Source organism: Pinus tabuliformis, chromosome 5_1, assembly GCF_031772625.1.
Source record: "Pinus tabuliformis cultivar Carrire ecotype Pingquan chromosome 5_1, CPIR1, whole genome shotgun sequence".
Classification (NCBI taxonomy): Eukaryota; Viridiplantae; Streptophyta; class Pinopsida; order Pinales; family Pinaceae; genus Pinus; species Pinus tabuliformis.
Genome location: NC_142305.1, coordinates 982,702,560 through 982,846,738, shown reverse-complemented (window position 1 = coordinate 982,846,738; position 144,179 = coordinate 982,702,560).

Below are 144,179 nucleotides of genomic sequence, written 5' to 3'. Positions count from 1 at the left end.
TGAATGAATAGAGGAATGTGCAGCCAATTTTGAGCAGTTGTTAACCAATTCTGCAGCTTTAAAGATTGCAGATCTAGATAAATAGTTTTAGGTGTGTACAAATGCTTGCAAGAAAGGACTTGGTGGGGTCTTGATGCAAGATGGATAGGTGGTATGTTATGAATCAACGAAACTAAATGATCATGAGTAAAATTATGTTACACGTGATCTTGAGTTGGCAATGATCATCCATGATTTGAATATGTGGAGGCACTACCCTCTTGTTAGGAGGTTTGTACTGATGAACAATCACATTGGGTTGAGAAAAGTGTTTGACCAACCGAATATGAATGCCATGAAATATATATGGCTAGCCACGATCAATGAGTTTGACTTTGAGATCAAGTACATTAAAGGGAAAGAGAACATGGTGGCATATTCTTTTAGCAGGAAAGTACATGTAAGTCACATAGCAACTATGAGCTTCTATGGGATAGATTTACAGGATCAGATATTCTAAGTAGGACAACAAGATGAAAAGTATAAGGAGCTTATGCATAGGTTATAATAGGGTACAAGTAATCAGGATGTGGACTATCATCTCACATCAAGTGGTTTGGTCAGATTTAGGGACAGGATCTATGTGTCAGACAACAGTGAGCTCAAGAAGCTTATCTTGAGGGAATTTCATGTTAAACTGTATTTACGTCACCCAAGATATCAAAAGACATTTACAATGGTGAAGAATTTTTATTATTGGTCGAATTTGAAGAAGGAAGTGGTAGCGTTTGTGGCTAGGTGCTTGGATTTGCAATAGGTAAAAGTAGAATGTAAGCATCCAGGTGGATTAATATAGCCAATTATCATTCCAAAGTGAAAATGGCAAGTCATTTCCATGGATTTCATTAGAGGTTTACCAAGGAAATCTAGACAACATGATTCTATCATGGTTGTCATGGACATGTTAACAAAGATAACATGCTTCGTTTCGGTGAAGTCTACTTATTCAACTAAAGATGTAGCATAGGCCTTCATCATAGATGTAGTGAGGTTCCATGGTGTACCAAATAAGATCATATCAGATAGAGATGCGAAGTTCACTTCTAGGTTTTGGAAATATGTTTTTGCAGGTTTGGGGACAAATTTGGCCTTTATTAAAGCTTATCATCTGCAGATAGATGGAAAAATAGAGAGGGTGAACAGGATTTTCGAGGACATGTTGACAATGTGTGTCATGCATCAACAACAAAAGTGGGAAGAGTATATTCCACTGGTTGAGTTCACTTATAACAATGGGTATCAGGTGTCTCTGAGGATGAGTTTGTTTGAGGCACTCTATGGGCGGAGTTGTAATGCTTCCATCAGTTGGAATGATTCAATGAAAAGGGTGTTTAGAGGACCAAACATGTTAGCAAAGATGGGACAGGAAATACAGGTAATCAAGAAAAACCTTTAAGGTAACACAGAATAGACATAAGAGTTATGTAGATCAGAACATGGTGTTTAAGGAGTTTCAGGTTGGGGAATAGGAGTACTTGTGCATCAATCCCAAGAAGAGTGCCTTGAGGATTGGATCATGTGCCAAGTTTGAACCTTGGTATTATGGACCTTACAAGATTCTTGAGAGGATTAGACTGGTAGCCTATTGACTTGCACTGCCTTTGATAGCGAAATTCCATGATGTATGCCATGTTTCATTGCTTTAGAATTATGTTAGAGATGTTCATCCTATGACTGACTATTATGTATTAGAGTTGGAGCAAGAAGGAGAATTCTAGTTGGAACCTCATTTCATTTTGTAGAGAAATATGCTCATGCTCTAAAACCGAACAATCGAGTAGGTTAAAGTGCAGTGGAAGCACTTTGGGCCCGATGAAGCTACATAAGAGATGGTTGATTAGATGTGGGCTCAATATCCTTCTTTATTTGATGGTTGAGTGGATGTCTTTTGTTATATGCTTTGGTGTGGTGTTTTGGTATATTTATATATGTATATGGATGTAAATACTACCATGAGTTGTGCTATACATATCCGATACGCGGTATGGTTGGCATGTTGTTATGTTGCTATGTTTGTCATGTTGGTTCGCTTTCCAACATGTTGTTCATTGTAAATATTGCAACAAGCTAAGTTATAAAGCTACATGGGAAGTATGTTTCTCTTTGCAGCAGTCTTGATAGTTATAGGTGTCATTGAAGACCGCGGACAGTGTTCCCCCAAGGGGAGGGTTTTGTAACAGCCCCGGTCAAAAATCCATGTAATAAAGTTAGTAAAGGCAAAATAATACTCAAGGTCATGGGACACATATTCCAAGATGAATGTTGGGAAAAAACATAGTGATGGGGATCACTTGTGATTAATAGATGGCTATGGAAATTTGGAAAGGTAATGGCAGAGGCTTTGGAAAGGCATGGGGCATTAATTGACATTTTATTTATGAAAATACTAGAAAATAGGAGAAAAGGAAGGTGAAATGTCACAGGTTGCATGTGAATAGGAAATTGAAGCATAATAATGGAAAATCAAGAAAATATAGGCCTCATTAATAAAAAGGCTTATGAGGATCAGTACACATCTTTTATTAGTGTTTGCTTTTGTCAATTTTAGCTGGGAGCTCTCTCTTCTATTTTCTCTCTCTCATACTCTTGGACACTTATATTTTTATTGGAGCACCCTTGGAGGAGTGTGACATACTTGGGATTTGGAGCAAGAAGGGAAAAAAAAGCAGGAAAGTGCAAGGGGACAACGAGATCAGCAACTACTGTTGGATTCCTTTGTAGGTACCGAATTGCATGTATGATTTCCTTGCTATTTTTGGCATGCATGGCACATGCATGTGGTTTCTTGGTTGCGATTTTTCATTGGCATGGAGTATTGCCTAGATTGACGATGGTTTTATCTAGCCTTGCCATTTCCTGGATAGCCACGGTTTTGTGGGTTTTTCCTTTTGTTTTCTGGTTGGTGCTCATGTTCCTTATGGTTGTGGGTTGATTTATTAGTTCATGAAGCCTTTGTTGGAAAAATGCTCTGGAAGCCCTGTAACAGAATGGTTTTAGTTACTAGTCCTGGAATCTTTGGTTGGACAAATGCTCTGGAGCCTGGTATCAGTTGTGGGTTGAATTAATAGTCTTGGAAGCCTTGGTTGGAAAAAATGCTCTAGAGCCTTGGACAACTTGGGTAGAGACCAGTTTGGTGATGGTTAGTGATGTTTGATCATGAGGTGTAATCACTAATTGAGGGTTAAGGTGGTTTTACCTCTAGAAGCCTTGGTTTGGTTTTGTTTTGGTTATTCCATGAGATCTTGTATTCATTCTTGGAATATGGCATGGGGATGATTGGCTGAAAGAGAGATTTGGTTCATCCCAATCTATGGTTGGGTGGTATGTGGAAGTCCCTGACTTGGTTGGATTTTCATATGTTAATATAAGCTCCTTTTCCTTTGGTATCTCATGAGTACATGTTCTTATCATTATGTGGCTTTAGTGGTTGTTTCACAATTGATATATCCCTAGTTATTTGTTGGTTATAAGCATGTTTTATGATAAACTTGATGTATGGATCTCAACATGTTTTGGTTAGTAGATGAAATATTAATGAATGAATGACATAATAGAAAACAATGTAGCTATTGGGAGGAGACATCAGTCCTCCTTGATGATTCTTCGATAAGTATTGTTATAGACATTTTTGGGCACTGCAACCCCAAGCATAAATGTCCATAAACCAAGGGCTCCTAAGTCCCTAAAATTGTTTTTCCAACCCCTAAAATAATAAGGTCAACTGATTACAGCTTCTCCCAGAAGTTCTCCATGAAAAACTGCTCAGAATTGGTCAAAACTGGACCATTTCACCTGCTCCATAGGCAAAGTGCATTGCATCTCACCTAAATACACATAGTAGGTGCATTGCATTTCAAAAAGCCCTTCTATGGGGTGCGATGGGCGAGAAGGGACAAATGGCAGTGTCAATCCGCGAGGTGGAGAAGCATGGAATCTTCCAAAAACTTCTCCTGTGACACTTGCCTCTCTAAATTCGACCAGGGATGAGTACGAGATCATCAATCTCCAAGTGGAAGCAAGAACTATCAGAGGGAAGACACTAATAAAATCTCAAAAGCTGACTCACCTCCCTTGCAGACATCTATATATGGATCCCTCATCCCAGAGATCCGGAGGCTGGAATTTTGCATCTTGTAAGGAATTGATGTTGGTTTCTTGAGGCAACATCATAGTGTTGGGTGATCTAAGCTTTTCATGAGGTGAAGAAGGGCTCACTTGCTGAGAGGATGATGCTGGGTCAGAACGATTGGTTGTAACTCTCTTGGCTCTTTCTTGATTATCAATAAAGCTATTCAAGTTTTCCTCCATACTCTTGTGTGATTTATGTTTTATGCATTTGTATGGTCAATTTACATCTGATCCTAGATTGTTTATGATAATAGATCCATGTTCTCGTATAGTGTTATGCTACTTTGATTCTACAGGTACTCTGTGAAGCTGGGTATACAAGAAAGCAAGTAGCAAAGGACTGTCAGAAGAGAGAGGAATCGAGCAAGGAACCAAGCACAAGACAGAGGTTGGTCTCCTTTATTCTTCTCTCATCTATCTTTCATAAAGTAAAACGAAAGTAGTTTTACTTTGTTTGTTTCTAAGGTAGCTACCAGCCTGGCTGGTGCAATACCAACAACCGCAATTCCAACAAGTATACCAAGGATCTGAGCAACAAATCTTTGCAAATAGTGGGCAGCCGTATATTCAAAACGGTCAAAATCAACCATTCTACAATGGTTATGCCCACCAACCTTACCAAAGTTACCAACATCAAATGCATTATGCTGGTATGCAAAGACCAACTGCTCAGGCGATTCCATCTTATCCTGGGTATGCTTCGCCTAACCTGAATCAATAGTTACCCTTTGTGGTGACTTTAGAGTTACCAGATCTAAATCAGTTAACAAACGATCCAATCGCTTACGCTCCTTGGTGGCCAACGATTCCGCATAAACTTCCGTCAGATATTCCTAAATTTAATGGAAATCCAGGTGAAGATCCGTCGAATCATGTGATGACCTTTCATCTGTGGTGTTCATCAAACACCCTAAACGATGATTCGATTAGGCTTCGCCTTTTTCAGAGGACGTTAACTGGTCCGACAACAAAATGGTATATCGAATTGCCCAGAGCTTCGTTTGAAAACTTCAGTACCCTAGCCACAACCTTTTTAACCCATTTTCAGTTACCGATAAGGTACAAAATGGGAACAGAACTTCTTACCAATTTCAAACAAACAACAGCCACTCACATATCTAATCATATACATGAGTGGCGACGTCTTCGTAGAATGGTAAAAACGTATGTTCCTGATCAGCTTTTAGCTAAATGGTTTATTAATTCTTTGTTACCTTCCATTACAGAAGATGTGGCAAAAGGGGGAGTCGTCACCGAAGAGCAAGTTATTGCTCATGCGCAATATTTGGACTTGATTTACACTCAGTCTGGCACGCTCTATGATAAAATACCTGACGCGCCCAGACCGGAATTCTTGGTCGCTCCTCCTCCTAAATCAAACAATGACTCTCATGCCGGCGATGGCGTGATTGGCGTGACAGACACGAAATCGACAAAGGCTACATCTAAAAAGGCCCGTAAGATTTCTAGTCAAAATGCAAAAGAAGAACTTCTTGCCTCGGAAGTAAATGCTGTCTCGACAGATAAAGGCAAAGAAACCAAGCAACCAGGAGGCAAGAAGAAAAACAAAGAGAAGAAGAAGAAACAGGAGGAATCATCACCTAAAAAATCTTCTGCAAACCCTCCTGGAAATAGGAAACCAAAAAATCCATGCTTTATATGCTATGAGGATCATTGGACATCGGATTGTCCCCATAGAGCTGAGCTTAGAAAATTCTTCAAGAATTCAAAAACCTCAGCAGTATTAACTGATCCATTTCCGAATCCAGGAATAAATCTGGTTGACAGTGGAAATGCTTCCCCGTCTCAAGTGCTGATGTTGTCGCTTTCCAAACAACAAAATGATGCTTTTATATCGACAAGGAACAAAGATTACGGGAATCCACAGCTGTCGAACAACAAGGATAAAGATCAACCTAGTAGTTCGACAACAACTTCGACAGAAGTTGCGCCACCCATCATTCCTGAGCTAACAATAAAACAGCCAAAGGGAGTAGTACACAAGTCGAAATTTAATCCTCATGCTAGAGCAGCACAACATTATAATATAGTGGAAGATCTGGCCCAATTGCCATCCGCTATGTCAACACTTGAGGTACTGCAAAATTGCCCATCCAAAAAGCAGGCTTTATTATCAGCTATCGGTGGGATAGACCCAAAGGATTCAAATCTTGTGTCCTTTAATCATAAAGGATACGATCCTCAGTTACCAGCTCAACTAGCTTTCCTCATTCAAGTGAAAGCCCTCAACAAAACTGTTCATTGAACAATTATTGATGAGGGGGCATCTACATGTATTATTTCGATGAGTTGCTGGAAAACTTTAGGGTCTCCAACCTTGTCGCGATCTTCGACGACATTAAAAGTATTCGACGGACGAACATATACCCCATATGGTATTCTAAGTAACTTGCAGGTTGAACTAGGAGGGAAAATAGTAGAAATAGATGTCGAAGTAATCGACGGAAACCTCGATTACAACATCCTACTAGGAAGACCATGGATATATGCTATGGCTGCTATTGTGTCGACCTATTTTAGGAAGATTGCATTTCCCTTTCAAGGAGGGATTACAATCGTCGATCAACAAACTTTCCTCCCCAATGGTTCTCAAGTTACGGGAAGCATTCCAATGATCCATGGAAGCCCCCATTCGCTTCAAAATATCGGAGTAGGCCTACTAAAAGACCCTATATTAATGGGAACTTTTGCCCTTCCACCTCCAATAAACCTAGCGGAAGTAGCATCGGTAGGAACCTGCAATATGATATCTTCGATTGAAAAGATCTCATAAAACGATATAAACATGGATCATACGTAGGTATTGCCTCCAAGCCCAATGGAAATATTGTAGCAATCAATGTTCCTAGCATGGGAGGCAAACCCAAATCAATGCTCATCAAGCGTTTGGATAGATAGGTCTAAGGAATATGGCACCCCTTCAGATCCTTGGTCGCAAGTGCATTACACTGACGAAGGAGTTGTTAAATCAATGGTAATTGAAGGGGCGCCATGGGAATATTACCACCATCGTTCCCTTCTTCCAGATTGTGAAGAAGATACTCCTGATGACCTTCATCATCCTTCAGTTTTTGATTTCCTATCAAATACTGTAAACACAGTGGATTCCGAGCGAAACTTGTCCAACATTGAAGAGACTATCGCCATAAATATCTCGACCAAAAAAGATGTTGTAGAGAATATTTATGTTGGAAAATGTTGTTCTCCTTTAGAACTGGAAATATATAACGCTCTTTTTCACGAATTCAGAGATGTCTTTGCTTGGTCATATAATGAAATGCCAGGCATTGACTCGAGTATCGTTGAACACGAAATTAAGATGTATCCAGATGTCAAACCAGTACGACAACGGCTACGGCAGGTGCACCCCAAGAAAGCCGTTGCCATCAAGGGAGAAGTTGAAAAACTTCTCCATGCTGGTTTCATTTACCCGATTCCTCTAACCGATTGGGTATCAAACATTGTTCCTGTTATGAAAAAACAAGGAACGATTAGAGTGTGCGTCGATTATAGGGATGTAAATCAAGCTTGTCCAAAAGACAACTACCCTACACCCTTCATTGACCAGATAATTGATGAGTGCGCCGGATGCAAAATATTTTCATTTATGGATGGATTCTCCGGGTATAATCAAATAAATATCCGCCCACAGGACCAGTCAAAGACTGCATTCATTTGTCCGTGGGGCACATTCGCATATCGCAAATTACCCTTTGGTTTAAAGAATGCAGGGGCAACATTTCAGAGGGCAATGAATTATGCCTTCCATGACATCAAAAACATCGTTTAACCATATCTCGACGACCTTCCGACTCATTTGCGAAAGCGGACTGATCATTCGCAGCATTTAAGAGGGATATTTCTACGTTGCCGACACTACAAGATATGACTCAATCCACACAAATGTGTGTTCTGTGTCAGTTCTGGTCGTTTACTTGGCTTTGTAGTCTCAAAGGATGGGATTCGTCTCGACCCATGTAAGGTTCAGGCAATCATAAATTTGCCTCCACCTTCAAATTTGCTTCAGATTCAGAAACTCCAAGGGAAAGAAAACTTTCTGAGGAGGTTCATTCCAAATTACGCCGAACTTGCTAAAGGTTATACACGTCTATTGAAAAAGGAAGTGCCCTTCGTATGGGATCAGGTTGTGCAAGCTTCCTTTGATGCTTTAAAAGAATCCCTAATGAAAGCATCATTAATGTACGCTCCCGATTATAAAAAAGACTTTAACCTGTATCTGGCTGCAGCGGATACAACCATCGCAATGGTTTTAGTTCAAGAAGACAATGGAATTGAACATCCTATATATTATTTGAGTAAGAACTTAAATGATACAGAAAGAAAATATTGTTATGTTGAAAAGCTAGCGCTCGCAGCTGTTCAAGCGATACAGAGATTTTGACACTATGTCCTCTTTTGAAAAACTACCATTCTGTCAGATTGCAACCCCATGACTTATATATTGTCGCGACAGTTGTTGGGGGGGAAATATTCAAAATGGATAGCAATTCTACAAGAGTTTGATCCGGAATTTGTAAAATCCAAGTCAATGAAAGCCCTGGTTTTCGCAGAATTATTATGCGATCTCCCATCATCATCCAACGATGAAACGTCTAAAGAAGCAATCGTGGATGAATCTTTGTTTCTGATATCTTCAAGCAATCTGTGGTATGGAGATATAATAATTTATCTCCAAACCCAAAAATATAGGCCTAATACCTCCCGCTCCGAACAAAAACATATTCGATACCAATCAAAAGACTACATGATCGTTGGTGATACGATTTACCATCGTGGTGTCGATATAGTTCTAAGGAGGTGTCTCACCCATGAGGAGGCCGAAAAAGCCCTGAATGATTTCCATTCAGGCGCGTGTGGGGGGCATCAATCTGGTTACGCTACAATGCAAAATTTTTTACGAGCAGGATACTTCTGGCCAACAATGTTCAAAGATTGCATAACCGCAGTCAGAAGTTGCCATGCATGTCAAATTTTCGATAGCAAAACCAAAAGACCACCCGCACCTCTGCAACCAATAGTTGTTGTTGGGCCATTCGCCAAATGGGGCATTGATTTCATGACTTGTAACCCCACCTCGACCGGGGGGCATGGGTATATCATAGTTGCAGTGGACTATTTTACCAAATGGGCCAAGGCGATGCCTAAATTAGATAACACTGGTGAAACAACTACCCCTTTCCTTTTCAATCATGTAGTCGCCAGATTTGGCGTTCCACAAGCTATAGTCACAGATCATGGATCGCATTTTTGCAATCACATGATGACCGAATTAGCTACCAAATTAGGGTTGTCTCACGACAGCTCTACTCCATATTACCCGCAGGCCAATGGACAAGTTGAAGCAATCAACAAGGTCCTGAAGCGCATGCTGCAAAGGATGATTGGAGTCCACAAAAGGAGTTGGCACCTGATCCTGTGCTCAGCCTTGTGGGCATACCGAACATTGGTAAGGAATGCAACCGGGTTTACACCTTTCCAACTGGTGTATGGCCTAGAAGCAATCTTACCAGTTCAGTGTGAAATCTCGTCCCTCAAACTCGCAATCGACCTTCTCCCGGAACTTCGGAAGAGGAGGCTCATTTCTTGGAACTAATCCAATTGGATGAAACCCATCGTGATGCCTCTTTGGCTAACGAAGCCCATAAGAAACGAGTCAAGGCGCAGTTCGACAAGAACGTCAAACCCCGTGTCTTCTCAGAAGGTGACTTGGTCTTGCTTTATGACCAAGAATCCAATAAATTGGGAGCAGGTAAATTCAAGTCTTTATGGATGGGCCCCTATATTGTTAAGCGAGTGTTAGCAAAAGGAGCCTACGAGTTAATGGATTATGATGGGATTCCACTGGCACAACCTCAGAATGGGTTGTACCTTAAGCGTTACTATGCATGATTCAGTGTGGTAACCTATATGCTTTTGTTACATTTTTGTTTTCGCTAAAGTATTTGATTTGGTCAAGTAAATCCACTTTTTACATTTGTCGCAGATGTCAAACCTGTTAGAAGAATTTGTTGGATATGCTGACAGAGCAAGTTGTAGTTCGCGGAACCTATCTTCTACGGCATGGGCCATTTTTGATCCAAGCGACGAGTTAGTAAGTTTCAGAGGGGTATGTATTGGTCGATCAACGAATAACATCGTTGAATATAGCGCGTTGATAGAACTTCTCTCTGATGCCATCACACATGGCATATGCCGACTGGTCGTCAGGCTAGACTCACAACTCGTCATACTACAGCTCACTGGTATCTACTCTGTCCGAAATCCAGCTATCTATCGCATGTTCCTAAGGGTCAAGATTTTGGAAAGGCAATTTGATTTTATTCAATATCAGCATATTTCCAGAAGCTTAAACACATTAATTGACTCATTGGCAAATTATGTGTTAGATAGACATTTGCAACATTTATAAAAAGAAGCATTTCATCAATATTTTCATGTGGATCATATAACTTAACCAAAATAAAACTCCGAAAATCAAATATATATATATATATATAGATATATATAACTGTTTATGGTTTACACATAATGTTCTGTAACCAAGACAAAATTGGTCAAATGACCCAAAACTAAAAACGCTAGGGGGCACCCTAGTCTAATGATGCTGGTGATAACAAGTCACCGCCTGTGCAATCATGCGTAAAAGCCTAGTCCATCGACTTGCATGCCAGTGGTATGTCGTTGCAACCTCAGGGGCAGCTCGTCAGTCCTCACATCTGGAATACCGAGAGTGAGGCCCTCAACCTAATCCTGTAATGTTGAAAGAGTCTCGGCCACATCAAGGTCGCGAAGGATAGCCCTTCCCACAGCCTCTCCTGCTGGAGCGGCAGCTGGCACTCTTAGGCGTATTACTGGCCGAACGGGACCAACATCTGCATGAGCACATGAGTTTTGATGAGTCTTGACAGAGTAAAGTACAAGGAAATTATAAAAGAAAAATAATAAACAGAAATATGGTCAAGAATTTACCAATGGCACCCCACTGTTCGCCAGCCGGCAGTACCAAATCCGGGTCACCCCGGAAGTCCATACCAGCATATGGATACTCGGAATAAACCATCTCCTGATGATCGAACCACCCAAAGAAGGTATCAGAAAAGGAAATCTGAGACTGACCAGCATGCCTAGACATATGGTCGACCCATCTCTGCATACGTGGTTCAGTCGGTGGAGGTAAACCAAGTGCAATATACTGCGGCTGCATCAGTGGTATCTTTTCATAATTCAAGTAAAATATTAGTGTCTTAACTCATTTTTCAAACATATATTGTTCATATCTAACTAGTTTGATGAAGCAATTGAGCATGCAGTACAATCTTTGAAGGAACAAAGCTATTAATGGTAAAGTCAAGAAATGACCGTTATATCAAGCAGTTTTAACGCGGACTTCATGCTCGTTAAAAAATAAACATAAGCAATGAGCAAATGTTTCCCCCAGCATTTAAGCTCATTAAAAAATGAACCAATTTCCAGTAAATAACCATCGTGAATGTAGTACTTCAACCTTTGAAGCCTTGGTCGTGTTCTCATCATCACCTCCACTTTGTATTGGCCGATCATTCACCTCCACTTGATTGTTTACCCCTTTTGAGGAATAGCTGTGAAGAGTGATTCTATTAGCCATCCTTGTAACACTACTGTGATTGGGAAATTCCAAACCTTACCTGGAATCTGCTGCTACCCGAATTTATCACTCGTTCCTCAAAAAACAAGTCTCCTTTAAGCTCTTTTTAGCTGACTCGTAAAATATGAAAAGATTGTCGAGCCATTGGCCTCTCCAGCTCGTTAAAGTGATCGGAAGTGATATCCGTCCTTTAGATTTTAATCTTTTTGGACCTGAGGGATTATTACACAAAAAGATTGAGCGCTTGTTTTGTTCGGCTCGTTAAAAGTACCAAAAATTCATCCCTTCTATATTGTTTTATACTTTTTCGGACCTAAGGGATTAGATGACGAAAAAGGATTTTTGGAGTTTCCTTTACGTCCCTTTTCAGAATCTCTAAAATTGAAAAGGACCGAGTTATCTTTGTCGTTAAACTCGTTAAAACCTAATAGCGACAAACTTGTCCATAACAGACAAGAACGAGTTTCACTATCACAAGGCTCGTTAAAACGTAGCGATGGGTTTGCCCAGAAGGGAAAATTATAGAACAAGCATATGTTATCCTCCTCAAGCTTGACAAAAATAAAGAGGTACTGGTCAACAATGAATGGGGAAAAATTGGGAAGAAAACTTGAAGAAACTTTGTTGGTAGCAAGTCGCTCTTGAACATGACACTTTCACTCCACATCCAAGTCAGGTTGGATTGTTTCATTCACCGGTCACATCACCATGGTCACATCACACCATCCACATTTGGGGTTAATGCTAACAATCCATCATGTCAGTGTCGCCAATATGTTCAAGAGAAGTCGCTCAGAGAATTCACCTGTATCTCAACCACTGCAATACATTTACGCTCCATTCTTTCATGACTGCCACCCTGAACCTTATATCACCAGATCGTTTTCACCTCCATTAAAATCATTTGCTCCGTTCCATGTCATTGATGTGGGATTCATTAAGGCCCTCCTATGATGGATCACTTCTTGTCGACATCAGCTCATTATCCAAGAAGTCAATCTAGGAACACCCATTTCAGTACTTTGAAGCTTGCATGCCTCAATGACAAGTTTCTCACTTCCGGCGACAGGTTTACATCAATGGCCTTCGACTGAAAGATTTTGTGTGGTGTTCGACACCAAGTCCCTTATTCACACCACGTGAATTGTACTGCAGTACCTTGAGGATCATTATCATTATAGGTGATTCCTCTCGCGCCTGTTAACAGCTTACATCATTCGCTGGTAATCAGGCGATGTCTTTCCATGTTCGACTCCAGAACATCTCTCACATGGATCGACTTGTACTTTGAGTGAAGATCGAACGACATTGAAGACCCCGGATCTAGTTTCATCCATCCAGGCTGCGATATATATTCAGGAAAATAAAGACATCAAATGTACATCATTGCTGCACAGATAATCATCCAATCTAAGGGAAGATGGCTCTCCCAGAATCATCAGTCTACACTCAGACGATTGTCTGTCCTATGTACATGAAAATGAATTTATTAAGCTGAGCATGGTAATGCCCACCTCAGTTAGATCATGAAAATATTATGAAGATAATGTATTGTATTGTATCTTATTACAGGTCTCCTTCCAGCTTGAAAGAACTTCGGATCCTCATGATAAAGCATTTCACCTGACATCAAAAAAGATTAACGACCTCATGCTTTAGGGGGCAACTGTTATAGACATTTTTGGGCACTGCAACCCCAAGCATAAATGTCCATAAACTAAGGGCTCCTAAGTCCCTAAAATTGTTGTTCCAACCCCTAAAAGAACAAGGTCAACTGATTACAGCTTCTCCCAGAAGTTCTCCATGAAAAACTGCTCAGAACTGGTCAAAACTGGACCATTTCACCTGCTCCATAGGCAAAGTGCGTTGCATCTCACCTAAATACACACAGTAGGTGCATTTCATTTCAAAAATCCCTTCTATGGGGTGCGATGGGTGAGAAGGGACAAATGGCAGTGTCAATCCGCGAGGTGGAGAAGCATGGAATCTTCCTGAAACTTCTCCTGTGACACTTGCCTCTCTGAATTCGACCAGGGATGAGTAAGAGATCATCAATCTCCAAGTGGAAGCAAGAACTATCAGAGGGAAGACATTAATAAAATCTCAAAAGCTGACTCACCTCCCTTGCAGACATCTATATATGGATCCCTCATCCCAGAGATCTAGAGGCTGGAATTTTGCATCTTGTAAGGAATTGCTATTGGTTTCTTGAGGCAACATCATAGTGTTGGGTGATCTAAGCTTTTCATGAGGTGAAGAAGGGCTCACTTGCTGAGAGGATGATGCTGGGTTAGAACGATTGGTTGTAACTCTCTTGGCTCTTTCTTGATTATCAATAAAGCTATTCAAGCTTTCCCCCATACTCCTGTGTGATTTATGTTTTATGCATTTCTATGGTCAATTTACATCTGATCCTAGATTGTTTTTTATAATAGATCCATGTTCTCGTATAGTGTTATGCTGCTTTGATTCTACAGGTACTCTGTGAAGTTGGGTATACAAGAAAGCAAGTAGCAAAGGACTATCAGAAGAGAGAGGAATCGAGCAAGGAACCAAGCGCAAGACAGAGGTTGGTCCCCTTTATTCTTCTCTCATCTATCTTTCATAAAGGAAACGAAAGTAGTTTTACTTTGTTTGTTTCTAAGGTAGCTACCAACCTTAGTGGGATTAGCAGTTCTGCATAGACACTTTTCCCTGTAACAAGTATGAGACTCTTATGCTTATATATGTTGTTATGACTTATATATTTCATGTTTATGATACATTTGATGAAATGTATTTCATGGATGGTAGTGGTCAAGTCAATTCATTATTTAATTGTTTTTATTAGTAGAATTATTTCATTGTTATTTATCAATTTTGGAAGTTTCATGAAGTTTTGGGTAGAGGCCTAAGTCATAGACTTGAAAAAGTGGCTCATAATTTAGGGTCACTAGCATAGAATTTCCTAAAAAATGCCACAATCGCATTGATGCCTTGTTGTGGGAGAAATTGGAGGGTATCAATTGCATGGAAGGCTTGACATGGGAGAGACTAGGAGTCTAGTTCAGTAAAACATCAAATTATCTCGGGGCTTGGGCACCTGGAAGGGTTGGTTGTCTCTTGAAGGTTCTATAGCTCCTGAGGAATGTCAAATTGGTCTTTTCTTGTCGCTTCCACTTCCTTATCTATACATGGGGAGTTGAATCATATCATAGTAACTCTTTGTCACATGTTTACCCTGATTGACTGGTTAGCTTGGGTAAATGTGGGACGAGGGTGTTAAATTTGTAAGTAGGTTAGAATTTACATTTTTGCAAGTAGATTAGAACTTCCCTTGTATGCGATATATTTTTCTTTCAAATCTAGATTTAGTTGATAGAGTGGTCTATGTATACTTTGGTCTAATCCGTTTCTTCAGAGAACCCTGAGTAGAGCGTAGCCTTGGTAGTTGTAAAAATAGTGTTGTAATAATGGGGCTCATGGAAGCTAACCAGAAAAAATTGAAACATAGCCTCCTGACTTTTTCCAATGTTCCCCTTAGAATCCATGCCACAAACATCTAGAAAATAGGTATTTCCTCAAGCACTGACTTCACCAGAACCAACCTTCTCGCCCAAGATATCCACATAAAACACCAACATTTTAATCTCTTCTCAATCTTAGAGATTAACCACACCCAATCTTCTTTCTTATAGAAATTTGGCTTAAAGTGAAAACCAAAGTATTTTAATCCTTCTTCCATATTAGACAACTCATATGGAAAAAACACTCTATGATTCAGAAGTTCTAATGCTTCCTTGTATTGAGTTGATATAGATGAATTTTTAGCATTTACTACCATCCTAGTTGCCTTGTCGAATGGGAAAATAATCACAACTAATTTTTTCACATCCCTAACAGAACCATCACAGAAATAAGTGAGTAAAAGAAGGATCATTTGATATAAAATACCCTAGAAGACCCCCTTGCATAGAGCATCCATAATCAAACAACTAAGACATTCAACAGCTAGAAGGAAAAGTATAGGAGGCAGGGGGCACCCTTAACTTAGGCCTCATTGTGCATAAAAGAATAGATTCAGAACCATTTATTAATACAATAAATGAGTCTGATCTTAGAAATCCCATAATCTAGTTTATAAAGGCAATGCTAAAACCTAAGTGAGTTAAGAGAAGATAAATGAACAACCAACTTACATGATCATAAGCTTTAGAGAGGTCGATTTTAATAATAATTTATGAGGCTCATCAATGGGTAAATTATAATGCACCTCCAACACTAAAATCAACTTTTCTCATCATTCTTTACATGTTTTAATTATGTTTTGCTTAATGAGAAGAGTAAAGATGAGATGTGATGTCTAGTGGTCTAATGTGCATTGATTGTAGGTCTTGGAGAAAATATTTGCTAATTAAAGTGTAGGAACTAAAATGAAGACAAGCAAGAGGGATTCTAGGAGATAGGATCTCCCTCCTTGACTCCTTACTCACTCAAAGATTCCTCAATCAAATCTCATCATATCGGAGTTACAAGCAGCCGAGTCATGAAGTTCATCGGTGGCCAAGCCAGTGAGAGTTTAAGGCCAATTGATCTCGAGATTGGGAGCCAAGCCTCCCTAAATTTAAGGAATTTGTTGGTAACTTCAGTTGTATAAATCAAGAGGCCTAGAGCCTCATTAGGATTCAAATTTTTTGTTCAATATAGCTAAGAAATTTTTGAGTTGACGCATTGTAATCAAGCACTCTTATGTATTTCTAATTTTTTAATGAAAATGAGCACCATTCCCTTGATCCAGCACTGTGTTGACTCACAGGGTTGAATCTATTGGGTTAGGGCCCAACCCTAGAAACATAGGTTCCTCTTGTTGTTTATGTGTGCTTAGGTTATACTCATAGTTAGTTGCTAAACTGATTTTGGTGTTGTTAACTTGCAAGTATTGGTAGATTTAATTAGTTTGCTTCCATTTGTGGATATTTCTAATAGTAGCATTGTAGTGATAAGAAAATATTCCAAAAAGGCTGACAACAAGTGGTTTTCACCTCATTTCTCCCTTTTAGGGATCATGGTTTGAGGAACACTTCCCATACAACCCAAAAAGACAGAATTCTTGCTTTTTGTGTAATCTAGGGTTTTCCAGCTTATTAGATCATTATCTTTTAGTTTCATAGGATAAGTTGCAATTAGAATTTATGATCTCTTAGGTATTGCACTGATTTCATCTCGCTTTTATATTAGTTTCAAGCACTTCCATGTATGAACTTAGCAAGTAAATGATGACAACTCTGGTTTCTTCTATTTGATTAAACCCTTCTTGTTTCTAGAAGAATTTATGTATAAATGCCAATAGTAATGTGTGTTGTTGTAGGAGTTTCTACATTGCAGGGAGACTGTTATGAAACCAGCTCAAGAAAAAGATAGAAAAGATAGATCAACACCTTAAAATTCAGCCTCTTCGAGGGGGCAACCTCCTTTACATTACATAAATGAACAATTCTTGGATGATTCAAATGACAAAACCTCCTTTCTATATATAGGAGTCTAAGGAGTCACAATATAACCCATCCAACCTAACAATAATAATATAAATCCACAAAAATAACAATAGAGGGATTCTATGGGGCACAATAACAACAATATGGGGACAATAGGGGCACAACAATATTAATAAGGGGTACAAATACAATATTAATGAGGTAATCACTAGTATTATAGGGACCCAACATGCCCCTCTCCTTCAAAAAAGTGTTGTCCTCAACGCTTGAGTAGTTCTGGATGCTTCTGTGTAAAATTCTCATCCTCCCATGTGGAATCTTCAGCAGATAAGTTCTTCCACTTGATAAGATAGTCTGAAATTGATCGATTTCATAGCTGTCGAGTTCTTGTTTCTGTGACTGCTTCTAGTTCCAATATAATTTTTCCTTCCTCGTCAAGTTCTGGCAATATTGTTTGAACTGGGAGCTTATCGCCTATAACCTTCTTTAAACATGAAACATGGAAAACTGGGTGCAATCGAGAAGCTGCAGGAAGCTCCAATTTGTATGCCATAGTACCAATCTTTTGCAACACCTTGTACAGACCATAATACTTTGGTGATAATTTATTATCCTTCTTAGCTTGCTTGAGGAACATTTGCTTATATGGTTGTAGCCGTAGGAATACCCAATCACCTACATCAAAACTTCTTTCACTACGATGTTGATCTGCCTGTTGCTTCATTCTATTATGTGCCAACACGAGGTTATCCTTTAAGAGTTGGAGGACTTGTTGTTGATGTTCGATGTGATGTTCCACTGCTTGAACCTTAGAATTTTCTCTTAAATATGATGTGATAGATGGTGGCTGATACCCATAAAGTGCCATAAATGGGCTCATTTTTGTTGCTGTATGGAAGGAAGTGTTATACCACCATTCAGCCAGAGGCAACCATTTGACCCATTGTGTCTGTTTATCAGATACAAAGAAACGAAGATATCCTTCAAAACATTTGTTTACTATCTCAGTTTGCCCATCAGATTGAGGATGATAAGATGAGCTATGAGCTAACTGAGTACCAAGACAAGAAAATAATTTTGTCCAAAAATTTCCAGTGAATATGGGATCTCTGTCACTTACAATAATCTTTGGGTTTCCATGTAGCTTTTTAATTGTTTCCATAAATGCAGTAGAAACTGTACTGGCTTTAAATGGATGTGATAACGCACAAAAGTGTGCATACTTGGTAAGTCTGTCAACTACCACCATGTTGACACTCTTTCCCTCAGACTTGGGTAAACCTGTGATAAAATCCATTGAAACCTCCTCCCAACATTGGCTTGGAATGGATAAAGGTTGTAATAGACCTGGTGTCTTAATTGTTTCAACTTTATTTTGTTGGCAAACCAAACATTTCGCCACAAACTTTTGAATATCTGATTTAAGGCCATCCCAAAAAAATTCCTTCTTAACCCTGTGGTAAGTTTTTAAAAATCCTTAGTGCCCTCCTATTGTTGGGAAAAGTATCTATTCAGAACGCCCCTATCCCACTCTAAGGTGTGACAGTGCCTTAGCAACAAACAAGGAAAACTACTTGAGTATTTGTCTTTATGAAATGTAAACGAAGAGGAAGGATAAACTAACCTGTGTCTTGCGCTAGTTTGTTGATCCAATCGCTCCTCTCTTCAATAGCTCCCAGCTCCCTGCTCCCTTACCGGCCCAGCTTCACCAAATTCCTGCAAGATCACAGAAGAGAGAAACTACACGAAGATATAGATTTACATTCATAAAAAGCTTAGGATCAGATTAAGCTAAACATGCAAATATAACAAAACATCATTGATACACAACATGTAGGAGAAACTCAAATAGTTTTATTGATATGATAAGAAAGTCCAAGAGGAGATACAACCAAGTGAGTCCCGATCCAGCATCTACCTCCCAGCAAAGGAATCCCTTCCTCACCTCCAACAAAGCATAAATCACCCAATGTACTAATCTCAATCTCAAACCAACAGCAATTCTCTGCAAAGTACAAAATTCCAGCCTCCTGGATCTCTGGGATGAGGGATCCATATATAGATGTAAGCATAGAGGATGAGTCAGCTTATGTTTTGACTTGTGGCTTCTCTCTGTCAGTTCTTGCTTCCACTTGGAGACTGAGAGCCTCTTACTCATCACTGGTCGAATTCAGTGAGGCAAGTGTCATTGGAGAAGATTCTGGAAGCTTCCATTGTCTCTCCACCTCGTTGAATGACTCTGCCACTTGTCATTTCCCGCTCAACGCACTTGGGTAGTGCATTCAAGTGTGTTTCAACACACCTAGACAGTGTATTTGGGTGCTTTGCAACGCAGGCAGCTAGTGGAGCATCTGAATTGATCCTGATTTGACTAGTTATGAGTAGTTTTTGGTGGAGAACTTCTGGGAGAAGTTGTCATTGGTTGACCTTGTTTCTTTAGGAGCTGGAAAAACATCTTTAGGGACTTAGGATCCCTTGATTTATGGACATTTCATGCTAAGGCACAAAAATGTCTATAACAGTTGCCCCCTAAAGTATGAGGCTGTTTATCGGGTGAAATGCTTTATTAGGAGGATCCAAAGTTCTTTCAATGCTGGGAGGAGACCTGTAATAAGATACAATACAATACATTATTTTCATATTGTTTTCATGATCTAGCTGAGGCGGGCATTCCCATGCTCAGCTTTATAAATTCATTTTTAGGTACATAGGACAGATAATCGTCTGATGGTAGACTGATGATTCTGATGAAGTCATCATCCTTTTGGTAGGATGATCATCTGTGCTGCAGTGCTGTACATGTCAATGTCTTTATTTTTTCCTGAATATATATCGCAGCTCGGATTGATGAAACTAGATCCGGGGTCTTCAATCTCGTCCGATCTTCACTCGAAGTACAAGTCGATCCATGTGAGAAATGTCTTGAAGTCGAACATGGAAAGACATCGCTTGATTACCAGTCAATGATGTAAACTGTTAACAAGCGCGAGAGGAATCACCGATAATGATAATGACCCTCAAGGTACTGCAGTGCAATTCATGTGGTGTGAATAAAGGACTTGGCGTCGAACACCACGCAAAATCTTTCGATCGAAGGTCATTGATGTATACCTGTCGCCGGAAGTGAGAAACTTGCCATTGAGGCATGCAAGCTTCAAAGTACTGAAAGGGGTGTTCCTAGATCAACTTCTTGGATAATGAGCTGATGTCGACAAGAAGTGATCCGTCAAAGGAGGGCCTTGATGTATCCCACATCAATGACACGGAACGGAGCAAATGATTTTGATGGAGGTGAAAACAATCTGATGATATATGGTTCAGGGTGGCGGTCATGAAAGAATGAAGTATAATGTATTGTAGTGGATGGGACACGGGTGACTTCTCTGGATGACTTCTCTTGAACATATCGGCGACACTTATATGATGGATTGGTAGCATTTACCCCAAAGGTGGATGGTATGGCGAGACCATGGTGATGTGACCGGTGAATGAAACAACCCAACCCGACTCAGGCACGGAGTGGAAGTGTCATGTTCAAGAGCGACTTGCTACCAATAAAGGTTCTTTGAGTTTCTTCCCAATTTTTCCCCAGTCATTGCTGACCAGTTGTCACACGGAATCTGTCAAGGGTGCGGACACGACTGACCTTCCTAGAAGTCTAAGACATTCTAATGACAAACAAGACAAAATGGAGTGATCTTTCTCTAAATACACTTTTACAACATGAAAACTACAAGTGTTTAGGCTTACCTTATTCCAAAACGCTGTTGTTGAAGTCCGTTCTTGACGATCCGGATGAGCTCCTCCTTCAAGTCAATTCCTGCAACCACAAACAATCAAACAATTACCAAGCACTTGCATTTCATATAATAAAACATATATTCAACATGCAGACCAAGGAACACATGAAATAACTCATTAACATAAGCTATTGAGAAAAATAAACCAGTTTGTATTAATAACGAAACAAAGAAACTCTTACAACCTGGCCTTGGTGTTGTGCAAGTTCCTCCCAGGGTCCATCAAGGGTTTTCCTCTACTTTGACAAAGCTCACCCTCTCCCAAGTAGAATCAAGTGAAGACAATCTCTCCTCACAAAGGCTCTAATGGAAGACCTAAATCCTGCAGCATTTACCCAAAGAAAATGTATAGCTCCAACCTCTTCTCCTTCTGGCTCAATGCCTTTATTTATAGTGCTGTAAAGAGGTTATTCAGGTCCACTATCAATGGGATCATCCCCCTCTATGGGTGGGATAGCTCCCTTATTGATGGGATAGGTTCCCCTTAATAGAGATACATGAACCAACTGGAGGCGCATCCATTTCATCAAACCGACCTCTAGAATGTTCTAGAAGTAACCACAAGTAACTTTTTCAAGATAAAAACTCGCGCATTTTGCCTTTTACAGAGGGACGCACCTGTCCCTTAACATACAGAGCGTCCATGGACGCATATTTTGTGAACATGATCAGCGTCCCCCGCAGGTAAGGCTAGAGAGAACCTGCGACCCCAGAGATAAACATGATTTTTACAAGACTTTCTCTCTTCTTTGAGTTTGAGATGGATAACAGAGGCATGAGACTTGCCTAAGAGGGTAGCATGACTTGTTGATTGGAGCCATACTAACTGTAAGTAGTCAAGGTGACATTTTTTAGTGTAACAGATTGCCCCCTAAAGTGCGAAGCCTGGAATAGAATAGGGTTTTGTAATTCTAGGAAGGGTGAAGCGCTTTATCATTTCAAGGATTGCCTTGTGGATGGCCTGGTTGGAACCTGCAATTTTCAACACAAAATACATGGATAAGATTATATCATCACTGAGGTAGGCATTCCCATACTCAGATTCAAAACTTTAACTAATGGACTAACTATTCTGATATAGGAATGATCTTGCAGTACATCATTTTTATAGACTTTTGTAGACACAGTATGGACGCAGCCATCTGTTTATGATTAGTCTACATAGATAATGAATACAAAACTCCTCGCAGCCTGGATGGTAGAATACTAGATCCAGGGTCTTCACTTCTACTTCCCGAATTGGTACGATTCTAGCCATGTGATTAAATGATTCGATGTCGAACATGGTAGAAACCACTTGATTACCAGTCAATGATGTAAACTGTTAGCAAGCGTGAGAGAAACCACCAGTAATGTCAATGGTCTTCAAAGTACCAAGCACAACCCGTGAAATGTGAATAGATGTTTTGATGTCGAACACTTCACGGAATCCTTTGATCGAAAGTCAATGATGTAAACTGACGTCAAAGGCGAGAAACCTGCCATTGATGCATGCAGACTTCAAGGTACTGTCGATTCCTAAGTCATCTTTCTAGATAATGTGTCGATGTCGATAGAAAGCGACCCGTTGCAGGCAAGCCTGCAACACGAAATCATTGTTCAAGTTGAAGAAATGTTGCTGTAAGGACTGACTCAGGGATGGTCAATGGATGACAAGTATTTTGCAGATGAAAGTTTTGCTTGCAGACCTCTTGAACACATAACGACACAACAGATGGTTTGGTGACGAATAACTCAAAGTTGATCCCTGAACCCGGTTAAAGATTTTCAAAGTGATTTAGTCAACTGTGAGGTAAAAGATTTCCCAACCCAGGTGAATGAAAAGTGTCGTGTTCAAGAGCGGTAATAAAGTTTCTTCTGAGGCAAAAGGTGACAAATAGGTTCATTCTTCTCTTTTTTCCCCCACCATTTCTGGCAAGTACCTCTTTTTTTTAACAAGCTTGAGGAGGATAACATATGCTTGATTATAAGCTCATCCTTCGGACGAGTCCAACCTAGTTTAAATGCGAACCCTAGGAAGGAGTGGTTCGTTCCTGTTTGTAATTGAACAGGTCCTTTACTGTAAAATTTTAACGAGCCCAGTATAGGAGAAACTCGGCGTTTTTCATTTTTAGAGAGTCTGAAAAACTTAAGGAAACTCCACGTTGAACTTTTTCGTATATTTGTGTCCCTCAAGCCCGAAAAAGTATAAAATAATACCTGGGGGAACGCTTGATCTTGCGACCAAGGAGTACTTTCATAATAGAATCGTTGATCTGAAAAGTAAAAAGCGATCAAAGGACACGTCGTTTTATTTCCTTATCGAGTTTGAAACGACAAAAACCCGGCAATCTTTTCCTGATTTTACGGTCAGAAAAGAGCTAAAAGGGGACCGTCTTTTAATTCCGTTTTAACGAGTGAAAAAAAGAAACACTCGGCGATCTTTTCATGTTTTAGGAGTCAGAAAAGGGCTTAAAAGATGACTCTGAAATTTTGTTTGTGAAAAATTATAATTTCCCTTGAAATCCCTTCGTCTGCACAAAAGCGACGAATATTACTCATACCTGTTTAAAATAGGCAAAAATACATTTGAAAAAACATCTTTCATGGTAAAAAATGAACTAATTCATCCAAAAAACCTATAAAAAGACCTTTTACCATGTCATTTTTACCGTTTTACTGTTGAGTTGAAAAAGGAGCTTTGACAAGAAACTTCCCGTGGTTGCTGCGGAAAATCTGACCGTCGGAATCGAACGCCGCTTCACGAGGTATTTTACACATCCCACTCTTCATTTTTATCCGTTTAGTTTTTTGTTTTTGGTCTCTGTTTCATTTTTGGGGGGGTTTTGGGTTCAAAATGCGCCCCTCGGCGGACGCAGGTGCCCTTCGGGTGGGCCGCGTCCCCCGACTTTTTCTCACTCGGGGAAAAAGGTCTGGGGACGCGGTCCGCCTTCAGGCGAGCTGCGTCCGGACGCCCTGTGCTAAAAAAGCCGGGGTGCGTCTTCCGCAAAGGGCGCATTTTAAAACCCTAACTCTCTCAAAAAAACCACCAAATTTTCTCAAATTAATTTCTAATTGACTCTTTTGATGTGCAGGGGCCAAAACATGTTGGACTGGAGAGAGAGAGCACGTAGAAGACGATGAAGCTGCGATTAACCACCAACCCTCTCTGGATGCCTTAAGAACATGTGGATTGTACAAATATTGGACCATACCGGGCATGAGGGGCCAGGTAAGATTTTGGGAATGGCTAGTTGAGCGATGGAACGTTCAAGATCAATGCTTTTACATTGGAGGGCACCAGCTCGAGATAGAGCCCTCGGATGTATACTTTCTCACTGGCTTGCCAAACAGAGGTGAGCAACTCAACTTGCGGGGACCAGGCCGGGTGGCCAATCCCTTGATGATCTCCGCGAGGAGTGGTGCAGACCAGGGACTCACCATTCAAAAGGCGTAGAGATAAAGCACATCGCTCTGGCGGAACTTAGAGTTATTGCATTTACGGTCACTAGGATTTGTGGCGCGGCCGCCTTGCACATTGCTTCCGGATCCCAAATGCGGATGGCAATTGACTGTTACCAAGGCACCATCTTCAACTGGTGCGAAGCTGTGTCGGCTCATATGAAGAGCCAACTAACCAAGGCAAAGAACGGACGATTAAAGACTTTTGGATATGGGCCTCTAGTCGTGAGCTTTGCCTTGGAGAGAATTCCTATGCTGATCCCTCAGCAACTCACAGTTGATGACTTGGGTCCTCGGGAGCCAAAGCTTATTCGATGGGTTGCGGTGATGGCCCGGCATCCTGACGAGGGTGCTGCAGGGGTTCGATTCTCTGACAGTTACTTCGACTGGCTAGAGGGCAGCTTTTTGTGATACAGACTTTCCATATGCCGGAATGGATTTCAGAGGTGATCCGGACATGGTTCTTCCACAGGGAGAACAATGGGATGACAGAGGTACTTCATTTTCACAAGTTTTCTAATTATGTTTTTTTATTTTTCATATATATCGTCTCAAAGTAACAGTAAAATTTTAAAATGCAGATGTTGGACCACAGCGTCCAGCCAACCTCCGGCCTTACGACAGACGACATCCAGCTGCACCGGCACCGGCCTACAGGATGCGACAGCAGAAGTACTAGCTGATTGGAGCATGATCTAGAGCGTCTCACGGCAGATATACCTGAGACTACTATGGACGACATTCCAATGAGGCTTCAGCGCTTCGTGGTTGCGGTCCCTGGACCGTTTAGGAGATTTTTGCGCAAGATAGCCCGCGCAGTGGTGTCGTACAGAGAGCACCACCAGTGATTGACTAGTCACTTTTGTAGTCACATGTGACATTTTTGACTTTTTGCTACTATCATTTTGCCGATCATAAGGTGTGTTAAACCTATGATCGAAGACGATGTATATATTTTTGGACACATTCTATCTATATCTATATATCACTATTACCGGCTTATCTTGTTTAACATGTATGATGAAATGTCTTTAAATTTACTTGCATGATTATTATAAATGTCTGTCCAACACTTGAGAAGCAATTGCATCTGCTAATGTATTCAAAGACCTTGGAATATGTTGATATTCAATGTAATCAAATTCACGTTCCAAGAGACGCACTCTCAAAAACAACCTTAATAACACAGGATTTCTAATGGCATAAACTCTATTAAGCTGTAATACAACAAGTTCAGAATCTAACCTCACTATCAAACGTCGAATTCCAAATGAAATAGATTCGGATAATAATTCAACCACTGCACTGTATTCTGCAATGTTATTCGTTGTTTGACCGAGGCTTACCCCATGCATAGAAACTAACTCGTCAGAGGGCGAATAGATAACCCAAGCTGCGGAAGAGATATTCCGTGTACTACGACAAGCACCATCAGCAAATCCAATGTATGTTTGGAGAGGCGTCGACATCTACAATATCAAGAGTAAAACCAAGATGAGCCAAAATAATGACGAAAAAACCACACTTGCTAAGCTAAGCACACTGACTAAACTAACACACTTGCTAGCTAGAAAGGAAATCTAACCTATCTAAAAATTTCTCCATCCATCATTTTAAGCATAATACCTCTTTAGGTAAAGTCCATTTCTGGGTTTGCCCAAAGAGTCCCCATCAAAATCAACTAACTCATAAGCCCCTTTTGCTAGCTTTCGCTTTACAATGTAGGGCCCATGCCACATGGGAACGAATTTTCCAGCACCTAGCTTATCGTTCGCTTGATCATATAATAGTACTAGGTCTCCTTCCGAAAAACTTCGAGGGGTTACATTTTTATCGTATGAGCTTTCATTCGTTTCGCGTGAGTCTCGATAGCTAAAGTAGCGTCACGTCGAGTCTCATCTAATTTAGCCAAGTATAACAACCGTTTCTCCTCTTCGGAAGTAGCTGGAAGTAATTCGAGTGATGGGATTTCGCACTCAATAGGTAACACAGCTTCTAAGCCATAAACTAGCTGGAAAGGGGTGAAACCTGTTGAATTTTTCACTGAAGTTCGATATGCCCATAGCGCCGAAAATAACATGTTATGCCAATTCGTTCGATGGATACCAATGATCCGTCGAATCATGACGACTAGAACTTTGTTGATTGACTCAACCAAACCGTTGGCTTGCGGATAATAAGGTGTAGAGCTATCGTGGCGCAAACCAAGCTGGCTTGTAAGCTCAGTCATCATGACATTTCGAAAATGGCTTCCATGGTCCGTAATGATTGCTTGTGGGACACCAAACCTAGTTATGATATGATTGAATACGAAAAGTGCAGCTGTCTTGCCGCTTGCGTCGAATGTAGGCATCGCCTCGGCCCACTTAGTAAAATAATCAACCGCAAGGATGATATACGCATGCCCCGGCCGCCGAGTGAGGGTTACAAGTAATAAAGTCAATGCCCCATTTGGCGAATGGACCAGCGGCAATTATAGGGTGGAGAGGAGCAGGTGGAGCGCGCATCTTGCGATCAAACACTTGACAGTTGTGGCATTTTCTGACGGCAAGGATACAATCTTTAAACATAGACGGCCAGAAATAGCCAGCGCGCAACACCTTCTGAGCTGTGGCATACCCAGACATATGACCGCCACATGCTCCAGAGTGACAATCATTCAAAACTCTCTCAGCCTCATCGTGAGTTAAACAACGTCGAAAAACTAAGTCTGCCCCAGGCGATAAAGTGTATCTCCAATAATTCTGTATTGCTGGGATTGAAACCGAATTTTTCGACGGTTCTTCCTTGGAAATTTCAGGCCGAAAGGTTGGGTTTGGAGATAGATGATTATATCCCCATACCACGGATCTACAGTGCTAATAAGAAACAAAGATTCGTCCGCAATGGACTCCTCTGCCACAGTCTCTGTGTCAGCACTCGGGAAATCACACATCAATTCCGCAAAGACTAAAGATTTCTTAGACTTGGACTTCTCAAACTCCAAGTCGAACTCTTGCAGGATGACGATCCATTTAGAGTACTTGCCCCCTAGCAGTTGTTTTGTCAAGATATAAATCATAGGGTTGCAATCCGAAATAACAGTAGTTTTGCGGAGAAGAATGTAGTGACGAAAACGCTGGACAGCTTGAACGGCTGCCAGGGCCAATTTCTCCACATGTGAATATTTTAACTCAGTTGGATTTAAGGTTCTGCTAAGGTAATATATCACATGCTCTGCGTTGAATTCATCTTCTTGAACTAACACCATTCCAATGGTGGAATGCGAAGCTGCGAGGTATAAGAAGTAGTCCTGGTTGTAGTTGGGAGGATGCAATAACGGTGCATGGGTCAACGCGTGTTTCAGTGCATCAAAAGATTGTTGAGCAATCTCGTCCCAAAAGAATTGTACGTTCTGTTTCAACAACCGTGTAAAACCTTTAGTGACCTCGGCGTAGTTAGGGATGAATCGGCGTAAAAAGTTTGCTTTCCCTTGCAAACTTTGGAGTTGGCGCAAACTCGAAGGAGGAGGCAATTGATGATAGCCTCGACTTTCGAGGGATCGACGCGAATGCCGGTTTTGGAAACAACAAATCCCAGCAATCGACCTGTTTCTATACAGAAAACACACTTGTGGGGATTCAACCGAATTCGATAATGCCTACACCTCATAAAGATTGCTCGTAGGTGGACAAGGTGATCAGCTCGGTGTAAAGAATGAGCAGGCAAATCATCGAGATAGGGTTGCACAATGTGCTTGATGTCATGAAACGCATAAGACATGGCCGTTGAAAAGTAGCACCGGCATTCTTAAGGCCAAAAGGTAATTTGCAATAAGCAAATGTCCCCCATGGACAAATGAATGCCGTTTTTGGTTGATCGGCAGGTAGAATATTGATTTGATTATAACCCGAGAAACCATCCATGAAGGAAAACATCTCACTTCCGGCACAATCATCAATAATTTGATCGATATAAGGCGTAGGATAGTTGTCTTTTGGACAAGCTCGATTGATATCCCTATAATCGATACAGATTCTTATTGTTCCTTGTTTTTTATTGACGGGAACAATATTCGATACCCAATCCGTTAACGGGATCGGATATAAATGAAACCTGCTTTCAACAGCTTTTCGACTTCGGCTTTGATTGCAGCTGCTTTTCGAGGGTGAATCTGACGCAACCGTTGCCGAATGGGTTTAGCATCCGGGTAGGTTTTGATTTCATGAACAACAATGGCAGGATCGATTCCTGGCATTTCTTCGTAGGACCAGGCAAACACGTCGCGGAATTCTTGGAATAGGGCCTTGTAAGTTTCAATTTCTTCGTCAGTACATGCGGCACCTATATGAATGTTCTCCTTGATTCCGGGCTTCACTGAAATATCAATGGGAATAGTACGAGAAATATTCCCTAAATTCAGCTCTGAATCAGAATGTTTCGTTGGATCCTGAGCGTCTTTGACATATTCAGCGGTAAAGATAGATGAAAAATCATTTTCAAAGACATCACCCTTAGGTAAAAACGAAGATCTGTGATGGAGATCGTCCCATGGTAGATCATCTACACTGAGGATTTCGCGAAGTTGTTCGTCAGATGACACTTCTTCGGGAAACGTTATCCGTTCTAAGGGTGAGGTGAAAAGTGACTCTTCACTGACCACATTCATTTGGTCGGTTGAATGAAAGTCGGTAAAAGACATAAGAGCTTCATAAGCAATCTCATACGGACTCAACGGCATAACATTACCGAGTGAGTCTAGCTCAGAGTCAGAGGGAACATACCAAGGATCATCATAAATAATGTTTTCTGACGTGATCATATGAATTGTTGCGAATGAAGGGTCTGCATTGAGTGGAGGGAGAGGAAAAGTTCCCAGTAAACCGGAATCTTTAACTAAACCTACACCAATGTCCCTATAAGGGATTGTCGTTTTGCCAACATGCTGGATAGTTTCTGAAGAGGTTGGGTCGGATGAAAAGTATGTCAGCTGATCAATAGTCACGATCTTACCGTTATGTGGAAACTTAATGACTCTGAAGACCGATGAAACGACCGCTGTCATAGCATATGACCAACTTCGACCCAAAAGAAGGTTGTAGTCTAGAGGGGCATCAACCACTTCCACATCCAGACTAACGGTTTTACCTTCGACCCCTATAGGCAATTCCTGTAGAATACCAAACGGACGGAACCCACGGCCATCAAAGGCCTTAAGGATGGTGGGGGATTGGTTCAATGAAGGAGAACCAAGCGATCTCCAACATTGAATCGACATAATACACGTAGAAGCTCCCTCATCAATCACAGTCCGATGAATAGGCCTGTTTTTGACTATCACTGGGATTTGGAAAGCCATTTGATGGGGGAGACGCGGTGTACTACTTTCTAGATCAAAGATCATTAGGTTCGGGTCCTGAACATCGACAGCTCCAATAGCCGACAAAAGCAATTTTCGTTGCGCTGGACATGATTGCAGCACTTCGAGTGCCGACATTGCTGAAGGTGAAACAGCTAAATCTTCAACAATGTTGTAATTCTGGGCTGCTCTCGCATGTGGATTGAAAGCGGACCTTCGAAGTACACCCTTGGCGGGCGGCTTAATCACTAAGTCTGGGTTAGGTTTTTCGATCTGTAGTGGATCGGAACCAGGAGCTGAGGTTGATGGGTTAGAGTTAGAAGATTCTGCTTCTTTACCATCAATAGGAGCCTTACTACCATAATCTTGCGATCGAGTCGCAATCCTGACATGAGACATCATCAAAATGGGTTCTTCACTGGCATTCGAAGAAGAACCTATCATCTTATTTTCCTGCTCGGGGAATGGATTCTTTAACACAGCAGGAGTCGGAGAACCTTTAACTATTTTCACTACCTCGGCCCGATGAGGGCAGTCTCTCGTAAAATGATCTTCTTCACAAATGAGACAAGGATAACGAGGTTTGCGCTTTTCGTCATTAGTTTCCGATTTTTCCGTTTTCTCCTTTGGAGCCTTGTCTGCTTTAGCCTTCTTCTTTCCTTTCTTCTTTCCACCGTTTTTGGATTTGGCCGTAGATGACTCTACAGCGTGAATGTCGGCGGTAAGTTCAGGAGGAGAAGACTCTCCTGTCGGAGAATCAGGCAAAGTGATAATTGGAGTATTGGAGGTCTTGGAAGACTTCTTCTTACTCTTCGTAGTCACGATACCGATCATACCATCAGCGGCATGAGATCCCGAAGGAGCAGCAGCGATTTGGTTTGACTTTGGAAGATCGGTATTTTCTGTGTAACGTACCCGACTGAGTATAAACTAAGTCAAGGTATTGTGCCTGAGCAATGACTTGCTCCTCAGTAACTACGCCGGCCTTAGCTACATCTTCAGTAATTCTTGGTAATAATGATTTTACAAACCATTCAGCTAAAATTTGGTCCGGGATAAAAACTTTCACTAATCTCCTTCGACGTCTCCACTCATGGATGTGATCAGAAATGTACGTGGATGTCGATTGTTTTAGCGAAGTTAATAATTCTGTACCATTATCGTATCTGACTGGTAACTGAAAATGAGTTAAGAATGAAGTAGCTAACTGGCTAAAGTTGTAAAAAGAAGCCCGTGGCAACTCAATGTACCACTTGGCTGCGAGACCAATGAGTGTACGCTGGAAAAGACGTAAGCGGATAGAATCATCTGAGATGGAATTTGATGCACACCAGAGGTGGTAAGTCATCACGTGATTAGACGGATCCTCTCCAGACTTACCTTCGAACTTAGGTATATCGCTGGGCAACTTATTTGGCATTGGCGGCCAGAACGGAAGATATTGAATTGGATCGTTCGTTAGGCGCGTCAAGTCGGGTAAATCTAAAGTCGCAATAAATGGTAACTGCCGGTTAGGATCTCGGAAACTCTGAGTCACAATACCAGCCCCAGGAGGAGGATATCCAGGATAACTAGGAACAGGATTCGCATTGGGGATATTATATCCTCCTGGAAAACCAGGATTAACCGGACCGTACTGGGGTTGTTGAGGTGGTTGATAATTGTACCCAGGATACGGTTGATACTGGTAAACCGGTTGTTGGGCAGCTTGACCAGGTTGATACTGTCCCTGGTACGGAGGTTGAACAAATTGAGGTTGAGTAGTAACAACCGTACTTGTACCAGGTTGACCTGCAGGCATCTGGACTGTGGTTTGAACCGTGGGTCCAGACAACGGTACAGATGTCTGAGGAGACGGTTACAGGGACAGTAGAAACCGGAGCTGCCGATACTCCAGATGTAAGCATGGTAGATGAAGCGGTAGCTGCTGCAGCCGTGTGAGGTGGAGTACTGGTGCAATTGGCGGCTGAGTAACTACAGAAGTTACAGGGGTCTGAACACTTGACTGGACAAGTTGCGGTTGCTGGGATGGACCAGGAACTGCAGGTTGTCCTGCTTGAGGTACCGACTGTATACTTGGTTGCGACATCTGTTGACCCTGTGACGGATCCCATGTTAACATTCCAGGGTATTGACTCGTAACAGGTTGAGGATACTGAGATCCATAGCCGTATTGAGGATAGGGGTTGATAACTGTAAGGTGTAGTCCCATATGATTGCCCTTGAGGTGGTTGATAACCTTGACCAGGGTATTGACCCGTAGGTTGATAACCTTGAGGTAAATACGAATACTGGGGTTGACCTTGACCTTGAGGTTGGTATCCTTGAGGTTGATACCCTTGGGGTTGATACCCTTGGGGTTGCCATCCTTGAGGTTGCCATCCTTGAGGTTGATACTGATACTGAGGTTGACTTTGGGGGTATATTGAGGCTGGGGTTGATACCCTTGGGGTTGATACCCTTGAGGTTGCCCCCCAGTCACAAATGAAGTACCTTGAGGTTGCCCCCCAGGCATTAACGAAGGTTGCCCCCCAGGCGGTAATTGGCCACCTTGAGGTTGGTTAATGGGAGTTGAACCTGACATCATATAAACTTCACCTATACTCAATGGTACATTACCACTGTTTCCAACTAATAACCCATGATCAACAGTTGAGGAGATGCTCCCGCAAAGGTACCAGAAAGTGACTGATACCCAGTAGGAACAGAAGGACCGCCATGTAAAAATGATTCAGGACTTTGCGAAAACACAGACGACTGACCAGACATATTTACAGGAGAATGAATTCCTCTGGGTGGAACCGGAGTACGAGGTGTAGAAAAACCTACTGAGTTGTCTAAAAAATTGGTTAATGCAAGGTACCAAGACTCACTTCTAGGAGGACTGTAAAATATGGATTCACGCTCCCTTAGATCAAGGGTAATTAGATCTTCAGAATCAGACACGCCTATATCTTCCTCTGGAGCAAGTTCTTCTATAGCAATTAACCCAACAGGAAGATTTTCGGTGATTATTCTTTCTATTCTTGGTGAATCAGGAACACTAGGAGTTGGAGTAACAGGTTCTGAAATTTCAGGTTCTTCGCCTGTTTCACTGGCAGATGAAAAACTACCAGCAAGCTCGGAAACTGTAACAGCTTCGGGATTGTAACCTGTTTCTAATCTTTCGTAATCTGGATGGACTACCAAAGAAGATTCTCCTTCTTCAGGTGGTCCTACTTTACTGCCACTAGGAGTTACAAGGACCTTTAAACCCTCTAAATAACTGGGGTCGTCTCGAGGAGGTGAACCCCTAAGTTCACGGGATCTTCTCAACAATTCGGCCACAGATACAACTTCAGGAGACTGGCCCGCAATACGACGGGACCTTCTCGGTAATTCCGCCACAATTAAAGATTTTAACTACAACACACGAAAACAAAGTAAAAAATTTCAAATCAAACCACCTAAAGTCTTCTAAAGAACAATCAAATTTGAAGCACACGCCTAAATAATCTAGAGCGTCAAACCACACACAAACAGTAGTCTTCCGGACCAAAAGCGCTAGTTGGTGATTAGGCCCAACCTCGCAGGATTCAGTACAGAAATAGTGGGTGGAACAGTTACCCCGGCAACCTGCTTAATGAATAGACTGGACCAAGTTCCTCCACTTTAACCGTCTCGAAGTGAAGTGAACCCCCCAGAAAATCCAAGTGAGTATAACCGACGTCTGCTCCAGGTACAGTGGGACCTTCCCTCCACCGTCACCTTGGGTAGAATCCTAGATATTATGGCCACTAAGGTTACCAATCACAACAATTACACCTGGGGGAACAGTCTAAACTCCGACAGCACGCAAGGGCAGAGTAGCAAGCTCCAATCCCCTTACCGGCTCCTTGACAACAATCCAAGGTTTACCGATAAGTGACCCCTGGCTCCTCGACAATGGTTAATCCGAGGTTTACGTTTGTATTGTAATACGTACTGCCTGGCGTCGTTCCCAACGAGGGAGGAATGATCCCCTCACTGGTTCGGACACGAGCTCGTGTTTCTCCTTTAAGAGGAGCTTTCCCAGAATGTAACTGAAACAATTGGATTTGTTCTACTCAAGATAGACTATCTGTTTGGTTTTGTAGTCTTGGAGAGTTAAGTACTCACCTACTCCAAGACCCTAGCCTAAGCTATGTTGGTGCTTCAGAGCCCTAGAAAAATAAAGATTACTAGATTGATTTTAATTTAAGCGTTACTTTTAAGGTTGTTTCTTAAGTCAAAAGGTGATGGAAGTGAAACTAGTGGTATGTTGACTCGACTCGAAACCACTACAAAATGCACCTAAAATGATTTATCCTACTTTACTTTTTCTTTTTTGATGAATTGCTTAACTAAAAAGTTGAGAGAATGCAATCCTTATAAAAGCAACTTCTTAATTGAAGACAATCAAAGAAACAATTCGTTTTTCTTTTCCAAGCATAAAACCATAACTTCTCTTTACATGCACGAAAAAAAACTCTTTTCTTCTTTTGAAAACAAAAAGCTACTTGAAACAAGACTTTTAAGAAGATGTTTTTGTATTTTTCTTTTAATAAAGCAAATAAATCTAATATAACCAAAAATCAATCTTAACAACTCTGAAAATCTATGAAAATGCACTCATAAGCAAACTAAAGGCAAATTTACTCTAAGCAATCTTAACTTAAGAGGCCCAAAACTAACAATGATTATTTCTAAGGTGTTTTACTTGATCACAATCAAATCAAGGACTAGCTTATTGCAGAACCAAAAACTAGTCAAAACAAAATTCTAATCTTTTTGTCCTTTTTGAAAATGGAAATCAATACTTTAAAAACAAGCAATTCGAAATTTGACCCAAAACAACTCAAATGACAAGTTGCTCAACAAGGAGACTTTACGGCAGGCTCAACTTCTAAGAAGGTTGACTAACCAGAGATATCTAAGGCTGGAACAACTTTCTAAGCTCAAAGTTACTACAAAGCCTTTTCAAAAAATCAAACCCTAGGTCTAAACTTCGTTGAAAACCACTAAAACACTCAAAGCTCACAAAACCAGTTCAGGTAAGAATTCTTGACAGGGTACTAAAGGATCTGGGCAGAAAACACTAAGAAAAAACAAAATCTAAAAGTAATTTAAGGCAAAAATAGAATTTTCTTAACTTTTACAGGAAGACGCAGGCCAGCAGTTGTCACAGGTGCGACCCCGCACTGTGCAGTCGACAACAGCGCGTCCAAAGACGCACTGTGCAGCACACAGAGACTGCGTCTTTCTGGAAAAAGGAAGAAAAACTAAAGCCAACTAAAAGCTACAGCTAAGCCACCCAAATACTAATTCTCACAGTCAAAAACCAGAAAATAAAATGATTTTCTCAAAGCAAAGTTCATATAAAGGAAAAGACTCTCTCATTAATGGATTCCCCAGCGGAGTCGCCAATTTGTCACACGGAATCTGTCAAGGGTGCGGACACGACTGACCTTCCTAGAAGTCTAAGACATTCTAATGACAAACAAGACAAAATGGAGTGATCTTTCTCTAAATACACCTTTTACAACATGAAAACTACAAGTGTTTAGGCTTACCTTATTCCAAAACGCTGTTGTTGAAGTCCGTTCTTGACGATCCGGATGAGCTCCTCCTTCAAGTCAATTCCTGCAACCACAAACAATCAAACAATTACCAAGCACTTGCATTTCATATAATAAAAACATATATTCAACATGCAGACCAAGGAACACATGAAATAACTCATTAACATAAGCTATTGAGAAAAATAAACCAGTTTGTATTAATAACGAAACAAAGAAACTCTTACAACCTGGCCTTGGTGTTGTGCAAGTTCCTCCCAGGGTCCATCAAGGGTTTTCCTCTACTTTGACAAAGCTCACCCTCTCCCAAGTAGAATCAAGTGAAGACAATCTCTCCTCACAAAGGCTCTAATGGAAGACCTAAATCCTGCAGCATTTACCCAAAGAAAATGTATAGCTCCAACCTCTTCTCCTTCTGGCTCAATGCCTTTATTTATAGTGCTGTAAAGAGGTTATTCAGGTCCACTATCAATGGGATCATCCCCTCTATGGGTGGGATAGCTCCCTTATTGATGGGATAGGTTCCCCTTAATAGAGATACATGAACCAACTGGAGGCGCATCCATTTCATCAAACCGACCTCTAGAATGTTCTAGAAGTAACCACAAGTAACTTTTTCAAGATAAAACTCGCGCATTTTGCCTTTTTAGAGGGACGCACCTGTCCCTTAACATACAGAGCGTCCATGGACGCATATTTTGTGAACATGATCAGCGTCCCCGCAGGTAAGGCTAGAGAGAACCTGCGACCCCAGAGATAAACATGATTTTTACAAGACTTTCTCTCTTCTTTGAGTTTGAGATGGATAACAGAGGCATGAGACTTGCCTAAGAGGGTAGCATGACTTGTTGATTGGAGCCATACTAACTGTAAGTAGTCAAGGTGACATTTTTTAGTGTAACACCAGTACCTCTTTATTTTTGTCAAGCTTGAGGAGGATAACATATGCTTGTTCTATAATTTTCCCTTCGGGAAAACCCATCGCTATGTTTTAACGAGCCTAGCGATAGTGAAACTCGTTCTCGTCTAAAGACAAGTTTGTCGCTATTAATGTTTTTAACGAGTTTAACGACAAAGATAACTCGGTCCTTTTCTTTTTTAGGGAGTCTGAAAAGGAACGTAAAGGTAACTCCGGAAGTCCTTTTTCGTCATCTAATCCCTTAAGTCCGAAAAAGTATAAAACAATACAGAAGGGATGAAATTTCGATAGTTTTAATGAGCCGAACAAAACAAGCGCTCGATCTTTTTGTGCAATAATCCCTCAGGTCCAAAAAGATTAAAATCTAGAGGAGGGATAGCACGGTCGCTTTTATGAGATGGAAGGCCAAAACTCAGCAATCTTTTCATATTTTACGAGTCAGATGAAAAGAGCTTAAAGAAGACTCGTCTTTTGAGGAATGAGTGATAAAACGGGTAGCAGCTAATTCCAGGTAAGGGTTGGAATTTTCCAATCACGGCAGTGTCACAAGGATGGCTAGTGAAATCACTCTTCGCAGCTATTCCTCAAAATGGGTAAACAATCAAATGGAGGTGAATGATCGGCCAATGGAAAAGTGGAGGTGACGGTGCAAACACGACCAAGGCTTTAATGGCTGATAATGTTACATTCACGGTGGTTATTTACTGGAGGATAGTTCATTTTTTAACGAGCTTAAACGCGGGTTGAAACACTTGCTCGATCTTATGTTTATTTTTTAACGAGCATGAACTATGTGCTAAAACTGCTCGATCTTATGTTTATTTTTTAACGAGCATGAACTATGTGCTAAAACTGCTCGATAATCCAGTCATATGATAAGAATGTCTCATGTAAGATGCCATTTTTTATGGAGCTTGCGCCTTACAAAGCTCTGCCCCGCATCCTTTCGTTATGCAAGTTCGGAAACGACTAATCCTACGAGTTTAAAGGGTTAGCCTACAGGTTTAAAGGGAGGACCTAAAAATTTAAAAAATAAATAGCCGCCCCTTGCTTGCACTCCAAAAGGTTTGCATGCCCCCAGGTATAAAGTACGATTTCAAGGTTACCCCTCAATTTTCAGATAAAACATTTGTTCTGCCAGGAAAGGCCTACCTCTTTCAGGTTACCAAAGATTGTCTCATTTGCGCAGCAAACAAAACACTTCTTCGGCGATGTCTACCGAGATAAACAAAGGTGAATGACGACGCCCACCGATTCACATAGCTTTGACAAAAGAATCTTATTCTAGAACAACCCCTCTTCCAATCACGGACGGGGTACGGACTAGTCATATTCTCCCGCGGAAACCTACCCTATACCCAAAGTTTTCCTGCCGAAGCAGACCAGGATGCATGCCCCCTGGGTTCCAGTCATATCCTTCCGAATCACTCGCGCTCATCGGGAGGACGGACCGTGGGTTGAGACATTTCTTGTGTGAGGAGACCATTTAGGGATGGTATATGACTATTTGCGATGCGTGATCCAGGAAATGAAAGTTGGTCCACGAGCTTGACCACTCTTCCTTCGTGCGGAAAACACATTACTCTAAAGAGTGAGGAGACGATGGCTCCCGTGCAATAAATATAGTCTCGTCCAAGGAGTAGGTTATAATCCAAGGGTCCTTGAACGACCATCACGTTCATTTGAACGGTCTTCCCTTTCAATGTTATGGGCACATTGGGGAGGATCCCTAAAGGTCGACTGGTTCCTTTATCAAAGCCTGTTAGATTTCTCATCTCAGGAAAAAGTGATGGCGAACCAAGCGCTTTCCAAGAAGTAGAGGAAAGGATACTCACAGATGCCCCCTCATCAATGATGGTGCCAGCCATGACCATTCTGTATATTTGGACGATAATTCTGAATGGTATGCTTGCTGGTAAACGGGGTCTGCCTAGTTGATTCCAGTCGAAGGAGACAACTAGGTTGCTTGGAGGTGGGACCGAGTAGACGGCCGGGTATGGCTCTGACGAACTTCCTTCCTGCGATAAAGGAATGGGTGGATTGCCCCCGTGTTCGTCGGAGTCTGTGTTGATGAAGAGAATTTGGACGGTGTCATCCTCGTTCTCTTCAGTGACTGTGTCATTCGAAGATAAATCCTCTGAAGGCAAGACCGGGTCAACTGCCGCCTCGACCTTTTGACTTTCATCGGGTATGGATTCAGCTGGTTCATCTTCAATGACAGGCACTTCAGATGACCACTTGAGCGGGCCAGCTGGATTCTCAACTAACGAAGGACTCGGCAAGAGTTTTTTATATCCAGGAGGAAGTCGTAATGGTGAAACCGGACGATCATCCAAAACTCTTTTAGCTTCGTCTAAGAAGGGACAACGGTGGATGGCGTGATTGCCTTCTCACAGTTTACAGGGAGATCTAGCTCTCCCTTTTTGTCCTGGGACTTCACTTTCGCTAGTTGACGGTGTGCTTTCAACATGGCAATTAGAGGTTGACGCCACCGGATTGTGCAAATGGGGAGACCAGTCCCTCAGTATCCGAGGGATGCAGGGACAATCTCTGTGAAAGTGGTCTCCCTTGCAAATGACACATGGCGATTTAGGCCTGGTCAGTGCAGTGTGTGGATTTTCGTTAGACGACACTCGTTTGCCCCCATTCGCCTTTGGCTGCTTCTTCTTCTTCTCTTTCTTCTTCTTTTCCTTCTTCTCCTTAGGAACTTGACTTTTGGCTTTGCCAGCCCCATCAAGTGAAGAGGAAGGAGGAGAGGAAGAATTAGAGGAAGTAGAAGGTTGGTGGGTAACTCTGGACTGGTCTAACTGCTGATTCGATTGTTCAGGAATAGTGGTGTTCTGAACGACATTGGTTGAGAAGAGCCAGACTGGCAAGCCAATTGTCAGTCCTGGAAGCGACAATGTGGCCATATGGGGCGCACCAACATCTCCCCGAGAGGAGAAGGGACTAGGATTTCCACCAAGGGGAATTCCTTGGTTGGCAGGCTCCATTTTCTCAACCTAAAGATCAACGCGGGAAAAAGGGTATGAATATTCCGTTTAAAATAAATTTTAACGATGCTTGGACACAACTTGCTTTTTCAATTTTAAAGAGTCGAGAAAAAGCAAAAGATGACTCTAGTCTCCTTCGATTTTTAATGAGCCTGAAGTGACAAGTGCTCAGATGGACCTTTTCCGTTAAGGAGTCTGAAAAGGAACGAAAGGGACTGCTCTAGAGATCTAGGTAGAGGGTGTTCCAAACCAATCCCAAAACCGCAGAATACTTTTTAAGGTACGGGCGGTCAATCTTCCCGAATGCTGTGTTCAGTGCATTGCGATCAGTAGGGCGGCCGACACGGCTTCCTATGGATAAAGGTTTTATGCCTATAGGGGTCTCCCAATATATACTCGACGGTACGTGGGAGCACAATCCGTACTGGCACTTATCGTCTCACAGTGGAGGAATCACCCAACCAACAGTGAGGACAACAGTTACCAGGCTTTACGACGCCGGAACACGTCTCTAGCCTAGACCTCTATGTTGTGCGTTAAGTTCCAATGCGTTGTTAAGTTCATTCAATTTATTTTAGGTTGATCTTTCTTAGAAGTTTGCCTTTTTGGATCACCACGAGATGTATACACAATTCCTAAATGTAGTCTAAAGATGATAATCAAGCTTTTATCTCTTTTCAACCATGAAAATCCTAGCTACAAGGGGAAAAGAAAGACACAATCTTTTCTCAAAGAGAAAAGAGCACACTGTAAATGCACTTTTCCTAAATCAAACCATACAAACTGTCAAAATGCAAATGAACTTGTGCATGTATTTGTTTTCACTTTCTTAATATTGATGCCTAAAAAGAAAGTTGTTGTACAAATTTGAATTCGATTTCAAGTGAAAACACAAACAAGTTTCTTTTTGAAAATCAAAAAGACGATTACGACACTTTATGATTTTGAAGTAAACACTTGTTTTGACACTAGAAATTCACAAATTCAAACCAAAAGACAAAAGTAAAAGCGTAATCAACTGTCAACAGCAAACAAACTTACTCCTAAGATCAAAACGACACTTACGACAGGTCTAGATCTAAGGGCGACAGTATGACTAGTTTACTTTTGTAATGGGAAACTGCAAATGATGTAACAAATACACAAAAACAAATACAGTTTCTTTTATACAACTGAGGCGGAATTAAGGCAAAGAAAAGGGGTTTTCAGATAGGTACACACACTGATAACAGGCTGCAAAAATCAGAGATAAAACTGAACAAAATGAAGCAAAGAACCACAGCTGCACAGGGCAAAGGCTGATCAGCGCACCTGTTGCACAGAGAAACTGAATTGCAGTGCAGGTAGCCCTCTCGAGACCTACGTTGAAATGCAGAACCTCTTCACAGAGCCTGCGCTGAAGCAGAAATGAGAATTTTCTCTGGGTTCTGGGTCACGGTTTGCAGTTTAATCTATGGTTTTTGGCCGGATAAAAGCTATCAATAAGGTACAATTAGAGGGATGATTTAAAGGAGGACTAAGAGCTATCAAAAAGGGAAATTAGAGCACTTGTGGATCAATTTTTCAGATCATAAACAGTCCCACTGAATGGACTAGAGTAGTAGATCTCTACTTTGCATTTGTAAATGGCAAATGCAGTTCGATTCGCCACTCCTAAGTTTATGAGAAGAACAACAATAGAAACACAAATAAACTAACTAGATACGATCCCCAGCGGAGTCGCCATTCTGTTGTTGGGAAAAGTATCTATTTAGAATGCCCCTATCCCACTCTAAGGTGTGACGGTGCCTTAGCAACAAACAAGGAAAACTGCTCGAGTATTCTTCTTTATGAAATGTAAACGAAGAGGAAGGATAAACTAACCTGTGTCTTGCGCTAGTTTGTTGATCCAATCGCTCCTCTCTTCAATAGCTCCCAGCTCCCTGCTCCCTTACCGGCCCAGCTTCACCAAATTCCTGCAAGATCACAGAAGAGAGAAACTACATGAAGATATAGATTTACATTCATAAAAAGCTTAGGATCAAATTAAGCTAAACATGCAAATATAACAAAACATCATTGATACACAGCATGTAGGAGAAACTCAAATAGTTTTATTGATATGATAAGAAAGTCCAAGAGGAGATATAACCAAGTGAGTCCCGATCCAGCATCTACCTCCCAGCAAAGGAATCCCTTCCTCACCTCCAACAAAGCATAAATCACCCAATGTACTAATCTCAATCTCAAACCAACAGCAATTCTCTGCAAAGTACAAAATTCCAGCCTCCTGGATCTCTGGGATGAGGGATCCATATATAGATGTAAGCAGAGAGGATGAGTCAACTTATGTTTTGACTTGTGGATTCTCTCTGTCAGTTCTTGATTCCACTTGGAGACTGAGAGCCTCTTACTCATCACTGGTCGAATTCAGTGAGGCAAGTGTCATTGGAGAAGATTCTGGAAGCTTCCATTGTCTCTCCACCTCGTTGAATGACTCTGCCACTTGTAATTTCCCGCTAAACGCACCTGGGTAGTGCATTCAAGTGCATTGCAATGCACCTAGATAGTGTATTTGGGTGCTTTGCAATGCAGGTAGCTAGTGGAGCATCTGAATTGATCCTGATTTGACTAGTTCTGAGTAGTTTTTGGTGGAGAAATTCTGGGAGAAGCTGTCATTGGTTGACCTTGTTTCTTTAGGAGCTGGAACAACATCTTTAGGGACTTAGGATCCCTTGATTTATGGACATTTCATGCTAAGGCACAAAAATGTCTATAACACCTCCTAAGGGAGAAGTGTGCAATTCCATAAGAATCTTTTGTTTTAGCTGGGAATTCTTACAGAGGTATAAGCGATCTTTGTACCATAACAAATCATTTTTCCAGCTAAATGTATCCGATGTACTGGAATCTTGTTGTAACCTTCGAATAAGTGCCCACACTTCTTTGTCATTCTTCCATTCCTCCCTTGCTTTGTTTATCCAATCTGGTTGGATAATAGAAATGGCGCACAACAATGCTTCCACATCCTCATCCTTTCTTGAGAGTGCATCTGCCACCACATTTTGCTTCCCTTTTTTGTAGATGATTTCAAGTCATATCCCAACATCTTTGTGACCCACTTTTGTTGCTCTTCAGAGGATAATCTTTGTTCTAAAAAGTATTTAAGTCTATCATGATCCGTTTTTACCTTGAAGTGTCTTCCCATTAGGTAGGGTCACCATTTCTTAAGTGAATGGAGTATTGACAAAATTTCTTCTCCTAAATAGCTTTGTGTAAAAAATATCCCTTGATTGTATGACTTTCAAAAGCAATGGGTCTTTCATCTTGCATTAAAACGGCACTAATTCCATTTCCTGAAGCATCGCATTCCACAATAAAGGTTTTTGTGAAGTTCGGTGTAGCTAAGACAGGTGCTTGGCACATTGCCTCTTTAAGATGTTTGAAGGCCTTTGCTGCTTCCGGAGTCCATGAAAATGCATCTTTCTTCAATAGTGTTGTTAGAGGTGCTGCTATTCTCCCATAATTCTTAGCAAACTTGCGATAATACCCTGTCAACCCGAGAAATCCTCGCAGATGCTTTATGGATGTGGGGATTTTCCATTCCTTAATGGCTTTAATTTTGCTATGGTCTACCTTAACTCCTTCATGAGATACAATATGACCTAGATATTCCACCTCTTGTACTCCAAAGAAACATTTTGATCTTTTTGCATATAATTGTTTCTCCTCTAATAGTTGGAGCACCCTGTCAGCATGTTCAACATGATCCTTCCAAGACTTGTTGTAGATTAGTATATCATCAAAAAACACTAACACAAATTTTCTAAGGAATGGTTTGAAAAATGAATTCATTAAACCTTGAAATGTTGAGGGTGCATTGGTAAGGCCAAAAGGCATGACTAAAAATTCATAATGACCCTCATGAGTTCTAAATGCTGTTTTCGGAATGTCTTCAGTCTTCATTCTGATTTGATGATATCCTAAACGAAGATCCAACTTGGTGAAGTAAATTGATCCATGCAATTCATCCAGTAATTCATCAATGACAGGAATGGGAAACTTATCTTTAATAGTGAGCTTCTTGAGCTCCCTATAATCCAGACACATGCGCCATGATCCATCCTTCTTGTGCACCAATACTACTGGAGCAGAGAAAGAACTTTGACTCGGTTGAATTATACCAGCCTCTAGCATTTCTGCAACCATACGTTCAATTTCCCTCTTTTGGGCATAGGAATATCTGTACGGCCTGATGTTTGGAGGAACACTTCTTGGAATCAGATGACTAGCATGATCATGATCACGAATAGGTGGGAGACCTTTGGGAGTCTCAAATACCTTGGAATGATTGTCCAAGACTTTTTGGAGATCTAGAGAAATAGATGATTCCAATGTGGAAACATCTAGCGAACATAATTGTGCAATTACACCTTTTCGTTCCTTTTTTAGAAGCTTTGTCATACCGTTAGAGTTGATTATCTTTCCTGCTTTCCCTGCAATACCCCTTAATTCAACTTCCTTTCCTTCCACAGAAAATTTCATGAAAAGTTCTTGAAAATTGAAAGCTATTGTACCCGAGGATTGTAGCCATTGGACTACTAATACAACATCAGCACCTCCCATCGGAATGGAAAGCATTGGGCTAGTCAATACATATTCTCCCATGGATAGCTTGATTTTATGGCACTTTCCAGAGAAATTTATGTTCCTCCATTTGCAACCATCACTTGACACTCTGGTGCTGGATATAAGAAGCAATTCAATTCTTTTGCTACCTTACAATGAATAAAATTGTGGGTACTTCCTGAATCAATCAACACTATTACCTTTTTCTTCTTGATTTGTCCTTCTATCTTGATGGTTTGAGGAGTGGTAATTCCCACCAGTGCATTACAATATATGGTCGGATTCATTTTTTCTTCATCTAGGCTTTGTTCCTGGAGTATATCCTCTTCTTTTGACATTTCTTGCTCCTTTTCTTATTCCTCTTCACAATCTATGTAGAATAATTTCTTCTCAGCACACTTATGACCTTTAGTGTATTTGCTATCACAACTGTAACAAAGCCCTTTTGCTCTTTTTTCTTCCAATTGTTGTGGTGTCAACCTTATAGGTTGTGGAAGACTAGCGGCAACAACACTTCTGTCCTTATAGTTGTGAGTGGTATGCTTCCTGGTTGCCATAATTTTGCTTTCCATTTTTCTTGCTAACCTGAATGCCTTCTCTAATGAATTAGGTTCCCAAAGGTGAACATCATGTTGGATATTATCCTTTAAAGACCCTATGAACACATCAATACTATGCTCCTCTAGAATATTTTTTACCCTTATGTTCAATTTTTGGTACTCCTCAATGTGCTCCATTATTGAACCCTTTTGTTTGAGACTTATCAATTGGCTAAAAAAAGTGTTGCTTTTTGTATCCTCATAATGTGCTATCAATTCTTCCGTAAAAATTGCCCAAGTGATAAATTGTTTACGAGAGCAAAGCTAATGATACCATACAAACTGATTTGGTTCCAAATATAAAGTTGCAATACGTACCTTTTGTGTGTTTTGCACATTATTGAGATCGAAAAATTGCTCCATCTATAATATCCATGTTGCGGGATCCTTTCCATCAAACTTCCTCATATCGATTTTTGGAATATGGTGTGTCTTCGATCCAACATTAGAGTCTATGAAATCATGATTAACATTTCCTTTGTTTGCATCATGAGTTTCCTTTCCTCCCCTTTCACCATTAGTAAGTATTTCTTGTAGAAAATTTGTCAAATCTGCCTTCAAATCTATCTTCAAATCGTCAATCTTGGCTTCCACGCCCTTTATCTTAGATTCCACTCCATTTATCTTAGCTTTTGTGAGAGTGCAATTTGTTGCACTTGGTCTTGTAATTTTGATATATCATGTAGCATTTCTTCCTCTTCTTCATGAGTCATGCTAGAGCTTTCAGATTGCTTACTAGGTGTTTGCATTTTCTTTCCCTGGGGCATTAGTTACCGATACTAATGCTCTACTATGCCCTTTGAATTCCTTCAAAATAAATTTTCAAACCAAGCTTAAGCAAAAATTTAAAAAATCTACACACCTTTTTTCACTTTGTAGGAGCTCGATATTGACTCTGATGTATCTTTGTAATTTCGAATCATACAATTCTGAAATTGTGATCTGTGGTAGCTCTCTGTGTCCTCTTTCCAATGCCACCAGTCTGACCCCAATTGGATTCTCCAATGAAGAGTTATGCCAAATCTCCCACAGTGACCTGATTATAGACTAATTCAGTGGAGCGAACTTGTACGATGTGCCACGTGTCCCTGTTTTGACCTTTGGCTCTGAAAAATATATACAAGAAACTACAGTCTGTCCTCTTTTTGTACCTTCTTACAAAATTTCAATCCGATGCTCAGAGATAAAGTTATGATGATTTTCCCCAAGTCACCTATTTGGAATGTAATTCAGGAGTCTGCAAAAAGACCGACTTCCTCAGATCATATCTCCGCAAATATAGCGCGAAAAACTCTAAAATTTGAACTCAAGCTTCAGCGCGATGTCTTCTCAAATGGTTTTTTTTTTAGCTTCTGAAACTTCATAAAAAAAACGTTATAGCGAAAATGCCATGATGACCTGTTTGGAGTAGCGAAACCCTAGAATCCAAGCTCTGATACCAAATGTTATGAAACCAGCTCAAGAAAAAGATAGAAAAGATAGATCAACGCCTTAAAATTCAGCCTCTTCGAGGGGGCAACCTCCTTTACATTACATAAATGAACAATTCTTGGATGATTCAAATGACAAAACCTCCTTTCTATATATAGGAGTCTAAGGAGTCACAATATAACCCAGCCGACCTAACAATAATAATATAAAGCCACAAAAATAACAATAGAGGGATTCTATGGGGCACAGTAATAATAATATGGGGACAACAGGGGCACAACAATATTAATAAGGGGTACAAATACAACAGTAATGGGATAATCACTAGTATTATAGGGGCCCAACGGAGACCTCATCTCATTAGCCGCAACCAAGCCATATCCACCCATGATTTCCAAAATTCACTAAGGAAATTTTTTCATTTCGATTGAGAAAATCCAACCATCTTAAAGATTTGGATTGATTTTTTAGTAAGTGCCTACCACTCCCATGCATTATTCCCTCCCTATTCACCTTTTCCAAGATCCATCCCACCTTCTAGACCACTCCCTAATATTTTGGCCTGTCCGTTTAGTAAAACGGGGGATCCTGTAGGTGAACTAGTACATCATGTAGACATCCTGTAGGAAAACCTGTAGCAACATGTTTTGAGCCCGAATTAAGAAAAAACATCACTAAAATCAAGGATTAGGCCCCTACTTTTCTTCCAAGCCATCTAAACCATTGTACTCCTCTTCCTCACACTTGTCTCCCCTACCAAAGAACTAAGAAATATTAGCATTTACATTTTTTAAGAAAAAAGATAAAAAGGAAAAAAGATCTTTTATATTGATTCATGCACACGATAGTTAGTACTCTCTAGATCAAATTTCATGCTTAGATTAGTTAAAACCTCACATGTGTTAAAGTAGGGTTATTTTTCAAGCACGATATGTTAGAAAGGAGATAAAGGATTTCATGTTAGTTTGCAAGAATTTCTTTTAGTCTTTCATTCTTGCAATAGGCAACATTTGTTTTCCCCCAATTAGGGTAAATTTCAACTCTCCAAGTTGGTAATCAGAATTCTTCTAGTCAATAGAAGGTTGGTTTGAGAAGCCCTAGTGGTCTATTGCCCCAGCTTAGTAGTGATAAAGAGGACCAATTACATCTATTTTTCTATACAACATTGTCACCTCCAATTTTGTATGAACCATAGGTTGATGAAGTAAAGTCGATAGCCCTAGAAGTTGTAGCATCCTTGCTGCAATACTGGCACTCATCAATAATGCCTTTTGTTATAAGGGCTTTTATACTATGGGGGCCATCCTAAGCCACACCAATGGCTTCATGTATCTCTCTACTTTCCATAAACCCAAATTATTCTTTAGATATAGCTCCTAACATGATCAGATTTATATGTTGGTAATGGCCTTAGATATGAACTTATAAACATATTTGCACAAAGACATGGGGCACAATAGTTTAGAGGAAGGCATATTATAGTTATTAATTTATTTTATATGCTCTATATTATTATTTTGTAACTATATTATAAATTATTAGTTTTATTTATTATTTATTCTTTTTTCATATTGTTTGTGTGTGTGTGTGAAATGATTATCATTTTCCATTCAAAAGATGGTTGGTTTCAAGGCCATTGTCTTTTATATATTTTAGTGTTTTCAAAGACTTCACAATTCTAGTACATCCACAAGAGTTTTCCGTGCCTCTATGGGATCTTCTAACTACATTTCTACAATGAGAAAAACCATAGTATTTACAAAAAAGTACTAAATACAAAACATAATTAGAAAACATGTTTCAAAGCTTGTAATTTTCATACTCCACATGGCCTAGCTTCTAATGTTGTATCCATTTTTTCCTCTATTGTTGTGTGTATCGTTGCTCCTTACCCATCTAGTCATCTATCCATTTTTCCTTGGTTGTCTTCATTATGTTCCAACTCCTCTTGCTTGAGCATGCTCACTTTTTTTGTGGATGCTTCCACTTCATTCAATACGAGATTTATGATTGCCATCTTTGCCTCCATAATTTCCATTTTCTTATCCAAATTTTCCTGATACCATTCACATTTTTTCTGTAACATTTCCAGAATTGCATCCTTCTCCTTCTCTTTCATTCACTTCTCATGTTCGTTAATTTCATCAACAAAACCACCATATTCCTCAAGTTGTCAATGGACTGGCACAAGCATTCCTAGTCCCACACAATTATATGTTACTCTGTGTATGCCATTTACATCAGCCTGTAAGTCAATAATATTGGTAGCATGAAGAGCTAGTTCCCTCCCCCAACTTGCATTGCACTCACATTTGAAATTACTATATAAATATATAGGACTTGATGCTTGAGTCAACATCAACCATAGAAATAATTTATTTCCACAACTAACCAAATCAAGTCATCGCCAAGAGATTATATTCACAACCTATTATGAATTTGGTGTCATTTAAATCAAATTCACGAATTCTGAAGGATCCATTCCAGGAGATAATGGAGAGCATAGATTTTTCATTACCCTTCCACGTGTATGTCCTTTCCATTTCCATCTGGATCATTAGCATGCCCTTTTATTTTTGTCATGAATGTCAAGGCTCCTTTTGTATGCATAACCGACTTATGATATTAAATATCAAGGCCTACCATTAAAAAAAATAACTCACTGAAATTCTAATATATGATGTGTTAGATTCTTCGGTGCCCCCAATCACTTCTCTGTGGCTTGTTTCACATATTTTAAGGATGAGATGACCATATTTAGCAACCATAAACCATTTTGGAATCCTCATGGAAGAGAGAAAAATATTATTTATTAATAATCTAGCTCCATTATGCCTTGATCCAGAATTGTTCCCTTATTAGCTAGCTTGTCTTCTTCTAAATTGAAATTCTTGTAAGTGGATGTAAGGATATAGAATAATGTGTTGAAGGTAATACACCGTAAGGTTACACTCAAAGATAAATCCAAAAAACAAGTAACAATGGTTTATAAATGGAAGATCAACTAGAATATATACTTGTTGATGTCCTCCACTTAATTATGGGAAAAAAATAAAACCAATGGACACTATGCTTTCATAAGCCCCATAAGCCCCACTGCCCTCCCACACTTCCATGGCCTAGCTTTTGAGGACCCTGATACATTGATGTTTGAGTTTTTTGTGGTTTTCAAAACCTATGATAACACTTCTATTGAGGAGAAGCTAAAGTCGTTCCCTTCAACCCTCAAGGATGCAACATTGTGTTGGTTAATGAGATTGGAAGGAGGCAACATCACCACTTGGGCTCAAATGCAACAAGCCTTTAATTATAAATACACTGACTATTTTAGATCAAGGGAAACAAAAGAGGATATATTTAGGATTACCCTAGGGCTAGATGAATCCTTAGAGGATTATGAAGAAATATTTCAACTCAACTATAGAAGAGTTAGCTGCACCCATGACCTAAAATCCTTTAAGATTGTACTTCTCTGAGGAATTGGGAAGGATTTCATGGAGACCCTTAATATGATGTATGATAAATACATTTACCAACTAACTTATTAAGACATAAAGACAATATTCAAGAATCATTCTAGGGTTGTAAGGAAGAAAGGTAGGTCTAGCCAAGGCTTGGTCAACTCTTCTCCCTCTACCTTAACCATCAAAATAAAATAGGAAGCATTCTGAAGACTTTAACAGTGAGATGTTGCACGCATTTTCCTTGTAAATGGATACTACGTAGATAAAAAAGAATCAAGAGGAGGTAGAAAGGGCATGACCTATATTTTTCCCTATATGCACCAAGAGGCACCTTAGAAATGAATTCCCATTAAATGTCATATAGGTATAATTTGCCTGTGAAAAGAACCATGAAACTAAGAAATTTCCTTCTCTTCCAGGCCTAAAGGTTTCATATCAATGGGGAGATATTAGCTTGGAGCAGCTCTACTTCATCAAACAAAGGAAGTCACAAGGCCCTCGACCATATCAACAAGGCATGCAAGGTGCACATTATCCTTTTTTAAATATGAACCAGAGAGCACCTTTTCAGCCTTGGTATCTTCCAACTCACTCATGTTGGTCCATTCCCTCTCCTTGGTCCTATTCCCCTCAGTATCCTCCCCAGCATGTCAATTGACCCTCCCAGTCATATCAACCTCACCCTCCTCAATGGGGTAACCCTTCACAAGGATGGAGGCCTCAGGCATCCTAACCTCCTGCCTTAATTCCTCCTCCTCCACCTCAACCACAACTACCCCACAATAATCCACCCAAGCAACCTCAGATGCCTTCCCAACCCAATTTGAACCCAAACAACAAGATGGTCCAACAAGTATATAGTGGGGAAACATCTTATCCTTCTTAAGTTATGGAGATCTAGGAGATCAACCTTAGTTCTGGGAAGGTACTTCTAGATTCTCACCCACCTTCTCCACCTGAAGATCTTAAATAAGAGAAGGAACCTCATGCCCTTCAAGCCAATATACTTCCCTATCCTGAAAGGTTGGTCCAACCTAAACAACACAGCCCTGAAGAAGTTTAAACTTTTGGGAGAGTTGAAGAACCTGTGTGTTAAAATACCCCTTCTCTAGGCCATCAAAGATGTTCCCATTTACAACAAGCTTATCAGGGAAGTGTATTTCAAGAGGTTTGGAAAGAAAAGAAGAGATTCCCCCAATATAAATATTGTTGGGCAACTGTCTGATTTGATGCTTGGGAGGGTTATCTCTCCAAACTAGTTGGATCTCAGTGGCCCAGAAGCCAATATGCACATTAACGGTATTGTAGTCCCCAACACACTGATTAACCTTGTGGCTATATTCAATTTCATGACCAAGGAAACTGTACTGAAGCTCAACCTCCAAGAAGATTTGAGAAATAACACTATGGTGTTGTAGCTTGCAAAAAGATCAACAGTAGCCCCTGGAGTTATTAAGGATTTGATGGTGTTGGCTTGAGGAGGCTTGGACCCAGGTTCAAAGTTAGTTGCGCTAACCAAAAAAATCCTACACTACCGGCCCTTTTGGCAACAACCTACGTAGCACAAACTGCAGTCTCAACCGAGGTAGTATTGGGGGATGCTAGAACTAGTTTTTTACTTCCAAAGGACTATGTGATGTGTTTCTATCAAATTAGACCTTTTCTCGACCTTCACGAACCCTAATCCTTAAAACCCAAAAATTGCATCAATTACCAGTTAGCAGATTTATGCCCTTTATCGGTTAAGATAAACATTCATAACATCATATAAATACACAAATCTAATTCTTCATGAATCTATTAAGTACTTTTCATGATTCATCTCATTCAACAGATCAAAAGTACAGTAAATTTAGAGATAAGTAGCAATACATAGGTACATAGATAATTCTTCAAAACAAGTCTGTATTATGCTTTAGATCTTCAATTACAGTCCTTCCAACCATGTGCACATAGTTGCAGGGGCCCACGCACTTGGTTGCGAACTTACCAAGGTCTTTGCGCACACCACTGTAGGAGCCTTCCCCTACACCCAAGTACAGAATAGACCAAATAGACCCCAAATCCTACACTTGTATCCTCTTGCTTCTATATCCCCTACGACTCTTCTATGACTCCTTTATATATCATTCTTCATTATAATACCATGGTCCGCGAACCATGGGCGGGTCACAAAATAGCTTGACTCTTAACAAACTAAGGGGCTTTGACTTTCTAAAAGCCCCTTTGATTTCTATCGACCTACGCTACTCGCACTTGCTCCTCAAAATGTAGAGACTTTACAATATAACAAACTTTACAAAATTCGACCCGAGGGGACCCCGTCCCAGTAGGCCCCCAACACAAAGTCGTGACTCGCCCCAGTCACTCTGTTGGTGTTGCCTCGATATTTGCTTGCAAATCATTGAATTCGATCTTCAAGGCTTGAATATTTGTTTGTCCCTGCATGGTAGCCTGACGAACTTCTTCGTCGAGTTTCTCCATGGTTGGACCTTCGACTTCCAGGCCCATGATTCTCTGCAACTCCTATAGAGCCTTTAACGTGATCTGAACGGTTTGTGATTACTGCCTTACCTTGTCAGCCCAAGGTTGTGTCCTTGAGGAGATAATGGAGGCCTTTTGATGCAGCTCATCAATCTGGGTCTGGATGAACTTTCCTTCCTAAAGTCTGGTGAACCTTTGCATAGGTGCTAAGGTCTGCATTGTTGCTCTAATCTCATAAAACTACAACTGTTTTTCACATATATCTACTTTGATCTTTTGCAAGTGTGGATCCTCCTACAGTGAGGTCCACATATCCATTTTCTACCTAAACAAATTGTTGCATTCCTTGATTGCAGCTTCCAGAGGAGTCATATCTTCTTTAATATTAGCTTCGTGCTACTCTCTGAATTTGGGAGGAGTGGTTGGTTGTAGCTTAAGTTGAAGCTCTGATATCTGCAACTGCAGCTCAAACTGGATCTTTCCAATTTCCTCCTTGGAATCCTTCACCGCAACAACTAAATTCTTAATTTTCTCTATTGAGGATTCTTCTACTGGAATTTGGAGCTCAAGGAGCTCACTGCACACTTGGGTAAGGGCGGTCTCTAGCTGTTGATTATGTTGTATCACCTCATCGTGAGCCTACAAGGCCTGTGCTTTCTCTTAAAAATCTATTGATTATTATTTTTGTCCTCATTTATAATCGAAAATGCTCGTTTCTCCTAGACGTAGAGCTCATTTGAAACTCCTTGGTGCAATTCATGCAAAGTCTAGATTAGTAGTGCTATAAGGTTGATACTTGGGTTCTTCCAGAACATTGCGTGCTCCTGATCTTTAGTTGTCTCAAACTAGAGAGAGCCCCCTGGTAGTGGTATTGGGTGAACCCCAGACGTGATTTCCACTACACCAACTCTCATGATGCTTGCTTGATCCACAGTCACTTGTCCCACACTCGCCTAGATCACCCCTATCTAGACTTGCAATTCCTTCAGGCCCTGATGTACTTTATCAAATACCTGGTGGCACTGGTCCTCGATGTGTCCCTAGATAGTTTTTGTGGTGTTTTGGACAACATCACCGATCTCATCAAGGTTGTTATAGTGTTTTCTTCTCAAAGGTGTACGGAAAGAAATCACCTAAGACTATGGATGACAAACAATCTCAACAATATAAATGGTTGCTAAACATTGTAAATCTACAGTAACTAATAGAAACAAAACCTGCCAAACTCTTGATCTATGCCACAATCATAGTTAAACACAAAAATGAAATAGTAATAATAACTCCAATAATCCAATGGAAACCAAATATACAAAGAATATATTTTATTATAACACCTGTGAAGGGAACAAATAAATGTTACCAATCCTCCTCTATGGGATGGGTTCTTGGCTATCCTCAAACCTCTTTAGCTTGTGTAGAGACTCTCTCATCTATAATGTGTAAACACAGCAAATAAGATGTTTGAGCTCAATGGGAACTCAAATGGAATAAAAATGGTGCACGATAGTGATAATAATCAGAGTTATCGAAGTGAGTGTAACAGTGAAATAATCAAAAGAGAATAATTAATGGAAAACCCTTCTATTTATAACAAAATATTGAGTTATCCTTGAATAATGAGCAATAATAAAATATTATTAACCTCATTATAGGAATAACCACTTGGAATATTTTATTACAATTGGTTAGGAGGGAAAAAGTATTTAAACTTTTATTTAGAAATAATAAATAAATAAATGATTTATTTATCATCTCAAGAAATTGGTTAAGGAATAATAAACAAATAATGATTTATTTAACTATTCCTAAGGGATTTAGTCAAACTTGACAAGGAATAATAATTAATTAGTGATTAATTAATTATTCCTAGAGAAAAATAAGATAATTAATAATTTATCTGTTGATTTTTCACAACTGGGTCAAATATGACAAGGAATATTAATTAAACAATGGTTTAATTAATTATTGCTAGAAGATAATTAAATAAATAGTGATTTATTTAATTATTCTTCATGGGTTTAATTATAAATTACTTAAAAATGTGGTTTATTAAGTAATTTCTCATATTGAAAACAATTTTACTATGGTAAAATTGGCCTTACATGGTGTACTTGGATCAATCTAGTAAATTAAGGCTAGATGATCAATTTCTTTGTGATAACATATTTCCCCCCAATGTAAGAGTGTTAGGAGAAAAACATATGACCGAAGTACGTTGTAAAGAAAAAATCACTAGACAACAAAGTGGAGAGAGAGAGAGAGAGAGACCAATAGAGCTAAAGCGAAAGAGGATATGGACAGAGGAGATGAGACCAAAGCCAGTCTCCTTTTATGTTGTGGTACCAAATCTCGATCAGGTGGGGGAGACATACCTATACTCATCGAGATAACTTAGTACAAGAATAAAGATGCACCCAGAAACATAAAATTGAGCAATGAAGTACATGCTGAATGGTACATGACATGCTGGCATAACTGAGCCAAAAAATAATACAATGTGTCCCATATACATAATGCACTTGGAAAAAACATGAGCCAAGATTGAATACAATAATATCTGAGTACATGAGATATCATGGCCCTTCCCTCAAAAAATGGGTGGGAGGGAGGGTAGAACAAACGAAGAAGCCCTGCTGAATAGGGAAGTGCTCTACAAAACTAAATGGATCATCTGAAGGAGACATGATGCTATGAACAATGTGATTGGTAGGATCCTAACCCATCAAATTTGTGGAATTGCATCTGAGGCTGTAGCCTAATATGAATGCATCTGGGCATGTTGGGGGATACTTGAAGGGCCACCTCCTCATGAGGTCTGAAGCATCTCACACACACCCAGGAATCATTGGTACAATCTGTTGCATCACTAGACCATCAAGTGTATGAATCACGAACATGAAACAACCAAGTCAAAGGGAAACAATGAGTCCCTTTGCTTGATCTAAGGCACCGAACAAGAGTGGAATATGGAACCAAGATACACCACCCTCTAGGCCATTCTTCTAGAATAAATGAGTTGATGTCGATAGAATAGGGCCTGCGATAGATGAGGCAATGAGGATCCTCAACTAAGGCATGAGGGAAAATAGTAATGTGATTGATGGACTGACGCCAGGAACAACGGAGAAAATGGGACTGAGGGACAAATAGACGACTTCCCTTGTCAGAGCATAAAATACATTGTTGACCTGGCAGTGACTGACTCAACTCTGGAGGGGATGGGGTACAGTATGACTGGAGGCTAAAATGGGAAACAAAGGATGAATGGTATGCAAATATGGATCGAACACTATGACATGATATAATGGGATGTGAAACAGACTCCATGGATGCAAAGGTGACTGATCGTGGATGCTTTGAACAAGGGTGACTCGATGACACTGCCACACAAAATAGGCCTGGTGGGGGACATGAAAGCAGGAGTAAATGATGGTTACTCATGACGAAAATTGACACAAGAGATGGCAAATTCCAAGGGAAGGTGGTCCCCAAAGTAAAAGCATCGCATATGAAGAAATTCGATTTTGAGAGGCGGAAAAATGGCTTCTAGGTGAAGTGTCAAATCATCAAAAAATGAAAAAGACTCATCATAGTACTCAGTGAGAACTTTCCAATGGTGTTGATGATTCATCAAACTGAGCTATGGTTTGGTCGTAAGGGGTGATAGAAAAATTGTGGGTTTTTCTATGAAAGGACGTTTTCCCTCCGATTTGAATTCATTTGCTAAGTGAGCTGTGATGAATTTGGAGAGGAGGAAGAGGCCTTAATAAGTATTGTGGAGATCGTAACAAAAAAATTGACCATCAAAATTGGGATCGGTGACTTTCAGGCAAGTGGCCTTACTTGTCTAAAGATGGCCTTAATGCTTCTTAGAACTGTGGTTCTTAGTGAAGAATTAATGAAAGAGGAAAACTAGAATGAACTATTAGAGGAGGTATAGAATCATTCTCACCCACTAAGTCAAACATGGGGACTATGTGGAAAAAAATTAGAATATTTGAAGATGTGGTATCAAACGTCTACGATATACGATGTGAATATGGCTTGCCGAGAGGCCAGTAGGACAAACTATCCAAGGAATGGGAGGATAATCGACCATACCTAGATTCAGTGGGATCTAGGATGAGACTTATGTTAATCAATTGAGAAGATGTCTAGGGGAAAACCATCATGCCCCCAAGTATGGTATACTTCTCACAAACATATGTGATGGAGGGGACTGATTTGGTATGCAAAGGTGGGGATGATGCCCCCTAGCAGGAGGAGTTTATGGAGTGCCATTGTGTTTCAAGTGCTCGAAAAAGGGATTCAAGCATCTCGACCCAACTTAGCACAAGATCCTCCAAAGGATGATCAATAGATGTAGGGGCCTATGTTCCCCCCAGTATGCTATGGGCTTACTAGATATGTTTAGAGTGGGGGGATCCAAATATGAAAGGAAGTATTCATGATAGTGCATATTGTCCCAAGGATAATCATGAGTATTTGTGGCTTCCATGATGTCCTCATCTGATTGGAAGATGGGAAAACGAAAGGAATATTGACTACATTATGTAGCAGTGGTACCTGGTGCATCATCCTGAGAAATAAGGTTCACATACACATCATTTGGAATGGTAGACGACGAGCTAGTAGATGGAAGATCTACGAATGTTGAGACCTGGGATTTTGTCGAAAGAGATTCAATAGAAGCACGTGCAGAAACCTTAGAAAGGATTGTCTGTGAGGAACTCAAGGATGAAGACAAGTAAAGGATATGGCCCATGGAGTCTGTCATCTCAACATTGGGGGGAGGGACCACGATGGTGGGACCATAGTCTCCCTGTTCTGGTTTACTAGTGGTATCAGAATCCATGGGTAGAGGAGTAGGTGATCCACTATGAGTGGTCTCGTATTCACGAAGTGCCTCAAGGTAATCGCGAAATTTGTTGAGATGAACAAAACAATGGGAATAGTGACCATGATGATTGCACAAGGCACAAGGATGAGTTTTACATAACATTCTGAGTTTCTTGGCTGGACCCAGTAAGGTAACATGGACCTCAGGGATATTTGACTAAGGGAACGTTTCATGAACCAAACGTTTAAGATGAGGGAGTTCAGGACAATTATTGGTGGTGTGCCCAAAAACTTTACATAAAGCACATGGAGGTGACAAATTTGGGGCCTTGGGGGTTGGAGGAGATTAGGGAGTCTTGAGCTTTGTCCCTCTGTCTAGATGCTTTCACAACAAGAGCGAGTTCCTATTGAGGTTGTGATGGAACTGGAGTAGCGGCAGGGGCCGGTTGAACTGGGGTCAAATCATGATAAGGTCTTAACTGATTAGGGGGGTTTCTTGCAGGGGGATCAATGTACCATACTGGGATCCGAAAGTCATGTTAGGGAGGACCAACAAAGCCATGACAGGGACAAAAAAGATTCCAAAAGGAGAAAATAAGAAAGGTATCTAGCCTGCAGGGTAATGTCTCAGTGGAACAACTCCTGGATGGTTGAGACCTAGAGGAATAGTTCCTAGTGAGAACATCGGAGAGGCACCCACAAATGGAGGAGGTCTTGGGGGGTGGATCTAGATGGATCAACTGAGAGGGTAAATGTAGGGTTCTAAGGAGCGGGTTGTTGATTAGATGTACCAGACTTATTGAGAGCATCCTATGATGCTTGTAACATGCAAACACTAAAAGCGCTAGGCTCTGAGATGAGAGGGGGAGGACCAGGGAAAGCACTCAACAATGAGGAATCTTTGCAGACTCCAGGTGAAACACCGGTGTGAGGAGTTGAAGACTTCTTATATGACATTGATGAGATAATGGACTTGGGGGAGGTCACGGATGTCTACTCATAGGATGTCAACTGATTGATGGTAACTATCTTCCCTTCATGGGGGAAGCACATCTTGGGGAAAACCACAGATGAGATGGGTAACATGGAATATTTATAACTACAATCCAATAGAATGTTGTAATCTAAAGGGGCATCAATAACCTCAATGTCTACATGGATAATATTGCCTGCAAGAGTCACTGGACAATTACGATGCATGCCAAGAGGTTTAGAGGAATGATTGTCCAAAGCATGCAAAGTGATGGTGAATGGGGACAACTCAGGTGACTTAAGTTGTTTCCAAATGGAAGTGGACATCAAATAGGTGGATGCACCTTCATCAATAAGGCATTGAGAGATGATGGAATTACAGACTTGGATTGGTATCTGGAAAGCAACGAATGAAGGTAATGGGGGATGTTCTGACATATCAACTTGGAAGACAATCAGATGATCATCGGAAGAATCTATTGTGCCCAAAGTAGTTAGTAGAGATTTATTTTGAGATGGGCATGACTGGAGTACCTCTAGCATTGACATGGTTGCAGGTGATTGTGCCAAGTCGTCTATTATACTATATGTATGGGTAACTCGGTTAGAAGTCGCGTTATGGCATAATGGTCCCTTTGGGATCTTGGGAATGGCCTCAACTTTAGGTTGAGGGATTTGTAATGACCATTTGGTGTCGTAAGAGGCTTAGTAGATGCTTTGGTTTTTGAATCAACGACGGAAAAATTTGATGGCTTGTCATATTGATGCGACCAAGTTTTTAGGTTGATATCAGAGAGCTTAACCTCATCAGAATTCATCATGAGGATCTGGTAGTCACCAAGACCAAAAGGTTGGGTGGGATGGGTTGCTTGACCTGGCTAAGGTTGAGCAGCAACAAATCCTTATTGAGGGAAAGGATTTGTAAGCACTATCAGTTGAGATGGTGCAAGATGCTGAGGCAATCGCTAGATGGGCGGTTGACCTCTAGAAGCTTCTTGAGCTTCCCACATTTGGCACATCTGGGGTAAGAGATGACACTCATGTGTATAATGGCCATGTACACCATAAGATGCAAAAGGCTTGGTCATAAGAATAAGTTTGTTCTGCTTGGGCTGACTGCGCTGTTGTTGGTTATTGGTGTTAGGCTAGTTCCCCTGGGTTCACTAAGTTTATTAACTTGATTACCCTGGTTACCCTTTTTACCTTTCCCCTTATTCCTTTTCTTTGAATGTTGTGGATTGGCCTCACTTTGTTGTGAAAACACTTGAACTTGAGAGGGCGGTGGCTTTTGGGGCTGAGGATGCATGTGAGGCTGCTACACCAATGCTTGAGGGGTTGGAGCATTAGGATGTGCATAGGGAGGAGAAATGGTTTGGTAGAGAGGTTGAGCATTGGCTAGCCCTGAAAACATGTTGCTAGTAGGAGGGGCATAAGTGTTGGAGGAACTGGTGCCCCCCTGCGGATAGCCATAACTTTGCTGAGTATATGGTGAAGGATGTGAAAGGGTTCCAACGATACCGTCAATGACGTGAGATTCCCCCAGTTCATTGGAACCTCCACGATGAGGGAGGTATGAATGATGGTATAGACATAACCAGATTGCGCATAAATCAGGTCATATCTCAGAGTAGTTTGGAGAGCTTCCTACTCTGTCTGAGGAAAATGGTACGCGACATCTTTTCCAATGATTGATAAAATGCTCCTAAGAAACCAATCTAGATAGACACAGTCTTCTAAGGGCGGGGCACGACATGTGCTCCTCCTTCTACACCATTCATGAAAATGATCGAAAAGATGAGTGGTAGAGGACTTACCAAATGAGGTCAAGAGATCCGTACCAGTGTCTTATCGGAGAGGTAACTGAAAATATGAGAGGAACACTTTAGCAAGCATTATGAAAATGGAATTAGATGTGTTGGGTTGGTATACATACCATTTTGCAGCATCTCCAGTGAGCGTACATTGGAAAAGCCAAAGACAAATGGAGTCATCGGTAATGGAGTTGGATGAACACCACATGTGGAAGGATGGACGTGATTGGTAGGGTCCTCTCTGTTAGTTCCTTTCATTCCTGTCAATCACCAAGGATAAAATATGCTCTTACAAAGTTTTTTGTTAGGGTCCTAGGTCAAATTTTCATGTTTTGGTAGGTCTTAAAATAAAAATTTGGTGATTGGTTAGGTCAGTTAGGTTATTACTACTCCTTTCACCTCCATGGTTAATGGACATCATCATGGTCAGGTCATTCATTGTTGAAAGAGTCCCATAGTCATCATGGTCATCATTTAGCTCATATTTCCATGTTGTGTCATCATTAGGTCATAGGGTTAAAATCATGAAAATTGGTCATTTCACCATCAAAATCATCATTTAAAGGAGTAATAATAGTGAAACGTATTCAATAAAGGTTTTTAAAGTATGTTTTTATCTTCATCAAGATGTAATATATCCTAAAAAGGTTCTAAATCTACAGTTTAAAAATAAAATGTGAAAGGACATGTTGGGGTCTCTACACCATCAAAGGAGAAAATCAATTTCCAAAGCTACAAAGGACCAAAAGAGTTTCTCATTTTCTCATTTCATTTGTAAAAAAATATATCTTCACTATAAAAGAGCTCATACACCCTCCTACACTCTTCATACACCATTCCACACTTTCCCTCATCAAATTCCCCATTTCATCACTTTTCCTCACAAACCCTAGTACCTACTATACTTTCCTGAGTTATGACTAGTTTTTCCACTTTTGCATCCTTTCCCCTCACCAATTCCATAAAATGTCACCTCCCTACTCTCCCTAACATCTATCCGTATCCCCCATAATTTTCCCAAGAATTTAGACACCCTCAAAACCCTTCATCTCCCTCCATTCCTAAAATTGCCCCAGAACCCATGTTTTCCTAAACTAAACCCTAATTTCCCTTCCTAGTGAGCGAGGGTTTCACAATGGATCTAGAGACCATAGCCATTGATCAGAGGAAGCATAATAGAGGCCAAGTACAATAGGTCTCAAGAGGTAGAAATGGTAAGAGAGTGAGCCATCTCCTCCACCAGGTCAAAGGGACATTGACAAATCATTTGCTGCACAAAGGGAGAGTGTTGCTTCAAAATATGTTTCTGACCAAATGGAGATGAATTTTATGAAAGTGAAATATTTTTTTGTCAATGATAGGCCAAGGAAAAAAAACCACCTTCATTTTATGTACAGGTATTATGATTGGGGATAAATGCCCAAAATACAGTTGTTGTAGGAGAGTTGTTGCACTTCTGGAGTGTCATGGGAGATTGAATTTTTAGGTGTCTTGGAGCAGGTGTTTACAGTACTTGATGACTCTATTATTTATCATAAATCCCTATATTTACAACCATACCACTTGTAGCCAAAAAATCCTCTGGGAAGGCCTCCAAATCACTCTCCAAATTGTTTGTTGCGATTTTGTTGTGAGCACGTTGCACTTTTGCAATTTTTAGAAATAAACACCAAACTTTGATTATGAAAAAATGGGAAAGTATTTTGGACAAAATGGAGGATTTTTTTGTTAAAAACATACCAAATAACAAAAACCTCTCTCACTTTTGTAAAAAGTGTTATTTTTAGAGAGATATGGCTCCCTCTTTCAACCCTATTTCTGTAGAAAACCCAGAGTTTTTGGAAATTTTTAAGACAGTCACTAGGTCAAAAACGCAGCCTGCCCGATGCTACGCTTTTGATGTTGAGCTCCAAATTACATTTTATTTGAATATTTGGATTCCTTATCACTTTTACATCACTTCTAGCCCTTGTGAGAAAACATTCAGCAAGTTCTGGTAGGTGGAAAAAGCCAAAAACTACTCAAAAAACACCTCTCTGCTCTCTGTTTGAAGAGAACGATGCGCTTTTGGGAGTACAACTGGGAGAATCAAGTTTTGGAGGCCTGGAAGCAATATTTTTCAGCTCTTGAATATTCCATGATGTAGCATACATCCACATATTTCCAATGTGTTATCAAGATCCTGATTAGGACCTCGGGAAGGCCTCCAAAAATCAATTCTCCCGAATTCGTTGCGCTTTCTCTTGGCGCGTTGTGCTTTTTCTTGTAATTACTTCTTCTCAGTTTTATCAGATGGATTCAAATTATCATGATGTAGTTACTTGTATTTGGTGTAATAATTATGTAATGAAAGGTAAATAGGCTTGTTAGGTTATTTTTATGTAAACTTAGGCCTTATTTATGAGGGTAGTTCAATCAAAGTTTAAATGGAGGATTTGTTTTAACATCCCTAGACATTAGGGTTTTGTTGAACACCTCATGTAAATAGTTCCTAAACTAAAGGATTCGACCTTGAGAGAGTGGAAGATGGCTTTTATCCAATATGTATCTTTCTTTCAGTCATATAACATGTTGGATATCAGAGAAGAGAACACTTGTAGCTTGTACTTGGACAATTTACTCAGGAAATCAAAGGAGTAGTTTGCAGCTATTATCTAGGAATTCATGTATAGTGAGTTTGTGATGATGTATTTTCTTTGTTTTAGTTTTATTTGAATGATATACATCTCTCCTTTCATATATTACTTCTTGAATGTTTATCCTTAAAAGTTATAAGCAGAATTCTTTGCATAAAGCTCTGTTTTGATGGGAATATCATTTTGTGTAATTTTCCTTCTTAATTAATGAATTTATGGTGAAAATGCTCATTAAGACCTTTTTATTCTTTCAAACACTACACTACACTAACAAACCTTAAAGGCATCACCAAAGCATTGTTACCTTGCTCCTCTATATCTTTGCTGTTGTAACCCTTTGATCCTTTGACCTCGCTACTTGGTTTTCATCCCTTATCCAGCATCGAAACCTAAAACTTTAAAAACCCTACCTAAGCTAATAATATCTAGCCTAACATCCTTTTCCATTCTAGTCATCATTGGCTATGAATTCATAGAGAGATCCCTCTCTGGTTTAGCAGGGCTAGTTGTTGAATCGTAAGTGGTTTAAGGTTACCTCCTTCGATTTCCCTTCTCAGCCTTGAGATATTGTGAAGGATAACATTTTGGTGTCATTGTTGGGGAGACGAGTGATATATATTCCATGGGAAAGAATGATAAGGATCATATTTGATTGTTGATGGTGAACAATGATCATAAACAAGAAAGGTTGTGCATCTTTCGCTTAGTGACTCCGATGTCAAAGAATCCAAAGGTTTAGATTTTTCATGGTGACTCCACTGTTCAAAAACTGATAGTTTGAAGACATTCTTGGTGACTTAACTATTTTCAAAATGGATTCAACTGCTCAAAGGTATTCTCCTATGAATCGATCTCATATTCGTGGTTTTCCGAACTGTATTCCTTGCATAGATTGGAAAATTAATCTTCCCAAATTCATAGATGGAAATGAGGATGAGGCTATTCTGCATCTAATAAAATTTTACTAGCATATACATAAGCTTGGGATTAGTTTTCATGAGGATTGTTTGATGAAGATGTTTATGGATACCCTAGAAGGGAAATCAACATCATGGTATGAAGGGTTAAAACCAAGTAGCTTATATTCTCTTAAATATTTCCATAGAGTGTTCTCCGAGCATTATGGGAAGTCTCTTTTACAAATATATTGTTATTATTGTGAAGGTTTTATTGCATATCTTAAAAGTATTGATGATATCGAATGTATGGATGATGAAGAGATCATTGGAGCATTCTATGATTTTTCCTTCCAACAACAATCTAAAGAAGCTAATCAATTTGATACAAGAGATCATACTCAACACACAGTAGCCACCTCTATGATTGATGAAGAAACATATTATGAATATTGTCTAGATGCTCATAAAGATTACCCACAAGAAACAATTCTGGCAGCAACACAACACATTGATCAGCTAGAGGTTAAGGAAGAGATTCGGTAGCCTGAATCTAATCAACAAGAGGAGAATAATGAAAAAGAACATGTTATTTTAGATCCCGTGGGTGTACACATTAGCACTATGGTTGTCAAACAAAGTCCTCTTGCCAATCATCGGGTAAAATTAATTGAGCCTATCATTGAATAATTATTTGTTGATTTGCAACAATCTTATGATCCACAAGAACATCTCCAACAGATAGTATCTTCTTTCATGATTAAATATCAATTATATTTGAGTGATGAAAGCCAAGTTTTATTTCATGATTCTAATGATGAGTTGCAGTGACCTTGCCAACTTCTATGTGATGTAGTTAATGATGAAGACATCCTTGTTGTGTATGATCTCGCTGTTGTGTTTGATTAAATTCAAGAAAATTCAAAGCCCTTACCTATTGTGGATGATGAGAATGAAAAACAGTTTTCTCTCATTCCGTTTGATGGGAATCAGTTTCAACATATAGAAAAATCAGAATTGTGGAATAAGGTTTGTTTTACTGCTTTTAAACATCCAGAAGATATTATGTTGCATTCTTTCCATGATCCTCTAGTGAGTTCATTGCAGTCATTAGTAAAGGAAGAATTTTCCAAGCTTTTCAATACATGTATTGGACGCAGTGGAAAATTTGAGTTGCCACTTTCTTTTTTCTTCTACCTGCTTAAGGAAAGTGTGAGCAAGATTCAAGTAAGTAGTCATTTGTAGGATTGGTTACACTGGAGGGATCATTACACATGATCATATATATATATATATAATATATATATATATATATATATATATATATATATATATATATATATATATATAATATATAATATATATCTATATATATCTATATATATATATATATATCTATCTATCTATATATATATATATATATATATATATATATATATCTTCAGCAGGTGGGAAGTTATCATCAAGATTTAAAGCCCGAAGTGAAGGCCCTAAGATCCTGATGTTTGCTGCCATAAGTAAGTTTAGCAAGTATGTTTTTTTATAGTCAAGTCAGTTAGTCAATCAGTTTTGAGTTTTGAGTTTGGTCTTTGTGTTTTGACTCCATGCCCAATGGATAAGGCTACCTGGTTTACGGTGTTCTTGACACCTCCTAAAGTAGCTTCTATCCCTAGATAGAGCCAATGTTAGTGCATATCAGTCATGTCAGTCACCAGTGATCAAATATGCTCCTACAAAGTTTTTTGTTAGGGTCCTAGGTCAAATTTTTATGTTTTAGTAAGTCTTGAAATAAAAATTTGGTCACTGGTTAGGTCAGTTAGGTTATTACTACTCCTTTCACCTCCATGGTCCATGGAAATAATCATGGTTAGTTCGTTCATTATTTAAAGAGTCCCATAGTCATCATGGTCATCATTTAGCTCATATTTCCATGTTGTGTCATCATTAGGTCATAGGTTTAAAATCATGAAAATTGGTCATTTCATAATCAAAATCATCATTTAAAGAAGTAGTAACAATGAAAGCATTCAATAAAATTTTCTAAAGTATGGTTTTATCTTCATCAAGATGTAATATATCCTAAAAAGGTTCGAAAGCTTCATTTTCAAAAGAAAATGTGAAAGGACATGATGGGGCCTCTACACCATCAAAGGAGAAAATCAATTTCCAAAGCTACAAAGGACCAAAAGAGTTTCTCATTTTCTCATTTCATTTGGAAAAAAAAAATCTCTTCACTTTAAAATAGCTCATACACCCTCCTACACTCTCCATACACCATCTACCACACTTTCCCTCATCAAATTCCTCATTTCATCACTTTTCCTCACAAACCCTAGTCCCTACTATAGTTTCCTAGGTTAGGACTAGTTTTTCCACTCTTGCACCCTTCCCCTCACCCATTCCATAAAATTTAACCTCCCTACACTCCCTAACATATATCCCTAGCCCCCATAATTTTCCCAAGAATTTAGACACCCTCAAAACCCTTCATCTCCCTCCATTCCTAAAACTACCCCAAAACCTTTGTTTTCCTAAACTAAACCCTAATTTCCCTTCCTAGTGAGCTAGGGTTTCACGATGGATCTAGAGACCATAAAAAATGATCATAGGAAGCATAAATGAGGCCAAGGACAAGAGGTCTCGAGAGGCAGAAAGAGAAAGAGAGTGAGCCATCTCCTCCACTAGGTAAAAGGGACATTGACAAATCAGTTGTTGCACAAAGGGATAGTTTTGCTTCAAAATATGTTTATTACCAAATGGAGATGAATTTCACAAAATTGAAACCATACTTTATCAATTATAGTCCAAGAAACAAAAACGTCCTTCATTTTATGCACAGGTATTATGACTGAGGAGAAATTCCCAAAATACAGTTGCTATAGGAGAGTTGTTGCACTTCTAGAGTAGTCTTGGGGGATTGAATTTTTAGGTGTCTTGGATAAGGTGTTTTTAGTGCATGATGACTCTATTATGTATCATACATCCCTATATTTCCAACCATACCAATTGTAGCCCAAAAATCCTCTGGGAAGGCCTCCAAATCACTCTCCAAACGTTTTGTCGCACTTTTGCAATTTTTAGTGATAAACTTAAAGCTTGGATTATGAACATATGGGAAAGTATTTTGGAAACACTGGAGCAGGGTTTTTTTCATAACATACCAAAAAAAAAACATCTCTTAATTTTGTAGAAAATTCCTATGGTTAGCGATATATGGCTCCCTCTTTCAGCCCTAGTTTGTAGAAAACCCATAAATTTTGAAATTTTTTGAGACAGTCACTAGGTCAAAAATGCAGTGTGCCCCATGCCGTGCTTTTTATGTTGAGCTCCAAATGAAATTTGGTTTACATATTTAGATTCCTTATCACTTTTATATCACTTCTAGGCCTTGGGAGAAAAATTTTAGTAGGTTCTGGTAGGTGGAAAAAGCCAAAAACTACTCAAAAACACCTCCCTGCCCTCTTTTTGAAGAGCACGCGACGCTTTTAGGAGTACCTATGGGAGAATGAAGTTTTGGAGGGATATAAAAAAAAAAATCAGCTCTTAAATATTACATAATGTAGAAAACATCCACAACTTTCCAATGTGCCATCAAGATCCTGATTTGGACCTTGGGAAGGCCTCCAAAAATCAATTCTCCCAAATTCACTGTGCTTTCTCCTGGCACGCTACGTTGTTACCAGTAATTATTTTTTCTAAGTTTTATCAGTTGGATTCAAATTATCATGATGTAATTACTTGTATTTGGTTTAATAATGATGTAATGAAAGGTAAATAAGCTTGTTAGGTTTTTTTAATGTAAAATTAGGCCTCATTTATGACAGCAATTTAGTCAAAGTTTAAATGGAGGATTTGTTTTAACCTCCCTAGACAGTAGGGTTTTTTTGAACACCTCATGTAAACAGTTCCTAAACTGAAGGATTCGACCCTGGGAGAGGGAAATATGGTTTTTATTCTATATGTATCTACCTTTCAGTCATGGAACAGGTTGGATATCAAAGAAGAGAACACTTGTAGCTTGTGCTTGGACATTTTACTCAGGAAATCAAAGGAGCAATTTGTAGCTATTATCTAGGAATTTATGTGCAGTGAGTTTGTGATGATGTATTTTCTATGTTTTAGTTTTATTTGAATGACATACATCTCTCCTTTCATATCTTATTTCTTCAGTGGTTTTCCTTAAAGGATATAAGCAGAATTATTTGCATAAAGCTTTGTTTTGATGGGAATATCATTTTGTGCAACTTTCCTTCTTACTTAATGAATTTATGGTGCACATGATCATTAAGACCTTTTTCTTATTTCAAACACTACACTACACTGACAAACCCTAAAGTCATCACAAAATAATTGTTGCCTTGCTCCTAGGGAAAATTTTAAGAACCACCCTAAATTTATATGTATAATAAATGGGCATATCCTCATGATACATAGGATAAATGGGAGGCGATTTTATCAATAATATTATATGTATATATAATTTTTTTGGCGAATCTCTCACCAGATTATATTATCTTGTAAAGTCATGGCGAATATTTCACTGAATTATAAAATCTTGTAATATCTTGGAAAAATTTTCACTGAATAATAAAACATTGTGGAGTCTTGGTGAATGATTTGTTAAAGTATGAAACCATATATGATAATAGGAAAACATATTAATTAAACTGTAATATACCAACATACATGTTTGGAAAAAAAAAAACATAATTTTCTCTTCCTACAAACAATGTTGCAAGTTTCAGTGGCCCTATTTGTCAAGGTTCTTACTGTACACTCTTTCATATCATTCTATTAGTTTTGATAATATTCCACAAAACAATTCTTGTAGGTGTTGATCTTGACCACTAGTTCTGTCAAGGTAGGAGAGATTAATCTTTTCTCTACCACTTTTGTCAAGTTATCAAATTTCTTTCTTATTCCATAGACTCCAACTGCGAGATAAAAAAAAAAAAAAACACATCAAGTTTGTTTACCCCAACACACCAACAAGTAGCAAGCCCTAATTATATAATATAAGAGAGTAGTAGGTATCCCAAAGGTCTAAAGGGGATCTAATGGAAATAAGTGACCGTTGTAAGCCTTCCAATAAACATATAAACATATATTTATTATTATTTTAATTGGAAATCTTCAATTAAATAATAAAATTTAATTACATCTCTCCCAATCTAAATTGCTTATTAGCATAATTCACTACCTTCATATGTCTTGCATTTTTTTTAACAACGTTGTAACATGTGGTTTAGTTTCCTTTTTGGTGCACAATATCCACCTTTTAGGACAATATGGTGCAGCGACCCAACCCCTACAGATCATTACGACAAATTAAGAATAACAAAGAAGATGAAAGGTTGTATAAACCATCATATTTTTCAAACAACTAATCCAACATGAGTACCTTAACTTTTTCATGAATATATCATATTGAGAATGTTTGAAAAATCGTGGGAAATATGGGTAGCAACTATCTTTCTTCTGTGAGGGTGATGTGGAAAGTGTGATAAGATTTCATTGTTTTGATTTTTTTTTCTTAAAAAAGAAAAACCAATATTAATGGAGATATTGGTATTTTTTACTAAATTTTATGAAGTGACTAAATATAGCTTTAACCATTCATCTTAAGGTTTTTTTTACAATATAATTTCCTAAGTCTATTTAATATCTTCATTATCATAAAAACCAACCTATATCCATCTTAACTCCACATCTACCACTCTTAGAGGGATGAAATCTATTTATCCCTCTCAGCACTTGGTAGACCTAGAATTAAGATGGATCTAAGTTGATAGAATTTCCCTTTTAAACAGTCTATGCTCACATGAATACCATGGTATTACCATGGGATATCATAAACCTGGAGCTTACAAACTACTATTAGTAATTTATACAAATTAATAAAATTAATAATTTATTTTTATTTTAACCAAGTTAAAATGTTTAAGTGATATTAAATTACAAAATTCATTTTTACTCTTGATCTACCAAGCCCCAAGAGGTATCAAATATTTTTTCACTCTATGCTAGTTTTCATATCACCATATTTGATCCCTCTCGGGGCTTACTAGATGAATCTATTCTGGTTTAATTCCCCCCTTTGAATAGGCTACATTCCATGTGAATACCATGGGTCAATACCATGTGCCATATTTATTTTTATTAATACTAATATTAGGGTTAATAATGTTTTTTTTCATGGTATTAATAATGATTTGGCCCATATGCTTCACCTAAACATAACGCATTTTTTGAGTGTTCTTAAATATAAGGTGAATTATGGAGTAAATATAAAAAAATGTTTTATTTATTTACCATAACTCTTGTTCATTTATATTTTTATTAATTTACCATACCTCTTTTATAAATATGGTATTTGTCCTATAGGATTCGACCTCTTTTTTAGTTTTCTTAAATAGAAAGAGGGTTATGGACTAAATATAAAAAGAGGTTTTATTTATTTACCATACCTCCACTTTATTTATATTTTTATTTATTTACACCTTTGCGTGTTCATAAATATAAGGTGACTTAAGGAGTAAATATAAAAAAATGTTTTATTTATTTACCATCCATCTCGTTTATTTATATTTTTATTAACTTACCATACCTTTTTTTATAAATATGGTATTTGGCCCATAGGATTCACTTAAATAAAACCCCTTTTTTGAAACTTCTTAAATAGAAAGAGGGTTATGGACTAAAAATAAAAAGTTTTATTTATTTACCATACCTCTAGTTTATTTATATTTTTATTTATTTACCATACCTTTGGAGTAAGTATAAGAAGAGGTTTTATTTATTTACCATACCTCCACTTTATTTATATTTTTATTTATTGAGACCAAATGCAACCTCCCAAACCACCTCCCAAACCAGAAAATGGGCGACTGCAAACGAATTTAACATTGCAAAGCAGAAAGTCTGGGGATTGTAATGAAATATAACCTCGGGAATCGGGTCAAATGAGTCTTTTCATAGTTTATCCACCTCTTTTTTTGGTATAAAACGAAAAAAATAATTATTTTTTAAATAAAAGTTGGGCTAAATATATGAAATGGGTGTTTTATAAAAAAAATTCCCTTCTAAAATGAAAAACACCTTAAATTTCTCCCTTGGGCTAAAATTCGCCCCTAAAATTTACCAAGCTTTCTCCTTTATATCTTTGTTGCTGTAACCCTTTGATCCTTTGACCTAGCTACCTAGTTTTCATCCCTTATCCAACATCAAAACCTACAAATTTCAAAACCCTACCTGAGCTAATCATGTCTAGCCTAACATCCTTTTCCATTCCAGTCATCATTGGTTGTGAATTCATAAAGAGATCCCTCTCTGGTTTAGCAGGGTTATTTGTTGAACCGTAAGTCGTTTGAGGTTACCTCCTTCAATTTCCCTTCTCAGCCTTGAGATAAAAGAATTATTTCCTATTGTTCATTTTGTGTTCTAAATATAAATTATTTGAATGGTAAAAATAACAATTGAAAAGGAATAATGATTCACCCCCCCTTTAATTATTTCCAACAATTGGTATCAGAGCCATTACCTTCACTCAAAGCCTAATAGCTTGAAGGTTGATCATTAGAACACAAATGGCGAAGCCAAGAAAGAAATTCTCCAATCCTCCTAAAGATGTGTCTCCCTCATCACCGAAATTGAAGTCAATCAATTTGTGACGGCTCCATTGTTCAAAGGAAACTTTGATATATGGGAGGAAAGAATGAGGAATTTCTTAAAGACTCAAGGAATCGAAATCTGGAAATCAGTGATTGCTGATAGCATGATGGATGGAGAATCCAAGGAGTACAACACAAAAGCAATGAAGGCAATCTTGAATGGGCTACCAGATTCTATAAAGAACAATTTAGGAAAATGTTCGTCAGGGAAGGGTATATGGGACAAACTTCATGACCTTCACTCAAAAGGAGCATTTACCATGACCACTAGTCAAGAAGATGATGGAAACCAAGAAAGAAATCTAGAACCCATCATAGAAGATGAAAATGAGAATGATGACATCAAGGCTAAAGAATACCTAGAAGATGAAGAGAATGATTTTTTTTTTGAAGAAGATGTCCTCAATAAACTTATGGTTGCCATGGAAGAAATTATCAATTTGAAAAAGGAAAATGAGGAGCTTAAAAAGAAAGCACTAGATGGTGAGCAAGACCAAACAAGGAAGAAAGTTGACCTTGTCAAGCTTCAAGTACAAGAAAGGGATGAAGAGCTTACCAATCTTAAAAAGGAATTTCATCAAAGAAAAAGAAAGCATCATGAAGAAGTCATATCCATGACAAATCAATTGGATAAAGCAAAGAAATGGAAAGATACCTTGTCAAGTCAACTTGAACAAAGGCACAAGAGCTTGAACAAACTTGAAGAAGAGATTGGTTAGTACAAGGTATAGGTCTCCTCTCTCAAATCTCAACTACATGAAGCAAGAAAGTTAGCACAAGGAGCTGAGAAGACAATGGAAGCGTTGGTAATCATAGGAGGACAAGTTGATGAAGTAGAAAAGGAGAGAAACACCATGATATGTCAACTAAAAGCAAAGGATGGAGAAATCTCCAAATTAAAGTCTGACATCAACCTTCTCAAGGACGAAACATGTAAAGCTACAAGGATCAAGGAAGAAATGGAGAGCAGTCTAGCAAAGGAAAATGAAGAAATCTTCAAAATGAAGTCAGATATCATCTCCCTTAAATTATAAGCAACTGAAATAATATGTATTAAGGAAGAGATTGAGAAACAACTTGCTAAGAAGAATAATGATTGCAAAAGATTGGAAGAAGAGATTGTCTCCCTCAGGAAAAATGTTGAAGGGATGGACAAAATCTTGAAGAGATATCAAGCCTTGGATGACATGCTCAGCCATCAAAGATCTTCATTTGATAAATTAGGTCCTGGCTATGAAGGTGAATCCTCAAGCAAGGGTGACCATACTTCAAACAAAAATGATGCGAGGAAGCCAGAAAGAAATGTTGATGCTCCCAGTTCCAATAAAGGCAAGGATAAGAGTCAAGGCAACAATGAAGGAAATCCTATTCCAAGAAGAAATGTAGATGATGTCAAGGATGCAAGAAGAAATGGTTATAATCAAAGGATCTCAAGGCAAAAACACTTCATAAGTACATCAAGGAAACCTTCTTCTCCCAGGTACCAAAGTTTATTTCTTGGTTATTGTTATTCTTGTACAAACTTTGGACACATGGCAAAAGATTGTAGGGCATACCACAAAGATAGACACTGTGGTCCCCGACAATCTACGAGAAGCAAATCTGTTGGAATAAATAATGAATTCTTATTCATTAACAACATATAATGCTTCAAGTGTCATAAAATTGATCATATGGCACATGATTGTAACTTAACTTGGGTTCCTACACAAGCTAGAACCATGCCAAAGAAGAAAGTAACACAAGTATGGAGGAGAAAGTCGATACAAGCTAAAAATTTCCCAAACTATCTAGCAAACAACACATGTTGTTGACTTGATGAAGATATCCTTAATATTCCGAGTGTTTGATGATTGGATTCTACCAAAAAGAGATGATGCATACAGTTAGGGGGAGCTTGTGATTCTTGATCATTATTGTATAAACTATTCATGAAAGGGTCCTTATGAAATCCTTTTTGAGCTATATTAACAATCATCCTTTGATAAAGATCATTTCTCAGGAGCACTACATTGAAGAACATGATCTTGTAACCATTCTTTGGACTATTGTTGAAGATGCTTTCCACTTGATCACTAGGCAGAAATTGGAGCAGTAGAGAAGACCATTTAATGCTAATAAGGAAAATAACTATGTTGTTGTTATTACAGATGTTAAATGTCTCGACTCAGGGATTTGATGTGAGACCAGGTAAATTATGGACACAAATACAGGTAACCTTCAAACAAACAGATACATTTGGGAATGGAGCTTGAAGAAAGAGCAATTGGAAGAATCTAATAAAACTGAAGCATTGCAAAAAGATGCCAATCAAGTAAAAAGAATTTAAAAGACAGTCCTAGATTGGATATCAAAATCTGCTAGTGGAGATAACTTGCAAAGACTTTTACAATAACACAAGGAAAATATGGCTCGTCAAAAGGACTATAGAAAGGAGAATGTTTTGTAGATGAATATAGCTCAGTAAATTAAGGATAAAAACAAGGATACAAAGGAACTTGGATATGATGAAAGATAGCGATTTCAGTGGCATCTTCTCCTGATTTTGACTATAAAGACTCCTTAATTCTAACTGTGAAGACAACAAAATTTAGATTGCAGAAGCATAAAAACTTGGACTTGAACATTTGGTGTATGGCTATTTAGATTCTATTTGGAAGCATTGAAATGGAGCGCCTTTAAGCATTGTTGAAGCCATGATAAAGTAGTTTTTGAGACATAAAGAAGGGATAATGTGCTAGCTAATGATGAGGCAACAATCCTTCTATCTTGAACAAAAAGAAGAGAACCATGACAGGGGGAGTAACATACCCATGAAGAAGAGGAGCAACTTGACAGGGGGAGTTCTTGGGCACTCCTTTGCCATTGATGTCAAAGGGGGAGAGAATGTTGAAAGGGAAAGAATATTGCCATAAATGACAAAGGGGAGATTGTTGATCTAGATTGTTATTGATGTTAATATGGCAATATTATGGATACTAAATAATGATGTGAAGCCAAGAAAAGAAGATCCACGAAGCAACATGAGCAATAGACCCAAGAAGGAAAGTCTAGGAGGAAAGATATTAGAAGTCATCAAAAGAAAAATCCAAAGAGTAAGAGGAAGAAGTTCATCGGAAGGTGCAAAGAGGAACACACAGCAGAAAAGGAAAGAACTAAAGAAACAAAGAGGAACACGCAGCGGAGGAGAATAAACAGTGTTAATGGAGGAGTTAACAGTAATATCAAAGAAATAAGTGGAGGGAGTATTAAACCATGGAAATCCATTAAAATCCTCAACACATGTAATAAAACACATCAGCAACTTTACCAATGGTCGATTATGCGCCACTACCCAAAACCCTCAATGCGATAAGTACTACAGACCCGAAACATGTTATGGTAATAGCCCCATACAATATCGCATTCTTCACATAATCACAAGACATAAAGGGATGTTCTGTTCAATTCACCGATTGCGGTATATATGCGGACCCGACCGCTCTATTAGAATACACCGATATGTTACATCGTGTCCGCCGCGTAAGAAGTTATGTGTCACAAGTCTTAAAGGATTCCACATTAAAAACACCGATTGCAATATTATTGCAGACCTGACTACACCACTGTAATATGACTCAATATGATATCACGTCCATTGAATCGCACGTTTCAAAGAAATGTAAAAACGCTGATTGCGATAAGGGTGTGGACACAATGGACTGATGATTGTGATAGAGTTGTGCACCCAACAAGCTTATCAAAAACAATTTATTGTATACCACATTCACTCCGCCGGCCATAGGGGATCGGCTATGTTATGAGAAGACCTCTGGAAGTTGCGATTGCGATTAAGGTGATGATGTGGAAGGTGGGACCACCCATTATATGGTTTTAACTATGTTGATATGTGAATATCGATGATGTTGATATCAGAGGATAGAGCATGTGCACACTTGTAAAACCTCTAATTTTCATGAAAGTTGTGATTGCGGGATTAATGGAATGACGTGGCACATGGGACCTCCAATATGGGTATAACCTCTCTTATGATGTGATTTCCATGAATAATTAAGTCTGTGGATGAAAGACACTCTGATATAATTTTAATATGTGACTTCATAAGTCGGTCTCTCCTCCAATAAACGTGTCTTTTGGGTATTGATGAAACTCATATATATACAAGTTGAAATGCTTCACTTCAAGTAACAGATTTGGGGCATCTATCACAGAGAAGAAGGACAGTTCACAACTCACGAATGTGAATTAGCATACGAAAAAGGAAGCCAAAGGTCAAGTGAACGAAAGTGGAAGCCAAAGGTCGAGCGAGTGAAAAAGGAAGCCAAAGGTCGAGCGAACGAAAGTCGAAGCCGAAAGATCAAACGAGAAATAAGGAAGCCGAAGGTCAAGTGACTCTGTTGAATGGGTTAATATTTGAAAGGCTTGAACCTATGATTAATTAATAGAAGAAGTACAAATCGTAACTCCGAAGAACAATTAAGTGAAGTGAAATAAGGTTTGATCTGCCATCGTTTGAAGGGAGCAATAGACTACACCAGTATTGAAGTATTTGTGAGTATGATCCTTGGAAGTAAGATATTGCGACACTAAGAATAGTGAGAAGCAGTCACTCTTGAACCACTTACCACGGCAAATAGAACAATGGGTTGAAACAAAGAATTGTTTTTTGTGCAGACATTGAGGCTTAGTGCAAATTATCAAAGATATCTTGTTGAAAAGAATCAACAGATATTGGAGACACTATTTGAAATCATCATGAGGTAACTTTATAGACTCTGTGTGGGCAATATGTAGAGTTGTGAAGACTCCTTCATATGAAGACAGGTTGTCATTGATGATGTAGCATGGAGACTACAGTGAAGTTGTAGATTGACAGAACATAGTGAAGAAGATTTTGAGAGTAGTGTAATACAATCAAAACAAGCCTTGACAAGATAGGGTCGGAGCCCTTAGGGTTGGTGCCTCATAATTGGAAGGATTGGTGTCCTTGGAGTTGGTGCTCCTAAATCCAAGGTTGGTTCCTTGACAAGATAGGGTCAGAGCCCTTGGGGTTGGTGCCTTGAGAAGATAGGGTTGGTGCCCTAGAGGTTGGAGCCTCATAAAATACCAAGTTGGTGCCTGGCAACAGGTTGGAGCCTTATATATATTGTACCTGATTTATTGTAAAGATTATATTAATAAAAGCATTTATTCCTATTGTTCATTTTGTGTTCTAAATATAAATGATTTAACTGGTAAAAATAACAATTGAAAAGGAATACTAATTCACCCCCTCTCAGTATTTCCAACAGATCTTCTCCTTGAGGTCCATGATATTATCCATGAGGTCCATGATCTCCTCAAATTCGATTTTGGACATAGAGTGTTACATAAGGGTGCCTTAGAAGCTTCCTTTGTACCTACACATGTCAACAAACTCATTCTAATTATTAGGTATAAGTATATGGATATTATTTTCTAAAGTTTAACCACAAATTCTCTTAAAAATACTAAGAATTAATAATGTTTTGGAAAACACAATGGTAACCCATTTAATGATGAAAGTGAAGCTAGTGTGATGACATGGTGGTGGAATAGAGGTGTGAAAATGTGTGAATGGAGAGAAAGTGGATATTGAATGGAGTGAAAGTGGATGTATTTTAAGGATAATTCTTAGGCCAAATATACCCCCAAACTGAAGGTATTGCATGTCCTCATGCAATCTATTACATTACTTTTGATACTTGAGTTTTGGCTTAAACTTTGCATGATATCATTTACTTAACTTTTGAAAAGTGTTTTTGATGAATTGCAACTTGGTTAGTTCTTGTGTTTCAACCATATGTTGTTTGTTGCATTCAATTTTAATGTATGATCTTTGCGTATTTTTATTGTGAATTATTTTTGTTGGAATGCATTATGGTTGGTTCTTGTGTAACAACCATGATTGTGTTGGCATTCAAACAACTTTTAAATACTTTTTACAAAGCCATTTTTAAGCTCATAATGATGTAATAGTAAATATATTTTGAAAGTATGCGGGTTTTAGAATGTCATATATGAATATGGAAAAATATAAAGGTGAAAAAGTATGAATTTAAATGTATTCCCCCCACCCACAAACTGATGGTTTTGTCAATTTTATGAAATGAGGAAAGGAAACTTTTTTTTTCCAAAAATTATCATTCTAGCTTTCAAGGAATTAAATGGTTAAAAGTTAGAAAATATCATACCTCAACTTACCCTTTCAAAAATGGATGAGAGTTGTGCATGTGTGGCTGCAAAATTCTGATCATAGTCTTCTTTACTTGGTTGTGAAAATGGTGGATGAAGTTGAAAAATTGAATCATTTATTGTTGCTGCATCTGCTGCTAAATCTGTTGCTGGATCTTTTGTTGAATGTTCAGAATCTACTGCTAAATGAAGCTGAAAATGTATAAGGCTTGGAAGGTATACAAAATTTAGAATTTACACTTCCCCTCAGCCTTATTTATTGACTTGTCCTCAAGTCATTTACATCAAAAATTGAAAAGTAATGAAAGTAATTCTACTTCCTTTGCTACGAAATGACTGGTATTCATGTCTTCAATGCTCATTGGCACAATTATTGTCATGCGAATAAATTTTATGGTGTTGAACAGAACAAGAAATTGTTAACTTAGTAGCTGTTGATGGATGCCACTAGTCAACACGACAACTCCCATCTTTGTTATGGATGAGAGTCAAGATACCCTGGACACATATTTCTAAGTATGAATGAATTTGCTGTTGTTGAATACTCAAAAGATCCAATGAACAAGGGACATTGATGTATTCCTTTGTTTATTGGCATGATATCTTTCCCTTAAGGCATGCAAGCTTCAAGGTGTTTTTAGAAAAAAAATTAGACTTAAGGACTATGGACTCAATGCTGTATGGAAGCAAGGTTTTATTTGCAAGGGTAGGAAAAAGGAAACTAACCCTGAATATGTAAGTGGAACAAAAAGCTTGTAAGTGAGCTTCGTTGGTTTTATTGGTGGGTTAGGATTGAAGAAAATTTAATGAAGCGTATGTGGGTAATGGGAAATGGATAATGACTCTTGCTGGGAAAAAGTGAATTATGGCATGCCAAATCTCGAAAATAGAAAATCTGCTCATTAATTCCTGAATTTATACTAAAATAGTTGAGTTTGACCATCATTGACCAGTCACCTATAGACTTCAAATTCAAGAGTGGATAGTTATTGCATCATCCTTGGACATTTAGGAACAACACCCAGACCTTCGAATTTTCTAATCTGTCATGTAGCATGTCAAACCATTAAGCTATTACAGGTAGTTGCAAGAACTTGTAATTTTCCGGGAATTTTTTTTTTATGATCATGGAATTGTTGTTTAGAATTTATCATGAAATTAGTCTTTTGAAGACCAATCTCCAACACAATTTAGTCTCTTTAATGATCAGTTGATCACCCAAAACCTGCAAAAAAAACCTAGCATAGAGAACATAAGTGTGTTCAAGAAGAAATGGCCATTTCCTTCTTGATTCTTATGCAAAAATTGTATGCCAAAATGAAATAGATTAAGGAAAATAAAAAACGTATTTTTTGTCAAATTCATGATGTTGATAATAGTCCATTTTAATAAATACCCATGAAAAATAAATTACTTCCTGTTTGTGTCAAATGGCTCGTGGAATGTGCATGGCCAAAAGTTGGCCATTAGATATTTGTTGTGTCCTGTAGATTAGTATGTTACATTAAAAGCATACAACAAGAAAAAAATTTAATTTTAATCCCAAAACAAGATAATACTCCAAATGTTCAATAAATTTGTCTTCCAAATTCGCTTCCCAAGTCTGCCAATTTGTTGTGCCAAGAGAACTTTATGTCGAAACAAGTCCTGCTAAGGCACAAATCCCTCAAGACATATAGCCACCTGCTTCGCTGCCAGAATATTGCCTTGTGCTGCAACATCAATGAAAGCCAATGCCTCTTCATCCTTAGGAACTGGTACTGAGCAAGTATAGGTTGACTTTGTAGTTGAGCTTTTCCACAGACAGACAACTTCAAATAAATTAAAGTTTGATTTCGGCAACACTAGTTTTCTGTGCACATGGACATGGAGGTCACGAGGATAGCCATCGACGTAGGTGAACAAAATTAATAGTGTAGAAGAAACGTGATAATACCAATATCATTTGAGCACAATAAAACTGTAATGCTGACCGAGCTCCTCAAATGGTGACTTTCCTGCAAAACGATATGGTTAATATGATAGACCCAAGTTTTTGAAAGAAATTTACAATCGTCGGTGATTTGCAAAATCTAAGGTAGCCTTCAATATATGTTCTCTCCGTTGATCATTTGACAATGGGTGAATGCACTTAACGAGTTTATGGCAATCTAGTTTGCAATGGGCACAAATTCCATGCTCTACCGAGAAAAGAACCTGAAAATGTAATGAAAGCAGTGTCTTAGAATTCAAAGTCTAGATAACATTATAGGTATTCTGATCATTTTTCCCGATAGCACTACATGTAGGATTTTAGATCCTGTCTTATCGGTAATCTAGATGTAAAATTTGTCACAGATATTACAAAATCGGAAAATATAACCAATAGATGTTGAAAGAAATCTCATGCATATCTGACTTCATTCCTATAATATTCAGTCATGCACTTTAATTCACTGAAGAAATTGACGCTGACAAGGAACAATAATTTTGAAGTTCCACTCCCTTGCAACTATATTTTCTCCAGAGGTCCCCATCCCTTTGGGTCCTCAGCCACGTTGTTTCTTGTCTCTTTTGTAGAGCCTCTCCTCATTTCAGCCTTTGCAAATTTTCCTCTCTGAGGCATGCTCGCCTGGTATCCTCTTTAAATAAATTCCCTGCAGTTTGTCTCTCAATTGGCTTCAGAGTTGAGCCTGCGTCAACATGGATTCTCTCTATCCAATCAGAATCTCTCTCTACAATAGAGAATAAGGGAACATCTTCCTCAAACTCTAGGTGTCTGAATCAAATTCATCTCTACTCTCATCCTCGTATTAATGGCAAAGATGAGATCAATAATCTCAAGCAGCAGATATATCAACAGTCTGCACACATCCTATTCCTCAGTGAAAAATTTCAAAAGCTTCAATCCAAGATAAGCCTGCTCGAAGAGGAAATGGACTGGTTTCATCACAAATTTACTGGCATGCAAGCCTAGAGAAATGTGGATGTGGATTGAAATACAGTAAGTAGTGCACCAGATGGACCCTCTAATAAGATTTCCATTGACCCTCCAAGTTAGTCTATGTTTACTCTTTGCAAATGTGTACTAGTTTTTGGCCAATTTTGTAGAGTTTATAGCTGTTGTAATTTTTGCATCATGTATTAGTATAATTAGGGTATTAAAGCAAAAGTAATTTTTGAAACTACCTTCAAGACCTCTATTGAAGATCTGGCATCTTTATACAGAATATAAACACTTCCCGGGCTTCTTGCTGCATTTTGGGTGCAGAATTAATGAAATACTTAATAATACTTGTCAAAAAAAAAAAAAATTAGGTTACCTTGGGTTGCAATGTATCATTTTGTTTCTTAATTAGTCACTCAATCATCAATCTTGAATCACCTGTCTGACGAGTTACTTTGAAGATTGGACAAGTAGCTTCCAGAAAATACTCCCACGATGCCAGATCTCTTAACCATGATGGCATTTTTTCATATTCAACTTTGCTAACTGGTAATATAGAATCTCCAACTGTTCCTTCTCTACTTGTCTCCATTTCTTGTAAATCCTCTGCTACCAAAATCTGTATCAAGGTCTCAGCCAATTGTCGTGCCAAATGGCAACCCAATTGCTACGAAATAATTGAATATTAGGTTCAAAGTGAGATTTTTTCAAAAGAATTTCAGCAAACACCTAAAAGCATACCCAAAATTCTATTAACTTGAGAGTTTCGGAAGGTATTACTTGAAGAATGTGATTTTTAAAGGAAATACGGGAAATTCAGGTTATTAGAAGGTGGCTCCTTACCTTGATATTTTCTCTTGTGACTGTATGCATAGAAAAATAGGGTTCAAAAATAATGCAATGCTTGCCATGCCAATCCTTTCCATGCAATCGTGGAACTAATGAATAAACGAAGGGATGGAATGAGGGTAATAGTGAAACAAACGTTCGAATAAAGAAAATCATGAGACTTCTTCTATTATCATTCACAGAGTGTGCCATCATGAGGGCATAAGAGAGTAGCATTTATCATGCATGCATCAATGACGAAGTTGAATGAGAGTACAAATGCCAATCCAGCTCCGAGGAGACCAGAATTCCTCTCCGTACCAATCGAGATTGAATTTTCCTCCCCATTCCAACTCCTGAGATTTGGGCTCGACCAGTCAAGGAATGCAATTAATATCTGCATGCAATCGTTGAGAATCAACAATCGCTCAAATTGAGCCACAAAATCTACATGCAAAATCGCTCAAACCGCTCAAGTCCAGATTGCTATTTTGTTACATTAGGGACTCTGTTGGGCATGGAATCCCCCCAAGGCATGTTTTGGGGATCAAAGCCCAAGTTTTGACCTGATATTGTTGTAAATTTGTTGTAAAGACTCCGCGAATTACGGGTGCAAAGCGTGAAATGTATGATAGAGTCACAAGGTTGTCCGCCCTAGTTTTGTAATGTAATGTCGGCCTACCCATGGTCTGTGGACCATGGGATTGTATAAATAGAGCGAGGCTCTAAGGGTAAAAGATAACTAAGGAATAAGGAAGCGAGAAGAGAAGAGCAAGAGTCTAAGTGTCTAAGTGTGTCTTGGGTCGTAGGGTAGGAGATGGCTCTGCAGCTGAGTGTGCAGAGGCCTAGTAGTTCGCAGCTGAGTGCACGGACCCTTGCAGCTGAGTGCGTAGGGTGGAGTCAAGTTTGTAACTGAGGAAGAAAATAATAAAGAGAAGTTTTATCTTAATTCTGTGTATTTGTTCTTGGGTTATTACATGTTTGATATAAATTTCAAATATATTGTTTATTTACTCCACGCACCTGTATGAATAATTTATATTGCTAAGTATACTTTAAGGCCTACAAGTAGGATAAGTTAATCAACTAACAGTGGAATAATAGTAAGGACTTGGGTAATAACATCATTTGGCCCCTGAGTAGGGCTGCACGAAGGCAAAATTCTAGGCTGCGCGGTACAGGAAAGAGCATGTAGTGACACGCACACAGGGTCGAACTGCGGACCACTTGAACTCTTCAAAAATCTCCAAGGTGCAGAAACCTGGTTCTAACACCCTCCCATACTACTTCAGGTGAGAAATCAGTTCGTGCTCCACAGATTATTTCCGAAAGGGCTACTAGTATCGGGATTTGTTTGGCAAAATCACCTTTGAACTTGGGTCAGGCCCCAATAAGACAACAAATGGTTCTGTTGTCGGGACTGGGATCTGCATAAGAGATGTCTGATGTCGTGTCACTGGAATCTAACAAAGAAATAATTTGAAGAGTGGCTGAATAGAAAGATTCACGAGTTCACGGCGCAAGAAAAAAAGAATCTGTGAGTATCGAAGGAACAATAGTTGGAGCACTACTTATATACGGAAATCCATGAAATTTTCTTTGCATCCTTCCCCTCTGAGTTGTACGAGTGGATCACGAAGCTAGCAGACAGTCAAGGAAGCTGTAGGCTCGATAAACCTATTGTGTGGACTCCAGAGTTGGTGCGCAGACTAGAAGCATCAGAAGATAAGATCGCACGCACTGTGGAACATTGGCTCAATCAAATTATAGTAGGGTTTATCACCGAATTCGTGGTCGATACTTCAGTTAGCTATAGCAAGGTGGAACGATGCTTCCTCAAAGACCCACGAGGTAAGTATGTTAAATCTTTGAACACTTGGATTAAAATGCTACTGTTTGGAAAGTGGGTTATGCGAATAAATTGATGTTTGGGGCTACACGAAGTGGGAGGATCTATAGAAACGAAGGTAGTGTAGAGATAGAAACTAGCCCCTTGATTTTGCCTCAGCAAGAAAGCAAGGAAGTGCTTGCAAAAGTTTTACCAAGAAGTGTGATCAGTCTGATAAGGCAACGAATTCTGCGCATACCACCCCCACCTCCACCACCACCATCTTTACCCCCATCTCTGCCCACACCACCTCCACCACCACCACAATTCAATATGGCAAGCATGATAAAATTTTTGGTGTTCAGAGTAGGGAACAAAGATCTGAACCAATTTTGGTTCATGGTAAAGACTGTATGAGAAGCACAAGGAGTCACAGATGACAATATAAATAAGGCAACGCTGGTAAGCACGTTGCAGGATGTCACACTGACATGGTACATTAAGCATTCCAATGACAATCCAAACATAGGAATCGCGGATATCCAAGCTGTGCTAAACAGATAATTTAGCAGGCCAAAATTGGAGACACAGTCGATTATCGGGTTCAAGGAAATTGTGATGCTTCCAGGTGAGACCCGCTGGGAGCTGGATCAAATACCTAAGGGTATGATTCGTGAAGCCAACATGACTTTAACGGATGGGAAACGCCACGCATGGTTTGTGCCGACACTAACGCTGCATCTAAGGACCGTGTTGTCACAACAGAAGTTATCCACTCAGGCCAAAGCTTTGGAGATCGTAATGAGACTACACGAGACCCTGATACAGGATCCTAACCTAGGAGTCCAACAAATCCATGCATAGTCGAAAAACCTGTCTTTTCAGATGCAGAGTTTGAAACAAGACAGGACAACTCACACAGAAGCACACGAGGAGGTATGGTGCATAAAGTGCAAAGGCTAGGGACATCACAATGACCATTGTCTAGTCTTCGCGAACTACTTGGTGGGAGGAGGGATAATGCCATTGAGACTAGAGGCACAAGCAAGACCAAGCGTGGCACCTGCATTATGGTACGCGATTTGTCAGATAGGAGGGAAGCATGCTACAGATAACTGCCACCTATTACAGAAGTATACGCATGCGTCCCAGGTAGTTGTTCTGTAATTTTTGCAGATCATTAGGCCATGATAAGTGCACCTGTAGAAGTTATGAACTGATGATGGATCAAACTCCTACCTACAGAGTTCAGACTAAAACGTGAGCCCTCGATCAAAATGCAGGGATGGCGCGCACTGGATTTCAGGGGCGCGGATGAGGTCGAGGTGGAATGGGACCAGGAAGGAGTTGCAAATAGCTGATTTGTTACAATTGTGGAGGGCCAGGGAATTATCCCCACAATTGTACAAATCCGACAAGAGCATCATGTTTATATTGTACCTAGTTTGATCATGAGAATAAGGATTGTTGGAAATAATACTGAGAGCGGGAGGTGAATCAGTATTAGTCAAGTCAATAATCTTTTTCTTTTCATACTCAAATTTATATACACTACTTCAATGAAGGTAACTTGTGTGTACACACAACTATGTTTAAGGAAACCAGCGTATATCTAGCAAACTTATGATTCAATTAATTCATCATATGTTGATATTTAATTGATGCATCAATACTTTATTAAACATTAAACAACAACCATGTGCAGTTAATAACAGAATGAACCATCACACATAAGCAACACACATGAACACCAAGATTTAAGGTGGAAACCCAATGTGGGTGAAAACCACCTACTGTTGTCATTTATGTCTTCTTTTAATAATAATAAAATCTATTTACAACATTGTACTGGTGCAGACTCATACCAGTATGCAGGTTTCTACCTGCAGAAGGTTGCTACCTTCTCTCATTCTCCAGCTTCTACTGGAAGCAAGCTACAACCCCCTAGCTCTTGTATTGGCCGATATGTTTACCAGTACATAAGCGCCGACCTACTGAAGGCTATGACCTTCTCACTTTCTCCAGGGACCACATTTCATAAATTTTCAGACTGGATACTCCTGGAGCACAATACACATGAAGGCCTCATTTCATCTAATTTTCACACTGGACCCATTATCAACATTGAAGCTAAAATAAATCACCACTTCACTACAACCATCAAATACATCTACATTAACCAATAATTGAATCTCAATCATAAATCTCTCAATCACCCACAACTGAATCACTGAAAGCCCATCGTTACTGAAGCAAATCATAATCAAATAATCTGAACATTCAGTATATTGTCATCAAACTACATTCACCAGAACACAGAGCAGAACCCAGAATTCTGCAACAACAACTAGATCCAACTGCAACTTCAAATATAACATTTCATAATGTATATGCTACTTAGATGTGTTGAAGTAGTGTGTATACACTCTTTTATCAAATCCAACCAGCGTATATGTCTGCAAATATTAATTCATAATTTTGCAGCGATTCCAGACTTTAGTCATACCCATATCATAACATTTACAGAACAACACATGAATTAGTATTCAGATATAGACTATACATGATAAAACCATATAATAATAATTCATTTCAAGCCTTAAGATCCCAATCCATCATTAGATCTTATCCCTCATCAACCGCTAAGGTTCATCCTTGGTTCAGATAAAGCAAAGCACCATAAGCCGATAACCTGCATACTAGATCTCACACTTCATCAGATATTCAATACTTGCACACCTTGGACTAATGATCTTCTCCTCCTTATATAGTTTTAGGCTTTTCTCAATACCATGGATCAAAACCACTTAGGACCAATACCTTGGACCAAATACCTTGGACCAAATACCTAGGATCAATACCTCGGACCAAATACCCTGGACCAATACCATGGCTCAAAATACCTTGGACCAAATACCACGAACCAAAAGCTTATTTTTCCAACATATACGCGCTTTTCCTTATGTGAAAGTGCATGTGTACATATACGCGACTTGTGTTCAATGAACATGTGTGTATACGCATCTTGGTAAATGTGAACCTGTGTATACCTTTTTTTCTTCATTCTTTGTAGTCTAATATGTAATTCTTTATTGTTTTCATGCTGCACCCTGATCTTTCATCTGAGTGGGTTGCCATCAAGGACAAAATCTATATCATAATGCCAACAATCTCCCCCTTTGGAATTGATGGCAACAAATGGCAACAACAAACAATACCAAGTCACTCTCCCCCTTTGATATCAAGGGCAAAGGGTGAACCAAGATATTCTCTCCCTTTGACATATAGTATTTTATTCATGCTCCCCCTGAATAGATGTTAAAATCTTTGATTGAGCTCCCCTTTTGTACATGCTGAGATGCACTGAAACCGTCCATCCTCCCCCTGAGCACAAGCAGAGTCTACAAAAATATATTTTCCAAAGGAATAACATGACTCTATGACTCAACTAAGTGACTTTGACCTTCCTATCACTAATGACTCATACATATATCAATCTCCCAACCAAGTGGGGATATACCGAATTTGACTCGTCATCCCAACCAAGTGGGGATATACATGATTGAAATGTATCAATTTTTACATCGTCCTTCCCATACATGGTGGAGTTACATATCACATCATATGATCAAAAAGGACTCATCAAAAGACTACAACAGACAGAGACAAATTATTACATCACAAGTCTTTATATGACCTTTACATTGAATGATATGACATTTATAGCATAGACCAAATATCTAAACAAGACCATGATAGTCATTAGAAACTATCATACACCATGTATGATTTGCTCCATAAGCATCTGTCAACAACTTCCAGACCAGCAACCTGTATATGTCCATCATTAGTTCCCAAGATATAATTGTTTACAAAATCAACTTGTGAGAAAGTATGTCTGCATATAGATATCAACTCATCCTCTTGATCTCATCAAGATCAACTTGCTTCATTTCCTTAGTAGAAAGAGCCTTATCATAACCTTCCATGAATCAACTCAGCGTATGTGGTAGCACAAAATCATTCCCATCATATATGTATGTGAAGACACCATAGTCAACATCATCATCAAGAACTGCATGATCTTTTCATAGGGACCTTCATTATATCATCACTAGGGAACATCCCACATCTGATAAGCATCAACCATGATAATCAACATATGTGTGTATCAACCTATAATCATAAAGTAGGAACTCATCATCATTATGTGACTAAGTAAGCCACTCCTTCAAAATATCCATGTCTTCAAATAGCTATGTCTTCATGAGACCTGCAATAACTCCATTCTCTTGGCCAACCAACAATATTTATCAATATGCAACTTAAGTAATCATTCATGTATCCAACATAATGTGTATCCATCAATTATGTATCTAGCAAACTATGAGCTCATGGTCATTTGTCAAGATTTTTGATATCATCAACAGCAACAATCCTCAACCATGTGAGAGCCAAGAACTATAAGAATCCTGCATCATAATTGCATGCATCTTTGAAGGTATGATGACAGCGGCATAAAAGAGATGAGTGGCTCATCATCAAATAATGAAGTTGTGTACTCAAGCTTTGTACTTCTCCTTGTCCTTATGAAGATCACCATGTGAGCAACATATATGTACTATATGCATCATCAAAAAGTCAATCACAATCATCCATAAATCTGATCTGAAAAACCAACTATGTGACCCCAAGCAATACAAGTATCATCTGAGATTTCATCATGGGAAACTCATAACCGTAACATAGCATGACATATTGTTAAAACACTTTAGCCACATAAGCATCATCACCATTGATAAGAGTCATTATGTATCAAAGACTTCTAAACATAATGCCAACAATGCATTATTAGAATCATAGCATATTCTCCCCCTGAACATGTGCCACCTGTTCACTAACAAATCTGTTCATTGCATATATCATTAATGAATATCAAGGCATTATCATACATCAGATATACATCAAGTTATCAACAACTTGTGAGGAAAAACACTTCTAAATAACATCCACAAACTATAGTCATCTATCATCATGACAGAAAAGATAACTGATAATTGTTTCAATAATATCCAATCAGTTTTTCTGAGTTTGTCCCACTGCGTTTTTCTCAAACCACATATACGCAACTGTGTAGCTTCGAACTCCTGTATATATGCGACTTGTCTCCATGAAACTTGAGTATGATATTTATAACATTGAAGTTTCATACTTTCAGCTTCCCCTGAGTCTTCCATGTTTGTACACTGTGCCATGCCACGTTTTTCTGACTGTACTTCTTCTTCCATATCTTCGAGTGTGATGTTGTTTTCTCCTTTTGGTATGGTGCCTGAAATTTCCTCCTGCATTCCTTTGCTATATTTCCAAACTTGTTACATGCATAACATCTTACATGTTTCATATTTCTTCTATAGCAGTCAATGGCTTTGTGACCAAACATATTGCAAGAAAAAAAATATCCCTTAAAGTACCTGGAAGCTGATGATCTTTCTGTGTGATGGTCTTGAACCATTCTACGTCGGCATCTCCTTGTTGAGCATTTCAGACTTTGCATTAGAGTTTCTTGCCTCACTTTGTGAGCTAGATTCACCTTCAACAGATTCATGAAAACCAAGACCAGTTTTGATGATAGGAGACTTTTGACTATTGATAATATCATCCAAAATCTTAGTACTATCTGAAATCATAAAAGCTTATCCTTTTCTTCTAATTTACCTTTTAGGATATTTACCTCATTCTGATATTGCTCTTCCTTTTCAAGATACTACTTCTTCATGATTTCTTCAGCTTTTATTCCTTCTTCCATCTATTTCCTTAATTCAAGAACTTTGTTTTCTTGTTCTTCAAGAGCTTGGAGTAGTTCTTTATTCTGCTTGTTTGATTTTTCAAGATCTTATTTTAGAGAGAGGATCTTAGCTTCAAAACTATCATAGTAACTGGATCTATCTTTGAGTTTCTTGATTGTTGTGATCCTTGTATTTACTTCATTTCTTAATGATGTCACTTCATCCTGTAGCTTTGACATTGATCTTCCTTTTCCTTGAATTGCTTCCTTACTTTGTTGCCTTCTTCTAGTTGAGATTTTAGTTTGGTAGCTTCTTCTTTGAAGGCACACTTCCTTTTGTCCAATAGATCTTGTTGATCTCTAATTTTTTCTGTGAGCCTTTTAAATTCTACCTCTATTTGATATCTCTCTCTCTCGCCCATAAGAGAAAATTCATTTGTTCTGCTATCACTTTCATCATCTTCAAATGGACAGAGAAATGCATCACCAGAGGATAACAAATTCATACATGATAGTTGTTTTGCTTGTTCATCTTCATTGTGAGGTGATTCTGAATCTGAAGAGTTGCTTCCACATAATCCCCAATCGACTCTCCCACTGTCATAGTTCCTTTGAGATGTCTACTTCTTCTGAGACGCTTTCTTATTTAGATTCTTTCCCATTATTCTACAAATCTCCTTCAAGCATCAAGCTTCTACCAAAGGACCCGCTCTGATACCAATTGTTGGAAATAATATTGAGAGGGGGGCGGGGGGTGAATCAGTATTAGTCAAGTCAATAATATTTCTTTTCATACTCAAATTCATATACGCTACTTCAATGAAGGTAGCCCACGTGTACACGCAACTATGTTTAAGGAAACCAACATATATCCAGCAAACTTATGATTCAGTTAATTCATCATACGTTGATCTTTAATCTGTGCATCGGTACTTTATTAAACATTAAACAGTAACCATGTGTAGTTAATAACAGAATGAACTATTACACATAAGCAACACACATGAACACCAAGATTTAAGGTGGAAACCCAATGTGGATGAAAACCAGTTGTTGTTGTTGTTGTTTCTGTCTTCTTTTAATAATAAGAAAATCTATTTACAACAATGTGCTAGTGCATACTCATACCAGTACACAGGCTTCTACCTACAGAAGGTTGCTACCTTCTCTCATTCTCCAGCTTCTACTGGAAGGGAGCTACAACCACCTAGCTCTTGTACTGGTCGATATGTTTACCAGTACGTAGGCGCTAACCTACTAAAGACTATGACCTTCTTACTTCCTCCAAGGACCATGTTTCATAAATTTTCAGACTGGATACTCCTAGAACACAACCATACACATGAAGGCCTCATTTCATCTAATTTTCATACTAGACCCATTATCAACATTGAAGCTCAAATCAATCACCATTGCACTACAACCATAAAATACATCTGCATTAACCAATCATTGAATCTCAATCATAAATCTCTGAATCACCCACAACCGAATCACTGAAAGCCCATCGTCACTTAAGCAAATCAAAATCAAACAATCTAAACATTTAGTATATTGTCATCAAACTAGAGTCAGCAGAACATAGAGCAGAACCCAACATTTTGCAACAATAGCCAGATCCAACTGCAACTTCAAATATCACATTTCATAATGTATACATTACTTAGATGTGTTGAACTAGCATGCATACACGCTTTTATCAAAGTCAACCAATGTATATGTCTACAAATATTAATTCATAATTTTGCAGCTATTCCAGACTTCAATCATACCTAGATCATAACATTTACAGAACAACACATGCGTCAGTATTCAGATCTAGACTATACATGATCAAACCATATAATGATAATTCATTTCAAGCCTTAATATCCTGATCCATCATTAGATATTATCCCTCGTCAACCGCTAAGGTTCATCCTTGGTTCAGATAAAGCAAAGCACCATACGCCGATAACCTACATACTAGATCTCACACTTCATCAGATATTCAATACTTGCACACCTTGGCCTAATGATCTTCTCCTCCTTATATAGTTTTAGGATTTTCTGAATACCATGGATCAAAACCACTTAGGACCAATACCTTGGACCAAATACCTAGGATCAATACCTCAGACTAAATACCTTGGACCAATATCGTGGGTCAAAATACCTTGGACCAAATACCACGGACCAAAAGCTTAGTTTTCTAGCATATACACATTTTTCCTTATGTGAAAGTGTGTGTGTACGTATACGCGACTTGTGTTCAATGAACATGCATGTATACACAGCTTGGTTAATGTGAACCTGTGTATAGCTATTTTTCTTCATTCTTTGTAGTATGATCTGTAATTCTTTTTTGTTGTCATGCTGCACCATGATCTTTCATCTGAGTGAGTTGCCATCAAGGACAACACCTGTATCATAATGCCAACAAGGACTTCCCCACACTGATAGCGAGGTTGCGCGATAAAGGAACACTCCAACCTCCCCCAACTCAAAACCTACAAATGATGAGGTCTGAGCTGCATGAGGATGACCTGAATGTAAACATTGTGCTCCGAAGTGGTATCACAACTGGAGATGACAAGGGAAAGTAGCCCGAAGAGAGTGCCTAGGTTCACAAGGCTCCAACAAAGGAACCAGATTTTGATTTGGAGCATGCAAAGGAGACATTTATGGAAGCTAAGAAGAGCTTCACGAAGGCCTCCACTTCAGGTAGTAAAGACAAACTAGAACCGGAGAAGGACCCATCAATACTTACTACCTTTCTGGAGACATGCATGATGCTACTGCATGACAGCAAGGCTATGATGGGACTGCAAGAACTCATAACTAGATGTGTTGGACCAAGAGAACCGCACGTATTCTAGAAGCTTGGAAAGCACACAACGGGAACAGGAAGGGAGATGAGATTGACTACGCAAATTAGGGAATATGAAATGAATCAAGTGATTTTGGATCTAGGATCGGACGTGAACGTTCAGACAAAGCAGACATGGGAGCGGATGGGCAGGCCTATGTTGCAGTGGTATCCTATTCAATTGTGAATGGAAAACCAGAAAAAATATCCTACCAATGGGAATATTGCAGGGAATAATGGTAGATATCAAAGGTGCGAGTGCGCTTGCAGATTTCGAAGTGATAAAGATTATTGATGGAAACAATCCCTATCTCGCACTATTGGGGATAGATTGGGCCACTTACATGAATGGAGTGATAAATCTAAAGAAGTGTAAGATGATTTTTGAGAAAAAGTCACTATGCATAGTGGTACCTTTAGACACTGTGGAAGGATCATGCTGCACAGAGCCAGTGCATGACGGCGAGAGCGACGACGATCTAGACTATATCTACAAGATAACCACACGGGAGCAAGGCTGGGTGAATCCAACAGCAAGTGCCAGGATTTCATGGGAGTGCGAAAGCTTTTGCACCTCCAATCCAGACGAGGAAATAGAATGATGGTGGAACCAATTACACGAGGTAACCACGCTCAACTGCAACACAATGATGAGGTCACTACGCTGCATGACAATAGAGGTAAGAGATCTACCTATGTATGATGGGTTGAGCGAAGTGGATGATTTCCTGACAAAATTTGAAAGAGAGGTGCTAGAACAATAGCATTTCAATGCTTTGAAATGGTTACTGCACGATACACCCGCAAGTGGTGGGGTACACACCACTGGAATTTTAAGGACTGACGGGGATGTAGAAGGATGATGCGCGTACGATTTGGGAAACTGCAAATGCGACTAATAGAAAAGTATGACGGATGGGATGATCCATGTGCACACCTCGCAAAATGGACCAAGGTCTATGGGGAAGAGCCACAACCTGAATGGGTCCATTTGTTCTATCATACCCTGGATTTCGTACCCATGAATTGGTATACTGATACAGAGCTACACCATGGAAAGAGTGAATGGGATATCTTTTGCAAAAGATTCATGTTAACCTTCACATTTGAAGATCGTTGGTGGGATACTATTGATGATGCGCTACAAGCAGTAAAAGTAGCTATCTTCAAAATACCCTAGGAGCCAATGGAAGTGCTTCAACCGGAATGGGCAACCCAACTGAGCTGCGTGGTTGAGTGTTACAATGTAAATATTGAGGAGGATGATGAGGATCCATGGAAAATTAACATTCAAGAAAATGAAGGCTGTCGTGAGGTTTGAGGACCATTGATTGATGATCTTGACATCACCATGCCACTAAAAACGAAGCAGGTAAACATTGGGACGGAGCCTGAACCAAAGTATGCAACACTCAGTGATTATTGGGATAATGCCATGGTAAATAAGGTCGCTACATTACTCCGCGAGTACCAAGACTTATTCCCAGCCAAGATTATCGACTTAAAGGGATCGTTGGCAACTTAGGGATGATGAAGATCACCCTAAAACCCGACGCAAAGCTGGTTAAGCAGAGGTCATACCACTTGAATCCGGAGTATCAAGAAAAGTTCCATGTAGAACTAGACAAAATGCTCACAGCCAGAATTATTGAGCCCATGGAAGAATCCAACTAGTAAGCCCTATGGTAGTGCAGGAGAAAAAGCAGAAGAGCGAGATAAGAATATGCATGGACCTCAGGAAGTTGAATGACGCTTGTGTACATGACCCATTCCCGACACCGTTCACATATGAAGTATTGGAAAATGTTGGCAGACAAGAAGCATACTCTTTCATGGGCGGGTTCTTAGGGTACCACCAGATCAAAATCGCACCGGAAGATAGGAGCAAGACGACCTTCGCAACGGAATGGGGCTAATTTCAATACACTGTTATGCCGTTTGGGTTGAAGAATGCATCGGCCATCTTTTCACGCATCGTTGTTGCCGCATTCAAAGAATACATCCACAAGTTCCTGGAGGTCTATCTGGATAATTGGACTATCTTTGGATTGGTTAAGCACCACGTATCAAGCTTATGCTTGATGCTATATACTTGTCGATGAAACCAGATTGCGCTGAACATTAAGAAGTGCACATTCCTCATTCCCTTTAGGAACCTATTGGGACATGTGGTCTGTAAACAGGGACTGATGGTGGACCCTACAAATATTGCAGTGATACTAAATTTGGAAGCACTGCGAAGTGTTAAACAGCTACGTTCCACCTTGGGACACATAGGGTACTATAGGAAGTTCATCAAAATCTATGCCCAAATCACCACGCCAATGGAGAAACTATTGAAAAAGGATGTCACATTTTGCTAGAATGATGATTGCATGAAGAGCTTGTATGTCCTAAAGGGGAAATTGACCTCCACTCCAATCCTGGTCTTCCCAAAATGGGATGTGGAGTTTCATTTCCATGTTGATGCATCATGTATCGCGCTGGGAACAATGCTCACAGAAGAGGGCAGAGAAGGCTTGGACCACACTATCTCGTTTGTAAGTCGTAGATTGTCCAAAGCCGAGAAGAACTATTCCACAACCAAGCGCGAGGGGTTGGCGATGGTGTATGCTTTCCAAAAATACTGCTACTATTTTCTAGGAGAACATTTCAAGATGTACACAAACCATTCCATGCTAAAGTGCTTGGTCAATAAGGCTGTGTTGGGGGGGCACATATGTAGGTGGCTCTTATTGTTCCAAGAATATGACTTTGAGGTTGTGGTAAACCCTAGATGCTTGAATGCAGGACCGGATCACTTGTCACGTATTGAGATAGGTGAGGAACCTAATAGTTTGGAGGAAGGATTACCGGCCACACAACTCTTTGTAGTGCATGTCGTGGATGGGCACTTCGAAGATGTAATCCACTTTTTGATAACAGGGACTGCGCTGAAGGAATACTCCGTCCAACAGAAGAAGGAATTGGTGGTGTGCACGACGGATTTTTCTGTCATCGCGGGGCACCTATACAAAATGGGAAATGATGAGATATTGCGAAGGTACATACCTGAATTTAAACGAAGTCGGATCCTCACAGAAGCACATGGGGGTGCTACAGGAGGAAACTATGCAGGACGAGTGACTGCACAAAAGATTCTTCACGTAGGGTTGTGGTGGCCAAACCTTCACTAGGATTCAAAAGCACACTGTAAGGCCTACAATATATGTCAAAGGACTGGAAAACCATCGCAGAGGGATGAGATGTCGTTGCATCCACAAATGACGCTGCAGCGATTCGAGAAATGGGCAATCAACTTTGTGGGACGGGACCTATCAAACCTTAGGGAAAAATGAGCTCGTACTACATTATCACCACTACGGAGTACCTTATATGATGGGCGGAAGTGCAGCCGGTCAAAGACTCCATGGCCGCTACGGATGCAAAGTTTTTGTTTGAAAACGTGTTGACCCAATTTGGCTATCTGAAAATTTTAATGAGTGATCAAAGTACACATTTCCTGAATGAAACCATCAATGTGCTCACAAAAGAGTTCCAAGTGTATCATCAGAAAAGTACACCATATCACCCACAATCCAATGGGACAGTAGAAGCATTCAACAAAATACTAGAGACTACACTAACCAATGTGTGCAATGCGCAGTGAAGCGATTGGGACCTACACGTACCTATAGTTCTATGGTATTACAGGACAACATGCAAGAAATTGATGGGATAAACACCTTTTTGGTTAGTTTATGGCATGGAAGCTATCATGCCAATGGAATATATCATACCTAGTCTGTGCATAGCAGCGCTCACAAGGATGTCGGACTGCTAAGCTCTAGAGGAAAGGCTTGCACAATTGGAAGAACTTGAGGAGGAACGTTCTTGGCTGTTTTTTATCAGCAGGTACAAAAGCATCGTGAAAAGGAGTAGTACGATCGCAATATTAAGTTGCGCACCTTCAAGGTAAATGACTTAGTGTTGTTGTATGACAGTAAGTTTGAAAAATTTCCGAGAAAATTTAGAATGCATTGGATGGGACCATACGTGGTTAAGGAGGTCACAGATGGAGGTGTAGTCCAGCTAGTCAAGCTAAATGGAGAAGCCTTCCCAGGCAAAGTGAATGGTAGTCACTTGAAGCCCTACACGGGTGGGTCGAATGTTTGACTAGCTGACAGAAGCACAGTGTTCACGCTCCGAGGAGTTAGGAAAAGGTGCAAGACTATAAACATATGCAGTAGATACCAGTATAGATGTATGGAAACAATTCATACATAGAGGTCTCGGAACAGCGGATGCAACAAATCTAGCAAGCAGCAGCTCAGCGTGCTGTGGACCTCAGTACAATTCGAGAACAGTTGGAGGGATTTCGCACCAAGATCGCCGTGCCAACCAAGTGACTCAAGGACGAGTCACGATGTTTGTATTGGGGGCCTATTGGGCATGGAATCCCCCCAAGTCATGTTTTGGGGCTCAAAGCCCAAGTTTTGACCTGATATTGTTGTAAAGTTGTTGTAAAGACTCCGTGAATTGCGGGAGCAGAGCGCGAAATGTATGATAGAGTCACAAGGTTGTCCTGTTAGACCCTTATACTACTAGTGTTACCCCTTATTGTTATTAGTACAACCCCCTTATTATATTGATGTACCCATGTAGTCCCCATATTGTTACTATTGTGCCCCATAGAAGCCCACTATTGTTATTATTGTGCCCTTACATTATTATTGTTATGTCGGCTGTGATTATATTATGACCCCTTAGACTCCTATATATAGAAAGGAGGTATTTTCATTTGTATCATCCAAGAATTGTTCATTTGTGTATGTAAAGGAGGTTTCCCCCTCGAAGAGGCTGAATTCTAAGGTGTTGATCTATCTTTTCTATCTTTTTGTGAGTTGGTTTCATAACATTTGGTATTAGAGCTTTGGATTCTAGGGTTTCGCTGCTCCAAACAGGTCATCATGGAATTTTCGCTATAACTTTGTTTCTGCAACGTTTCAGATGCTAAAAAGAAAAACCCATTTGGGTTGAAATCATTCTAAACCTCGAGTCCAAATTTTAGAGCTTTTCGTGCTATATTTGTGGAGATATGATATGAGGAAGTTTGCCTTTTTGCAGACTCCCGAATTACATTCCAAACAGGTGACCTGGGGAAAATAGTCATAGCTTTTGTTGTGAGCATCAAATTGAAATTTCATAAGAAATTGCAGAAAGAGGATGGACTGTAGTTTCCTGTGTATATTTTTCAGATCCTAAGGTCAAAACAGTGATACGTGGCACTTGATACAAGTTTGCTCTTCTGAAAAGGTATATAATCAGGTCATCTTGGGAGATTGTGCATAATGATTTCTTGGAGAATCTAAATTCGATTAGATTGGTGGCATTAGAAAGAGGACACAGAGGGCTAGTGTAGGTCAGAATTTCAAATCTTAAATATCCAAAAGTACAAAGTTACATTCGTTTCAAGATCAAGCTCCTAAAATCAAGAAAATGCGAGAAGAGGAAGTTTGATGGCAAGGATTCAATAAATTGGATACTACATATGGAGAAATATTTTGATCTACATGATGTTCGCCTTTGGGAACCTAATTCATTAGAGAAGGCATTCAGGTTAGCAAGAAAAATGGAAAGCAAAATTATGGCAACTAAGAAGCATACCACTCACAACTATAAAGATGGAAGTGTTGTTGCCCCCAGCCTTCCACAACCTATAAGGTTGACACCACAACAATTGGAAGAAAAAAGGGCAAAAGGGATTTGTTACAGTTGTGATAGCAAATATACTAAAGGTCATAAGTGTGCTGAGAACAAATTATTCTACATAGATTGTGAAGAGGAAGAAGAAAAGGAGCAAGAAAGGTCAAAAGAAGAGGATATACTCCAGGAACAAAGCCTAGAGAAAGAAGAAATGAATCCGACCATATCTTTGAAAGCATTGGCAAGAATTACCACTACTCAAACTCTAAATATAGAAGGACATATCAAGAAGAAAAAGGTTCAAGAAGTGAAAGATCACATCAAGAAAGAAGAAATGAATCCAACCATATCTTGTAGTGTGTTGGTCGAAATTACCACTCCTCAAACTATCAATATAGAAGGAAATAACATGAAGAAAAATGTTCAAGAAGTGAAAGATCACATTGAGCATCAAGAAATGAATTCGATCATATCTTGTAAAGAATTGGAAGAAATTACCACTCCTCAAACTCTAAAGATAGAAGGACATATCAAGAAGAAAAAGGTTCAAGCAGTGAAAGATCACATCGAGCATCAACAACAAGTTCTCCAACTTTTAAAGGATAATGCCACTTTGGTGCAAAATCAAATGAAACAATAGGTAGATCAACATCGTAGTGAAAAATGTCAGTGATTGGGTATTTTTACTGCTACATCTCAAGCAAGCTATTTATGAGAAGGAAATGTTGGCAATACTACATGCACTTCAGAAAGGGCGACCTTATCGAATGGGAAGATACTTCATGGTAAAAATGGATCATGATAGTCTTAAATACTTTTTAGAACAACTATTATATTTAGAAGAACAGAAAAAATGGGTCACAAATATGTTGGGTTATGACTTTAACATCATCTATAGAAAAGGGAAGAAAATTTTTGTTTCAGATGCACTCTCAAGAAAGGATGAGGATGTGGAAGCATTGTTTCATGCTATTTCTATTATCCAACCAAATTGGATAAACAAAGCAAGGGATGAATGGAAGAAGTACCAAGAAGTATGGCCACTCATTCAAAAGTTGTAGAAGATCCCAATTCAAACAATATTGCCAGAACTTGAAGAGGAAGGAAAAATCATATTGGAACTTGGAGCAGTCACACAAACAAGAACCCGACAGCTACGAAATCGATCAATTTCAGAGTATCTCAGCAAGTGAAGAACTTACCCACTGAAGATTCCACATGGGAGTACAAGAATTTTATAAAGAAGCATCAAGAACTACTCAAGCGTTTAGGACAACAGTTTTTGAAGGAGAGGGGCATGTTAGGCCCCTATACTACTAGTATAACCCCTTATTGTTATTAGTACAACCCCCTTATTATATTGATGTACCCATGTAGTCCCCATATTGTTATTATTGTGCCCCATAGAAGACCACTATTTTTATTATTGTTCCCTTACATTATTACTGTTATGCCGGCTCTGATTATATTATGACCCCTTAGACTCCTATATATAGAAAGGAGGTATTTTCATTTGTATCATCCAAGAATTGTTCATTTGTGTAATGTAAAGGAGGTTTCCCCCTCGAAGAGGCTGAATTCTAAGGCGTTAATCTAACTTTCTATCCTTTTGTGAGCTGGTTTCATAACATGTCCGCCTTAGTTTTGTACTGTAATGTTGGCCTAACCATGGTCTGCGGACCATGGGATTGTATAAATAGAGCGAGGCTCTAAGGGTAAAAGATAACTAAGGAATAAGGAAGCGAGAAGAGAAGAGAAAGAGTCTAAGTGTCTAAGTGTGTCTTGGGTTGCAGGGTAGGAGAAGGCTCTACAGCTGAGTGTGGAGAGGCCTAGTAGTCCGCAGTTGAGTGTGCGGACCCCTGCAGCTGAGTGTGTAGGGTGGAATTGAGTCTGTAACCAAGGAAGAAAATAATAAAGAGAAGTTTTATCTTAATTATGTGTATATGTTCTTGGGTTATTACATGTTTGATATAAATTGCAAATATATTTTTTATTTACTCCACGCACCTGTATGAATAATTTATATTGCGAAGTATACTTTAATGCAGGCTAAGTTAATCAACTAATAGTGGAATACTAGTAAGGACTTGGGTAATAATAGCATTTAGCCCCCAAGTAGGGCTATGCGAAGGAAACATTCTAGGCTGCGAGGTACGGGAAAGAGAGCGTAGCGACGTGCAAGCAAGGTCGAACCGCGGACCACTTGAACTCATCAGACATCTCCAGGGTGCAGAAACCTAGTTCTAGCACCCTCCCATACTACTTCGGGTGAGACCTCAACTGTTGCTCCATGGACTGTTGCCGAAAGGGCCAGTAGTACCAGGATTTGTTTGGCTAAGTCACCTTTGAACCTAGGTCAAGCCCCAATAATCCAACAGACTCTTATGAAGGATTTAGCCATTTCTTTTCGTATGATACAAGTTTTTTTATTTATTTTTATTTTTATTTTTTATTTTTTATTTTTTTCTTGGTCCATCTAATTCAACAAATAAATAATTTACGACACTTATAACTTGAAACTACATAACAACCCAAAATATTATCTCAATAATATTATAAAGATTCGATGGGAAGCCCTCTCCTCTATTTTTTGTTCTGCCCATAGCACCTGATTTTTCTGAAGCCATAGTGTTTTACGAGGTTGTCCCACATACAAAATCCAACTAGATACCTAATCCATTATTTAGAAAACAATATTCAGACGTGATAACTTTGAAAACGCTCTACGCCTCATAACAAGAGATAGGGAGATAACAAGGACTGAGCAATCGTGCTTGATTCTGAGCTCAAATGCGTAATGTTGTAATTCCCATTTTCAATACTCATAGTTCTAAAGGCACCATGATACTGAACATTTATTGTGTGGTGTAAGCTCTCAAGCTTCTGGCTAAGCTCCACTGCCTCTGATCTCAACAGGAAGTTCTCCTCTGTAAGTGAAACAATATTAAAATTGTTCATTATCTGCCTGTTAGCTGCTCTTAGATGAGCCACCTGTGCCCTTATCTCATCCAAGTGCTGTTGTAAAAAGTTTTTAGAAATTTTTACAAACAACATTTATTTGTTGCTTGTCTACTTCAATTTCTTTATAATTGTTTTCAATTTTTTAGACAATAGAGTAATTGTGTAAAACATCCCTTTTCATGAAATAATCGGTTTCAAAAATATTAAGAGCAAATATTTGTTTGCAATTAGATCAAGCCGAATGGATTTTTATTGCAAATTTCTTCCTTAAACACTGACATTGAATTGTTTATATACAGATTTGGCTTGTTTGATCCCAACACATCAAAGCAGAATATAATGAATATTTTGTACATCATGGAGCTGCAAATTGTGGTCTGTTAGGAGTAAATAAACATATGCAAGGAGTTTTAACATATTGATCAAATCAATAAACTACAAATTTCATTTTTCAATATGGAATTGAAAATAAACAAATTTTCTAAAAAATGATTTCGATTTTTATAATGTTGTAGTTTTAATGATTTGTGAAAATTCCAAGCAAGAGATTTTTATTGATTTGTGAAAATAAATCAAGATATTTTTTGATCTTCCTATCGCTTGAAGCACAAGAAGAGAGCATACTAACCTATTGATTTTTTGTTTTTTGTTTTTGTTTTTTTTTTGCAAGTTAGCGTGGCTAAAGTGACTCTTACCTAATTTTATTCATGAGAAATGTGGATGATTTTTTATTATTATTATTTTTTAAACAAGACTAAAGGAAAACTCTATGAGATCTCATTTTATTTTTTCTAATCTATTCTACCTTTAAATTAAATTTTTTTCCTATGTAAAAGAATGCTTCTAGTGAAGCCATCTGCAGACTAAAATTTCAAAAATGCTCACATCTAGATTTAAAGTTTTTACTTGATTATTTGCAAGCATGTGAGTAACCTATCTTATTCTTGGAGTTGGTGCAAGGTTCTTTTGAAACCAGTCTTCAATATTGTTCTTGCTCTCCAAGAAGTACCTGTTCAGCATTTTCAATTTTCTCATCCGTAGATGGATTAGTAAGAAATGGGGGGGTTTAAAAACTGAATTTGACACTAACTAAGTATGAAAAAAAAAAATTTCAAATTTGAACTCCTTTATTAAGATCCTGTTTTCACCAGGTTTCACAAGTTAGTTCATAAAAGAAATTGCAATAAAAATAACTTCCAAGTCTATCTCCAAATCATTCTCCCCGACAACAGCGCTAAAATGTTAGGTCTAAAATGAGGATGCAAATTAGAGTTTCATTTACTATCAATCCGGGTAAGTAAACTTCGAGGATAATCCAATATATATGGACTTAGAGACAAACTAAACTAAGCTAGGTGAAGAAATTCCAAAATTCCCTTACAGGAGGTCTTTCATTGGGATCTCCAACACCTATTTAGTCATTTAACAAAATGAAATCTAAAAATTAAAAGACATTATGGCAAGTGTAAGAAATATTGAAGCTCCCTTACAGGAGACTATTCATTAATATTTCTAACCATCTTAATCAATAAACTAAGAAATGAAGGCATTTAAACATAATTCAAACTGATTACAGGAAATATTAAATCTCTCTTACAAGAGACTATTCATTTATATTTCCATCATCAAGATATTTAAACTAATGAAATTAAAAACATAAATGAAAGCTTACTATACCGAAACAAGTATGCAAGTGAGGCAATGGGGGACCTCCATAGATCCACAAGCACAAAGAAGTCAAATGTAGAAGAAAATCCAATCCACTTTATTTATCATCAATTTCACATTGCAATTAAAAGCTCCAAGTTCTACATTCCAAGAGATTCTAAATCTCCATTACAATGATCCTAAAATCTAAAATTACAAATGAAGGACTAAGTTTTTAAATTATAAGGAAAATTAAGATTACAAATGAAGTAGATAACACTTCTATTTATACAATAAGATAAGATAACAAACTCACAATGATGATCCACTATTCCCTCCTTTGATGCACATATTTCTTAACCAATGGTGACACATAAACCTATTCTCCATGATCTTCTCCTTGAGGTCCATGATCTCCTCAAATTCGAATTTGAACATAAAGTGCCACATAAGGGTGCCTTAGAAGCTTCCTTTGTACCTACACATGTCAACAAACTCATTCTAAGTGTTAGGTATAAGTATATGGATATTATTTTCTAAATTTTAACCACAAATTCTCTTAAAAATACTAAGAATTAATAATGTTTTGGAAAACACAATGGTAACCCATTTAATGATGAAAGTGATGCTAATTTGATGACATGGTGGTGGAATATAGGTGAGAAAATGCGTGAATGGAGAGAAAGTGGATGTTGAATGGAGTGAAAGTGGATGTATTTTAAGGATAATTCTTAGGTCCAACAACGAGAAATAATAAAATATTATTAAACTCATTGTAGGAATAACCACTTGTAATATTTTATTATATTTGGTTAGGAGGGAAAAAGCATTTAAACTTTTATTTAGAAATAATAAATAAACAAATAATATATTTATCATCTCAAGAAATTGGTTAAGGAATAATAAACAAATAATGATTTATTTAATTATTCCTAAGGGATTTAGTAAAACACAAGGAATACTAATTAATTAGTGATTAATTAATTATTCCTAGAGAAAAATAAGATAATTAATAATTTATCTGTTGATTTTTCATAACTGGGTCAAATATGACAAGGAATATTAATTAAACAATGGTTTAATTAATTATTCCTATAATATAATTAAATAAATAGTGATTTATTTAATTTTTCTTCATGGGTTTAATTATAAATTACTTAACAAGTGTGGTTTATTAAGTAATTTCTCACAGTGAAATAAATTTGACTATGGTAAAATTGGCCTTACATGGTGTACTTCAATCCATCTAGTAAATTAAGGCTAGATAATCAATTTTTTGGTGATAACAAGGGTTTCCCTCTATGAGGATCAATGGTGTTGCACTCGTATACTTATCAGTCTTTTGCTTCTTGTGAGGTCACATGGAACTTTGCTTCTACCTCTTCCTGACCCTAAAGGGGGACGCCAAGTCTGCGCCCCCTTCCTCTTCACCTTTAGTCTCGACCTCAACATCGGTGCACTCTAATTCAAGTTCTTCAAGATCAATAGTGACCTGTGATGTTGCTGCATCTTTCTCCTTTGGCGTTTCCTTCTCATTTGCAGAAACCTTTTCTTTCGGCGCTTCCTTCTCTTTGGTAGAGGCCTTTTCCTATTGCACTATTGTTTCTGTTTGCATTTCCTTCTCTTTCTATGATGCCTTTCCTTTCAGCACAACCTTTTTTGTTGTAGAAGCCTTATGTTAATCTTTCTTGTGTCTTTTTTGGCTGCTATTCTAGCTGCTGTTTTTCCCCTCTCGCCTTTTGCGGCCTTACTTGTTCCCACACCTTCATCAGATGGGGTGAGCCATTCACTCGACCATTGATGATGACCCAAAAAATGTCTTCCTCTGCGACCAATTATGGAAACTTATGCCATGTTCCTACGACATCCTTCTTTGCGCGTATGGACAGATTGTGAAAATATGCCTTGAAATCTGCAATATTTGTATATTGTGCATGTAAATTAGGTGACAACTACGGCCGTTGGTTGATCACCATCCGTAACTCTATCTCGAACAAGACCCAGAAGATATTTGTTTCCGTGATGAGGTCAGGATCCTTCATCACCCATAACGAGGCAAATTTTTTCAACCTCGCACAAATCTGGATCCTGTGTTGGGAACTCACTCTCCTCGGGTGTTCTCCATGCCACCAGCATGATCAACAGAAGTAACCATGCGTAGTGGAATGCCTCACCATCCTCCTGGGCTTTGCAACAATCCTCTAGGAACTCATGATAGAGATACTTGGCCCAATTATATTGGACCCCTTTGTTGCATTGTGCAGCCAAAGATACTACCGGTGTTAGCACTTCATCGTCATGACACTTTCGTATGATCTTGCCAGCCAAAATTTGTGTATAAAACTACATAGATCCATCAGATATGGAGCTAGTGGTGTTTCCACATGACTTCTTCACCAACCCAAAGTCGCTCTTCATCTGGTCAGAAAGCTTCTTCTCCTGCAATTTCCCCACAAAATCATCTATGGGGTTCATGCCCTGATAAGGACACAAGGTGATGTGGTTGACCAACATGTCATTAATTAGAATGGGCCCTCCTCGCCAGAGGCACCCATCATGAACCAGTGCCAACAATTGATGCACATAGATAGTATTAATGATGTTGTAGCTAAAGTGTGGCACCCATAGCATGTTGAGTAATACCGCACACTCAATTTTAGTTGCCCACTTCATTGGCTCAAGCCTTGTGACAGTCGACTCCTCATAGTAGACCTTCTTCAAATATTTGTTGGGTTCCAACTGTGGGAACTTCGCATGATCACTGAGATCTTCAGAAATGGTACCCATACCAACAAATGTCCCTCCATAGGTACATCCTTGGCAACAATGGTGTGAAGACCTTTTATTTCACCGAGTCTAGGTCCTTAGTCACTTTAGCAGTGGATTTCCTAGGGGGTACATAAGGTGGTAGTCGAGTAATCAGCACTTCTTCCTCTGCATCAATATCTTCAACCCCCATATTCAATTCTTCCTCATCCAAATCCAAGGGTTCCATCGGTTTCTTGTTTTTATCCATCCGACCCTTCTATCTAACCTCTGTTGGATTTTTGCGTGGCGATTTCCACATCTGCGCTTTTTGTGGTTTCTTTTTCTTCTTTTCTCCTGCTGCGGAGGTGGTGGTTTTATGCCTCAGTGACCTAGGTGTTATGGTGAGCACGAGAATATGGGAAATACTGATAAGAGGGGTGTGTCGTGTTTTGACAATCTTGTGCAAAGTCGCCTAGTTCCCCATAATTGTAACAAATAACTTGTTTACGACCTCTTCTAGCTCCTTCACCTCGTCCTCTTCCTCATCCCTGGAATTCTCTGCGCACTGCAGTTGTGCCTTGATCCTACTGAGGATGTTTCTCAGCCTATAGTCTATATGTTGGGGTTCTGTCCATCATTAACGCATAGCTTCGGCAATTACACTCATCATGGCCTACAAACTTACAGAAATTGTAGAACAGTTGTCAGGGAGTCTGTACAAACTTCTACAACAAATGGAAATTGTTTGTTGAATGTTTTCCTGTTATTTGGCAAATAGCGCACCATGGCACTACACCGGTACTTGATCTAGCAATATTTTATGGCTTCAGTGGGATATGACGTCCCCCAATTAGATAGTTCTGATAGACCAGGAAATGATCCTTGTCGTGGAAACTCCCTTTGCACTTTAAGAACCATACTTCCGTGAGGGTCTCATTTTGGACCTCTTTCCCCTTTTTGAGATCCCGCAACCCCATATGCAGGCTAGCCAACTACGACTGAATCTACTACACTCCCAGATTTGTATCCTAAATAGGTGAAGCCTCCAACTTCATAGAAATTTCCAATGCTTTAGCCTGCAATCCAACCTTCTACTATGATAATGGAAATCTCAAATGAGGTAATAGTGAAGCAATATACTAATCCTTATGTTGCTCATCCGAGATCTGTAGATTAGCCTATTATAGCAGACATTTTAGTCTTTGATCAAAATCCCATGCAGATTCATTCAAAATCTTCTTAATTTCTTTTACCTCATTCACAAGCTGGGCTTGAGACTTAGGCTTTCTGAATTCATTCTTCAGTGCACCTTTTGCGTCTTTCAATGACGTAGCTGGATGAGTCATATTGTACTTAATATACCAACTCAGTGCCATGTCTTATAATGTTGTGACCAACTACACTTTCTTTAGATCATCATTTGTTATCTATTGTGACTTCCACACAGAATCTGCTAGAAACCTGAATTTATCAGGGTCTTCTGTCCCCAGAGCCTTGAATATAGGCATCTTTATAGCATTCTCCATACTAAATAGCGGAGGTGGAGGTGGAGGTGGGGGTGTAGGTGTGTGAGGTGGAAGTGATGGTGGAGGTGGAGTGGATGGATGTGGTATTCACACTATCAGATGATAGAGAAATTAAAAACCCTCTTATTGTGAAAATTTCATCTATCACAACAGCTAGAAATTATTTTCCTAATTGTTAATTTATTTAACAATTTATCAGCTATGAAAAATATCAAATAATTCACACTGTGATTTTCACCAATAAACTACAACAAAAAATAAGCGTTGGAAACTAAGAAAATCTTGCACACACACATAAAATTGTGACATAGTTATTTTTGGACAAATGTCCCCAGAAAACCCCAAATTGGGAAGACTGGTGCAACAAGTGAGGGCTTTATTATTATGAAGCAGTGAGAAATTTTGAGTAGAATAATCTACATGTCGAATGTTGGCTATCCTGCTCAGAAAATACTAGCAAAAATATCTAGAGGGAAATTACCCACACTCTGAGCAATCCTGGAAATTGACTGCTACTGAAAAACAAGTCATCGAATTGGGCCTACCCAGGATTTGTGTCAAGATGAAGCTTCCTGCCACACGTGCTTCCTAAACCATCTGCTAATTAATTTTTCTTACCTGTTGCTGTCTGGTAAATCACTTCTTCAACACTCTAAAACCCATTCCCAGGCTATGGAACTAAAAACATATTCCTTCCTTAGCGAATCGAACTGCCTAGTGAAGCTTATATGTTTCCTTTCCGTAGCTTCCTGGAGAAATTTTGGCCTCTCTATAAATGCACTCGTTGGATCTGGAAAACTTCCTCCAGCCTCACTGTCTCTACCCCTCACTATTTTTGTGTCCTTCTATGGATTTCTGGAAACAATTTTTCCTCTGTGGAAATCAAACTTCGAAAGAATACAAACCCCACAAGTGTCTTCTCCATTTACCCATCGACTTCTTCCTACAATCCTCTGTTGGAGCACCAATGACCAAGATTAGAACTTAATCAAGGGACCATATTAATTCCATGTCGATCCATGAGTGTTTCTAGAAAATTCTCACCTTATCTCCATTAATATAGATTAGTTAAGCATATTCCCTAAGTTTAGATTTAGGAAATATTTAAAAATAGGATAATAATCAAATTGAGACACTTCTAGCTCGAATTTTCAGAAACGATTTCTAGTTATGGATAAATCTTGTCTTTTAACCTCTCTACAAAGTTTCGAGGCTAGAACACCTCCTATGCTACATAAACTAAAAATCCCTCTTTGTGAGGAAGGTGTTCTCTCTAGTGCTACAGATTCTGTCACAACACCCTATCTCTGTGCTACCCATTGTTACGGTACTGATGTCTGATAAGAAACTCTGTTGGAAATGACTATGCTACTCCCTCAGTCAAAGTATTATTCGCTCAGTCACAATGTTGCTTCCTCAGTCACTATGTTGTTTCCTTAGTCATTGTATTGTTCCCTTAGTCATCGTTTTATTACCTCAATCACTGTCCATCAACGATTGCACAACTTTTATGTTGCATCTGTGTTGTTGTTGACACTGTTATACTACTACCAATTCTACATCTACACTGCAACTCCCTCTCATTTTTTTGGTTCAACTGAAACCACTGCAATTGAGAAGCATCTAAAATATTCAATCAATTGTGTTCAATATGATGCATTTGTCTCCTGAGTCCTAACTATAACTAGCTAATGATTTTTTGTTGACTCTACACTATGCCACTCTGTATTGTTTCCAACACTGCATTGTACTCCGCAACATCTGACTGCTACTAGTCTGCTACTGTCACTCTAAAATCTAACTGCAATAGTGACACTAGCCCATCTTGCTATTGAATATTGTGGGCTCCTGTAGCCATATGATAATCCATGAGGTGAACTCCTCAATGGACCCTGCCTAATATCTACAATCTATGGGACTACAACTCCAAGTTACTCCACCTTTCTCTTGGAGGTATGGCATAAAACATGGCAAAATCTTCCTCCAGCCTGGAGGACAGCTTGTCAATCTCAGCGGGCATTTCTTCCTAGTCCTGCTTCTCCAACTTATCCTTCTTCTTGATAGGACACTGTATGTTGTAGTGACCAAACTCACCACACTTGAATCACTTGACCTTTGATAGGTCCTTGTTCTTCTTCTGCTCCCCATGCCCCTGACTAGGATCCTTAGATGCTAGGGCCACATTCTCCTCCTCATTATTCTATGCCTTGATGTTGTTGCCACTGATGGTACTCTTCAACATAGCCCTCTTAAACTACTCCTATTGTAGATCAAACCACATCCCCTCCCACTTCAGCAAGGTATCGCTGCCCAAGATACTCTGGACAAATACCTGTCAACCCTCTGAGCACTACTCAGTGCCAATTGTACAAGCTTTGTGTGTTGGGGTGCCTCCCCAATGGCTAACAAATGATCTCAAACCTCCTGAATCTGAGTGAGAAATGCATCTATGCTCTCACCTGTCTGCATTCTGGTGTTCTTCAGCTTCTCCAAGAGAAACATCTTTCATTGCTTAGAGAAATTCTGAAATAGCTCAAAAAGAGCATCCCACATCTCCTTGTTCATTCCCTTGTCAACTACATGTGAGACCAGATGATCTCAGAAACCATCCAAAATCATCCTCTTTTCCTTAGCCTTTTCTTTCTTGTACTCCTTCTATTGATCGAGGTCTTGGGGAACTGCTAGCACATTTTTTTCATAGGTCTTAATGCCATGTTCATCCAAATGGAAGGACATTTTAGCCTTCCAAATGACATAGTTGGAGGCTCCCTCCAACCTATCCTGATCTCTGAGCCCTGATGTGTCTATCTCTAAATTTGTCGAAAACTCCCTCTTTCCCATTGCTTGGTTTCTAGATCTCCTATATTCACTCCCTTCTAGAGTGAGGAAATTTGCACTCAGCTACTGCCAATCTTCCTAGAAAATTCGATCTTCTAAAACTCAGAGGCCCCTGAGAGAAATTTTCCCTCATGTGTGCTTTTCTCTTCCACCCGACATTGATTTTGTTGTTGCAAAACCCTCTGCATTCAACCAGAAATCTGCTCAGGGAAAATCTGAGTTGATGTTGCTCCCGTTAACTATTGGAATCCCTATTCTAGGAAGATGGATTTTTCTACCAATTTGCTACAGAAAATTTAATCCTTTCCCAACAATTCGATTTTCCTGTCAAGGTATTGCGCAACCTATGAGAATTTTGACCTGTTGCTCCCTCTGAACAATGAAATTCCCTTCTCTGCTTCTCAGCTTCCTGACTGATAACTTATGCTCTGATACCATGTGAAAATTTCATCTATCACAACAATGGGAAATTATTTCCCTAGTTGTTAATTTATTTAACAATTTATCTGCTACGACAAATATCAAATAATTTACACTGTGATTTTTGCCAATAAACTACAGAAGAAAATTAATGCTCGAAACTGAGAAAATTTAGCACACATAAAAATATGACAGTTATTTTTGGACAAATGTCCCTAGAAAAACCCAACTTGGGAAAACCGATGCAAGAACTGAGGGTTTTATTATTATGCATCAGTGAGAAACTTCGAGTTGTTGGGTGTGGAGCCTGATTATCTTCTTTATTTAGAGGTATCACCACATTCGACCCCAGTTTGCAATGTGGTGGCAACACCACCCATAAAATGTACACCGCCAGGGTAGTCCACGGGGGGCGACGACGATTATTTGGAGCCGCCCTTGGCGAGGGATCGAGGGTAGTGCCCCAAAAGCTAAAAATAGATGTAAATTTGCCTTGTAAAATGTTGTAATGTCATAGTCAATCTAGGTCATTCATTAGGTGGAGATCTGCTGTAGGTTGTATCTCTTCATTTTGTTGGATAACATAAAAGGAACGACTGGTTGTTTCTCCGTGGACATAGCCCAAATTGGGTGAACCACGTATATATGTGTCTCTCTTGTTTTATGTGTTTTATGTGTTTATATTTCTAAAATATTTTATGTGTTCCATTTCTCTATAATATATAATTTTCTAACAATGGGTATCAAAGCTGAAGGTCGATTTGGCTGATAAAATCGCAGGAGAGAACAGTTCTTGGTTTGAGTGGGAACAATGGTAGAAGATCATAGGTTTAGGGTCGAAAAATTTAATGGCCAAAACTACCAACTATGGAAGATGTAGATGGAAGATTATCTGTATCAGAAAGATATGTACCTACGATTGAGCAGAAATACAAGGAAGTCGCTGAGTATGAAAGACACAAAATGGGATATTCTTGACAAAAAGGCACTTGGAACAATACAGCTATGCCTAGCGGCATCGGTAGCCTTTAATATTTCAAAGGAAACGACAATATAGGGTTTAATTTCGACATTAAGAAAATTATATGAAAAACCCTTGGCCTCAAATAAGGTATTTCTTATGAAGCATTTATTTAATATGAAGATGTCAGAAGGTGGATCTGTTGTTGATCATTTAAATGAATTTAATACAGTTACTGGTGAGTTAAGTTCTATAGGGGTGACTTTTGATGATGAAGTTAGGGCTCTGTTATTTCTATGCTCATTGCCAGAAAGTTGGAATGGTTTAGTTATGGCCATTAGTAACTCCATCTCTGGATCTATTACTTTAAAGTTGATGATGTTGTTGGTGCAATCCTTAGCGAGGAAATGCGACAGAAAAGCTCTGGTGAGACATCAGGTAATGCTTTGACTGCAGAGACTAGGGGAAGAAAAATGGAAAGAGGAAAGAACCCAGGATATCGCAGTAAGTAAAGGAAAGGAAAATCCAAGTCTAGATCAAGGATAGTGTGCTAGAAATGTGGGAAGAAAGGGCACCTGAAGAAAGATTGCAAGTCTCGGAAGGGAAAATAAGGAGACACGTAGAAAGAAACAATCATGAAGCGAATGTGACAGGTGATGTGTTGCAATATGCTTTGATTCTTTCTTTTGAAAATATTGTGGATGCCTAGGTGTTAGATTTAGGGGCCTCATTCCATGCCACACCTGATAGGAAACATTTTCATGATTATGTTCAAGGAGATTTTGGACAGGTTCATTTGGGTGATGATAAACCCTGTAAAACCATTGGAATGGGTATAGTTTTAATAAAACATTAGAATGGAAATCAATGGCTATTGAAGGAGGTAGGGCATGTTCCAGATCTAAGGAAAAATCTTATCTCAACAGGGTAGTTGAGAGGTGAAGGTTGTGTAACTACTTTTACAGATAAAACTTGGAAGGTCACTAAAGGATCCATGGTAATAGCAAAAGGATAAAAGGTTGGTACATTATATTTATGCAATGGTATTTCTAATTATGTTAATGCTTTAACCTCTACAAGAGAAGATATGGCATTGTGGCATCATAGGCTTGGGCACATGAGTGAGAAGGAGTTTGTTAATTCCTCTATCATCTAATAGCGTGAATACAAACAAGGGACTATACTCATCACTTGTATCTAGATCTCTTCAGAATGGTCTCCCACTTCTTGTAGCTCCCGCTAGGTATCGTCTAAACATCAACTTAATGGCATAACCTGTTTCTCACACAATAGCATTTTAATCCAAGTTTCTAGAGACTTCAAATACTTACCTCTTGGTCCTTTTAAAAATTAGCATTCAGGTTCGCTATAACTGACAAATGTATCAATTGCAAACTTAGTAAAAATTCCACCCAAAATAATATCGATCCAATAATCGACAACCTTCACGACCTTATTTTATGATCCTTCCAGGCGCTTCACTAACTCTGGAGTCCTCATGATAAGTTTATCCAGCTTCTAGGAAGGTTGACCATCTGCCAATTTAGCCAACTATTTGTATAATTCACATGGAAAAGAGCAGAAGAAAACTTCATGTCCTCTGTATATAGATATCTCTGCAACCACTCTTCTTTCAACATACGCAAATTCATGTTTTCTTGAGCTGCACACTCTTGTCACTTCTGATCTATCCACTTTTAAATCTCCTTCTTAGTCAGTATCCATTTATGCCACATCATACATTCCTCATATATATCCCAGTCCTGGCAGTGGAACCATTTGTTGGCCTCAGGGGGCTTGGACCTAGGTTCAGAGTTAGCTATGCTAACCAACAAAACCCTACACTGCTAGCCCTTTTGGCAACAACCCACGTAACGTAGGCTGCAGTCTCACCCGAGGTAGTATTAGGGGATGATAGAACTAGATTTCTGCATTCTAAGGACTATGTGATTTGTTTCTGTAAACTTAGGGATTTTCTCGACCTTCGCGAACCCTAATCCTTAAAACCTAGAAATTGCAGCAACTAATAGTTAGCATATTTGTGCTCTTTATCCGTTATGCTAAACATTCATAACATCATATAAATACACATATCTAAGTCTTCATGAATCTATTAAGTACTTTTCATCATTAATTGCATTCAACAGATCAAAAGTACAGTAAATTCATAGATAAGCAGTAATACACAGGTAAATAGATAATTCTTAAAAACAAGTCATTATTATGCTTTAGATATTCAATTACAGTCCTTCCAACCCTATGCAGATAGATACAAGGGCCCACGCACTCAGCTGCAGACTTACCAAGGTCTCTGCGCACATAACTGCAGGAGCCTTCCCCTTTTCCCAAGTATAGAATAGACAAAATAGACCCCAAATCATGCCCTTTTATCCTCATGCTTCTATATCCCCTATGACTCTTTTATGACTCCTTTTTATATCCTTCTTCATTACAATACCATGGTCTGCGAACCATAGGTGGGTCACAAAATAGCTTGACTCTTAAAAAGCTAAGGGGCTTTGACTTTCTAAAATCCCCTTTGACTCCTATCGACCTGCACTACTCACGCTCCGCTCTTCAAAATGTGGAGACTTTTACAATATTTAACAAAAATTTAAAAACTTCGACCCTAGGGACCCCTTCCCAATAGATGGTGTCCATTTACTACTGGGAGTATCCCACATAATTCCTTCTCCTCCAACCCAAAACCAATTTTAGTGGGTACCCTATCATTTTAGGGAGACATTAGTTATCCACTATCGATGCTTACATTACTTGTAGAGCTTGGAACATGACTATTAAAAATGGGAATATCACAAAGAAACTTGTATTATACCCTCTTGCTCAACCTTATGGTGAGCATGACTTACCTTTGTTGGTAGAGAAAGAAGAGGAGGAATATTTTTATCAGTCATCCCTCTACCTAGTTTTTACCTTAGACACCATTGTAGGAAGCATGTAGCTAGAGGAGGATGACCTTATTAGCAACTTTTTGCAGAGCCAACCTCTAGTTGCCATGCAAATTGATGAGCTAGTAGAAGAATCCTTAGGGAAACCTGAGAAAAATCAATGAGTTGAACTATTCACTACCAATTTTGATCAAGATCATGCTAATATTGAGGAAATCATCCAATCCAAGGCTCTGAAAATCAATCCTTCCTTCTCAGAAGAGCAAGAAGAGAAATTGTGCATTGTGTTAAGACAACATCTTGATGCTTTTGCTTGTAACTATAAGGAAATTAAATGCTTCCATCCCTTAGTTTGTACCCATCACATATATATTAAAGAGGGATGTAAACATGTGCACCAAGCCTAGAGGAGAATGAACCTTGCCCTTAAAGACATTGTGAAAGAAGAATCCCAAAATCTATTAGATGTAAGATTAATTTACCCCATTTTAGATAGTGAATGGGTGTCCCCCTTTATTATACTACCTAAGAAGAATGGGAAGTGGAGGATCTATGTTGACTATAGGGAACTAAAAAAGGATACAAAGAAATATCATTTTCCCTTCCCTTTCATTGATCAATTGTTGAATGGTCTTGCAGTGAAAAAGTTATTTTCATTCCTGGATAGATTTAGTGGATATAATCAGATACAGATCATCCCTGAGGATTAGGATAATACCACCTTCACATGTCCATGGGGGACCTTTTCCTATAAAGTCCTTCCATTTGGTTTGAGCAATGTCCCTACTACCTTCCAAAGGGAATTTTTGAGCATTTTTACTGATCTTGTTCATGACAGAATTGAAATCTACATGGATGACTTCACTTCTTATGGGAATGATTTCTAGGAATCCCTTTCCAATGTATGTAAATTTTTAAAGAAATGCATTGAAATGAATCTCTCACTAATTCTCGAGAAGTGTGAATTTTTTATGAATGCAGGGATTTCCCTAGGTCACTTCCTTTCTAAGGAATGGATCCATGTTTACCCTAGCAAGATTTCCATTATCAAAAGGGTTCATGTCCCTCAGAAGAAAATGGATGTTAGGAGTTTCCCAGGATTAGCTGGATATTACAGGTGATTCATTAAGTATTTTTGTAAGTTGGCTTCACCTTTATTTATATTTTTAAAGAAAGATTTAGATTTTTTTTGGAAAAATAAATGTCTAGAGGCATTTGAGGAGTTGAAAGAAAAAAAACCATCGCGCCAATTCTAAGAGGTCTCAATTGGGAATTTCCTTTCCAGATCCACACAGATGCATCAAGAAAAGTTGTAGGAGTAGCTTTGGGACAAGTGGAAAACAAGTTGCCTTATGCCATGTATTTCATCAGAAAGAAACTCTCCAAAGATTAACGTAATTACACTGTTACTAAAAAGGAACTCTTAACTGTTGTGCACTCCTTCAAAAGGTTTGGGAATTATGTCATTGAGTACCAAGTCTATGTTCATACTAATCATGCAACCATTAAATATTTAATGAATAAACATGATGTCAATGCCAGGATCATTGGATGGATATTATTATTGCAACAATTTTATCTAACCATTGTTAACAATCCAGGGAAGGAAACTGTTCTTGTAATTTTTTTGTCTACACTAACATTGCCTACAGAAAAAGAGGAGATGATAGATGATCAAATTCTAGATGAGAAACTCTTTCTTATTTCATTATCATCTCCTTGGTTTGATGACATATAACAATTCTTGGCTGCGGGGAGATTCCCTCCTAATCTATCCTCCAATTAGAACAGCGAGATTGTTAGAAAAAGTGACCCTTTCACCTAGATTGGGGGAAATCTCTTCAAATTGGGACTAGATCAAATATTAAGGAGATGAGTAAGGGAGGATGAGTTTTTTGACATCCTCTCAGCATGCCATGATGGACCCTGTGGGGGCCATTTTGTTGCTAAAAGGATAGCCTTCAAAATTCTCCAAGCAACTAATATTGGCCCACTCTACACCAAGATGCTAGGAGATACACTGCAAAATGTGATGAGTGCCAAAGGATAGGCAATCCTACACCAAAGGATGAGATTCCCTTGCAAATTCAAGTGACTCTTGAGCCATTTGAGAAGTGGCTCGTGGATTTCAATGGACCAATTGATCCCCATATGGAAAAAAGAGATATATCATTGTATGCACTGATTATTTGGCAAAGTGGGTTGATGTAAGGGCAGTAAAAGTAGAAGCATAGAAAAAGGTAGTATATTTTCTAAGGGAAAACATCTTTATAAGTATGGATTCCCAAGGGTGCTAGTCACTTATCAAGTAACCAAATTTACTTCGAATCTGATTGAAGCAATTATGGAGTAGCATCATATAAGGCACAAAAAATCCATTTCCTACCATCCTCAAGAAAATGGGTAGGTGGAGGTCATGAGAAGAGCTTTGTAGGACATCTTAACTAAATTTTTTAGCAAAAACAAAAAGTATTGGGAAACCTAACTTGTGGAGGTCACTTAGGCCTATAATACCACTTGGAAAACCACCACTGGGTTCACTACCTTTGAGTTGGTTTATGGAAAGAAAGCATTGTTTTCCATTGAGTTTGAGTATAACACCTTGAGAATGGAAACATAATTGGACCTAGACATCACCAATTCTCAACAAGAGAGGTTGCAACAGCTCAATGCTCAACAAGAGATGTTGCAACAGCTCAATTCCCTTGATGAACTTAGGTGGTCCAATTTCAAAGGAATGTTTGGCATGACAAAAACATTAGAGAAAGGACTTTCCAAGAGGGTGATTAGGCCCTACTATATGACTCCAGATTCAAGGAATTCAAGGGAAATATAATGACAAGATGGTTAGGTCCCTCTCTAGTGGAAAAATTCATGAGAATGGCTCTATCCAGATCAAAACAATTGATGAATAAGGAATTTCACTTTTACTCAATGGTTATCTGTTGAAACTCTACAAGAAACCTCTATCATAAAATTATTTTACTAACTCAATAAGGAAGGAGTTGAATGTAATTGGGGTTCTCATTACTCTCAATTCATCTAGCCTCTGATCAACAAAAGAAGAAAAAGAAAAAAACAAACAAACAAAAAGTTGAAAAATAAAAAATAAAAAATAAAAAAGAATAAGAATCCTAGGTTGAAACCTCCATGAGCCACCTAAGGCAAACTCTATGATTGAAAACCTCCATGATTCTTTTCAAGAGTTAAAAAAAATAAAAATAAAATAAATATGGAAAGATTCCTAAGTGAAAACCTGCTTTGAGGCACCTAGGGTAGTCTTACAGGTTGAAAACATACTTTGAGGTAGCAAGCATGTCTCAAAAAGAGAAAAATAATAAAAAAAGAGGAAAATGAAAAAAAAGAAAAATGGAAAAGCAAGCAAACCCTTACATCAATGTTGCTAACATGTTTGTTTGCATGGTTCCAGACATAACCAAAGAGGACAATACTCAAATAAATATCCTCCAAACTCCAATTTTCTGTCCACCAAGCTAGCTATCTGCATGTTCTCCATCATTTCATCAATTCCCCAAATTTCCTCCATCACTTAATTCTGCTTCAGTCCTGAAGTGCTACAGGATTCTCTAGGTTTGCTACATGATTATGATTGGCTTAGAAAAAGGGTTCAAATCTTATGTTTTTCATGCCATTTAGCCTCTGTTCCACCCAAATGTCCACCTATGTCCATCAAAAATACCCATTTTCACCCCTTCTTTCATGATTTCTTTCATAATTTCCACCACAACAAAGACTTATGATCCTTTTCCATAGATTGATCATGAATTATTAGTATTTTTGGAGGCATTATCTAAAGGATATTGTGATCATAGAGGGGTCCGTGTGATTTCTATAGGAAGACACATAGTCCTATAGTAGTATGAAAAAACATTATAGGACCACAGTTGAAAGCACTAAAGTGAATAACCATCCATCATGAAGGCATTGATGAGTCATTTCCTTGATTTTGGGTAGTCATGAGACCTCTGCACGGCTGCTACAGAATCATTGTTGATCTTCAACAACAACATTCGATCCACCTCCTATCAAAAAAATATATACATCAGTCAAGCACATATCAAGAAAATGTATACAATTTTTTTTTTCAAAATAGAGCTAATGGATGGAGCAACAAGCATGGGAAGATGACACCTCAAGAAGCCAACAAATGATCCATTCCTTTTGTTTAGAAACAAGATGCAGTCATCAAGCATTCAACATGTAGGAAAAGACCACCAGGTAGGGACAGGTATGAAATTCCACACCTCTTCATTTAAGCACATAATAGTTTGAAAATGTTTAGAATGCATGAATAACAAGGTTTTTATAGGTCAAAGGTGGCTAGAAATCTCGGTCACCCTCACAAAATTGAGTAATGTTAACTTCCTCTCTCATCCAATGTGGAGAAAATGACAAAAAAGTAAAGGTAATGATTTCAAGGAGTGGGCCAATGGATCTATGAGGAAGTTATGAATGTGGTACATGGGTACCAACTACCACAATGTGTTTATCCCACTACCAACCCATGAAAGGAACAAAGAGTGGGCTCGAGCCTCATGTGTACCAAGAAGTCTCATTCCAAAAACAGTAAGAGAGATCCACTACGTCATTGAGAGTCAAGCTAGCTACCACCAGGGGTCCCATATGTGACCACAAAGAAGCTACATGGCCAAGCACTAGATACTACATGATCTAGTTTCAGTGCTATAGGATACAAAGCAGGTGCTATAGGATTGTGACTAGCTGCTACAAGATTGGCTCAAGAGGTGGAAAAGGGCTCAATTTTGTGCAGAAGGGTAAAATTGTTTTAAAGTTGGCATATAATTTTCCTACCTTTGATCAACAAAAGAACAATATTCCTCCCATCTCTACTCTAAAACCCTATGATTCCTAGAAACTGATAAGTGATAGATAATTCTTTGAAAAAACCTAAAGAAGCCATGGTAGAAAACATGGGAGGAGGCTTCAATAGGAGGGAGCCTATAGACTCAACAAGAATCCACCAACATCCTCCTATCAGGGAAAGTTTCAAAAATCACCAATGGATGGAGTTATTTGAGAAAATTAATGGATACGATGATGAAATTACCCATGAATTTGTAGTGGCCCTCCAACCTTAGGGGGAAGATAGTTCCACCACCATTGTGAGGGGGCTTGTCGTCCATTTAAATGCATAACCCATAAATAGGGTGACCACATTGGCTCTAAGAGTTAGGTGGGGCAAGGAGGATAAAACAAAAGTCATTAAAGCTAAAAATTATTTCTTCCTCCCTGAAGAGAAACCAATTGAAGATAAGAATGGAGTTATAAGGGGGATCCTACCTTACCCATGGGATGAATTCATATTAGTTAAGTCTACTTTATGAGCTAAGGTTCTAGACATAATTGCATATCCCAAGTAGACTTAATATTTGCCATTTCCTTCTTTGTTTCATAGTGGAGATGAGCCAAATAGTGAGAGAAGGGAATCATCAATTAATTGCCATCATGCGCTCATAAGGCTCACTGTCATGTATGCTTGAACCATGTGCCATGGACAGACTTTGTATACATGGACAGGGAGGACTTCATTGAAACTCAAGCTCAAACTTTGTTAGAACATGAAGAGAACAAAAAACATAGCTCTACTAAAGGGGGGGTTGGAGAAGAGAAGAAGGAAGAAAAGGGAGAATAATTTGAAGAGAAGAACGAAGAAGAAAAAATAGAGACAAAGAAAGAAACTCTTGGGGAACCTTCTATGCCTCAAAAGAAGATAAAACAAGAACAAAAAGTAAGTATTTTAGAAGGAAACACTGAACAGAGGTGGTTTCCACCTTGGCAGCCCTTAGCACACATATTAAGATCAAAGGTAGGTATCCCAAACAAGTTCCCTTGTATTTTAGAAGGAGAAGGAGTACTAGACTCATACAAGGGAAGCCTCAACCTCCTAAAACTACCCCAATCACCATTGAAGTATCAACCAGTCACCAAGAGGAAGGGCTAGAGAAGGATAAAGGGAAAATTGAAGAGGCGACCTCCCTCATAGCTAAAGGAAAGCGGCCCCAAACCTTACCAGGAAGGCCAAACACTAGGGGAGTGTTGAAGCCCCGAAAATCGGGTCGACAACAAGGGGGATACCTGCCCGGTCCAGACATTGGTTGGTAGCTCCTTATCCGTTTGGTATAGCGGGTCCGACTGGGGATAATGGGACCAGTTTCCCAATCTAAGGGTGTGTGTGTGTGCAGAGTTGGATGATGCTGATCTAAGAGTTCTAATCTAAGCTACTTTAATGTAATTCTATTCTATTGTAATCTAATGAAAACAGCACATCTAATCTATGCTAACTTGGGATGTATTTCTCCTATTACGCGATCTAAATAGATTTCAAATAATAACTGGTAATAAAGATCATTCAGCTATCATAAGAATGGAAATCAATTAAGATGAACTACTTTGCATAAAAAGCTAGGCAAAACAGTTGTGAACAACATATCGCATAATAATATTCATTATCAAACATAATAAATGGCTCCACCATACAATAACCAAATTACAAAAGTGCCATAAAAAAACTCAAAACTTATATATACTATAAAAATATAAAAGAAATGGTAAAAGATAAAAAAGTACCATTATGACTACTCATTATAACTCATAAGAATCAAGCAACAATGATTTATCTACCAAGAATACAAGAGTACAGAAGTGCATCAGTCATATACAAATATAAACAAACCTTGATCCATATCATTCATCAAAACCTCCTCTGAGGGTGCAAAAGTGCATGTTCTGAGGACAAGTTTTTGACAAATTTATGGACCCTTCTCTAAATGCATGAGAAGGGTTTAAATACTGCTAACTAAATAACTTAATTACATAAATTTAGGATATGGTTTAAATGACCGCCCTTTATCTAAGACCACTTATTTCTAAAAATTGAATCTAATTCCTAACTATTTCTGCATTTGCTCCTTAATGTTGCGAGCATTCAACATTCGCCTAGGAAGAGTCGGCTGGTTGTTTTCTGCTTTTGCTTGAGCTACGCAAATAGAAATGGCAAGCGCTGGCACCACTTTTTAGTAAACTAGAAGATGTTTTTTGGGAATCATCCTCTGGCTAGGCGAATTTACTACGTATATACTTGGTAACAACCCAAATTCCTCTCAAATTGCTTCTCCTTTTGCTATCCTGGTTTCCGGACTCATGGATGACAAAGCAAGTTAGGGACTTTGCTTTCTAAACAATTTTCCTAGTGATGCGTGATTAGCGCTAAGCACTAATCGCGCATCGAAAACTGCCTCCGTTCTTTGATCCGGGCCTTTCTGGTGCGTTTTCCGCCTTTAGCGCTTTTTCCTTTACTGGGCATAAGTTTCAGAATTTTGTAAACATGCTGCTTTTGTGAGCTTTTGACCTTGAGTGTTGGATCGCCTATTGATATCAGCATCTGTTCAGTAATACTCTGAAATCTGCATTTCTGTTACATGCGGTATCCATTCATGAGGACATCTCTTCTCTGTTCTCCGAGCATTGACGCTTTCCCTTTTTCCTTAGATGTTTCCTGCACATTGCTTCATGTTGTTTATTCCTGCAGTTCACGCAAAGGAAAAGAGTAATGATAATAAATTTTGACACGAAAGTTCTAAGCTCTATGAATGTATAAAATCATGACACCCATAGTGAACTGACTCTTCAAAAAACACAAAACTGTCCTTCATGAATACCTTGGCGTACATTCATTAATTTCCTTTAAGGCGCGTGCCCAATTTTTGGTTTAGGGACAGCTTTTCTTGAATGCTGAGCCGAGGAAAATTTGCGACGGGTGATTTTTGCGACTCGCATCGCAGCATCGCGGATCGCATTATCAAGATGTGTCATCGCAGAGTTTCCTGATTAGTTTATCAAAAAATCACAGATCGCATTTATCGCAAGATCGCAGATCACATTTATCGCAAGATCGCAAATCGCAGATCATTGCAATTTGTTAAGTTATTGTGTGTTGTTTATGCGATGTTACGATATGCGATGTTGCATATCGGCCATCGGAGATTTCTTAAGATCTTCATTTATGGGCGCTTCTTAATGTATGCGATGCGATGAATTTCGCGTCGCTTCTTCGCAGTTTTTTATTGTGCTCATAAAGAAATGTTTTACTCTTCTCCGTGTGATGTATTTTTAAGGAGTATAATACAAAAAATTTTTATAATTTTTTTTTTTTTGAATTTTTTACTAAGGGTCCCCACTTGTTTAGTGTTATTGCTAATACTAAAGAAGGAGGGGGGTTGTTGGTGGCCACAACAATGGCGATTCACTTGTAAGAACCAGTTATCTCTGCTTTTCTATTGAATTTTTTAAACTTCCAAAACGGAAAAATTTTCATAAATCTAAACTTTGTTATGGACAGATAGAGTACATTATGCCTTATTCTATCAATGATATTTTGTTTCAACCTCTTTCTATTCTAATTGTTTGCTTCCTCAGGCTTGTCCTTGTATTTATATCAGCCATTACTTGGTATTGTAAAGATAAAATAAAGTCTTCTCTGTGTGCTAGCTTAAAATATGCTCGTTTGTCGTAGGTAGAGCCTCTGCTACCAGTAGGCGTCCATAGCCTCGACATGGTTACCTGTTACCCAGCAATGGTCCTTTATCCTGCTTAAGGTTATCTGCAACCTTCAAAGAAAAATCCACTTTGACACTTTTTCCTTTTTTATTCTTAAAGAACAATGTCTTGGTTTGGTAGCCAAATTATGACACAGTCATTCACTTGATTTACACTTTTGCTGAACAAGCTGGCTCGTGATGAGACCCCTTGTCTTTTGATTTCAACAATCTTGAGTCATTGCCTTGTTTTGATGGACAGTGTTTGGCAAAGTCAGCAAAGTTATAATATCTGTGATCATGATAAGCCGGCTCGTGATGAGACCTCTTATTCTTTGAGATATAGTGTTTCTTGGATTGTCCATCTGAATGCTGCGATTTTCTTTAACAGGGAGGAAATCATTGTTTTCCTTAAGAAAGCTCTGGACGACAATAATAGAGTTTGAAAACAACAATTTTACAGAGAATCTTTATTTTGTTATTAATACCTTTCATTGTGTTGATATAAAACAATTTCTTCGCTAAAGGTTGCTATCATCAAATTTTTTGAAGTTGAAACTAGTATCATATCTAGGCTAAAGTTTTTAACTGTATCTGTCAATAATAAAGATCAAATTTTCAAAAATTTCCTATTTATACAAGCGAAAAGCTCAAAATTTGAAAGAGAATTGGTGTCTTTTCGTGAATACCGGTAGTAACCATTTACAACTGGTTTTATTATGAAAAAGAAAAAGAAAAATGAAACTATTCTACAAAATAGAAGAATAATCTTCTATGGAAAATATATTTTAAGGACTTGTCCATTAACAGGCAAAGAATCTCTTCTACCTGCTAAATCCTGTAAGACAAACGTTGATGAACCTATGACTTCAACAATCTGAAAAGGACCAAGCCACATCTTTTGAAATTTTGTATGTTTGCCCTTTTCTTCATGAGCCTTATTCCATTTTAAAACTAAATCTCCCGTCTGAAAAATTTTTCTGGTCATTATGTTTGAATCAAAAGAGGATTTTATTAGCACTCGATGATGAGCATGGGTTTTCTTAGCTTTTTCTCGTTGCTCTACTAATTTAATTATTTCCATTTGTCTTAGTTGTATGGAGGAAGTAGGTACTTCATCAATGTATTGTATTAAAGACAAAGAGGGAATGACTAAGTGAGTTGGAAGAACCACTTCTTTCCCATAAACTAAATTAAAGGGGGAAGTGCCAATCGAAGCTTTTTTCGTTATTCTATCTGCCCACAAAGCATTTACCAAAGCTTTATGCCAATTCTTTTGGTTCTGGTCAACTGTTCTTTTAATAATCCTGATTAGGTTTTTATTTGTTGACTCAGCTAACCCATTACCTTGCGGATAGTAATTGGTCGAATATTTTAGTTTGAACCCTCTTTTAAGTGTAAACTCAGTCATTGCATTTCTAGAAAAGTATGATGCATTATCAAACATTAAAGCCATTGGCAATCCAAACCTAGTGATTATAAATTGATCTATGAATTCGATAATATTTTCAGAATTAGCTGTCTTAAGAGGAACTGCTTCTACCCATTTAGTAAAATAATCTATTGCCGTGAGGATGTATCTATGCTGCTTAGAAGAGTGAGGAACGATCTCACCTATTATGTCCAAGCCCCACTGACTGAATGGTTGCTCGATGTTTACCGGTTGTAGTGGCAGGGACGGCTTCTTTTGTCTTCCAGCAGTAGTTTGGCAGACTTGACATTTCCTCACGTAACTATGTGAATCTTTGAACAACGTAGGCCAGTAATATCCCGCACGTAAAATTTTATGTGCAGTAGCATCTCCAGCATAGTGTCCGCCAGCTGGTCCATCGTGGAGTTCCTGCAAAAGTTTTTTAGCTTCAGTTTTTTCAAGACATCTAAGAAAAACAGAATCATAATTCTTTCTAAAAAGAATATCATTTATGAGCTGATATTGTTTATCTTTCAATCTCAGAGCTCTTTTCTTAGTGTGATCCAGGTGTGATGGAGCATACCCGTTCTTAAGATAATAAATGATATCAACATACAATGATTCTGCATCGTTTAGGCTTACCTCATACATTTGTATTTCTTCAGATGAAATTTCAGAGATTTGCGATGCTCCAGCCAACATTTTGTAGAAGCCTTTCCCTCTTACAATGTTTGCTGGTTTGATCTCAAGGTCGTATTCCTGTAAAGCAATGATCCAATTTGCTCTTTTCTCGCCCATATCCTTCTGTACTAGAAGATTTCTTACCGCTGGAAATGGTACTATGATCCTAGTATGGATTTTAAGTAAGAAAGGTCTGAAATATTTGACCGCTTTGAAAACAGCATAGTCCTATTTTTCCACGTCTGAATAATTGAGTTCATCACCTTGTAAATTTGAGCTAAAAAACGCAATTGGAGCTTCCGCTTTTTCTTGATTTGCTTGAGTTAGAATCGCAGCATATGATTTCTCTAAGGCAAATGTGTATAAAACAAAAGATTCTGAAAAATTCGGGGTTGCTAAAGATGGAGCATTAATAATAGCTTGTTTGATCAGGTTGAATGCTTCATGTTCATCTTGACCCCATTTGAAATTTGAATTCTTTTTAATCATGGTTTGCAAAGGAGACACAATTCGTGAAAAATCTGGGACAAATATCTTTACAAAATTGATTTGACCAAGGAAAGATTGCATGGCTTTTTTATTATGAGGTAGAGATATTTCAGAGATTTCTTTGATTCTGTCAGGATCAATGTGAATACCGGATTTTGACACTACGAATCCTAGAAGTTTTCCTTCACTTAATGCGAAAAACGATTTCTTTGGGTTAAGTGAAATCCCATACCTTAAACATCGTTGAAAGATTTGTTTTAGATCTTTGAGATGGTCGCTTCGCTTCTTGGAGTACACTGTAATATCATCCAAATAAATTACTAGAGATTTATTGACTAAACCCTTAAATGCGATGTCCATGGCTCTTTGAAATGTAGCGCTGGCATTAATTAGACCAAATGGCATCTTCCGATATGCATATGTGCCCCATTTAGTTCTGAATGTGGTTTTCAACTGATCATCGGGATGCACCAGTACTTGATTATATCTTGAAAATCCGTCCAAGAGAGACATCAGTTCTGAGCCTGCTACGGCCTGTAATATCTATTCCATAGGTGTAAGAGGAAAATTGTCTTTTTGACAGGCTTTGTTAGGATTCCGAAAATCGATACAGATCCTAATATCTCCATTTTTATTCCTAACGGGTACCATATTGGAGACCCATTTGGAATGTCTGACGGGGAAAATTATTCTAGCTTTTAATAACTTATTTAGCTCAGTTTTTATCTGATTTTCTAAATTGGGGTGGATCTTTCTCAGTTTCTGTTGGACAGGTTTTTCGTTGTCAATCATAGGAATAGTATGCTGAATGATAGAAGTGTTGTACGTCTTCAACTCATCGTAATTCTAGGAAAAAAAAAATTTATATTGTCTCAAAAGACGAATATACGCTAGTTTTTCTTCAGGGACTAGGCCGATGCCTAGATTAACGTTTTGTGGTTTATCTTCGGTTCCTAGGTTTACTAATTCGTAGTTCAGAGTTGAAATGTAGAGATTTGAATTGGTAGACCTTTTAAACCGATTTTTCAAATCGTATAAGTCTTCTAACTTAACCACCGATTTAGGTATAGCATTATCAGTGCTATTTTGTTGTATTTGTCGATCGTGATGGTCTTCGTCAATTATCTGATTGGAGTAGGATCCTTCAGAAGTGAGGAAATTTACAATATCAGGATCGTCATTGAGTACTCTCCAATTTGTAATGTTTTCAGGGATGGACGGTCTAAAGATTAATTTTATTGAGAATCTATCTGGACTAAAATCTTCGGAGGGAATAAGCCTAGAGGCTACGTTAGCCAAAAGGTCTACGCTTGCGTTTTGGAGTCTCAGGATTGAAGAAATATTAAATGCTATGAAATGCTCAATCAGATCTTGTACTAAAGATTGATAGTGTTTTAAATTACCTGATAGGCAATGTATAGTGTTACGTACCTGTTTGACGATAATCTTAGAGTCTCTGAAGACTTGAAGATACTTGACGTTTAACCCGATTGCTTTGTATAGGCCTTGCACCAAGGCCTCATATTCTGCTATATTGTTTGTGCAATTGAATTCGAGTCTGCACGTAAGCATGGTCTTGTTTCCTTCTGGACTAATCAGAACGCATCCTGCTCCTGCTCCTTCGTTAGATTTAGAGCCATAGAAATATAATTTCCAAAACAAAGATGTATTTACAGGTTTATCTACAAAATTAACACACTTTGAACTTAAGTATGGGGGTTTTACGCAGTGCATTATATTAGATATCATTTTGGGATTGAACTATCAGTTTGGGAAAAAATTTCGACTTGGGACAAAACTGAATTTTCTAATTAAGGTGATGTGTGAGCATTGAAATTACCGAGAAAAGAATCTATCGAGTAATTTCCTATGATACTGCTGTTATACGATACTGCTTCATTTTCTCCCTCTAATTCTGTTACTATGTATTTCTGGTGTAACTCTCATTCAACCTTTATTTGATTCGGTTTACCATTGTAGGGTAACCACATGTGCGACCAGTCGGTTGCAAAGTATCCATGGAGTTTCTCGGACCAATCCCTGCTAAGAATTAAGCCATAGAATTCTGGGATATCAGCCACTAGAATGTCAATAACCTGACATACCTTCGGGTTAGATGACAATCTTATGGTTACTTGATTAATTTCACCAATCACTTCAACTTGAGATCGATCAAGTTGAACTATGCGCACTGCGGATTTTTGTGGTTGAAAATTTAACTTAGCACATATTGATCTGGGTAAAATATTTGATGAAGCACCGAAATCTACCAAACAATTGTGCACATTTTTATTGAAAATTTCATAAGTGAGAAGAAACGGGGGAGTGTGAGATCTTGATCTTCCTCCAATCAAGGCGATATCATTTGGATCAATCTTATTGATCGCGTTAGTTGGAGGTCTTCCCATGTTGTGGGAAGCTTGAGAGAGTACAGCGGTAGGAAAAGGTACAGTAGGCACGGCATGTAATTCTTTCATCATTATCTTCTGTTGATGCTTCAATTTGCTCAATTCATAAACGGTAATATTATCCCTAGTCTTTTTCATGTCATCAATAATATTGTACTCCATTTCATCCGACACTATGAGTGTTTTTGATGGAGTTGTTTGATCTGCTTGGACTGGGCTAGATTGAGTCACTTTAGTGGTTGTTTTCTTTGTTGCGACTTTATCTTTTGTTGTAGGGCTTGTGCTCTTCTGCTTAGCGGTAGTTTGGGGAGGATCAAGCTGATTTTTGCTTCGTGTGCTAACTGGAAATACTTCTTGATCTTCTTCTTGTGGGAGGATGAAATCCCACATTCCTTGTAATTCCACAACTTCTTCGTCATCGGTTTGCCCTTCAGTGGCACTTTCTTCTTCTTCCTCTTCTTCAGTTTCAGCATTGGAGATGGCATTGGGTGGTTTTGCATCCGTTGAAGGACCTCTTTTAAAAGCTCTGTAAGGCTTTTTTGAAGAAGTTTCTGCTACTTGTTTTTTTATGTCCACCATCTCATTAGACATGGTTTTTAATACTTTCTTCAATCCTTCCAAATCGAAAGGGTCTTTTGTTTGTTTCTTCTTGGAGTCTTCCTTGAAGGTGACTTTTTTAGACTTGCGTTCCTCTATCACGGATCTTTTTTCCAGGGCTATTACACGTTTCTCTACTACTATCGCCTCTGTCATGTTTTCAACTAAGGTTGTTTTATTTGATCTATCCATGAAGATTTCTATGTTTGATGGTAAAGCAGTAATATACCATTCACATCGTAGTTCTTCGCTGGGTTGAGAAGCAGTGGGAATTTTGTTGAGAATTTTATTGAACCGTAAATCGAAATCTTTGATAGGTTCTTTAGCTTGGGCTTTAAGATTGGATAGGTCATTGATTAATGTTGTCGTTGATCTGTCATCACCAAACTTGATAAGGAATTTATTCTGGAAGATATCCCAACTTGTGATAGACCCGGAGGGCAATGAAAAATACCATGACCCGGCTGTCCCTTGCAGTGTATAGGGAAAAAGCCGAACAACAGCATCTTCGTTAGTAACTCCGTTGAGATTGATAGAAATCATGAAATTGTTTATGTGTTCTTCTGCTAGCATGCCTGCTTCTGGATTGAATTTGGGCAGCCATTTCTCAGGATGGGCCAGTATTTGAATCAATGGCGCGGGCATTAAAACTTCCCCAGGGTTGTTCCATGGAGACTGGGCCATCGTTGAGCTACTAGTAGAGAAAAGTGCAGAAGATGATCTCTGTGGCTAGGAAGATGAGGATACTATGATCATAGAGGATTGAAGAGGGGTTGTGGGAGGTTGAGTTCACGGTGAGGTAGTTGAAATGGGAGATGTAGACGAAAGAGTCTCACTGTCAGACTCTTGTGGTGATTTCCTCGCTCTTTTCCTGGTGGGAAGAGGAAACTCAGTTGGCTGGATGCCAATTTTTTCACTCTTTAACCTGATTAGGGGATGAGCAGGATTGTACTGCGAAGTCACACTGCTTTGAGATTTATCGGACCTCTGAGGAGAAATGGAAAATCCCTGAAGTTTGTGAATCAAAGATTCAACTCCAGGAGGTTCAATGGTAGATTGGTCTGAAATATCAGGGTGTGTAGCAGTGATTGATACTCGAGCGACTTCTGAATCTGGATTTAAATATACTAGAGAAGTCGGGGGAGATGATGAGGGAAATTTACTCTCAGAATGGTATTTAGATTTTGATTTAGGTGCCATTCATAGTTCAGGCCCTCCTTCTAGCGCTAAATATGTTGAAGCCCCAAAAATCGGGTCGACAACAAGGGGGATACCTGCCCGGTCCGGACCTTGGTTGGAAGCTCCTTATCCATTTGGTATAGCGGGTCCGACTGGGGATAATGGGACCAGTTTCCCAATCTAAGGGTGTGTGTGTGTGCAAAGTTGGATGATGCTGATCTAAGAGTTCTAATCTAAGCTACTTTAATCTAATTCTATGCTATTGTAATCTAATGAAAACATCACATCTAATCTATGCTAACCCGGGATGTATTTCTTCTATTATGCGATCTAAATAGATTTCAAATAATAACTGGTAATAAAGATCATTCAGCTATCATAAGAATGGAAATCAATTAAGATGAACTACTTTGCATAAAAAGTTAGGCAAAACAGTTGCGAACAGCATATCGCATAATAAGTTATTCATATATCAAACATAAATAAATGGCTCCACCGTACAAAAGTGCCAAATGGTAACTCAAACATTCATGCAATAACATATAAACAACTAAAAATTGTATATCACTTTAAGAATATAAGCAGAAATGGTCAAGAGATAAAAGTACCATTTATGACTAGTCCTACTCATAAGCTTCAAGCAACAATGATTAATCTTTCCTTGTTCTAATATCTACCAAGAGTACAGAAGTACAACATCAGTAGCAGATATCAAATGCAAACATTAATAAACCTTGATCCATTCATTCATCAAAACCTCCTTTGACGGTGCAAAAGTGCATGTTTTGAGGACAAGCTTTTGACAAATTTCTGGACCCTTCTCTAAATGCATGAGAAGGGTTTAAATACTGCTAGCTAAATAAATTAATTACATAAATTTAGGATACAGTTTAAATGACCGCCCTTTATCTAAGCAAACTTATTTCTAAAAATTGAATCTAATTCCTAACTATTTCTGCATTTGCTCCTTAATGTTGCGAGCATTCAACATTCACCTGGGAAGAGTCGGCTGGTTGTTTTCTGCTTTTGCTTGAGCTACGCAAAAAGAAATGACAAGTGCTGGCACCACTTTTTAGTAAACTAGAAGACGTTTTTTGGGAATCATCCTCTGGTTGGGAGAATTTACTGCATATATACTTGGTAACAACCCAAATTCCTCTCAAATTGCTTCTCCTTTTGCTATCCTGGTTTCTGGACTCGTGGATGACTAAGCAAATTAGGGACTTTACTTTCTAAACAATTTTCTTAGCGATGCGCGATTAGCGCTAGGTGCTAATCGCGCATCAAAAACTGCCTCCGTTCTTTGATCCGGGCCTTTTTGGTGCGTTTTCTGCCTTTAGCGCTTTTCCCTTTACTAGGCATAAGTTTCAGAATTTTGTAAACATGCTGCTTTTGTGAGCTTGTGACCTTGAGTGTCGGATTGCCTATTGATATCAGCATATGTTCAGTAATACTCTGAAATCTGCGTTTATGTTACTTGCGGTATCCGTTCATGAGGACATCTCTTCTCTGTTCTCCGAGCATTGACGCTTTCCCTTTTTCCTTAGATGTTTCCTGCACATTGCTTCATGTTGTTTATTCCTGCAGTTCACGCAAAGGAAAAGAGTAATGATAATAAATTTTGACATGAAAGTTCTAAGCTCTACGAATGTATAAAATCATGACACCCATAGTGAACTGACTCTTCGAAAAACACAAAACTGTCCTTCATGAATACCTTGGCGTACATTCATTAATTTCCTTTAAGGCGCACGCCCAATTTTTGGTTTAGGGACAGCTTTTCTTGAATGCTGAGCCGAGGAAAATTTGCGATGGGTGATTTCTGTGACTCGCATTGCAGCATCGCGGATCGCATTATCAAGATGTGTCATCGCAGAGTTTCTTGATCAGTTTATCACAAAATCGCAAATCGCATTTATCGCAAGATTGCAGATCGCAGATCGCATTTATCGCAAGATCGCAGATCGTTGCAATTTGTTAAGTTATTGTGTGCTGTTTATGCGATGTTGCGATATGCGATGTCGCATATTGACCATCAGAGATTTCTTAAGATCTTCATTTATGGGCACTTCTTAATGTATGCGATGCGATGAATTTCGCGTCGCTTCTTCGCAGTTTTTTATTGTGCTCATAAAGAAATGTTTTACTCTTCTCCATGCGATGTATTTTTAAGGAGTATAATACAAAAGTTTTTTATAAAAAAAAAAAAATTGAATTTTTTACTAAGGGTCCCCACTTGTTTAGTGTTATTGCTAATACTAAAGAAGGAGGGGGGTTGTTGGTGGCCACAACAGGGAGATAAGATGAAACAACTACAAGAAGAAATGCCCATGATATTGGAAAGAAGGGTAGTGCTACAGGAAGAAGAAAAGTTTCTACAGGATAGAAAAACAATGCCACAGGAAAGCACAAAAACACCTTAGGAGGGAGGAGAAGGACCAAAAGAGCTACAAGATCTTGATCCTCAACCAGATATTGGGTTCACCACAAATTCTACGAGCAAGGACAGATCATACCTACCAAGATTTTAGTCCCCATCCTACTTGAGTTAGAAAAAGAAAGAGGCAAGACCCACCAATGGATGAAGATTGTTAAATCTAGGGGAGTTGAGGAAGTGGGCCTCATGGAAGAGAAAATGAAGACTATGGGTAAATAAATGGTTTATTTGAGGTTGAGATATTCAACCCTAAGGGAACAACTAGAAATGGAAAACAATAAATTAAAGGAGCGGTTGCAGGAGAAATAATGGAAACTTGGCACCATTGCAAGCTTGGCCATGGAGGCCATCCAATGCAGACATCCCTCAAAATTATATTCCATATTCCTAAAAGAGTAGTGGTTTTAATTTCAAATAAAAACTCTAGCACAACATGGTTCACCACCCTTCCAACACTACAAACAATTTATTAAATTTTTTCATAAGGCTAGTGTTGATGACATAGCTAAAATGGTAGATTTGTACATGCACAACCTCATATTGACTGACATGAAATTCTGGGATCCAAATTCTAGGATGGAATATGTGCGGCTGATGGAATTAGCATATTTGTTGATCCATGAGGAGGTAAGGGATGAAGAGGAAAAAAGGGTGATTTCCAAGGAAACTAATGAGCTCCTATGGGTTAGGGAAAAGTTTATGGCTCCTCATATTTTCATCAGCAACCACATGATCATCGTTGAGGATCCGAAATTGGCACCAATTTACATAGAGAGACAGGAGCAATCCCTTCAACACTTTGAGGACATATTTAGGCTACTAGGGACCAATGGCTTGCTATATTTTTAAATAAGATGGCATTATTTACTCCATAACTTACAAATCAGAGAGTATCACTCCCAAGAGAGATTGAGGAATTCCTGGGAGAAGAAACCCTTATATAAGAGGATAGTTCAAAAACTGAAGACCAACTAGATTTGGATCAAGTTCAACCCTCCTTTGTTGCTAGCGCTACATAAGAGAAAGGATGATCTAGGATGATTCTGTTGATTCAATTGTACAGGAGTTCAAGTGTCATCATCAGTGTTCAGTGTCATCGTCACTTCAGTTCAGCTTCGACAGTTCAACAGTGTGGGTTGTAGATCAGGTTTTTCAAGTAATGTTACTGGTTTTCATGGTGTTCAGTGGATATGGGTTTAGCACCTGGCTGTCGACTTGTGTTCATTGACAGTTCCGCCAGGATTGGTCAACGACATGTGTCGTGTCATTGCCTCACAAGATTTTGATGTCGACATGGGTGTCGTTGATGGCAAAGGTTTGATATGGGTCATCGTGAGGTTGTCGTCGTAACTATGGTTTTTGTCAACAATATGCATTGGTACGTCATCATGTGACAAATATTGCTAATGTCGCTTAGTGATGAAATATTGTACAAGGATTGCTAAATTTGATTTACTAAACCCTAATCTATGTACTAAATCCTAAATCTAAGTCAAAAACCTATGCTACACCTAAAACCATACACCAAATACATTAATACCTATGATAAAACCCTAACTATCTACAATACATTGCAATATGTATTTCAAAACCTAATGCTAAAACCTAAAGTCCTAAAACCTAAGTTTAAAACCCTTTTGGGGCATGGAAATACATTGAAAAACATATAAAAATACAAACCCTGTCCCTAAACCACAACGCTAACCACGTTGGGAAACCACGGGCATGAGAATAGAGAGAGATCACGGGGTGGAGATAAGCATTAACCACAGCGGATAAGAAAACCACGTCAAAACCTTAGCCTTATTCACATGTGAGCGGTTAAGGGGATAAGACGTTGGGGTTACCATGGTAGAGACTAGTCGCGACAGAGAGTTATATCCAGCATGTGATCACATAGACGGTGATTGCGTCAGAAAAGGTTGATAGCTCACTGTAACCATTGTAGGTAGATGTCACATGAAAAGTCAGTAAGAGGTTCCGAACCCACTAGAACAAACCTGCAACCGTGTCCATTTTTATTTGATCGCAAGCCCGTTCACATGCAAATGGTTAGTTCAGCACACCATCAACCTCACCGCCAGTGGGAAAACTTTATGATAAAGTTATTTTGGGGTTTACTATGGTTTTTGTTGTTAAAAATTAATTCAAAGGTCATGAAACCCTAGCCTAAGTGTCAAACAATCATAATACCGAAGCTCCTGAACCCAAATTAGGCCAAATTCATCCCTAAACTCAGTGAAGGGAGTTTGAATGTATTTGTAGGCCTATAAGAGGTAGATTTGTCCTTTGAAAGAAATTAGAGGCATTTTTGACTTTTGTATGCAGATTCTGGAGGACATAGGCGGTTTTTGTTTTCAGTGTTACGGGAGCATACGAAGTTGGTTTTGGAAACCGTAAGTTGTTGGGTTGTGTTATATTATTTCCACGACTAGCCCACGTAGTTAACTAGAGGTTAGAGGGGGGAGGTCACAGGGGGTTTGAGGTGCACCCGTAACGCCACTTTATGGGGTCCAGGGCAGCGCCCCAGAAAATTTTGGTTTTGGATCCTATGTTAGAATGGGTGGACCCACCTATGGTTTTGTGAATGATTTTCACACATGTTTTTGGACGCGATGGTTTTCAGTCCATGGTATTGGATGTGATGGTTTTTAAGTCCATGGTATTGGATGCTTCGACATGTATAAATATGTATTATAACATTGAAAGGAACATAATGAAAAATCAAGCTGGTAGTCCTGGTTTTGGGATCCAGGGGAAAATCTCTGTGTATATGTGTTTTATGTGTTATGCTCTCGAATTGTTTATTTTCTGTGTTTTAGAATTCCTATCAGGTAATTCTTGTATGGGGTTAAAACCTACATTTGGTATCAGAGCAGTTTTGGCTTCAAGGGGACGCCTTTGTTGCTGAGAGGTTTCGCTCAGGCCTGTGGTAGACCCTGTTCAGTGGGAGATCTGCAAGATCAATTCTGGTGGTGAAAGAAGATGGAAAGTAGTGGAAAGATAGAGATCAAGAAATTTAATGGTCAGAGTTTTGAGTTGTGGAAACTCAAGATGGAGGATCTGTTGGTGGATAAAGATCAGTGGATCACGGTAGATCTGGGTACTAAACCAATGGGAGTGTCCAATGAAGAATGGAAGAAGTTGGATTGGAAGGCAAAGAGCACAATACGATTGTGTGTCTCAGATTCAGTATTGTTGAATGTATCAGGGGAAGCTACGGCGAAGGCTTTGTGGGACAAGTTAGGGACTTTGTACCAATCTAAGTCTCTGGTGAATAAATTGTTCCTGTGGAAAAAGTTGTATAACCTGAGGATGAAAGATGGATACTCAATGACAGAGCATCTAAATGAATTTAATACTGTGTTAATTCAGTTAGCGTCTATTGATATTAAAATTTCATATGAAGATAAGTGCATTAGTTTGTTGTGTTCTCTACCCGATTCGTGGCATAGTTGGTTATTGCAATAGGTAGCAATGCAACTGCCTTGCAGTTTGATGAAATAGTCTCATCTTTGCTAACGAAGGAGATGAGACAGAAAAATATGGAGAGCCAAAATGGTGATGCCTTGTCTGTACGAGGATGGTCCCAGAACAGAAACAAAAATAAGTCATCGAGTGGGAGATCTAAATCTAGAGGGAGATCTAAATCTCTAGGAAAACCTATAAAGGTGGCGTGCTGGAAATGTGGAAAGGAAGGCCACTTCAAAAGGGAATGTAAATATAAAGCTCTTGACAAAAGAAAGGGATCTGATGAGGCGCCTTCTACAGATTTGAAACCAACTCGGATGAAGGTGGAGATGTGTACTTGGCTTCTTCAAGTACACATGTAGATCATGAGGCATGGTTGATTGACTTAGGTGCATCCTTTCACTTCACTCCCCATAGAGAGTGGTTCTGTGAGTATGAGAAATATGATGGTGGTGATGTCTTCTTGGGGGATGACAGGAAGGCTAGAATCATTGGTCGTGGAAAATTAAAGTTGAAGCTACAAGGTGGAAGGGTTAGAACACTTTTGGGTGTTCTGCATATTCCTGCATTGGCCATAAATCTGATTTCTGTTAGCAAGCTGGATGATGCAGGTGTAAAAATAGTTTTTGAGAAGGATACCTGCAAGATGGTTCATGGAGCACTAGTTTTGATGTGGGGAGCTCGGATTGAAACTCTGTACAAGCAACTGTTGTTGATGGGTGCAACAGTTCCGTGGTTCTTGAAAGTGGAGCAGAAAATCTAGTAGTCTCTGGAGAAAATACCATATTGTGGCATCAAAGGCTTGGACATATTGGAGAGAAGGACCTTTGAATACTTCATGGTAGAGGTATGGTAGAAGGTATGAGTAATAGCTCTCTGGATTTTGATTTTTGTGAAAATTGTGTATACAGGAAGTAGAATCAGGTGAGTTTCCCCTCTGGTGGTAAGAGGGCGAAACATATATTAGAGCTTGTGCATAGTGATGTGTTTGTACCTATGAAGGTTCCATCACTAGGTAAGTCTGTGTACTATGTATCATTTATAGATGACTTCTCAAGGAATACATGGATATATTTCCTTAAGAAGAAATCTAAAGTCTTTGATAGGTTTAAAGAATTTAAGGCTCTAGTGGAAAACCATACAGAGAAGAAGATAAAGGTGTTGAGGACAGATAATGGTGGAGGGTTTTGTAGTAAGGAATTTGAAGAATTCTGCAAGAAGTGTGGTATAGCAAGGCAGAAGACTACTCCATATACACCTCAGCAAAATGGAATTGCAAAAAGAATGAACAAGAAATTGATAGAAAGGGAAAGAAGCATGCTCAGTGGTGCCGGGTTAGGATAGGTTTTCTAGGCAGAGGTGGTGGATACTGCATGTTACCTGGTCAACAGGTAACCTTCATCAACGTTGGAGGATAAGACTCCATAAGAGGTATGGACTGGTAAGAAAACCTCTCTTTCACATCTGAGGGTATTTGGATGTGATGCATATGTACATGTTCTGAAGCAGAAATGAACCAAGTAGGATAGTAAATCTGAAAAGTGCATCTTTATTGGGTATAAGGATGGTTTAAAGGGTTATAAGCTTTGGAACCCAGTCACACAAAAGGTTGTGTACAACCGAGATGTGGTGTTCAGAGAGGTAAAATATGTTATTAAACATGAAGTCCAACCAAAGGAACCTGAGAAGATAGAGTTTGAGCTAAAGGAGGAAGAATCAGACTCTACAACAGAGGTGGAATCAGAAGATGAAGAGCCACAAACTCCGGCTGTGAGAAGATCAGTTCGAGAAAGAAGGCAGACCAAAAGGTATAGTCCATCTGCTTTCTGTTCAAATTTTTCTTTGTCTGTTACTGATGATGATCCCAGAACTGTGAAGGAAGTAGTGGATTCAGAGGATGGAAAACTCTAGAAAGAGGCCATGGTTGATGAAATGGTATCTTTGTACAAAAATGAGGCTTGGGATCTGGTGGATTTGCTGGCTGGAAGGAAACCCATTGGCAGAAAATGGGTTTTCAAAAAGAAGACAAATGCAGAAGGAAAAGTGGAGAAATACAAAGCTCGGTTGGTAGCAAAAGGTTATTCCTAGGTTCCGGGAATTGATTTTGGTGATATTTTTTCTCCTGTTGCCAAGCTAACTTCTATTAGATTACTTTTATTTGTTGTTGCTGCTTTTGATTTTGAGGTAGAACAGATGGATGTGAAGACAACATTTCTTCATGGGGATCTGGAAGAGGAAATGTACATGAAGCAACCTGAAGGCTTTGTGGTGAAGGGTAAGAAATAACTAGTATGCAAGTTAAAGAAGCCTCTGTATGGGTTAAAATAGTCACCAAGGATGTGGTATCATAAATTTGATACATTTATATGGGGACTTGGCTTCACCAGAAGCAAAGCAGATCATTGTGTGTCTTTTAAATTAATTGGTGACCGTGTTATTTATCTGGTCTTGTATGTGGATGATATGTTGTTGGTTGGAAATGATAAAGAAATTATCCAGGATTTGAAGACCCAATTGTCCTCCAAATTCGACATGAAAGATCTTGGTGCTGCAAACTATATTTTGGGCATCGAAATTAAAAGAGACCAGACAAAGAGGAAGCTCTAGTTAAACCAGAGGAAGTATTTCAAGACAACACTGCAGAGGTTTAATATGCAGGATAGTAAATCGGTGATGGTTCCTATTCCTGTATGTGTGAGGTTATCTGCCGAACAATGTCCCAAGACACAAGAAGAGGAAGAGGACATGTCCCGTGTTCCATATGCAAGTGCAGTCGGTAGCCTGATGTATGCAATGGTCTATACTAGACTTGACATTGCACATGGAGTGGGAGTATTGAGCAGGTTTATGTCAAAACCAAGGAAGGAGCACCAGACAACAATGAAGCAGGTTTTCAGGTATTTGTGTGGCACTAGTGATTATGGTTTGTGCTATCAAGGAAGATCAGGATTGGACAGGATGTTGGATATTCATGGCTTTGTTGATGCAGACTGGGCTGGAGATCTGGACCAGAGAAGATATACAAGTGGGTATGTGGTTAACCTATTTGGAGGTGCAATCAGTTGGATGAGTAAGAAATAATTTGTAGTGGCACTATCAACTATAGAGGCAGAATACATGGTAGCCACTCATGCAAGTAAGGAAGCAGTTTGGTTGCAGAGATTGTGTTCAAGTATGGGGTTAGTATAGGGAGCTATAAGGATAGAGTGTGACAGCCAAAGTGAAATTTTCTTGGAAAATAACCCCACATATCATTCAAAGACAAAGAAGATTGATGTTCAGTATCACTTTGTGAGGGATATGATAGAATAAAAAAAGGTGTTGTTGGTAAAGGTGGACACTTTGAAGAATACTGCAGATGCATTGACAAAATCTGTGAGCTCTGAGAAGTTCTCTTGGTGTAGAGAGACAATGGGCATTTCAGGGCTGGATAAATGACTAAACTCTCTTGTGGCCCCCTGTGGAAAGAAAACAACAAGTGGGAGAATGTTGGGTTGTGTTATATTCTTTCCATGACTAGCCCACATAGTTAACCAGGGGTTAGAGGGAGGGAGGTCACAGGGGGTTTGAGGTGCACCACTTTATGGGGTCCGAGGCAGCACCCCGGAAAATTTTGGTTTTGGACCCTATGTTAGGATGGGCGGACCCACCTATGGTTTTTTGCATGATTTTCGAACATGTTTTTGGATGGGGTGGTTTTCGATCCATGGTATTGGATGCGATGGTTTTTCGGTCCATGGTATTGGATGCTTTGGCATGTATAAATATGTATTATAACATTGAAAGGAACATAATGAAAAATCAAGCTGGTAGTCCCAGTTTTGGGATCCAGGGGAAAATCTTTGTGTATATGTGTTTTATGTGTTATGCTCTCGCATTGTTTATTTTCAGTGTTTTAGAATTTGTATGAAGCTAATTTATTTACGGGGTTAAAACCTACATAAGCATCATTGGAAAGCTGGTTCAAGGGGCTATCTGATGGAAGTGATAAAAAGTTCTTGCGTGCACATTCAAACTAATCAATTCTTTGTGTAATAAACACCTTCTTCTCATTCCTAATAAAAATGGTTGCCCGTCTTGAAAGCAGACCTGGAGACGTATTCCATCAGGGAAAAACTCCGTCATCAATCTTGTTGTCTGGTATCGCTATGTTTTTACTATTTTTACTTCGTGTTATGCATCGATTTTATGTTTAATCAGCCATCGTAAAGTGTTCTTATCAAGCAGTTTTCCTCAATTTGCGTTCTTTCAGCTAACATTCAAATCTTTAATGGTTAATCAATTCTAAATCAATTTTTAGTTTATGGTCATTTCAGATAATTAAATTTGGTATCAGAGCAGGTTGCATTGGTATAATGTGCCATTAAATGTTAACCAGGTCAAATTCATAATGAGGAGAAGGAATCCTTGAGTAGATCGATCCAGAGATTGGAAAGCAACAAGTCGTTCAGAAATCGACCATGTCAGGACCTGATACAGGTGAAAACATTGAAACTAAGATGAGTGAAGAACAGTTTCAGCAGGCGTTCTTAACCATGCAATAGATGTTGGGAGAATTGTACGAAGACAAGAAGGTGAGAGATGCAGCTTCTTCTTCAAAGCCATCAAAGAAGGACAAAGGTAAAGGGAAGAGTGATAAACCACCTTCACCTCCATCATCTCCATCATCCTCTTCTTCTTCTTCTTCTTCCAGTACAGAATTTGAAACAGAAAAGAAACCTAAGAAAAAATCTCTTTTGAAAATTGATGTTAAATTTGAGTTACCTATTTATGATGGCGAAATGAATCCTGAAAAGCTAGATAACTAGATAAAGCGGTTAGAAGTGTATTATCGCATTCAGAACATTTCTAGCAATAAAGCTAAAATTTAGTTAACTACACTTAGAATGGGGGGAACAACTTTAATATGGTGGGAAAGTAAAACTCAGATAGATGTAAAGTGTAAAGGAAAAGTCATCTTGTCATGGTCTAAGTTTTTAAAAGCTCTTAGGAAACAATTCTATCCTGTAGGATACATGTAGCAAGTTGTTATTGATTGGCAGTATCTAAGGCAAGCTAAAGGGAAGAGTGTTCAAGTGTTTACTCAGGAATTCAGAAAAAAAGCATTGGCACTTGGTATTTCATTAGATACACATGAAACTTTGTTAAAATATATCGACAATTTACATTCATATTTGCAGCATACTTCATTGATCTTTAATCTTGATGATTTTGATGAGGTGTATGTCCAGGCCATACATATTGAATCAGGTGGTAGACCATTCAAGTTTTCATCGCAATCATCCAAAGCGTTGGAAACCAAAGATTCCAGTGACAGTAAGGGGAAGAACATTTCAAAGAGAAAAAAATCAACGATCATTTAGAAGTAAAGACCTACTTGTTCGCATTGCCAGAGAATCGATCATGATGAATCGAAGCGTTGGAAACTTCATTCAGAACTTAAGCCCAAAAAGTTCCTTAAGGAGAAGGATGAAAATAAGGCCATTGTAGTAGTCCAGCAGGATCTAGGTTCAGATTCAGGTGATGAAAGGAGGATAACCGCCATGGTTACGATAGGTAAAACTTCTAAAACTCGTTCAAGTTCGAAAACTATTGCATCTTCTTCAAACATAAATCCTTCACATGAGGATAAAAGAGTTGAACTATTTAACATAAGGATAACTTCTAAGCATACAAAGATAGATACAATGTTTGACAGTGGATCACAGGTGAATTTAATCTCTGAATATTTAGTTAAAAGTTTGGGTTTGGAAACACAGAATCATCCAAGACCTTACCCATTAGGATGGCTAAATAAATCAACTCAGATAAAAGTCACCAAACAATGTCGATTAAGATTTGCCATAACAGCTAATTACATTGATGAAGTGGAATTAGATGCGGTTCTAGTAGACATATGTGGAGTTGTCTTAGGAAGTCCTTATCTTTATGATTGTGATGCAGTATTTTACAGGAGAGAACATAAATATCACCTTAAGAAAGATGGGGTTGAATTTATTGTTAGGGCACATCAAAACAAAAATCACTTGAATTTAGTTAATGTTAATCAGATGAAGTGATTAATAAGTTCAAACAAGAGGTTTGTAATCATGTGTGTAAAGGATCAATATAACAATCAACATGATTCCTGTTATGCAACTCAGCTTAAAGATGGTTTGATTAAAGAGATAGAAACTTGCTCAGTTCTATGTAAAACCAAAAATCTTATTCATAAGCAGGAATTACAACATGAATTACAGTTTGTGCCTAAAGCTCCTCTTCCTAATGTTAGAATGAATCAACTTAGTTTAAGTTTGCAACTTAACAGTTGCAAGGATACAGGTCAGTATTGGGAAAAGTCAATGTTTGATTTCTCTTGTATTGTGTCACCATGTCATGTCTTGAACAATTTGGAAACCTCTTTTCAAGTGGAGAGGAAACCTATTTGTTTTCATATCAAAGCCTTTTCTAAAGCAGTGTCAAAGTGTCTAATGGGAAGTTATGCATCAAAGGAAAGTGCTAACCAATGGAAACATCATGTAATAAATGAAGGAAAAATGATTCAAACAAATCAATAGCTAACTCAATACTTCCAAAATCAAACTAAGTTGCACAAATTTCACCTTACAGTTGGATAGGTTTAGTGCAGAAAGTTCACTTAGTAAACAGGAATCAGGAAAGTATGTTAAATCAAGTACCTAATTTGATGTTGAAAGTATCTTTGAATGTCTCAGTCATTCCGCAAAGTAGATTGTTTATACATGTTGATGATATTAAACAACATTCAATAGAGATTGTTTTCAAAGATTATGAATCACTAACCCATTTCTTCGTGGAAAGAATTCAATTTCCATGTTGATAACAGGTTGTTTGCCCATCATCGCAAGTTGTGTATATTGCAGATGGATGAAACAGGTCACCGACTCAAAAAGTGCCATGGTCAGCATCATCAGGGTCATCACTTGCAAGTGATTGATCGAATGTATTGGTACATTGTTAGGTCAAGGTGGAAAAACAGGGAGTTCTACCCTCTTCGACTAATTGTTTAGTCAAACTTTTGTGGTCCAAAAGCTTTCAGGTGGAGAGGAATGATCCAGGAGGATTTCTTTGATTTAATTGTACAGGTGTTCAAGTGTCGTCATCACTGTTTAGTTTCATTGTCACTTGAGTTCAGCTTCAACAATTCAATAGTGTGGGTTGTGGATCAGGTTGTTCAGGTAATGTTACTAGTCTTCATGGAATTTAGTGGATATGGGTTTAGTGCCTGGCTGTCGACTTGTGTTCATCGATAGTTCCACCAGGATTAGTTGACGACATGTGTTGTGTCATTACCTCACAAGATTTTGATGTTGACATGGGTGTCATTGATTGCAAAGGTTTAATATGGTTCATCATCATGTTGTCGTCGTAACTATGGTTTGTGTCGACGATATGCATTGGTACGTCATCATGCGACAAATATTGCTAATGTCTCTTAGTGACGAAATATTGTAGAAGGGTTGCTGAATTTGATTTACTAAACCCTAATCTATCTATTAAATCCTAAATTTAAATCAAAAACATATGCTACACCTAAAAACATACACCAAATACATTAATACCTATGCTAAAACCCTAACTATCTACAATACATTGTAATATGTATTTCAAAACCTAATGCTAAAACTTAAAGTCCTCAAACCTAAGTTTAAAACCTTTTCGGGCCATGGAAATACATTGAAAAAAATATAAAAATACAAACCATGTCCCTAAAACACAGCGCTGACTGCCTCGGGAAACCGCGGGCATGCGAATAGAGAGAGATCACCAGGCAGAGATAAGCGTTAACCACAACGGATAAGCAAACCGCGCCGGAACCTTACCCTCATTCACATGTGAGCGATTAAGGGGGAAAGCCGTTGGGGTTACCGTGGCAGAGACTAGCCATGGCAGAGAGTTATATCCAACATGTGATTGCATAGATGGTGACTGCGTCAGAAAAGGTTGACAACTCAACGTAACCATCGGAGGTAGCTTTCACATGCAAAGTCAGCAAGCAATTCTGAAACCGTTGGAACAAACCTGCAATCATGTCCATTTTTTATTTGACCACAAGCCCATTCACATGAAAACGATTAGTTCAATGCATCATCAACTTCACCGCCAGTGGGAAAACTTTATGATAAAGTTATTTTGGGGTTTATTATGTTTTTGTTGTTAAAAAATAATTCAAAGTTCATGAAACCCTAGCCTAGGTGTCAGGCAATCACAAGACTGAAGCTCCTGAACCCAAATTAGGCCAAATTCATCCCTAAACTTAGGGAAAGGAGTTTAAATGTATTTGCAAGCCTATAAGATGCTGATTTTTCCTTTGAAAGACATTAGAGGGGTTTTTTACTTTTGTATGCAGATTCTAGAGGACATAGGTGGTTTTTGTTTTCAATGTTACCGGAGCATCCGGTGTCGATTTTGGAAACTGTAAGCAGTGTTGGAAAGCTAGTTCAGAGGGCTATCTAATGATAGTGATCAGAAGTTCCTATGTGCACATTTACACTGATCAATTCTCTATGTAATCAACACCTTCTTCTCATTCGTAATAAAAACGATTGCCCATCTTGAAAGCGGACCTGGAGACATAGTCCATTAGGGATGAACTCCATCATCAATATTGTTTTTTGGTATCGCTATGTTTTTGTTGTTTTCACTTCGTGTTATGCATCGATTTTATGTTTAATCAATTGTCGTAAAGTTTCTTATCAAGCAGTTTTCCTCAATTTGCATGCTTTCAGCTAACATTCAAATCTTTAATGGTTAATCAATTCTACATCAGTTTTTAGTTTATGATCATTTCAGATCAAAGGATCATATTTAAGAGTAGCAAGAGTGGGCAGAAATAGAGAGAAAAGTAGGATTCCACCCTCAAGAGGAAACTCCTTCATAGATACCTTGGGATGTTAAATCAACCACTAGGGCTATGCATGAGATGGAACTAAATGGTTGAGTTTCTCAAAGGGTGAGCAACACCTTCAGTAGGGGGTGATGATGGGCCTCATTAATAAGTATATAATCATGCCCATATGGCCATCCTTAAGAACATAATTACCTTTCTCCCTACATTTGATAGAATATTTTTACTATAATGTGTTTATTAGGAAGACTAAAATATTTTTATCATATCTTTTGGCCTAACATGATTAATGTGTAGGAAAAGAGTGCATTTACTATGCAAAGATACAATGGAGGAAACTAGAGAAGATGTAGTGGGCTTGTCCCTTACATTTACTCACATACAACTCAACTTTCTCCCTATATTTACTCACCCATAGTTCAAGGTTCTACTAACAACTGATGAACTCAAGGACTGTGAGAATCTTAGAGAGCTAGATCCACCATTTTAGGTATTTTGGAGGGAATCAACCCTCTTTCCAAGGATATTTCCCCTCGATCAATTTTGTATAAATAAGGAATCAAAAGGGTTCAATAGGATTCAAACTTTTGGAGAAGATGGAGACTACTAAGAGATAAGAGCTCAAACTTGTCATTTTCATTTTTTATGATGTACTTGAGAATTATTTTATCCTGTTATATTCTATCTGAGTTTCCATTAGATGGATGAGTCCACTTGGGTTAGGGCCCAACCTAGAGGCTCTAGTATCTCTCGTGTATTTTAATCATGCATTTTATTTCCTAGAAGTATTTTATTTTCTTCTAGACATGATTTGTTTATGAAAAAATACGTTTGCAAGTCTATCAATCACATCACTTGTGGGAAGTGTAGTTAGAGACATTTTGTTTGCAAGCCAAAAATATATAGTTACTTTCTTTCGGAGTTGTTAGATCTTAGATTAGTCTTATTTTTGCATCTTTGTTTTCTTCAAATTAGTGTTTGGTTTAGTAGTTTTCTTTAAGCATAGGAAGCGTAGTCTCTTGTGGATGTAGGTCTCACAGATATTACAATATAGGTTTCCTTTTAATGTAGTAGTCAAATCTCAAATAAAATTGAACTCATCCTTTCTCTGTTATTTCAACTTTCTGTAATTTGCACTGTTAACATGCTCTAGATGT